Genomic DNA, 114,551 nt, shown 5'->3' with positions numbered 1-114,551 from the left:
ACCGAGTTTGGTGGCAATTGGGTAAAAAACCTAGGACTAGTATATGAAATTCCAGAGCATGCGTTTTTGACAAAACCCAGAATAACCAACTTCCTGTTGGGATTAGCTAATGACAGAGTGCGAAAGTTGCTCAACTTGTTGAGTTCTACATGTGTACCGAGTTTCATATGTGTATGTGCAAGTATGTGTGCTATATGACCCTCCAAATTCCAGGGGGCGCTGTAGAGTCCCCTTGCCACGCCCATGTACCAGTCTCTGCCCGGCCCTAATGGCCACAGATTCCAAGGTGTGTGCCAATTTTCAAGAGTTTTTGAGCATGTTAAGGGCCCCAAAAAAAAAATAATAATAATATATATATATATACACACACATACATACATACATACATATACATATACATATATATATATATATATATATATATATATATATATATAATACACGAGTTTCACAATTTGTCATATACAGGTGCATCTCAGTAAATTAGAATGTTGTTTAAAAGTTCAACTTGACAAATTGTGAAACTCGTGTATTAAATAATTTCAGTGCACACAGACTGAAGAAGTTTAAGTCTTTGGTTCTTTTAATTGTGATGATTTTGGCTCACATTTAACAAAAACCCACCAATTCACTATTTCGACAAATTAGAATACTTCATAAGACTAATAAAAAAACTTTAGTGAATTGTTGGCCTTCTGGAAAGTATGTTCATTTGCTGTATATGTACTCAATACTTGGTAGGGCCTCCTTTTGCTTTAATTACTGCCTCAATTTGGCGTGGCATGGAGGTGATCAGTCTGTGGCACTGCTGAGGTGGTTTGGAAGCCCAGGTTTCTTTGACAGTGGCCTTCAGCTCATCTGCATTTTTTTGTTGTCTTGTTTGTCATTTTCCTCTTGACAATACCCCATAGATTCAGACTGGGTTTCAGGTCTGGTGAGTTTGCTGGCCAGTCAAGCACACCAACACCATGGTCATTTAACCAACTTTTGGTGCTTTTGGCAGTGTGGGCAGGTGCCAAATCCTGCTGGAAAATGAAATCAGCATCTTTAAAAAGCTGGTCAGCAGAAGGAAGCATGAAGTGCTCTAAAATTTCTCGGTTAACGGGTGCAGTGACTTTGGTTTTCAAAAAACACAGTGGACCAACACCAGCAGATGACATTGCAGCCCAAATCATCACAGACTGTGGAAACTTAACACTGGATTTCAAGCAACTTGGGCTATGAGCTTCTCTACCCTTCCTCCAGACTCTAGGACCTTGGTTTCCAAATGAAATACAAAACTTGCTCTCATTTGAAAAGAGGACTTTGGACCACTGGGCAACAGTCCATTTCTTCTTCTCCTTAGCCCTGACATTGTCTGTGGTTCAGGAGTGGCTTAACAAGAGGAATACAACAACTGTAGCCAAATTTCTTGACACGTCTGTGTGTGGTGGCTCTTGATTCCTTGACCCCAGCCTCAGTCCATTCCTTGTGAAGTTCACCCAAATTCTTGAATTGATTTTGTTTGACAAGCCTCTCAAGGCTGTGTTCTCTCGGTTGGTTGTGCATCTTTTTCTTCCACACTTTTTCCTTCCACTCAACTTTCTGTTAACATGCTTAGATACAGTACTCTGTGAACAGCCAGCTTCTTTGGCAATGAATGTTTGTGGCTTACCCTCCTTGTGAAGAGTGTCAATGATTGTCTTTTGGACAACTGTCAGATCAGCAGTCTTCTCCATGATTGTGTAGCCTAGTGAACCAAGAGAGACCATTTTGAAGGCTCACGAAACCTTTGCAGGTGTTTTGAGTTGATTAGATGATTAGCATGTCACCATATTCTAATTTGTTGAGTGAATTGGTGGGTTTTTGTTAAATGTGAGCCAAAATTATCACAATTAAAAGAACCAAAGACTACTTCAGTTTGTGTTAAATAAATAAATGTAAATTTATGACTGTCATTTCCATTGAGTCTATGTATGTTGCAATTGCCTCTGCTCCAGACACTGGAAGAAGCTTGTGCTGAAGTTGATGTGTGGGCTTTTAGCAGCTGGATCCATCACTCCACTCTGCTTTTGGTAATAATGAGGTGTAGTGGCCAGGTCAAATAGTACGCATGTCTTTTTTTGTTAAATTTTGCATGTGTGCTTGTTTTTTTGTGTTTAGACTTTTGAAAGAATGAGCAACTTTAATTTTTATTTATTTATTCATTGTTCATTTATTTACTTATTTATTTGAACATATTATTTTATACTTGTTGAGGCACCTGACTATAAATTATAAAATTATATATAATTTATATATTATAAATTATATATATATTATATTTATATATAATTATAATATATAAAATTAAGTAAAAATGTTATATTACACTAATATGAATGTCCCATCAGTAGGTTTATGCAACCTGTTAAAACATGAGTGTAAAGCCGGAACTGTTCTTGCCATTTTGCAGATATGGCTCAGGGATTTGGTACATGAGTTTCAGGTTTTGCTTATTGTGTTTCAAGTTCGGATTTTAGCATGTAAATAATTGTGAAAACCTGTAATAGTGTTTGGATATCTTTGTTTTATTAGTGGGAAGAGGAAGTGAAGTGATAGATGACTAATTGCTACATTCTCATCTGAATGAAGGGAAAACAAATGAATTGACATGCTCATCAGACCTCATAATGTGGTGCTGCTAAAGTGTAGAAACTGATTAAAGCATGCTCAGTGTGCATGAAGACTTTACCAGAACAGATCATTACAGATTCAGAAAATAACATAACATAACATAACATAATAAAGGCCTGTTTGAATAACAGTGAATCTGTGTGAATGCCTATAATATTATAAATGGTGCTGGCTCTGAAAATGATAGAGAAAAACATAAATCAAGTTGAAACAAAGTTGACAACATTTTACAGTGATAACACAATGTCTTGCTGATTGATTGATTGATGGCCAAGCTGACCTACATGTTCTATTAGTGCTTCAGTTACCTTAATATTTTAATCCTCTGTTCTATACACTTTATAATAACTTTCCATTTTATTCATATTTTGATCTATTACTGTTCAAGAGCTGCTGTCTTACCACAAAACTGCAGAAGCACAGGATTCTAAACTGTTAGATGGTTACCGTCTTCAGCACTATTCACACACACTGCGCCATTAAAGCACTTGTTCATCACATCCAAAAACAATCTGGCCAATAAATTACTCACCCACAGAAAGCCAAGAACCTTCCTATTAGTATTCAGTGAAAGAGTGATCTAAAGTGCTTCTCTAACTATGATCCATTCAGCACCCCCTGGTGGAAACATCTCTCCACTCTGGAAATCTAAAACGCTAAGAAATATTAAAACATATATAGATGACTATAAATAAAGGCACTTTTGAGTACTCAAAACTGTAGCTAAGTCCCAATTCAGGGTCAGCATCCTTAGAAGTCTGCAAAGGTCAAACGTGTTGTTACATGGGATGCTCTAGCCTATTAATGATTTGCTTGCTGCCTAGAAACTCTGACAGCTGCTGTTGGTGAACAGCAGAAAGTTTACATTGGACTTTTTTGAAAATGATTTTCAACTGTCTAAAAACAAAAGAGGGTTCACAGCCTGTCTAAACATGTTCGTCTTAGTCAATTCATGTACATAAAGTATAAGCTACCGGTTTAGGGATAGAGATACAGCGATACTTTTTACTTCTACGCCTCCTCCAGCTTCTCAGTTTCTCTAAAACTGTGAATAATACATGAAGTTGCTTGTGAAGAAGAAGAATTCAAGTGCACAATTCTTTCAAGGTTATTTAGGATATAAGGGAGTCATAGAAAACTGTTTTATCAATCGCATGACATTATTTTAGGTAATGGACTATTATGAGATTCTGGGGAATACTATGGTGAAGATAAACCAGAAGTGTACATTTTTGGTAAATGCAAGTACAGTCAGGTCCATATATATTTGGACACTGACACAATTTTTATTATTTTAGCTGTTGACCAAAACATATTCAAGTTACAGTTATATAATGAATATGGGCTTAAAGTGAAACTGAGCTTTAATTTAAGGGTATTCTCATCAAAATTGGAGGAAAGGGTAAGGAATTAAGCTCTTTAATATGTCACTCTCCAAGGAGGTAGACGTGTCTCTGTTAAAGTCTACAATCAAAAGAAGACACCAGAGCAAACACAGAGGGTAACCACAAGGTGGCCAGATTAGACTTTGCCAAAAAAACATCTAAAAAAAGCCACACCACTTCTGGAAAAACATTCTTTGGATGGCTGAATTTAATTTCAACCAGTACCAGAATGACAGGAAGAAAAAAGTATTGAGAAGGCTTGGAACAGCTCTTGATCCAAAGCATACAACATCATCTGTGAAACATGGTGGAGCAGTGTGATGGCATGACCATGTATGGCTTCCAGTGGCACTGGGTTACTGGTGTTTAGTCTTGATGTCAAAGAGGACAGAAGCAGCTGGATGAATTCTGAAGTGTAGGGAGAGAGGGATATACTCTCTGCCAGATTCAGTCAGATGGAGCAAAGTCTACTGGGCGGGGCGTCATAGTATAAATGGACGATGGTTCAAAACATATAGCAAAGGCAACCCAGGAGTTTTTGAAGGTAAAAAAGTGGAATATTCTACAACAGCCAAGTCCATTTTTTGATTTCAACCTAACTGAGCATACATTCCACTTGCTGAAGGCAAAACTAAAGACCCACAAACAAACAACAACTGAAGTCAGCTGCAGTAAAGGCCTGGTAAAGCATCACACAGGAGGAAACCCAGTCTCTGGTGATGTCCATGAGTTCCAGACTTAAGGCAGTCATCGCCTACAAATGATTATCAACAAAAAATTAGAAATTAACATAACATATATGCTGGGGATTATATTTATTTGTCCAAATACATTTAAGCCCCTGAAATTAGGGGGACTGTGTATAAAAATGTGTAACGCCAAGCCAGCAGAGGGAGCCCTTACCCATGAACTGACTGTTGCTGCTCCCTCTGCTGCCTCCTTGGTTACTTTCTGTTTGGTGGCCATAAAAGGAGGCCTACACCAAACAGGAAGCGCGAAGTATTGTTTTGCTCTAGCGGACTCTACCAAGCGTTTCCCTGGTTTCATTGCCTTGTTTTTTGTTATTTTGCCACGGTTTTGCTTTGTTCCATTGTCTTTGTTTTCTGCAGTAGTTTGCCTCGTTCATTGCCATAGTTTAGTCTTGTTTCATATCCTTGTTTATTTGTCACTTTGGACTGCTCTCTCTGGTTTTTGGACTCTGCCTGTTTATATGGATTACGCTATTGTTTTGCCTTCGTAACTTTGTTTGGAGATTGACCTTGCCTGTCTGACTACGATCTGTATAATAAAGCTCGCACTTGGATTTTACAAGCTTCCTACGAGTCCTCGTTACAAAATGGTTGTAATTCCTAAACATTTTGTTAGAGTAACAATTTAATTGATGTTCAACAAATACAAAATGTATATAATACAGAGAAACAAATAATAAATCTTGGCTTACTGAATATCAGGTCCCTTTCTACAAAATCACTTTTTGTAAATGATATGATCACTGATCATAACCTCGATGCTTTGACAGAAACCTGGCTATTTTAAACGAGTCTACCCCCCAAGATTACTGTTATAAACATGAGCCGCGTCTAACAGGTAAAGTGTGAGGTGTTTCTACGATTTCTAGCAATATTTTCTGATGTCTGGTGGTAGTGAATTCCAGACCCGGGGAGCAGAGCAACAAATGCTCTGCTGCCCATAGTAGAGAGACAAGTACAAGGAACAGTAAGATGAAGAGAGGAAGCAGATCGAAGAGAACGAGAGGGAGTATGGATGTGGAGAAGATCAAATAGATACGAAAGGGCAAGATTGTGAACAGCCTTGAAAGTGAACAAGAGAACTTTAAAGTCAATCCGAAACTTAACCAGAAGCCAGTGAAGTTGCTGCAAAACAGGGGTAATGTGGTGAAAGGGGGGGATTCTGGCGATAATACAGGCTGCTGAGTTTTAAAGTAATTGAAGCTTATTGAGGGATTTGTGGGGAAGACCAAAAAGTAGAGAATTACAATAATCAATGCGGGAGATGACAAGACTGTGAACAAGAATAGCAGTAATATGAGGGATAAGGGAAGGGCGAAGGCGGCTAATATTACATAGATGAAAATAAGCGGACCGGGTGATATTGTTAATATGTGATTGAAATGACAGTGTACTGTCCAGGATGACACCCAAACTCTTAACCTGAGTAGAAGGAACAACAGTGGAATTATCAATTGAAAGGGAAAAGTCTTGGTTTTGGATAAAGTTGATTTAGTGCCAATTAGAAGAAATTCTGTTTTGTCACTGTTTAATCTGAGGAAATTGGAGGAAAACCAGGATTTAAATTCAATGAAGCAGTCAGCGAGGGCAGAAGGAGGGAGAGTGGAATTAGGTTTGCTTTTGATTTTGAGTTTGATTTTAACATTAATGTTGATAATAAGAAAGATGCATTGGGATCAGAATTTTAAAGACATTCTGAACTCGTGTCAAGACCTACTCATTGTCAAAATCATACTCTAGATTTAATACTGTCATGTGGAATTGATGTCAATGGCGTTGAAATTCTGCAGCAAAGCGATGATATCTCAGATCATTATCTAGTCTCATGTATACTCCAAACAGCTAAAACTGTAAATTCAAATCCTTGTTACAAGTATGGTAGAACCATCACTTCTATCACAAAAGACGGCTTTGTAAGTAATCTTCCTGACTTATCTGATTTCCTCAGCATATCCAAAAGCTCAGAAAAACTTAATGATGTAACAGAAACTATGGACTCTCTCTTTTCTAGCACTTTAGATATAGTCGCTCCTTTACGCTTAAAGAAGATTAAGGAAACTGTCCGACACCGTGGTATAACAAGCAGACTCGCGCCCTAAAGAGAGCAGCCCGGAAAACGGAGCGCAGCTGGAGGAAAACAAAACTAGAGGTATCTCGTACTGCCTGGTGTGAATGTACCCTATCCTATAGAAAAACATTAAACACTGCTAGATCTGATTACTTTTAGTCTCTTTCAGAAGAAAACAAACATAGCCCTAGGTATTTATTCAATACAGTGGCTAAATTAACAAAAAATAAAGCACCAACAGGCGTAGACTTTTCCCAACAGCACAGTAATAATGACTTTTTGTGGTGGTTTGGTGCCTGCAATGTGTCCTGCCGCAAAACTCTCTATCGCATAGTGAGAGCAGCTGAGAAGATCATTGGTGTCCCTCTCCCCTCCCTCCAGGACATCTACAGCTCTCGTCTCTCCCGAAAAAGCCCTCTGCATAGCAGCTGATCCCACCCACCCAATGCATAGCTTGTTCAACCTGCTGCCATCAGGGAGGAGGCTGTGGAGTCTCCAAGCCAGGACCAGCAGACTGAAAGACAGCTTCATCCATCAGGCTGTCAGGAAGCTCAACTCTCTTCCTCCCCACACACTTTTTGAACTCTGACACATACACGCAAAGACATACTTACACACACTCACAGACCTGCACCAGTCACTTTTGTGCAGCATTGGTCAGCTAGCTACCTCATACCTACCTCTCTGTCAGTTATAAGACTCTCTGTCACTCTGTCACTTTATCATATTTTTACTTTATCATATGCACTATACTGTTACAATTGCACATTTGGTTTGCACTCTCTGCCATGTGCCATTACTTGTATATTGTTGTTGTTGTGTTTTTTTTTCTCTCCAAATTATTATTATATGTAAAATTGTATTTATTTGTACTTATTCTTAATTTTAAAATTCTACCATATTTAATATTATCTGTTATGCACCAAGGGTCTGAGAGTAATGTAATTTCAATTCTCTGTATGTCCTGTACATGTGGCAGAAATGACAATAAAGCTGACTTTGACTTTTTTTTTTAAACTACTTTATTTCCAAGATCGATACCATTAGAGATTTGTAACCATCCAGCTGTCAGCTACAGTATTGCATCAGATAGTGCGCTATAGATGTCCCGAGGAACAATTCCACTCATTCTCTACTATAGCAGAGGAAGAATTGTAAAAACTTGTTAAAATCATCTAAACCAGCAGCATGTATGTTAGACCCTATTCCATCTAAGCTACTAAAAGTGGTGCTTCCAGAAGTCATAGATCCTCTTCTGAATATTATTAATTCATCATTGTCATTAGGATATGTCTCCAAAACGTTCAAACTGGCTGTTATTAAGCTTATCCTTAAAAAAAACACAACTTGACCCCAATGAATTAATTATTTACAGACCAATCTCGAATCTCCCTTTTCTGTCAAAAATACTAAAAAAGGTAGTATCCTCACAATTATGTTCCTTTTTAGAGAAAAATGGTATCTGTGAGGATTTCCAGTCAGGATTTAAACAGTACCATAGTACTGGGACTGCTCTTATTAAAGTTACAAACGGCCTACTCTTATGATCCAATCGTGGTTGCATCTCTTTGTTAGTGCTACTGGATCTTAGCACTGCGTTCAACACTATCGACCACAACATTCTTTTGAATCAGTGTTAATTTTGACAGCAAATTCTGATTTAGTCTTAGTCTTAGTCTTTGGAATACTACACCATTTAGTTTTAGTCCTATTTTAGTCATCTGAAATCTTTTAGTCTTAGTCTAGTTTAGTTGACTAAATATCATAAGAGTTTTAGTCTTAGTTTAGTCTTAAGTCTTTTAGTCTAGTTTTAGTAGACCAAATATTAGCATATTTTTCTCCATAATTCACGTAATTGTAAGTATATTACAATATATGGAAGCATATAGAGAATACAGGCACATATCTAATTGTTGTAATAAAAAAAACATTTATTTTATTAAATGTCAAAAACATTAGCCTTTTTCACAAAAATAACCATAAGACCTGCTCTCCCTGAACAATATACATGCTCCCTGAAAAAGATATGCATTGTCCCTGAATTATATGAAACGCATATGACATCCTAGACCAAGCTCTGACATTTCTGTCTGTCTGTCTGTTCATGAGACATACCGCTGCCCTCGGACCGCGTGCACAAAACGTTAGCGTGTTGCTAACGAGAAAAGTCAACTTAAATTAACCAAAGCTTTGTAACCAAGACTGTGCACCCAAGTACAATGTATAACTAAATATAATGTATAACAAACGTCCTCATAACTTGAAAACCGCGGCTTTTGAAAATGGCCTTGCCAAGATCAACCTGCCCTCAAAAGATTCGCTCTGATTGGATTTCCCCACAAAAGGGTAGTTCTTATTGGATCTCTTCTCCATTCGTCCCACCCCAACATTTTCCTCTCGTTTTTATTCGTTGACTAAAGTGTCAGTTAAATTTCGTCATCGTCTTCGTCATCATATCTGACTTTTTATTTAGTTTTTATTTAGTTTTCGTCTGTAAAAAATGTTCGTTGACGAATATTTTTCGTCATAGTCTTCGTCAACGAAATTAACACTGTTTTGAATAGACTTGAGAATTATGTTGGCATTAGTGGTAGTGCATTGGCATGGTTCAAATGGACTTATCTGACCACCATCAAGTCGTGGCAGTAAATGAAGAGGCATCACATCAATCACAAGTACAGTATGGAGCACCTCAAGGCTCAGTACTAGGGTCATTACTTTTTACACTTTACATGTTACCCTTAGGAGATATCATCAGGAAACATGGTGTTAGCTTTCACTGTTATACTGATGATACTCAGCTCAACATTTGAAAAACTGATGCGTGAAAAACAGAATGCATAGTTAATATAAAAAACTGGATGACAAGTAATTTCTTACTGCTAAATTCTGAAAAAACAGAAGTGTTAATTATTGGATTTAAACCTTCTGTATGTAAAAACCTAAAACACTGTCTAACACTTGATGGCTGCTCTGTCAGTTCTCTGTCATCAGTTAGGAATGTAGGTGTGCTATTTGATAGCAATCTTTCCTTCGAAAGCCACATTTCTAACATTTGCAAAAACGCATTAGTTATATATAACTGCTCTAGTTCTAGAGTAATGCTTACTTGGTTTAAGACAATTGGTTTGCATGGTTTTAACAAGAAAACTGGATTTCTGTTCAAGTAAATACAACTAAGCATAAGTGCTTCAAACATTCATTACAAAACAATATTCCATTCATATCACACATTCAATTTCACATACATTTAAGGGTATGCTTCTTGTAAACAGTGGAGGTAACAGTAGGATGAGTTTAAGTTTAGTTTTTTTTTGTCCCAAGCATCACTTTTGAATTAACCTTTAAATGTTTTTCATGGTATTACGGCAATCCAAATGTAGCAGCAATCCAAATTTACCTAATGACAGTCCAGAAGTAAAAGGTTGATGTAGATACTGGAGACTGTTCTTTGCAGTACTACCCTGAACAATGAAGGCAGAAGACACAGGGTCAAGGCAGAGAAGATTTGGAGAAGTACATCATCTTCAATGATGCTCAGCAACCCAACACATCCTAGTGCCCAGACTGCATCAACATCAGACACCTGTATAAAAACCAAACAAAAAACATATAAAGCAGGGAAATGTTGATGATCAGATGTCAGTGTTATCTGTTCTGCCTAATCTGCCAGTAGTTCACCCCAAATTAAAATTTATCATTTACTCACCCATGACTTTTGTTCATTTTTAGAACACAAATACAGACATTTTCAATACAATCTGAGAAATTTCTGGCCTATTACTGAATGTCTATTCAGCCAAAACATTTTGCCTGTGTTATTGCCAGCTGCATAAATTTTCGCACAGTGTGTATTTTAATTGGAATTTTACTATTTCACCCCCATTTCCTTCAATAACTCTATTTCGCACTAAGTACAAAAAATAGTTCCTTTCAGGACCTTAAGGACGAAAATGTCCCCATAACACTTTATTTACATTGTAATGTTTTGCTGGCACCTAATGAGGAAAATCTGGTACCTCGCCCAGACAAAATCTTACTGAAAGCTCATTTTTTGAGATATCAACCTCAAATTTGGAACACAGCTTGTTTAGATTTATGGCTTTGATTTTCTAGCAAATGTAGAGTTCAACATGTTTCATTAAATATATATTTTATATAAAATATTGTTCATAAAGCATTTTTATAAACTTAAACCTGTATAACTTCTTTTTGGTTTCACCTTTTAAACTTTTTCTACTTCAACAATAATCTGCCATGGTGTGATACCTGGGGTATGTAAAACATGAAATAATGGTCTCACCAAGTTGTGTTTGAAATAAATTTTATTAATTCTATTGTTTTTCAGTCACATGGAAAGTGCACATTCCAGTGTGACTGCTTTTTGTTCCTGTAAAGTCTTGGTATTTGGAAAAGACATTGTAAGTTAGAACAATACTTTTGTTTGACATTCATGGTTTTCTTTGTCTTACCTTTTCCTGTGGAATAGGAGGGGCTGGACCGCAAACAGGAAGCCCTATATATGTCATCCATGTGAGGGGTGGAGTCTAGTCACTGAGAATTTGAAAATGTATTTAAAATGTTTGTCTTTTGAATTTCTCTGTATTATCTTTTTGAAAAAAAGAGAGTTTGATAAAGAAAATGCATATTGTAATGTTTGTATAATGATGATAAAGATCATGTAAATTCTCGAGTGAAAATGTATGTGTAAATGAGTTGTCAATCAAAAGGAAGATTTGCTGTTATTGGGCTATTTGAATTGGAGGGGAGGAGCCTCAACTATATAGCCACGTTGTAGAGTCAAATGAGGGGGAATGGGGGAAGGCAAACTGCATTTCTGCTGGGCTAGAAGCCAATTTTCTGTTACCGTTGCCCATATGTTAAGTGACCCTACTTTATGTAAGTTTATTTCTTAATTTGATGTATTTGTTATTATTATTTGGTTTTTTTATTTATATATTTTTTTATCTTTTCCTGGGAAGTAAGCCTGCTGAAATCTTGTTTCGTGCCTGCCTGAGCCAATAAAAAGACCACTATGAGAGACTTCTGAGTTTTGTGCTTGAGTTGCTGCCTAAACCTCCAAAACCAAGAACGGTCACACTACACATGGGTCTTCTTTCAAATGAGATCAAACTTAAGTCTGTGCTCAGTAGCTCCAAATTTTTATGGTATACTGCATCCGCAATAAATGATTTGAAATGACATTGTAAATAAAGTGTAGCACAGTACAGTGATTACTGGGTCAAAAAGCTGCTGTACTGCTGTGTAACAGCTTAAGATGAAATACCTCATGTCCAGTGTACTGAGGCCTGTGATGATGAGACCGCTGTTCAGAGAAGGCAGTTGCCACAAACACTTGTCCTAAACATGACAAATAATTCTACGGTTAAAAGTAAGTTCCACTGGTGTTATGGCTTGTAGATTACAGATACATTCATTCCTTGATATTTGCATTTACATGGGTTACACTAAGAAATAAATAACGAAATAAAGAAAAAGTAAGAAAGTATACGTATTTCTATACATATCTGAGGGCACAGTCATAAAATCAATTCAAAAGCAGCATTTCTTCTGTATTACTGTAGTTAATGTTCCAACACAGCAAAGACATCACAATTACTGCGAGACAAAGAGCTCATTTTAAACCGCAAAGGTGTAATCATGTAATGGCTATAACTGTCACGTTATTTAAAAAAAAAAGATATTGATAATAAAATTGTAAACTGAAAAATAACAACTTAAAATAACTTAAAATCATTTATGCATTTGCTGCATCAACTCGGGGCAAAACAAAAAACTAGCTGTAAGTTTTACATTTGTAACAGTAAAAAAGCATCTAGTGTGAACAGAATCACTTGCCTTTTAAGTAGGCCTAAAAATTTGCAGCAGACAGGAAGATACATTCACACACAATTATTTTTTTGATAACTTACTTTATTATTCTTGTAAAGACGTAATCAGTCTTCTCCCAGTTTCAGCAAATTCAGAGCCAAATGACCTCAGCACAAATTCAAAACATTATTGCTTGTTGTGCATGCTCTGACCATCTTTATTTCTGGTTTTGTTGCACATTAGCAACACATTAGCACACTACTGCCTCTCACTGGTGTATTCATGTCATGGTTATTTTGTGGCTACTTGAATATTTTAAGTAAGCCTCACTCAAAGAAGCACCTTATATCTTATCACAAAATCACTTCCAGAAAGGTTTTATTCCCTTTCTTGCTGGTGGACTGATCTTCTTCCTAATAGAGCAAAATCCCTAAAAAGATTAATCTGAAAACTCATCTCCTCTGTGAGCACTTAACTGTATCCTGCTTCTTCTACACTATCACTATACCTTAATACCTTCCTGTTTATTGCTTCCTTAAGATTAATTGCTTGTTGTATTGCTCATTTGCAAGTTGATTAGGATAAAAAGCACCTGCTAAATTAATAAATGTAAATGTAAAAATTTAAATTATGTAACAAAGTGAATGTACCTTTTAAACCAGAAATCATACATAAGCACGCTAAGGCAACAGTCGAGCGCTTAGCAATCACGCTTAGCAAGTTGTTCCAGGCCAGTCTCAGCTAACTGATTTTACCCACATGAGCCAAATGAGAGCACTGTAATGCAAAACCAATTTCATTTATTTCAATGTGTAGATGATGCTGAGTAATGAATCACAGTTGTATCATGGCTGTCAGCATTCCTGTTATTTACATTACATTAATTGTACAAACGTTTGATCGGTATTCATTATACAAGTTGTTGAGCAAATGGATCTTAAATGCATGCACTATAAAGATGACACTATTTTAGAAGATTCATACATCTTAGTTTGAACCCTGTTGTTTTGAGCTCAGAGGCTCATATTGATCATTGGGGGGAAAAGTTCAACACAACATTTATTTGTACGTCAGCTGCAGTCGCACACATTTTAAAACCCCTTTTTGATTCTCAAGGTTACAAGTGCAGGAAATACAAAACCTAGGATGACTTTCAAAAGTCAGCCCAGGAAACACAACCACAAACACCTGAAATATCTGTGGAAGAGTGAAATAATGATCCCACACAACATCATTTAATGGTTTTTATTGATGTCCTCAGACAGAACTTCTTTACAGTTGTTTTATTGATGAACTCTGACTTGACATGTAACAATTAACTTCAGTTATGGCAAACAATACAGATACAGTGATATCCTTAGACAAGCAGTTAGCCAGGAGGCCATCCCAACTGACGACCACCCAGAACGTGGATGTGAATGTGGTAAACAGATTGACCCCCGTCAGGACCCTCATTGACCACCAGTCGATATCCTCTGGGCAATCCCACCTGTTCGGCACACTTCTTAGCAACGATCATCAGATGTCCAAGCAGCTGTGCCAATACAAACAATCATAATACATAATACAAAAAAAAAAAAAAACAGACATTACAGACAGACAGACATTAACTATGTCTAGTTTAAAAAAAGTGGCTCAATTATAACGCTGACAGTTACAAACCTAACAGTAATCCTCATTTAAATTATGAAATTTGATTTTTGATGACAACCTTTCAACTGTGTTTAATAAATGAATTATGGTGAAGATCTACACTACCCACAATATATATATATATATATATATATATATATATATATATATATATATTTTTTTTTTTTTTTTTTTTTTTTTTTTTTTTAACTCCTAAGAGACATCTAGTGGTTAGAGCTGCTAAATGCATGGGCACAGGTTAACCTATTTAACCTATTCCTGTTTGCTACAGATACACACTGGTGCTTCCTAACATGTAGCCCTGCAAATGCAGGCTTTCTAAATACTAAAATCCATGAAAATATATCTCTGGATGAGGAATTCTGTCTGTTCTATATGATAAGATAAACCTACAATCAGTTTGAACACTTACTTGTACCTTGACTTCAGCTGAATAATAACACAAATGTCCTCCATAGAGCTCTATTTTAAAGCTACTTTACAGCAGGATTTTCAATTTTTCAGATATTTGATGTTGTTTGCAAATAATTGTGTATATTAGAATTATAATTTTGTATAACTTTTCCTGTTTATTACTGTTAGGCTGCTTTGAAACTATCTGTATAAAGACCTTTTTTTAAATTAAGGTGAACTGACTTAATGTTGTATGTTGACTGATTTGATTCAGAACTGTTTATTAAAGAATTTTTAAGTGTTAATGAAGAAAACAAGGAAAATACTATAGACACAAAGCCACAAATACGTAAATACTATGGTAATTCATGTGCACTAGATTCATTTGGGGGTCTGAAGTTGTAACTTTAAACCCACTGCGTTACAGTATCAGCTTAATACTGACCTCTTTATCAGCGTCCTCTGCTTTAGAGATCTGAGTGATGGCCTTTCTGGGGACCACCAAGAAGTGAGTGGGAGCCTGAGGGGCCACATCATGGAAGGCAATACACTAATACACAGACAGAAAGTAAGTTGAACAACGTGTTCTACATGTTCAACTAGGTGTATGAAATATAAATATTTAAGAGTTAATGTGAAAGTAGTAAAACTGCGTTGTTTGAAACCATTCGCATCATTTTGCCTGAGATCTTCATTAATATATGTGCAATCGGAGAGAAATGTGCCAGTTCACGTTCAAGTGCAGAACACGTGAACTAACGTTAGCACTTGAAAGATGGCACATTTCCAAATCTCCTCGATTTCAACTCAACTCAACTGCAGAACTCGAATTGAATTTGCAACTGAACTGCAAATGCATTTATAATAGTGATCATACAGTTTAACTATTCGAGTCTGAAGCGCATTTTAATGCTGCAACAAACGCAGAATCAACCGTATTTGCATGTCAGCGCTGACTGCAGCACAGCTGTACAAGCAGCAGAGATCGCACCTGATCATCTTCATAAATTATGTTGGCAGGAATCTCTTTACGGATGATTTTGCCGAATATCGTGTCTCCTCCCGACTGCGCGCTCTGGGCGCGGGACACCTCATCCGCCATGATCACGGAGCTCCGGGTCTGCAGCTGTCAATCACACGCATACACACACATATACATACACAGGCTCAACGCTTATTGGCTGAGACCAGCACAAAACGACAACGATTGGACAGTGTTCCACTGACGATCGGGCACATGATTGGGCAGCTAAAAGTAACTCTTTTTATAATAAAAGCCTCAAGCGGCATTTTCTGAATTTAATCTAATATGCATTTTGTTCTAGAATGCTTTGTCATTGCTGTGGTAGTTCCATATACATAATAATAAAGCTTAATGAAACTAAATTACATTGATCGTGCAGTCATAAAATTTTTATTTATTGTATGATGCATTCATAAAATAACAAAATTAATGAATCTTTCAGTTGAATTAGGCTCAATACAAACCTAAGAACTTCACAATAAAATAATAATAAAGTAAGGTCTATAGTAAATTACTTGAATAAAACTGTTATATTGACAGGGTACAAAAACTTATAAATCATACAGAATTTTTACACAGACTTTATACATATTATATATATATATATATATATATATATATATATATATATATATAGATAGATAGATAGATATATACTTTTTTTTTTTTTTGGAGAAAGTATAATGCAGAAAATTTCCTGTGACGGATAGGTTTAGGTGTAGGGTTGGGGTTGGTGTAGTGCGATAGGAAATATCGGTATAAAAACCATTACACCTGTGGAGAGTCCCTACAAGGAGAGCTGACCACAGTGTGCGATTGTGTGTGTGTGTGTGTGTGTGTGTGTGTATGCGTTTCTCGTCAGGAAAATGAGGTCTCTGCTGAAGTGTGCGATTTCAAACTTTATAATGGGTATTTATAAATCAATCCAATAAAATGATGCCACCCCGAAACGCAGCTGTCACTGTGACGTGAGCAAATCCGGTAACGTGTTCGAAAACGCCCTGCGTTTTGGCCTCCCTTACAGATAACTGTTTTGCAAAGACCTACTAGGTTTTTTTTTTTTTTTTTTCTTTCTTTCTCCGTCGGTTGACTTTTATTTTGAAACCGGTTACTTCCGTGTTGTTATTTGTGTTACTGCTGACATGTCTAACAGATATGTTGTGTGCTGTCTTTTACTGGCAGGGTTTTGCTTCATTTCATGGAAACACTCGTTAATTGGTAACACATTATCATGATTATTATTCTGGCAAAAATGAGAAATCAGAAATGAGAGAAAATCGAGAGTTTTGTTATGCTGTCACTCACTTTTATTAGAGCAAGAAAAAAGTATTTCCTTTTTTTTTATTACATCATCGTATTAACGACTTTCATAATTGAATGTTTAAGAAATTCATGTTTAAAATGTATTGTCTTAAACATAACCCAAAATGTGTTTAAATGCAACCGATTAAATATAATTAATTTTGTAATTTATATATCAACTTGTAACAATTTTTGATGTGTAAAATGTATTGAATTCGTAAGGGAGCCGTTTAAATGGTGTTTTACTATTTATCAAATGATGGTTTGTTTTTTATCTAAAATTTCCTAAGCGAAATTAGATATTGTTCTTATTTTGAGATCATTGCTATAAATCTTGAAAATCAGTTTGTGCAATTGTAAAGTCATAAAGTGAGCCAGGGTTGCTAAGATTGAAGATGACAGGTGTTTTATGAGTGTGATGTGTGTTAAAGGTGTCAAAGATGTTCTGAGGTTGGCTGGACGCGGATTCATATTCCTGGGAATCTGCACATGGCTGATTTACATGTTTCCGAGGTTGAAATCTTTCTTCTGTCCAGTGTATCAAGAGCTCCCAGACAGTGCGTATATTCAAATGACAATCTGATGTTTGTGTACTTGTGTATTTTCTGTAAATAGCTTATTTTTATAATTGAAGTTAATGTTTTCCAGGCCCCCTGCAAGAGGCCAATACACAGAAACAAGAGCAAGTTAGAAGAATTCAACAACATCAGCACAATGACAAGGTACACATTGTGAGACACCTGTCTGCTTTTAAAAGTGAATAAATATTAGATGTTCCACTGTAGATGAATATATGTTTTGAATATAATATATACTGACCATAAATATGTGGTTTCTCACATTATGAAGACATCCGACTATGCTGAAAGTGTGTTAAAGCCAAGACAGAACTTGTTACTCCAGCAGAAAATGGAACGATACCATCGTATGACAGGAGAGACCTGGAAACTCAGTCAAGGTTTTCCTGTTGGGGTGAGCAAACTCATTATCACATACCACATACACAGTACATAATATGTGTTCTTCTGTTTTTGTTTTGTTTTTTTTTACTACTAAAAAGATAAAAAGATTAAAGTAATGTTAATTGACAAACTATAGTGTATTAGAAACAAAGATAAACATTTTAGATACAGTGAGTAATAGAAAAGGCCTCTGATGTAAAACCTGTGCCTAATGGCTGTGCGATTAATTCCAGTGTGGCAACTCCTAACAGAAGCAGCTGAAGGAGAAAGCGACATTTGAAATTGTTATTAAAAAGTTAATACTGCAAAATACTGCAGAAGCAAATAATTAATAGTGGCTTAATACAAATAGAGCATTCCTACACATATGAGATTGGTAAGTGAAAACTTTTACCTGATACACTGCTCCTCTAAGTGTTTGTGTATTAAGTCTGTAGTGACTGACACATCAGCCAGAGCAACATACAATATTACTGATTGCACGTTTAATTCAATGATATGGTTCAGGGAGAAGAGGATCAGATGTGTCATGATGCTGATGTAGACAAGAACCCTAATGAAGGAGCCAGGAGGAGACGGAAGCTTCTACAGACTGTTACTCAAGATCCTGTCCAACAGGAAGTGCCAAAGCAGAAGAAGGTGAAAAAAAAGTTTTTTTCCTTGGAAAAGTATTCTAAGGAAGCCCTTAATTATAGACGCACTGCTGTGATTAGAATTATTGGTCCCCTTTGGTAAATATGAGCAGTGAGGGCTGTGAAAATTCTACATTATTTGTGATCTTTCATTCAAAAAAATTCCTCTCACATGAAAATCACATGCTAAATTAATGTTTTCCCCAATACATGTTGACCAGCAATTATTAGCACCCCTAGAAATTATCTTTAAAATATCTCTGAAGTACAGTGCCCAGCATAAATGAGTACACCCCCTCTAAAACTTAACAAATTCAGCAATTACTCTTTACTTACATGACAGGTTAGGGTTCTTTGGAGATATAATGTTACAACAAGCCTGCTTGATCAATTACCAAAGAAGAATGTCCAAATTACTTAGCAAAATAAGATTTGCTTATTGAAATAATATGTGGTGTGGCAAAAAACGAGTACACCATCCTGAAAGTTACTACATAAAACAAACAATACACAAAAATGTGTATAGGTTCAAGGCTATTTTCAGTCAACAGGTAAGTATATTGAACCAAAACCAAGACAAATAATTTCCTGACAGTTAAAGGCATTTTATAGCCCACTGAATCATACACAGACTTAATGCTGGCAACAATGAAACCACTTGGGAGAAAACTGCCAGGTGACTTATTTCTTAGCATAAAAGAGGACAGTGGTACAAGAGGAATACCAAATTATTGTTTTAAGTGTGAAAATATAGCAGAAGTAACACCGACATTCAAAAACAATGGACTTGTGGCAAGATTCCTGAAGTTTTCACTTTAAGTTTTCATTTAGTGATGAGTGAATTTTTGCTAGAAAAAGGGACAGAGAAATACCATGCAAGTGTCTCAGAGCCAGCAAAAGCTATGAAAACAGTGACACTTTATCTCACAGAGTACGACACAGCCTGCAGAAGTGACATGCATGGTTGTTGTCACTACTAGAATTACCTACTGTAGCCAAAGCACAATAAACTCATTTAACCTCTTCTAAGGCCCATATTTACAAAATATAGACTTCTGGGAATCAGGTCAATCATTTGGGATCCAGAAGCATCCAAAATGTTCTGCTGTTGCTAGAGGAGGAGTACAGTGAGAAGTGCCTGGTTCCCACAGTGGCGTTCAGTGGTAGTAAAGCTCTTCTATAGGGATGTATGATACAAAAAATTGAAACAGAAGATGCTACCCTCTCCTCATTCGCTGCATTGTTGGGCAGATTTTTCAGCATGACAATGAAGATATTCATTCATTCATTCTGAAAATCCTTCAGTGGACGTCTTTGACCCAATCTTAACGCTCTTGATCAGCTGTGGGGGATTCTGTAGAGACGAGCTGAGCAACGCTCCCCATTAAAGACCAGGGCATTTAAGGAGGTCGTTCTCCAGGAGTTAAACAGGACAGATGTGGAAATTTGTCATGAACTTGTACACTCAGTGCCAAGAAGGGTCAGAGCAGTGTACTTAAAGTTCTGGAGGACATGCTAAGTACTAAAATATTATACATTTGCTGAATTAAATCTACAGTGTACACATTTCTGCAATCCCTCATTTAAATAAAATTGTCTAATTTATCTTTCAGAAAACACTGGCATATATTTTGTTGTTTTTATTAAGTATATGTTTACTACATTTCAGTTTTGCCATCTTTCCATGAATTATATTAGTGATCATTCAGAAAATACATCTTTTATATTTATTCAGAGGCGGTGTACTCATTTATGCTGTGCACTGTATATTCCCATCCATATTTACATGTTAGCACACCAGGGTAAATAGGAACATAAAATCCATCATTTCTGTTTCACAGGACTATAAATACGAAGTAATACAAAGGCCAAATTCCCTTCATCATCCATTGCAAACAGTAAAACCAAAGAATATGGTTCTGATGTGCAGCAAAAGATTGTTGAGCTTCACAAGTTAGAAAGTAAGATAAGAGCTAAAGCATTTTAAAAAATCCCCTTTTCCACCATCAGGGCAAAAATTAGGAAATTCCACTCAACTAGAGACGTTACAAATCTGCTTGAAAGAGGATATATGTCTATATTTTCTTGTTGCATGGTGAGGAGAATAGTTTGAGTGGCCATAGACTCCAAGGATCACAGCTGTAGAATTGCAGAATTAGTTGAGTCTTGGGGTTAAAAAAAACGTTAAAAAAATATATCAAAATTACTGGAACTTCAAATGGAACCTGGATCTATAGTCAAATAATAATAATTCTGACCACATCTTTAAATTTAGGTAGCACTTTCAGAAATGTACCCCTGGTTTATGGTCCTGTGTTGGAAGAAATGCTTTTTTCCCTCCTTTTTAAGGTCATAGTGTTGCCTGACGAGCCGTCAGCGGACACTGAGGGGGTGAGTGAACTACAGTAACACCTCCTACATCTTGTCCACAGAAATAAAAACAAGAAGCAGACCATGACCCAATAATAACTGGTACTTTCTACTGTGAAGGCATGTCTTTTAATAGTTACATCTCTGCTGTGTGATTCACTGACAGGTTGTAAAAATAGCTCTAAGATGTCCAAGCGGAAGAACGATCTACAGGAGATTCCTCAAAACCTGGAATTCGCTGGTGAGTCTGTCCTGATTACTGTGCTCTCTGGTTTGAGTAGAGAATATTAAAACATAATATTCATGTCTTTTTATTATTATTAGCTCCTTAGTGACTGGATGATGAAGACAGGATACCATCCTGCTCTCTATACGCTGTGTACATCCTACCCCAGGAAAGTGCTGGTCATTGCTGCAGACATGAGCCTGGAGGAGGCTGGCATTCACGCCAACACAGTGCTGAATGTGGAGGAAAACGAGCAGTCCATTACCTAAGAGCACTTCTATTTTTTGAAAAGCTTTTATGGACTGGATGGAGCTAGTTATGGATATCAATAACAGTGCTGTAATATCATGCACCAGTTGACAGGACTTCTTTCTTTACTTGTGCCATAATTGGGATAATTATACTTGAGAATCATCTTGTCCAGATACAATGTTTTTGTTTTTAATTAAATAGGCATATACAACAAATGCTACCATGCTGTGTAAAGGATTAATTTTATTTAAGATAATTTAGCTGTCCATTACATTGTTGATATGCTAAAAAGTTTAAAGTCACTATGATTTTGAGGTGTATTAAATTGATTCCTGAATCCTTATATTCTATATATAAATAAATATATTCTGCAAGAGTTCTGCGAAAGTATTAAGTAGCACAAGAAGTAGCATCAACTTGATTTCTGCTTTTTCTTAACAGAAATAAAATTATATTTTAAAACAATTAAACAGAAAACATAGTAATAATTGTTTGTACAAATAGCTGTTTCTTTAAATAAATGTAGCATTGGTGAGCAAAAGAGACTTTTTCAAAAACAAAACAAAACAAAAAACCTTACTGACCCCAAAATATTTTTTTTTAATGAATTTTAAATTCATAAAAAATGCCCCTGGTCTCAGTGTGAATGATGAATCATCTCACGTTATGTTATTCTAAAAAAACATGTTTTTCATTGATATGTTTGATATATATTTGATAAAAGCATCCCCATTGGGATGTGTGATATTCTGGGCAGTGACCTTCAACCTCCACATCCTGTGAAGAAATGCTTATTGACAGAGAGTGCACTGGTGATCCAGGAGAGTGGATCCCCCACAATCCACTGCAAACTTACATTCAGCTCTAACTTCAGGCTTAATATCTGGAGAAAGCTAACCATTTGCTTTGACACAAAAGAAACTGGATAAATATTCTGAATACTAATCCACAGTCTGACTTGTGTTACAGCCTGGAATCAAACCACACCATCTTGGTTCGTCTGGCCAAAGGACAACCCCCACCCCATCCCCCATTTACAGCAGAATTGAATTTTGTCTGCAACATTGAAACATTTTCTTGTTTAACACTGTAAAGCTGCTATGAGACAATCTGTACTGTATGAAGCGCTATATAACTAATATAGGTGACTGACATCATGCATCAATGATGTTACTTGTCTGGAACAGAACCCCAAAATACCCCCCCAAACCAAGGAGTCACTCACTGATGAAATACTTAGCTACAAAGTAATGATTTTCTCAGAATACATATAAATTCAGGACAGTCTTTGAAGGAAGAAGCTCCTTGAACCCAAAATTGTAGTTACAGCATGTATCAGCAGAGCAGGACTTTATGATCCAGTTGATTCTTAATGGAAAATACAAAAATAAATGCAGTTCAACTCTCTACATTATTTGTGGCTGCTGATATATCCTCTTTCACAATTTTATCAGTATTGTTTCAATATGGATAACATCCATTAAAGGAGAAGTTCACTTCCAAAACAAAGATTCACATATAATGGACTCACCCCCTTGTCATCCAAGATGTTCATGTCTTTCTTTCTTCAATCGTAAAGAAATTACGTTTTTTGAGGAAAACATTTGAGCAATTCTCCATATAATGGACTGATATGGTGCCTCGATTTTGAACTTCCAAAATGCAGTTTAAATGCGGCTTCACATGATTCCAAATACGGTTGTAAATGATCCCAGCTGAGGAAGAAGGGTCTTATCTAGTGAAACGATCAGTTATTTTAATAAAAATAATACAATTTATATACTTTAATGTCAACCACTCATCTTGTCTTATTCTGCCTGAACTGTTTTTTCCTGTTCATGACAATTAGTGTATGTCGAAAGACTCCCATCTCATGTTCTCCCTCAACTTCAAAATCACCATATATCGCTTTAACTTTTTTGTTAAGGGTGTTTGGTCTTTTCATGTTCACTTTGCAAAGACTGGGTCGGTACTTCTGCAGCGATGTAGGATGATTTTGAAATGATTTTTGAAGTTGAGGGAGAAAATACGATTGGAGTTTTTCGACATACCCTAACTGTCTTGAGCCAGAATATACATATAATATATAGTTCAGGCAGAGTAAGACAAGATGAGCGTTTGACATTAAAAAGTATTTGAATTGTATTTTTTTAATGAAAATAACCAATCATTTCGCTAGATAAGACCCTTCTTCCTCGGCTGGGATCGTGTACAACCGCATTTGGGATCGTTTGAAGCCACATTTAAACTGCATTTTGGAAGTTCAAAATCGGGGCACCATATCAGTCCATTATATGGAGAAAAATGCTGAAATGTTTTCTTCAAAAAACAACTTCTTTACGACTGAAGAAAGAAAAGCAGTAACATCTTGGATGACAAGGGGGTGAGTACATTATATGCGAATCTTTGTTTTGGAAGTAGACTTCTCCTTTAATTATGAATTTCAAATAAATGCACAACTAGTGTGTAATTTGGAGTAGCTTGCGATTAAAAGTAGTTTATTAGTTCAAATACACCAAAGAAGAGGCTATCACTTATTGACAAATACACAGAAGACTGGTAACACAAAAGAAAATAAAATGGTAAGATTAGACAAAGAGGGACAGTCAGAGAAAGTCCATATACACTTGTGTGTACACTCCCAAAATGGAAGAGGCACGTCCTTCGGTTTCAACATTCCTTCCCAATAGGATTTTTTTTGTTTGTTTTTTGTTTTGGTGAAGATACAGGAAAAGATGTCAGCTTGTGCACTTGTATAAAATGTTACCGTTTTTCACATGCCTGGCATTGCCAACTTAAAGGACTTTTTTTTTTTTTAATCCAGTGATACTGTGAGAGAGAAAGCTAGTCACTTACATTTGTTTCTTAGAGTAATTTACAATTGAAGAACGAAGGGAACATCTCTATTCATTGTATACAGCAGGCAATTTGCACTATAGGCTAAAACGAGACACTTTGTAGCAGTACTGAGACAGAGCGATCGGATTTGGGCATTAAATGCTTGTATGGCACATTTTGGTCCGTGTTAGTGTTGTTGTGTCAGAACATTTCCCCCACTTTATATACACATTGGATGAACAGATGTATACACGTTCAGATTTGTCATCATTTTCTGCCTGCTTCAGAGCTCTTTCGTGGCAGGCCAGTGCTCGCTTATAGGAAGTAGTCGGGGGTGCGGCGGGTGACGTGAGGTTCTCCGCGTCGAGGGGCTGGATCAAATTGAAGGCTGGGGAAGACAGAAAAGAAAGCAACTTAAATATTAGTTCACTGTTTGTTCAAAATGAACTTCATGAATGTCACATTTCACTCCAAAAGCTCAAAAAGAAAGAAAATATATTTTGTAGTAGGCATGACAATGAAAATTTCAGGACTAATAGCACAATTTACCCCACAGTTCTCATTGCGGTCATGTGTCTTTTTTTTTTTCCATTCCCACTTCTTTCATTCTAAGTTTTATTATTACAACAGTCATTTATCCCCTCTTCTATCCAGATTTAATATGCGGTAAGATGTATAGGTTGATTTGAGCGCTCAACGCTGGTACTATGAAATCATTACTCTATTTGAATATTCTAACACAGCAACATTACATCAACCAGTGACACGAACATGGGGCAGTTATATTATATTTGTTTATATATAGAAATTTATAAGGTACTTTAATACCTTCTTACACACGGCAGATTGTTGGCAATTACATACTTCACTTTAAAGTGGAAGTGAAACAGTCAAGTTTACATTTAGTAAAATGATTTCCACTTTAATTAAAAATACATAAAACAAACATGATTAATGTAACCTATTTTGGAGCAAGTCGCCACCATCTTGCAGTACCACACTCACTGGCCAGTGAGGTAATCTAAGCATATTTACTTATTGATTGCAGGCTTGTTTAGAAATGGGGGACATTTGAGCCGATACGGCGAGCAGTAATACCGTGTAAACTTATAATAATAACTTTAAATAATGTAAACTTGACTGACTGCTTCACTTCCACTTTAAAATTAAAGACTGTTTGCACTGCAGCAATAATAATCTTGCTGTAAAATATTTTGGGGTTAACAGTCATAATACTAAAGTAGTCCCAAAAAGACTGTTATAGTCTTAGAAATGGGCTTCATTTTCATTCTTGAAGTAAAACACCTAAAATATAATTCATACATGTTGTTAAAGGCTCATGAAACCTCAGACTACTTTTTCTGAGATTTTTATCAGAGGTGTTATGATAGATGACAATGTTAGCATCCTTTAATTTTAATTAGCCGCTTTTCCACTATCGGGCCGAACGGTTCTTAGAACGGTCAGGTACGGTTCCAGTTGTGTTTCCACCTGAGCCTGGTACGGCACGGCACGGCACGGCACGATTACAAACCGTTCTCGGCCTGGAATTCTTGGCACGGTTGTCTAACCGTGCTGATAGAATGTGTGTGCTAAGCGAAAGCGCTCTATTTGATCAAACAGCCAAGTAAACAGCTGTTACACTGCGTTCATAGCTCATGCATTAATACGGTCAATAAATGTTTTTTTTTTTCACCTTCTGTGTCCGTCTACACTGGCATGCATAACCCCTTTAGCATTTGTTGGTAACATTATACCTGTCGTCACCTTGTTTATTTTATTTTTTGTGCCAAGAGTTGTGTCCTTTTTTTTTGTTATTTAACGAAGTAGTCCCAAAAACAGAAATATCTGATCATCATCCATATCACTGTTTATATTACAATTGTTACCAAGGCAACGACTGACACATTTGTGTTTACATTCCAAAGAGAATTCCAAGAAGAGATTCCATTTTATCAGAACCACAGTGGAAAACAAAACCATATTCGTGCTGACTGGCATGGAATGGAACAGTTAGGCCCGATAGTGGAAAAGCGGCTATTGTTGGAGACAACTGGTTAATTTTGAGCTTTTTGCGTTATTTTCATCTTCCGGGTTTAAAATTTACATTGTGTTGACGTCACAGTTTGTGACGTGGCAACGGACTATAGTACTTCGATGACGCGCTGGTGTCTCATAAATATTCATTAGGCTGCGTATTCTTATCCTATAAGATGCAGCTTCGCCTAATTATTCACGATAACGTGTCTGCTCATGCCAGACGCTTCAGACTGTGAGATTGCATATATTAACTGAGAGAAATGTTCATGGATCAAAGGAGAGTGTTTGTTTTTGTTTGCTTTGTAAGTTCGACACAAACACGATTCATTCATATAGTGAGTGTAATAGCTTTGTTTTTGTTTTTTTACAACCCCTTGATGCAATCCATCAAAAGGATTGTAAATGCCGCAAATGGCTGTGCATTTATTTGTTTTCTTAACTCAAAGCGAGTTAAATGAAACTGTCTGAACCCGATGCTGACTCTCTCCCCTCTTTCCCCTCCACTCCACAGCACACCACGCCCACTTTTGCAGCATTTTTTAAAACTGTGGTGAGAGTTAACCAGTGCTGAAACAGGGGGTTTCATGACCCTTTAAAAGTCACTCTTTATAAGCACGTATTTGAAAGATAACTTACAACGAGTATTTAAGAGTATCGTCCAGTTCCATAATGGCTGCCTGGTTGCCACAGCGATAGCAGTAGTTTGGTGCACTGAAGATAGTGACAACGTTCCTATCATGACACCAGTTGTATCCCTGGAGAGGGGAAAAAAAAAAAAAAAAAAAGTTGTTTTATTTGATATGATTATCATCTTCATCCCTCTTAAGGGTTGTGAAGAGTTGAATTGTGGATCTCACCTCCATGACCAGCTGATGAGCGCGAGACACCAGCGTGAGGCCATTAGCGTGGTTGAAGGTCTCAGAAATGTCCTGTCCAAATGTGTAACCAGCTCCACGTGGAGAGATTCCCCAACCACCACGATCATCAGGGTCTGACCACAGCAGATCACACATGGGTCCCTGAAACACACACAGAGTTGTGCAGCTATTCTCCATAAACCAGCCAAATATATATTTATATTCATTATTATATTTTTATATCTTAAACACTTAAATTACTCAACATTTACAAGCTGTTATCTTGGTTACTTAATCTAAGGAGCTAACGACAGTTAAAGAGACAGAGTTCAGCTTTAAACTTATGAATCTGATCTTGATAAGAGCAAATGAAAGCCCAACAACGTACTGCAGGTCACAGTGAACAAGCGTGAAAACATACATTCTGCCTCAGCAGTGGTGTCTGCATCTGTATGCACTGCTCATGCCATAACTGAGTAACATAGCACTCTAACTGACCTGACACACACTTTACTTGAGAACTTAAGTAATTATATGTGTTACATATTACATGTGTCCCATACTCTAACATCAGAACTAGCAATGCTATTCATTAAACAATAATTTAGTGTATTTTGTTCACAAAATGGTTTGCTCACAAATCAGTCTGATTTGATTTAACTGAGTTGGATTAGCTCAGAAACAAAGAGTTTTGAGCAGTTTCTCAGTCAGCAAAGCAGTTATCAGAACACAGAGAGCAAATAGGGGCTGGTGTACATTTGAAGAGTTCAGATGCAAAACCAGCTAAAAGCCATCTTGGTCAAAAATGAGATAATGATACTGAGTGAAAGCTCCTGATACATCGTATACATCCATCAAATACTTTTACTTCAGACTCACTAAATTCCAGCCTCAGCCCAATCAGAAGTACCAGTACTTACATAGAAATCTATACAAAGTAGCCAGAAAGAAACGCTAATTTTAAAGAAATACATCAGATGGATTTAGAGGCTTTTGCATCTGAACTCTTTATTTATAGAGACAAGCATAAACACTTGTTTAGTCAATGTTAGTGATGCACTGGTTAACCAGCCATAAATTGGAAGGTTTTTTTTTTTTTTTTGATCTGTGTCCTGGACTTGTACACAAACAACATTACAATGATTTTTCAGTATGTCATTTGTGTGGAAATATTACAAAGTCTGTAAACAGCCGTTAACAGAGGCCAGAAATGCTGATGATGGACACAAAGAGGAGAAAGTACTGCAGCAAGCAGAGCAAACCCACTGTTCACGATGCACTAACACATTGGAAGCAAATCCTAAATACTAAATTAAGGTTGGGGATTAGGGTTAGGGTTTCGAAATTATACAATAAAATTACAAATCAAATACTGCACATGCTACATGTCTGTATCATCGTTTTGAACTGTAATTAAAATGTAGTGGTTGCCCTCTATTTTTTAAACGGCTACAGAGTTCAGCCTGTAATAGAACAAGTTCATGTATTCATATTTTCATTTATTTTTGCCTCTTGCTTAAAAAAATAAATATATACATAATTAACAATCGAAATTGGTCATAAAAATTCAACACATGTTTATCACTAGTCAATGTTATTAAAGAGCCATTCACACTAAACATGTTGTTTTCACCCAAGCGGTTTCCCAATGTTTTTCCATGCAAACATGCACTAGATGGGTGTCGTTGACCACTACATTGTGTCGAATCAAACATTTGTGTGTTGGTTTTGCATCCCCTCCCCTCAGACGAAATCTTGCAGACCTCCCCTGCCTCAAAACAGCAGAAAACCTTTCTGGAAAGACTTCATCAGAATTAGTAAAGTGCGTCTGATCTCTACAATGGGTCAGATCAGATCAGATACATCAATCTAGGGCTGGACGATTTGGGAAAACATTAAACTGACTCCAGCTGAATAACCCCGCTACGGTCTTCAGTAGAGCTTCTTATAGCTTAATTGAACTTGTTTCATAATACATGAACTTTACACAGCTACTGAAGTGAACCAACACTAACGTGACTAGAGCTGAATAATGACACTATTGTCTTGTTAGAGCTGCTTTACAGCAGAATTTGGATTTGCCTCATTTAAGTATTCTGTTACTTTTCTTGTTTAATTCTGTGAAGCTGCTTTGAAACATTCTGTACTGTAAAAAAATAAAAATAAAAAAAATCCAGGCTTGCCGAGCTTGTTTGTACAGTTGCCCAATTTGGCCAAAATTTTGTAATTATATATAAACATGGCACTAGGCACTTCCAGTAGTGTGGATGCGATCTCTAACAGTACTGACCTCGTGTGGCACTTCCTGCAGACGATCCAGCGCACGAATGTGATCCAGCGTGTCTATGGATGGAGAGAGTCCACCATGCAGACAGAAGATCTAACACACAGAGAGTCATGTGAGTTATATGAGCCATCAGCACCTGTCAGAGGATTCTAAGGCTGGATCTATTGATGATAATCTGATATATTTTTGTTAAGTTAAAACTGTTCTGTTATTACTCTTAAATCATGCATTTCCCAAAAGAGGATGGACTGCTCACCTGCCCATCCACCAGAGCTGTGAGGGGTAGGTAGTCAAAGAGGTCTGTGAAATATTTCCAGACGTTTGCGTTGCCATATTTCCTCAAACACTCGTCATAGAAACCGTACACCTGTGTGATCTGTCTGCTCTCATGATTTCCCCGCAATATCGTAATGCGTTCTGGATAGCGAACCTACAAATGAAGTAGACAAATGAAGTCAAGATTTCTAAAATGTCTGCAAGAACATTGTAGTAAATTTACTAAACATACCTTTAGTGCAACAAGAAGTGTGACTGTTTCCACTGAGTAATATCCTCTGTCTACATAGTCGCCCATAAACAGGTAGTTAGTGTCAGGTGACTTCCCTCCAATTCTGAAGAGCTCCATTAGGTCATGAAACTGGCCGTGCACATCTCCACATACTGTGACGGGGCAGCGCACCTCCTGCACATTGGACTCTTTAGTGAGAATCTCTTTAGCCTGCGGGTGTAAGAACAGAAGAGTGTATCATGCACAGGTGAATGTTGTAAAAGCAAAAAAACATCTGACAAGAAAGTTTTGAAATGCCAATCAGGGCGGTGTTTCCCAAAACCATTGTTAGTAGGGATGTCACAATTCTCAATATAATATCAAACCATTCGGTACAACATCCACAGTTCAATATGTGCTTGTGAATTGCGTTTTTTTCAGTTTAAATAATTTCCTCGTTTTTTTTATCTTGGAATTTGCTGTATGTGTGCCTGTGATTTCACGTGCTGAAATGAGGAAACGCTTCCCCGCTTATATTTGAAAAAGCAACACATGCGGAGCATCTTCCATTCTAATGACATGCAATGATAAGCCTTTCTAAACCTGCTGTCCAACAAAAGAGTTACAAAAACAAAAGTTCTAAAAAACAAACAAACATAACTTGTTTTTAATTCATAACATCAGTCGAGTGAAATAACTTCATTATGTGATCTGATGTGGATTCTTATCACAGAATGAGGCAGACAGTAAATTCTATACTCATATTCTATGTATGTTGATTAGCAATGGCTTATGAAAATATACGAGATGGCTTGAAGATCACAGATAAAACGTATATTATTGCAGACGAGTGTTTTTTGTCCTTACATTTCATCATTCAAAACGTTTAACGTTATTTCTTGTTCTTATTCAGTTACAGCAATAGCGATGCCTTTAAAAAAAAAAAACCCAAAAAATATCAGAACTGAACCGAAAACCATGGTTAAAAACCGAGGTACGTATTAAACCGTGGACTAACTGTATTGTTGCATCCCTATCTATGGTTGCAAGTTCCATCATTACTAACATAGTTCAAAAGCTCTGTTTTTCCCTCAACCACATTCGCAAACTAATTTGGTTGCAACTACAACCTTTGAGCTAAGGTTAGATGCAGAGTTTCATGTTAGTATAACCTGCTGAGAAAGATGCAACCCCATACTGCTCAGATGCTATGTTCATTACAGCAGTATCTCTGAGAAATTACAATGTGGAGAAAGCTGCTGACTGCATACATAGCCTACAGGAGTCAACTTTACGCCGATTACATACTGCACGTCAACGTAATGAAACAACAGACAGCTGTTCATTTTATTTTGGTGTAAATGAGCTTCAATAATCTGACATTAATGGCAATCTTTAATAGAATAATTAAACGTTTTTACTCCACAAGAATTCACTAACAGTCAAATATTGTTTAACCAATGTTGTTCAAACAACATAGGTGTGAGCAAATTTGGGAAACAGTCGTGACTACCTAGCCAGTTTCTGCAACAACGCATTGTACATTCTGAGTTGTTTTTTAAGAAGCTACACACATCCTGCCTTGTTCCACACAACTGAAACAGCAAGTTTGCTGTAGACCGTTTTCACACTAAACACACTCAAGGGTGTTGTAGAAGAGAGGCATGCTGTTACTTTACTAAAGAGAGATCACAAACACCACCCAAACTTTCATCAGAAAGGCTAATAATATGGGCCACTAAAGCTAGAACATGCTGAAAATGCTCAGGACAACAGACCTTTGTCACATTTCCAGTTCTGTCATAGTGGAAGTCTTCATTGTTGGGTAAGATCCGAGACCAGTGAATGGGAGAGTACCATAAATATATTTTTTTGCATTCCCATTTGCTCAAATAACAAAAAAAATTCCACGATAGTGTTTTCACAAGTTTCAATCAAAGAAAAAAATTGAGAGAGACTGATATTATCAGTCAGAAGAGAAAATTTATCGTCCCTCCCATAACAGCGGCATTAGAAACACCCTCGCATTAGCGTTAACTAGTTTTTTGTAACTTGACAACAAGGTGATATAATACAAAGTATAGCGTTATAAATGTACATAAATTAAAAAAAAGAAAAAAAAAAAAGTTCTAAATATTATAAACTTAAGGATATATGATGATGTTGACCTTTGAAATGTGTCATCACAGTCTTGTAAAAAGGGTCCACAGAGGCAGGTTTTAACTCACAAAATATCAAAAGAAACCAGAGTGCTTATCTGATAGACATGCATGTCTGTGCACTCTGTATCGCTGTGAAATCAAATCAATATCTGCTGAGAGAACAACCCCCATCACTATGGAGACTGTATGAGTGTGTTTCCATGGAGACATGTGGTCCCATTTCTATTTTGCACAGTACGGAACACTGTTTTACTTCTACCCTTTTTAACACGGTGCATGACTGTGTGCAGGAATACATTGATTTAGGTAAGCAGATATTAGGAATGGCCATTGTGGTCATGCAGTCTACTTGAGTACTCAATATTTTCAGAGTTGGCGGGCTATTTTTAAAGTTTTGCTCCACATGTATACTTGTTAGAAAGACACCTTTGGCTACTGCATAACATATCCATAAAAAGTACAAAAACAACATGAACAAAAAAGCAAAACTCAAAAGGCATCATATTTACATACATGGAGACTTTTTGGCTAACTCAAAGAGTGTCTCTGCTCTTTCTGAAGAGATATATGGGTAACATTCCAATGTCATCATGGCAAGTTAAGAGAAACACCTCTTTGTGTTTCTATATTAAGCAATATTGCACAGTGTTAGTGTGATATTGCTCTATATAAGTTTAAAGCACAAAAAAAAAAAAAATACTAAGCAAGAGACTGTCAAGTAAGCAGAGTGATGAGCGCTCAACACAGCTTCATCATATTAAAACAAATGGTTATTTTTTTGAATGGCTAAATTCTGTTGTGGCAGGATTAGATCCAGCAGAATAATGGGATGTAATGAATTTGCAATTTAATGATTGTGAATATTTTTATTACGCAAATAACTGTTTAGTAAAAGCATAAGGCTTTCAACGCCACACTACAGACTAGTTACTTGCTGTGTCGTGCCTGAAATGAAAACCCATCTTCACCTCTGACACAGTAAACCACTCCTGATAAAGCCTTCCTACACTTCATTTTATCCAAAGAGAAATGTTGTAATAAGTGCATTAATTTTATCAGAACTACAGGAATTCATCCTTATTTTGACTGCAAGATTGCCCTTTCACTTCTTGAATTTATTAATTAAGACATTGTTTACCCTTCAGTTATATAAAATTACTAACTTGGTAAATCTTTGGATGTTTTCAAGTGCTCTGTTGAAGATTTGAGTCTATATCTACGGAGTCATGATGATATCAGGTGTGATGTCACCTAGTGAGGTAAGATCTGTGTCATTTGTAAACAACTTGTGGTAGTGACTGTTTTAAAGTAAACAGAGTGAATTTGCTGGAGGTTATTATTTAACCAGACAAGCAGTCAGTTTCAAGTCTACAGATCATAAATAAAACAATATAACAAATGACAGATACTCTCAAATTATGTACAAATAAACACTGCCAACTCCAACCTATCTATACAGATTGTCAATAAAGACAGAGAATACTAACACACTGACGGGTGTTAATTCAGTCCAATGAGGCTATAATAAATATTGCACAAAATAAATGTTTTATGTACTGCGAACTTTATTTTGTTAAAATTAATTTAAAAAACATATCTAGCTACAATATACCTTAATACAACATTAAACAATAATAATGCTCCTCATTTGCGAAATCTCATTCATGATGTCAAAAGAATCGTGGTGTTTTAAAATACCCTAATAATGCATGCATTTTATTTTCTCACAGAGTGTACACTTGGCATGATTTTAAGTTTAACAATATCGTTTATATTTATTAAATAACAAACATGGACTAATAAAGTATTATATGTGAGACGTTTTCTTTACCTTCTCGCAGAGTGTTCTCACTTGGTTCTCGGTCAGTTGTTTGCACTCATTCAGCTGTTCGACCCATTGGTCTAATTCTTTCGTGAACGCTTTATCATCCATCACCGGCGCGATTCTGCGGTAATCCTCACAGATTCTTCGGTAATTAAACGAGCAGTTAGTGCGCCGTTTAATGTAACACTGCCACACTGACGCGCTGCGCTGGGCCGACGCGAAACACAGCCACCAAACACCGCTGTTAAACTCGGATATCAGCTCATTAAACACGAAATGCCGTGTCACGGGTGTCTTTTAGCTAGACTGGGTGGTGAGTGATAGATGTCTTTTGACGGTATCCGCGTTCTGTCGTTGATGAATTTTCCGTTGACTGGTCGCGCTTCCGACCTTCCTCATAAACGCGCTGTGTAATGGCCGCTGCTCTCGCCGCCCGTGACGTCATCAGAAAGGCATGCATCTAAACGCTCTGAGCGAGGTGCTGCCCCCTGTGGCCTGGAAGACCATTAACAACTCACGAATAACAGAAAACAGATTTTAAAATGCTCAAATGCCACTTACCTTTTAATTTTTGAATGCAGGTCATTCTGTTAGCGGTACACTTTTAATCAGTTATCCTATAATCTGCACATGCAGTGTACAACCAGTAACCATCATAAACATCTCTGCATCTAATGCATAATATTTAGCTAAGTTTCCCTGTATATGTATAATGTGCAAATAAATTGGCCTGGAACTGTCAAACATAAATAGCAGACAAATAACCTAACCTACAGTAGGCTACATATTCTGGTTACTTACATTACTCATGTGAAATTGTTCATTTTACAGTTATTTGTGATAATGCACAACTTGTGTGTTCTGTTGCTTTAATATAATAATAATTAAAAATATAAAAATAAAAGGAGCTGTCACATTTTCCAAAAGAAGGACCCATGTAGTGTAGTCTAATAGTGTAAGTTTCATGTTTCTAATGAATTTTTAATGGAACAAATGTGTAAGAGACTAAAAAACAGTATTTGTTTGAATGCAGCATTGTTATTAAGTAGGCTAATTGGCCAGTATATTGCAGAACAATTTTTTATATAAATATGCAGAATTATCAAACCATTCTTTATTTATGTTAACTTGTGGAAAATAAATGTTTAATTGCAATAAATACTACAATAAAGTAACTGAACATCAAATCATTGTATAAAACATTGCTATATACAGTACATGGAAGGTTTTACCAGAACATGTGTGTTCTATCATATATACAGAGTCACATTAAAGTACATTTGCTTAAAAGCACCAAGTGCATTTATGAATCAGTGGGATTTAATGTCCAAATAGTTTGGGGGTGGCCGGTCCTGCATCAGTACTGAAGAGCCACAGTCCTGCAGAGTTTAGCTCCAACCCTAATTAAACACACCTGAAGAAGCTAATCAAGGTCTGAAGTGTTACTAGAAAGCTACAGGTAGGTGAGTCCTGGAGGACTGTGGCTTTCCAGGAACGACGCTGGCCACCCCTGAAATTGTTCTTTGATATAACTTCCCTGTAACTGACTTACAAAATTCATATCTATGTGATTCAATTGTAGCTCATAGTACATCAGTCCTAAATGGTCTTAGGATAATATCTAGCATCAGGGTGAATGGCTGCAGTGGAGCCTGTGGTGTATGTTTGTCCATTCAACAGGAAGTAGGGGTAATGAATTGCAGTAACCGTGCTGGGCATAGGGACATGTGTCAAAGCCTGAACTGAGAGAGGAGGAGTTAGCAAATTTGCATTCAAGGGGCAATTTGGTAAACTGTAAGGTTGTGTCATGGCTAAACTGAACTGGTTTACTTGTTCTTGTGAGAGAACAGGACAGTGCTGTGCAGCGTTAGTTTGTTGATATTTAACACTGTCAAACGCTAGACGTGTAGCACAAGAATCTCCTCGTAAAGTTGCTGGAGGAGCCGAGACTGAAGGCTGTTGAGGTCTTTGTATGTCTGCTAAAGATCTCCTTTCATCAGAATGTGATAAAGTCGCTCGTCTATTAGACAGATGAAGGGAATTTATTTCAGAGTGTGCATGAGACGTCAAAGGCAAAGGTGGGGCTAAGTTAGAGGCATTCCAGTCGACTGCAGTGCTTCTAACCATTCCCCAATGTCCTGGATCCACTCTGTGAGGAAGAGCGTAGTAAGGGCTTGGGTTCTCAATACGGGTTGCAGGAGTTGTTTGGAAAAGGGGGTTCACAGCGTTACATTGTGTTAGGGATGAAACAGATGCCCTGAAGATGTTAGAAGACATTTATTATAGGATTGTTAAAAATGTACCTCAAACCATGCAATTAAAGGCTAATTGAAAAATCATTTAGCATTTAATTCTTAAAGGGTTACTCCACCCCAAAATGAAAATTTTGTCATTAATTACCCGTAAAAGCTCTCTCGGGCCCTCCAATAGACAGCAATGTAATTAACACGATCACTGTCCAGAAACGTGTTCAGTGTTGGGGGTAACGAATTACAAGTAATGCGAGTTATGTAATAATACTACTTTTTTCAAGTAACTAGTAAAGTAACGCATTACTTTTGAATTTCTAAGAAAATATCTGAGTTACTTTTTCAAATAAGTAACGCCACTCACTTTTTTCGCCATAGACAGTAATGTAATTAACACGATCAATGTCCAGAAACGTAGCAAGGAGATCCGTGTCATCAGGGGTTCAATCGTAATTTTACGAAGTTAGAGAATTTTACGGCATTTTGGAGTGTATCCATTGAACGCAAACGGCGTACGCTACAAAATGCTGCTAGGGTGACGGGGAGGAGACGAACTGATGATTAAAATCAATATTTTGTTTTTTTTTTTGTGTACAAAAAGTATTCTCGTAACTTCGTAAAATTGCAGTTAAACCCCTGATGACACATGGATTATTTTACCGATCTCCTTACTATATTTCTGGACATTGATCGTGTTAATTACATTGATATCTATGGGAGGGTCAGAGAGCTCTCAGAATGCATCAGTGTTCTGAAGACTAACAAAGCTTTTATGGGTTTGGAACGACATGGGGGTAAGTAATTAATGACAAAATTTTCATTTTGGGGTGGAGTAACCCTGCTGAAAAAAAAATAACTGGTCTTAGCTGGTCATAGCTGGTCAGCAGGCTGGTTTTAGAGGGGGTTTGGCCACTTCCTTGGCTGGTCAGACTGGGAGACCAACTGGAACAACCAGCTAAAACCAGCTTGACTGGCCTAGACAGGCTGGGAGACCAGCTAAAACAAGCTACTTCCATCTTAAACCAACTAAGACCAGCCAACCACCTAGGTTGGTTTAAGCTGTTTTTTTCAGCAGGGAACCCTTTAAATTAATTTGCGAAAATGTCTCCTACCTCCTTTTAGCCATTTTGTAAGCCACGTCCTTGTCCGCCTTTACCCTCTGGATTGCAAACAAACAAACAAACATTTAGAAACATATACAATGTTTTTCTTTGCAACCAAATTGAATTAAACATCTCTATCATGCAATTCTAGCACCCCTAACATCCTAAAAGTCAGATGTGAAATGTGACTTTCCATGTGAAAGAGAAATCATTCTTAATTATTAGCAACTGACCGGATCGTAAAAAGTGGGTGTTAATGTAAGGGGCCAGACCAAATGAGAGATTGCTATAATAATGCATTATAAGCATTATAAGGAAAAGAAAAAAAGTGATTTCAGAGAAAGTTTTATGTTGACTTTCAATCTTCACATGTTATACCAACCACAGTCTTACCTGTGCAACACTGGGTTGAGGGGACGTCCATGTCTTCAAACGTTTACGTTTCAGAGCAGCATCACACTTTTGTTTTGTTGGGGTCTCTGCTCCATCCACAGACGGAGCTGGCTGTTTCAATTTGTTGACGAGAGTAACACCTGACTCTGTCACCCCGAAAATAATCTGTGGGTTTGAATTCTTGTATGTCTTGAGAACCTCACTTGGTGCACCATGACTCATGTCTTGCCATACAAGAACCTTAGAGGCATCATAAAGAAGGTGCTCGATTCCAAACCATGATACTTTGCTAATCATTTCATTGCACGACTTCATGAAAATAGCTTTTTCTTGGAGATATCTGCATGTAATGGACAGATGCTCTGCTTTGCCTACATCAAAAGTCCCCGGCAACTGATCCGATGGAGTTTCCACAAAAGTCATTATCACTTTATGTATCCTTTCCAATCTTTCCAAACTGTCTCCAAAATTGATCATTGCAGACATTGGTACGGATAAAAAGAAGCTTTTAAGGTCATGGGGATTTCTGAGTGCAGCCTCAGCTTCAAGAAGCTCACGCTTACTCTTTAGATACATGTAGTAAGATGCGTCAGGGGCGGCCTGGAGCTGATGGTGCAAGGAGGACACTGCACTGTAGTATTCCTGCAGTTTACTGTATCCCTCTTGGGCCAGGATCTTTTGAAAAGAAGCAAACAACGATGATTGCTGCTGAAAGCCGACCTCCCCTTTGTAGAGTTCTCCGTAAAGAGAAGGGTCATACCATAGCAAACTCCTAAATGTAGGTTTACAGTTCAGAAAGTTTATTTTGTTTTCTACAAACTGCCAAGCTTCCATCATCATCTGCAACTCCAAGTAAGAATTCACCGCTTCGTAATTCAGGTCTACTTGTGCAGGTGGATGGTCCAAATATTGCTCTAAGATGAGACACCTTGAAACAAAAGATTGGTGGAATGGCACTTTCTGATCTTGTTCAAAATTTGAGATAAAATGCTGCAACATGTTTTTGCATTTAAACTGCAAAGATCCAAGTTCGGTTAATGAGGCTGTTTGGTCAGCCATTTTGAGCGTGCTTGAAATGTCACAGATGCTGTATTTATTGTCAGTGAACGTACTGCTCACATTGGCATCATCAATGATTTTTATGGTGTTCAAAGATCGATTCTCTTGACTCTGTCGTTCACATAAACTGTCTAAATTCACAGAGGGATTTTGTTGGCTCGTTGTGTTCTTTCTTTGCATCTGTAACTGAGCATTAAGGGTATTATTGTTGGAGATTTCTGGGAAAACAGCATTCCGGTCGTTCACCTGGGGCAAAGGGTGAGGACTATTATCTTTGACGGTGTCTAAAACACTGGTACTGTCAGGACTGACACTAGTGACTGAGCTTCTTCTTGATCTTTGCCTACTGGTTCGCTTGGTTTGAGAAGATCGTCGGCCTCTCTTAGATTCAACCGGCACTAATAGGCAAACATCAGTTCCATTTTGAGCATGTTCACTTCGAAGAACCCTCCTAGTTTGAACTGTGGTTTTGGTGTATTCACTTGAATGGTCTTTTTTACCAGCATCACCCTCATGAGGCATCAGACAGGGAACATTTACCATACAGTATTGGCTTTTTTCAAACAACTGCTGTTTGTGTGCTGTGCTGTCAAGTGTTATCCACACCACTGGTCTTTCTTTAAGATCTTCATTCACAGCTTCTTGTTTCTTAACAGTGGACTCAAATTTGTTCAAATAATCTCTTAGTTTAGAAATGAGCTGGGTTTCAGGTGAGGTTGCTCCATCGTTTTTGTTTTGGTCTGGCCTTAAACCACAGTTGTTTTTGACTGCGTGAGTACTTGGTGGTTTGGTAGAACCAAGCACACTGGTGTCACATCTCTTCTTTGTGTGTTTTGAAGAAATTTCACATTGGACATCCAAATCTGGATCATCAACAGTAAGATCAACAACATTATTTGATGCATATTTCAAAGCCTCGGAATCACACTGCTTTGAATCTGACGTCGTTTCTTCAAATGCCTCAGAATCACTTCTCCAAACTCTGCTGACATTAGATGCATTGGTAGAAATGTTGAGACGTGATTGGTTCATGTTTGGGATACTTGCTGACATGTGTTCTCTTCCTTCAAAACACTGCACGTTTAGGGTATTTTTCATATTTGCATTTTGCTCACTGCACTTTATAGTGTCTGTCTCAGCTGTATCAGTCATAGTCTCCATTTCCTTGGCTTCTGGAGTCACGTTTGTCTGGAGCTCAGTTTTATGACTGTTGATTGTGTTGCTTGCAGGCATATCACTGTGTGTTTCTGAAACCTCACAATCATGTATACTCAGACTCTCAGAAGCATCTACATTGTCATCTACCTTGCTTAATGGATTCTGTACAGTTTCTGATCTTACATTGAGCAGCACGGTCTCCTCTTTGCACTCTGTGATAACCCCATGTTCTTTGCTAGTGCATGTGATCAAGGATGCTTGGCTTTGATTGGAGATGTTTTCTGTTGTCTTCACTTGTTCACCTTTATCCACCATTACTGGGATTAGATTTGGTATACAATCTTTTGTTGCCTTCTCAGTGCAGACTGAATCACTTTTATGGAGATCCTCTGAAAGTAGTTCTGTAGGATTTTTTTGCTCCTCTATTGGTTTGGTCTCAGGAATAGTGGTATTAGCCTCCTGGGAGGCTTGAACATGTAGCGATTGTCTGTCATCAGATGTGTGAGGCATTATTCTTAAATTAGAGTCTGGGTCTTGAGCTTCATTTTCTGTAAGGACTATTTCAGACTGACTGTTTGAAGAGTCTGATGTTGTGTTGCTGTTTACCGTTTCATGGGGGCTGTCAGCTGACACAGTTGTTCTCCTGAGATTCCTCTTTGCTTTCCAAAAGCGTGTCTTCTTGACATATTTGCTCCTCTTTAGAGAGTGACCTCGTGATAGAAAGGTACGCTGTTTTTTGAGACATGCCCTCTTACAGCCTGGTCTGCTCAAGCGCTTGTGTTGCACATACATTTTAGATTTACTGTACCTCTGAGATAGTAGCTGTATTAGTTCAACATTACAAGTTGCAGTTTCAGTGCATCCTTCGCTTCTGCACATTTGGACGCCTGGGGTTTGAATAATTTTGTTGTGTCTTTCACTTAGTTTCTTTCCAAGTCCTTTGATTTTTGAAAATCGTTCAGATAGAGAAAGCCCTTCTGTAGTATCAGCAGATGTTTTGCAGGATTTCAGAGTAACCTGGAGATGGATATCTTCCAAGAATCTCATGTTTAGGTCAGTTTCAGCTTTGGTGTGATCTTTGCTTTCATTTTTTAGCTCGGAAATGTTGTCTGCAGGTCTGCCCATAATTCTGTGTGCACTTGAGGAGAAAATATTCTTTTGAAACATGCTTGGCAATAATTGATCCAGTTGAATTCTTTTGTACAATTCTGAATGAGCACTGTTGTCCTGCTTTACTGTTTCAATATCAAGCTCTGGACAGCATTTCATCCATCTAAATGAATCCATCCCTTGAACACTGCTAAAACCTGTCCCATTCTGCTTTTCCTTTACTCCCCTGGCAAGACTGAGATCACAGTTGTCTGATGTCCCACAGCTAGAGACTTCAACACAGCTTGCAATATCCATGACTGCGTCATCGATGCCGTTTGCATACGGAAGGTACGATTCAGTGCTGGGCTCTTCAACCAAGTTAACACTTGAAGTTGACTGAGTCTCTTGCAAGTCCTCTACTGCACCTCTGGACAACTCCCTTTCACATTCTACACTGTGATTAAGCTTAGCTTCATTAGAGGTTAAATGACTTGGGTGCTTGAGATCAGTTTTCTCATCTGTGAGGTTGAGATTCAATGATCTCAGCACCAGTGATTGCTCTGAAAGTTTATCTGGAGACTGATTCAGACATCCATCATTGACATAGTCCTGGTGAGTCTCTGGTGGTTGATCCTGCCCCTTTTCTGTCAACATTACTGCACTAGATTCTGGATGACTAGTCTCATGAACGTGAGTTGTGCAACATTTGTCTTTGTTAACAAAATCTTTGTTATCTGACAAACTTGCAGCGTCATGACTTTTTGGTTGGCACACATTTGACTGATTTTGCTTGTTTGTATTGTCTTTTGTCTGTAAAATGTGATTTTTGGGCTCTCTTTCAGACAGGCCGGAGGTCTTCTTTGTCTCTCTGACATTTTGAAAGAGCAATCCCTGTTTATACTTCTGATAATAAACTTCGTAAAAATGTATACGGTCAGCTAATTCTTGCTTTTGTTCTGGTGACATGTTTTCTTGTGACCAAATTTTCTGATGCCTCTCTTCCTCGTTCATTCTAAAGTAGGCAGCATATTTTTGGAACTTCATTTTAAATAACTTCATTGAGGGCAGTGTTGGGGTATACGCACATTGATCAATCTTTGAGGACGTGTCCATGTTTGATGGCTCTTTTAAATCACACGTATTTCCAGCAATTCCATAACTGTCTTTTTGTTTTAGATGGTCTGGTTGGCATTTCTTATTATCACATTCTGAACTAGTGTATGCTACCTCAGCCTCTGAGCAGCTGGTCTGGTTTGCTTCCTGTCTAGACAGACGAGGATCCCTAACAGAGCGTGAAGAATACACTATGGTGGAAATTTTGTCCAATGGACTTTGAGGTACTATGTCACATGTATCGTCCTTTCTTCCATGTGTGCTTGCAGTACTTTTGTTGTGATTACTCGTGAATGCATTCTTTCCCAGCAAGCTTTGGGAGAGAGCAGTGTGATCCATAACTGGCCCTGAACTGCTGGAAGATTCTGCGTTTTCACCGGCAGCAATCCAGTGCTGTTTTGGGTTGAATGACTGAGTGTTTAGCATATCATTTTTTTGAAGTGAAGCTTCTACTCCTGGATTCTGAGCTGTATAATCCGTCTCAAAGCAGCCCGGCGTGCCAAAATGTTTGAATGTAACGGTGGCAGCGCCTCGTTTTCCTCTTCTCTCTGCCACAGTACATGCCTTAAAACGGTCTGCTGTATTTTCAGGGGTAAAATAAACACACACACTTTCATTGATGCATTATAAACACTGAGACATACATTTCGGCACATGAATTGTGAAAAGTACTATACAAATAAACTTGACTTGATAATGATGGGCATGTATGCGATGTCTTAATAATAATAATAATAAAAATAACGGTTCTTGTTTTATCTCACCATGCACTTGGCCAATAGGTAGCACTGAAGCTGAGAGGGATATGTTTGTAGGTAGAGTCAGAATGGCACTGCTGGCAGGAACAAGTGAAACTACTGCATACGGCAAACACTGCCTGGGTCTTTCAGTGAGCTCTTGCTTCTCATTAAAGTCAAACAGAAAAACCTAGAACAGAAATGTTTTATTTAGACTCCTGTTGATTATTCAGTCCAACTGACTGGATAATTTGCTATTCTGCAATTAAATCAACTTACAGAGGAGCCTATAACTTGCTGGTGAAGTGTGTCTCGATGGGACACTGCATCTTTACACATGTGACAGTCAAAGCTCACTGTGGGATCTTGCGTTTTGTTCCAGTCCAAGCTTGGAGCGATTTTTTTCACCTTTCCATAAAGAACCTGAGGCCCCAAAACACACAAAAAACTACTGTCATTCCATAAATAAACAATATTACACATTGTTTAGACTGACACAGGAAACATTCAACAAACCTTGAAAATGACAACTTTTTGTGCACTTAATATGCTGGTATTAGATTTCAGAGCCACATCAACATGCCTAAAGAGATATACTCCATGTGATGGCTTTCCCAAGGCATACTGGACTGTGCTGCCAACCTGTAGACCGTGCTGATAAATCTGGGCTGTCATTTGATCCGATGCAGCTAAAAAACAGAATCTTTCTTCCATTTCTCTCCCATGTCTTCCTTTGGCACGCATCTCTGCTCTGTAGTCAGTTGATGAGCGGTAACAGATATGCAATAAAAAGCAATAAAGCAGCATCACTGAAAGTGTGCTGGAAAATTTAGCAACTCGCCAGCATGTTATTGCACACAATGTTTTTATGTAATTACCTTTTTTCAGAGAACTTTTTAAGGAGCTCCTCATTGTGCACTAAATAAACATCTTTCCAGACCCATGCATTTGCGCTGTCCTTTCTAGTGTCTAGCTTGGAATCTCTCAGTTTTGTCTGAATGAGACTGTAATCGCGGCTTTCCTCTGGACAACGTTCCAAAAGGACTGACCGAAAAGAAGTCAAAAAGCACTTTTTAAAAACAGCTGATGAATGTAACAGTAACTCTGGATTATGACAATACCATCATGAAACAGTTTGGATGTTTACAATGCCATCACAAATATTATTTTGTTAATTTGGCTTTTGAGAAAATCTAGTAAAACCTTCTCCAGAGGTCCGTTTCTTCCTGGGGATGGTGAAGTTCTTCAGTGCCAAGGTTCCTGTCAATGCTGACTGGTGTGATCTGGAGCCCTCTAAGGTCTCCTCACGCTGTTTTTTCTCCATACTTGTTTACAACTGATACTCACGCTAAAAAAATAAAAAATAAAATACATACATGCATTAATCTAACATGTAAAAAGAGAGTCTACATTCCGTCTGATGACTATTTGCTCAGCAGATATTTCCAAAACACTACCATAAGCTGTCACCCGCTTTACAAGCGCCAAGCAAACAGATAAAACACAGACCACGTATCAACTGATTTGCTCTTTCACTCCATACAGTTGTTTTATTTGGTCTTTTTGTATAGATAACTGCCTTTACGATGAATAATGGTTATATGGTAAAACCAATTTGCACCAAGTGTCAAGGCAGTGAGAGCTTCACTGTTGCCCAGATTATATTTATGCTGTAGAGCTACAAACATGAACTTTGCATAAACGTTGTTAAACCTGGTCAGCTCTTTGTTTCTGTTATTTACCATGTGACTGTATGGGTTTTTATTTAGTAATTGAGTTTTTATTTCAACAACAACCTTTTAAACAGGCTAATAAGTTGCTATTTGGCACAAGGGGGTTGTTAAAAAAAGAAAAAAAAAGAAAAAAAAAAAAGAAACGCATCTTGGAAAATAATCACACTGCCACAGCAAACCTCAACACGTAGCATGGTAAAACAGATCAATGAAATGTAAATGTTGACAGGTATGTAAGCTTTTACATGTATATACAAAAGCAGCCTTTGAAAGCGGTCAGTTCTGCGTTACTAAACTAATGTTTAGAGAACGTTGCTATTATGCAACATTGACAATCACATGGGTTCTAGTAAAAGATTTGGCTAAAACTGTATTAGTTGTATTAAACTACATGTTGGTTATGTACCACATGACAGCACGACAGTGTAAAAACACAGCTATGTCTGTATGTGAAATGTTTATATACAAGTAAAATCACGTGTCTACCGCATAACCGAGCAAACAAACTAACAGGTACAAATACGTTGAAAGAAAAACAATCATTTAAACTTGTAAGAACTAAATTTTGGGTACTTACCATCATGTAAAATGGCAGTTGAGCATGTATGACATGAGCTAAGATGTCTTAGCAGGGAACTGTGTGAAGTTTGTCACTTCAGTTTGAGGAACATCAAGTGAGACATACCAAAAAGGAAACGCTTGACCTCAAACGCTGAACAGCAAAGGCACAGGAAATTACCTAGTACTGTTACTAACACCACGGGTTCTTCTTTAGTCCAACCACCAATGAGCCTCGAAAAATATCACCCACATACACAAAAGATGAGAACATGTTTTAAAATATATATATGTATACTTTAATTTTACTTTAGAGAATTTCTGCTTGATATGTGGGTCAAAGGTTGCCACAGGGCTTCATAGAAGAAGAGTAGCCAGTATATTCCTGTGCCTTGTTCTTGACAATCTATAAACATTCTAGATGACATTTAATGAATTAAATGGTTGTTTCATCTCTTTTTGTACAAAACACTATTGAGTTACACTAATTCCAAAGACCAACATGTGTCTTGTTTCAGACAGATGCTCTTTGGATCATTTATGAAACATGAGAAATGATTTTTACTTGGAGGTATGCACCAACTGACCATCATTCTCAGAAAGAGAAGTTTCTATTTTCAGCGTTTACACCCATCATCACACCCGCAAATGAAGCTGCTTCCTTTTTCAGTTTTTTTTCTTCCTTCTTGCGAATGATTTGGATCTCTGACAAACGTTCTTAAAACACTTACCATCCTATGCATGTCGCTCTGTGAAACAGCTGAAAATAAATAAATACTGCAACTGTGTGATTAACTCTTTTAGAAATAACCAGTACTTCTAAAAGAAAAGGCCAGAGAGGCTAAGATCGGGCAGCTATCACAAATCATGGCTCAGCGCTTCAGCTCAAATGACCATGAGTCAGAGGGATAGTTCTTCCTGACACATGGAAAGGCATTGCAGTTAAGATTCAGTATATCTAGCCAAACAAAAGCACAAAAAGTAAAAGAAAATGGTCTTTGTTTTTCCAGTAATAGAGGCATCGGTCTCAAAGCACTAATTTTAAAAACTACTGAACACTGGCATTTTCTATGCCAAAAGTATGGCATACCAAAATACTGTATAAACCACTAACAAAAATAAGTTCATTAACTGAATAACTTCAGTGTGGAAAAAGATAAAAGTATTAGCCAATGACATCTGAAGAGTTGACCAAAAGACACATTTTAAACATAAAAAAGTTGTACTTTATTAGATTGTCTGTGGAACTTTTACACACAAATATTGGGTAACTGTAAATAAGCATCAAACATTTCAGCATGTACTTTGGTGAGGATATCCACCATGACACGTCTGCTGATTCAAGTTCTTACCCACCAGTTCTATAATGTGCTGTGTTATTCACCATAAAGACTGAGTATCAGCCATGGCAGATGGGCTGCTCCCTGGCTGCATGTCTGACATAGTTGCTGCAGCTTTAATATGAGCAAACGCACCTTTCTTATGTCATCCTGTTCAAAGCAACCTTAACTGGAGAATAAAGCCAGACTTGCGGACAGGGAGCCTCTCCACACACACGACTGGAACGCAGGCTCACGGCCGCACAGACACAGACAAGCGTTTGTAATGTGTGCATGATTTACAGTTACGCAAAACTGCTCACGTTGAGAAAGGGCATCTGGTCGTCTATCTCGAGATTGACAACAGCGTCTAGCCTCGGGTTTGCTCTACTGCTTCCATTGTCATTCAATATGCATGCAGCTAGGGTCCAGTTCAGCACCTTTATATGTTCTCATATAGCACCATTTTTTCATATATATATTTGAAGTTTGTCAGGACCCTACTGTTGGCATGCACGAACGTCAAATTTAAAACTTCATATTTCATCAGATATGTATCCTACATATTTCAACCTTTTAAAAACATTACAAGGCAAATCAGGATTATTCATACTGTACCATACATGTTAAACAGAAACTAATACAGTACTCACATGAAAAGAAAGTGCTACTAGACAGAACCATTTCTTTCTTGTTTTTGAGTCGTATAGTATTCGAAGGCTCTACAGGAGGACACACTACATTACATTATCTAAAAGATACACCAAAACATTTTTTTTTTGTAAATTTTGCCGTCTTTTAAAATCATTTAACAAACACTGACACGTCTTAATTCCAACCGCAGATGGTCAACACAAAGATAAAAGGAAACAACTCAAGAAAGTTGGTGAACAACCTTTTCTTTTTTCTTTTTTAGAACGTCACATTACCCACACCACTATCAAGAACACATACAGAAGTTTATGCATCTCTGCTCTTATATTTTGATATTCCCCCGAACTGAAACATTTTTCTGTTTTGCTTTGTGTTATTGTTCATTTTATTTGCGAGGTCACCTTTATTTGCGAGGTCGAAACACCTTTTTCCCTTTTCTTTTGTTTTCTAACGCCATGTGTACAACATGTTACATTTTAGAGATGAAGGCAAACTACGCTGGAACGACAACTCGTAACCCTAAAGTCAATCATTACAACCACAGTGTAATGATTTTAAGGCCTATGGGCTGAAAACTGTGACTTCAGTACATGTTATGCATAACAGTCCAATTTCATGAATTCAAGTGTTTAGAGTAACTCAGATATAGCTGCAATATAATAGCATTTTGAGATGGCCTTATAAATTGACATACCTGTTTCCTCTAACACTACAGGAAAACAGACATCCGTCTTCCCAAATAATTCCTTTAAAATTAAATAAGCTGTTTCATCAGGGAGATAAATTGTGTACACTAGCAATATTTGTATACCACCTATACATAAAGCGAGAAAAACATCATACGAACACTGCTCTCTTCTGGTCATGCATTGCACATACACGTATAACAAGCATACCTCTACGCATTTCTTTGTTGGGAACAAACCTGTACTCAGATTTTTAAAGTGCACATGGTTCATCAGTTTTGCGCCAGCTATGCATTTACTGCTTTATAGGTAAAAGAGGACAACCAGATGCTGCCATTCAAAGGTATTTTGATGCCCTTTGTAGAAAAAAGGTTAGAAATTTGAGGCTAAAATAACTGCCTCAACCTTCCTACCTTCTAAACTCGGGAAATCTGCATACTAGCCATTATGACCCACGCTAGTATATACTGCCTCCTCTAGCAGCCCTTATTGTATGGAATCTGTGTGCAGACAGGCATAGGAAACAAACCACACAATGAGAACAATACAATCACAGACTGAATACTTGGTGTCAGTGATATGCTAATCAAACCCTTGAAATCACACGCTGCAACCAAATCTGATCGAAATGAACCAAGAAGCACACAGAGCAAACAGATGAATGCACTTCTGAAAGGCTGAGGTGTTCATTTGGGAGCACGATTGTCACTCTTTTCACATGGGGCACAAATGAAGGTTCTCTTTGCAGTGGTAAAGCAGATGAAGCAGCTCAAAGTGCTGTTTGAATAAAGTGCTTCCTGTAGGAGGTGTCTGTTATAGATCAGCTTCTTAACACTAACCCACAGAATGTACCCATAATTCAGTAATATTCTGGTAAAACATAAATACATAAATCTCTCTCTCTCACACACACACACACGTGCATGCTTACGAACGAAGAAAAAAATAAATGCCGTAACGAATTGCTTTTCTCGTGAGCTGGACAAAAAATACAGTACAAATAAACAGAAGCCAACTCGAGCCAGACCTAAAACCAACAAAAATACTCATTAGTTGTGCTTTAACGAGAAAACAACTGCCTAGATGCATGTATGTCCATGCCTCTAAATGCTACAACCCCAGGAAAAAACTTTTAGTAAAGGCATCTAGTTAACATATGCTGTGTTTTCATAATAGTCCACTACTGCTTATATTATATTTGAATAAAATTCAGTATGCAAAACACATACTGTGCATAGTACGCCCAATTTCAGTGTAGACTTTAGTATGACAAAATCTGCACAAACCACTTCCTGCAATCCAACGAACTGGATGTCAAGGACATGTGGGGATGCTGCAAATTGCTTGTTATTTTTGTTACATTTTATCATACACTATTTAAAAAATGAATGATTACTTATTAGTTATGCAGTAGAATATGTGTGTATGACAATATTTAGTTTTAAACATTTATTGTTTTGATAGGAATGACATCAGGTCAAATGCATTTAAATGTTTTATAGGTCTGCGTAAATCCAGTGTGATAACTCTTTTCAACATAAGACCACATAACCCTACAAACCAAGCTAAACTAGTCAAGTCTGTGATTTTAAAATGAGCCTATTTATGTTTGTTTTGCACAGTTCTCGTTTTAACCCCACTGACAGGGAAAAACAATATATTGCACACCTATCAAAAGTGATTTAGAATCCATCATTTAAAGCCACTTTTAAAAACTTAAAAAAAAAAAAACTAATCTTCATGTGTCCCTTCATTTATGCTAAAGCATGGCCACACAATGTCAGTGTCATATTTGATGCTTTACAGTTCAAGCAGCCTCATTAGCTTAGGTATTTTTCATTACACTAGTGTGTAAATAATTCATCCAAATAATGTCAATATTAATGCACTTTTTGGTTTCTAATTTCAAATAGGGAAAGTATTATTTGTGCAATGGCAAAGACTTGCAGTTGAGATGAAGTCAAGCTTTTAAAAAAATCACTTTGGACCGTCAAAATACTCCGCACTCGATCGTGTGCAGTGCATCTCTGATATAAGTGCTTGATAGGACCTTGATTATTTGATTCCCAGCTTTGAGAAATTGCACAGCAGCCCCTTATATTTTAAGCCTGGGAAGAAGTACTGGATGTAATAACACCAAATCCTAATGCTCTACTAAACACTCCGTTTGCCTCTCTCTCTCACACACACACACATGCATGCATACACACTTACTGAAAGACTGCACCTGTCCGGCCCCACACACACACACACGCGCGCGCGCACACACTGCAACCCCAGCAGAGCCTCTCTGCACAGGTACGAGACGCTTGGATTTTGCCTGGATTGAAATCAACTTTAACAGTGGGCAAGAACGGAAAGGGGTCGAACGGTAAAGTGCCGTCGCGATCGTCCGCTAGTACAGCAGGAGACTAGAGATACAACTAAGAACAGAAATTCAGAAGTAGTTTGCGTCAATCCTCGTGCTCCTCCGTGTCTGTCCTCTTCTCTTTATGACATGTGAAGATGTGTCGCATCTCCTCCTCGTACCTCATGAAGTTCTCCCCGAAGCGGGCCCAGGCTTTCAGCGGGACGGTGATAGTGTTCCTGTAGGGCTGGCGGACCTCGCTGATCTTCAGAAAGACGCCGAAGCGGTTCGAGCCTACATCGAAGTAAAAGCGCTTGTTGTCGACGCGGAACGACGCTGCCTCGGGCAGCTCGGGCGACTCGTCGTGGTTCCGGGCGCAGGCCCGCTCGGGCTCGTCGTCGCCGTAGTCGTCGATGAGCTGAGACAGCGCATCTCTGAATTCGATGAGACCTTGCGCGGGCAGCACGATGGTCTGCTCGATGCCCTGCCCGTAGTAACCCATGCTCCCGTGCCCTCGGTTGACGGTCTGCCTGATGCGCAGGAACCGGCCGCGCTGGTTCTCCTTCAGGTCCAGGTAGTACTTCCTGTTGTCCCGCTCGATGAACTCGCTCTTCAGCACCCGGTGCGTCTGCTCCTCGGACGCGGCGGAGCCGCTGGGGGACGCCGCTTGGTCCGCGGTTCTCCGGCGGGGGTCCGGCGCGCGACCCTGGCCGTTGCTCTGCTCCTCCGGCCGGCGGTCCGGCGCCTGGCATCCTCGGAGCCCGATGTGCGCGTAATAATCAATGAAGTCGCCCAGGCAGTAACGCAGGTCGGGCGCCATGGACATGGATAGGGTGAGTTTGCTCTTGCGGATGTTGTCGTGTCTGCCACGGCCGATCCACACCTCGGCGATCTTCAGGAAGCGGCCGCGGGTGCTCTGCTTTACGTCCAGGTAGAAGCGCTTCTTCTGGATGTCCACTCGCTTGGACGCCAGCTCCTGTATGTCTGACGCTTTGCTGCTCACATACTGCTGTGAGTATCCTGATGTCATCCTGCCTCTGCCTCTGTCCGTGCCCCTTCGGTGACTATCGGCCATAATCATTCGCAGCGCTCCATCTCTTCGCTCGGTATTATTCCGCTTATCGACAGCTCGAGCTCCGGCGAGTCTCCTCGACTGACCTGAAAATGGCAGCAGCGGCTCCGCTTAAAACGGCTCATCGACTTCCTTTGTCCTGATGAAAGGTCAAGCGAAGCGCGGAGGCACGTACCGTTTGCACCATATTTTAAAAGCTCTTGTTTTTCGCCTCGCCATCCATCTGACACATATTCCTGAAGTGAGAGTGTGAGCGAGAGAGAGACAGCGGATCTCTATGGAGGGCGCCGCTGCTGTAGTGCGAATGAACTCAATGACCCATCCCCCCTCCCTCTACCACACAGGCGCGTGCCTGTGCGCGCTCTTGAGCACAGCTCAACTCTCATATCGCTTGCCTACTACAACAGACACTGCGCACAGATGAATATGCGGTGTATCAATACTACTCCAGAATGAGGACACATTTACACATGTTAGTCTATTTTCTAAACCGCTTGTCCTAAGTAGGGGATGCTGGGGCAGAGAAAAACCCTGGACGGATGGCCACAGGGATACGTCGTTTATCATGATGTCATTATTAATTTATTTTACCTCAAAACATGAAAAGAAACGTTCCCAAATTTTGAGAGAGTTATGCTTTCGTAATTAAAACTAGTAAACTTTCAAGATTAGAAAATAATATGCCTTATTTCATTGTAATGAACTTATAAATTATCACACTATATTAAATGTTACTATTATAAAGACTGCATCAGAATCTGTGAAATATATATATACACACAAACTACTCACAAAAACTTAAGCTTTCGGGTAAATTTATGGAAAATTTAAAAAGTTCATGCTACAGTGATATTATATCATGAAAGTATGGCATTTAAGTAGAAGCATGCAATGGTAATTTCTTCATCTCAAACTATTTACTGAAACAAAAGCTAGCAACAGTGGTGGTTATACCACTTGTCATGTGTCCTTAAGCATTAATTACAGCTTGACAACAACGTCTCATGCTGTTCACAAGTCAACTTTTTGTCTGCTGAGACATGGCATCCCACTCTTCTTGAAGGGCTGTCCTCAGGTCATTGAGCAAGTGCAGGGTTATGACCCTCTACAAGATGACTCAGCTGATCCCATAGGTTTTCTGTGGGATTAAGGTCCGGAGAAAGTTGGGTACCCCAACCTCCAACAGCCGTTCCCTGATGATGCGACCTCAATGAGCTGAAGATGAAATCAGGCCTGCATTGCTCATGCAGAGGCACAATGACTGGATTAACAATGTTATTCAGGTGGTATTGGCTTGTCACAGTACCATTCACAAGGTGTAGGGGCAGTTCTGTATTGACTAGACACACCTGCCCAGACTATAATGGCTAGGGAGACTTGCATGGGCCAGAGAGCATTTGCGCCGGATGAGGAGCCAGTGCTGTTTGCTGATGAAAGTCGATTCACATTGAGCAGAAATGATGGCCGCAAATGCTGTTGGAGACATCAAGAAGAACTCTATGCATCAGTCACTGTTGTCACCAGATGAGCCTTTGGAGGTGGTGGTGTTACAATCTGGGTAGGTGTGTCTAGTCAATACAGAACTGCCCTACACCATGTGAATAGTACTATGACAAGACAATACTACCTGAATAACATCGTTAATCCAGTCATTGTGCCTCTGCATGAGCAACAAAGACCTTGATTTCATCTTCAGGGACGACAATGCCCCAGCTCATTGAGGTCGCATTATCAGGGAACAGCTGTTGGAGGTTGGGGTACCTCAAATGGAGTGGCCTGCACATTCTCCGGACCTTAATCCCATAGAAAACTATGGGATCAGCAGAGTCGTCATGTAGCGGGTCATAACCCTGCTCCCCAGAACCTCAATGACCTAAGGACAGTCCTTCAAGAAGAGTGGAATGCCATGCCTCAGCAGACAATAAGTCAACTTGTCAACAGCATGAGATGTTGTTGTCAAGCTGTAATTGATGCTCAAGGACACAAACTCAAGTTACTGAGACATTGACCTTTTTTGTTGTGGTATACCCACCACTGTTGCTAGCTTTTGTTTCAATAAATAGTTTGAGATGAAGTACTGTTCAGAGCATCATTAAGAAGTGGAAATAGTATGGCACCACCAGCACATTGCCTAGATCAGGCCATCCATCCAAAGTGGATGACAGTCAGGAGGACGTTGATAAGAGATGCTACCAGGAGGCCAAAGGCACCTTTGAAGGACTTAATGGCTGGGTCTGGTCAGTCTGTGCATGTGACAACTATCTCCCAAGCTTTACACAATGCTGGCATGTATGGCAGGTCATTCACCTTCCAACACAAAAATAACCATAAACAAACTGCCAAAACAACAAATAAATGGCTTAAAGATAAGAAGGTGAATGTTCTCAAATTACAGCCCTGACTTAAATCCAACTGAAAATCTGTGGATGGATTTGAAGAGAGCAGTCTATTGATGCTCACCATGGAATTTGACTGAACCTGAGCAATTCTGCAAGGAAGAATGGGAATATATTTCCCAAACAAAGTGTGCAAAGCTAGTACAGACATATCAAAAAAGACTGTAATTAAAGCAAAAGGTGTCTCTACAAAGTATTAAGTCAAGGGACTAATGCCTTTTCCAACCCTGTTATTCTAGTTTTTAGATCTGTTTTTTTTCTGTTATTGGTTTGATGTTGTAAGACCAAAATTGTAAATAAAGCTGGAAAAGTTATTTGGAATGGGGATTGATTTCAGGCTACATGACAAATAAAGTAACTATTTCAAAAAGGGTATGACAATTTTCTATAGGCACTGTATATGTGTATGTATATGTGGGTCATTCTATAATAGTGAGTACATCTCATGTCCGTGAATTATATTTTTAATATGTTTTCATCAATATAAAGCCTTGATGCTTAATTTACTAGTACACAATTATATTTTTCCCAATCACACTATTATATGTTGAAAAATCCATATCTTTTGTTCAAAAGTGATGTTTATATCACATTCAACCCTGGTATTGAGCTGTCTGATTTGGTAAAGCTGCTCATTGTACTCTACATTTAAGCGTGAAAAGTACCTTAAAATATAAATCAATTTCATAGTTTTGCCTTCAGTTAGTTTAGGTTATCTAGACATTTGCCCTTAAAAAATAATGATAAAAGTATTTATTGTGATATAACTTGTTTTATTTGTGCCCAAAAAAAACATTGTCAACTAAGTTACGACCTAAAAGAACCCCCCACCCCCCTTAAAAAAAAAAGTAATGGTTTGTCCCATTCTCTCATAATTTACACAGTATGATGATATTTCTTCTAGAAGCACATGGATGAAGCACTAGAAGTGTTCTCTCTCTTTCCCCTAATATTGGTTAAACCTGTACCAAGAGTGGATTAATTGACCATGATATGCACAGAGCGTTGTTTAGACCTTCCACATAATGATAAGTCAGCTCCTAAACTTTTACACATTGAACACATTTTTAAAATCTTGTAATATTTTAAAGCCTTTATTATTTTTTAACTCTACATCTGTGCAGTAAAATTCACTTTAAAGGTTCACTTTTCATTCATAAAGATGACATGAAAAGTCTTGCTTTTCGATTTATTATAAAATTACTAGTATAACAAATTTTAGTACTTTTACCGCACTAAAGTATACAGTATAGCAAGTGCAGAAAGTCATTAAAATAAATAAATAAATAAGCTCAGACACAAACAGCCTATAAGGGTGAATTATTTAAATCTGTATACGTAGTTCCCTACAAATTAAATAAGTTAAATATTAATGGTATAAGAATTAATGCATTCAAAATGAATCAATATGAATTTGAAATATTTTAGATTTAATTTAATAATTACATTTTTAAAGTTTTATCTTGAACTGTAAAAGCTATTAAACAGCCTATATTCAACCAACACAAACTTGTTACTGCTGTAGTTTTGTTACTCTGAATTTAGTCTGAATCATTTAATGTTTTTGACATTGGCTTGTCAGATGTTTCGGTCGCTCATTACTGTCAATTATAGCAATGACTGGCGCATATTTAGTGGATTTACTTCTGTAATTTTTTACACTCGCGTTTGTCATTCTTGAAACGGTATACATGGACGTTCGATCCTCTTAGACAAACAAAACTTTTCTTCAAATTGTGAATCGATTATGTAGAGAAAACGAGCAAAGGAAACTCATATTACTGCACAGTACAGTTGACCGGAAATTACTGAGCTGGCTTGTCTAAAACAAGGAAGTAATCTGTGCATATGGTCAACTGACTTTATACAATATAGATTGTTTCAAAGCAGCTATGTAAGGTCATGTTTTAGGTTTTTGGGAAAAAGGAACACTTTTTTCTTCACATTGTTAAATTCTAAACGTACCCCTAATTACAGAATGACCCATGTATATGAATGTCATGAGCACTACAAGCAGAAGCACAACAGGGATTTGCAGTGAGCTTACGAGGAATTGTGAGATTTAGACTATGCATTTCCAAATGTCCTATTGTGCATCGCCTGGCATATGCAAATTATTATTGAAACATAGAATTAAAAAAAATGGAGATATTACCACTTCGAGCACTGTGCTGCATTGCAACTAATACAAATACTGTATAATGCACAATACTAGTTTCATGACGACTTTGTTCACATTTGATTTACTTTAGTGTTACGCCATTCTTATTAAACAACTGAATAAAGCGCTTTTTATGACACTCATTTCACTCCAGAGCCATAGGTGGCGCTGCTTGGTGTGTCACATACACATACAGCGCGGGAGAGTTTGGCTGAAGTAACTGCGAATGATCCTTATAAGTATAAATTTATATTTATAGACAGGCTGTGAGTTATCAAAGCTTTTAGAGAAACGTTAAGTGCTGAATGAAATGCAAAGAAAGACAGCGGGATATTCATTTCAGGGTGAGCGGTAAACGTGTGCTTTGTGCTTCATTGTATATATACGCATGTCAAAAGTACGTAAATATTAATATTAACATTATTATCACGCTATATGTCACTCGGAAACAACCGTTATTGTTTTAGGCTAACGTTAGTTTTACCGTGTAGTCGTACTAGCTTTGTGTTGTTTTGTTGTTAAAGACAGATGAAACGAAGCTATAATGGGTGACAGGACTCTACCTGAATGGATGAACAAACCTCAGGAAGAACATGTGAGAAAAGTCAACAACATAAACACACACAACACACTTGAAAAGCATAAACTGACCTGTTTGCTTGAAGCCTGCTCTTGTTCTTTCATGCACATGTCATCTTCATTGGCATGTTATGTATAAGAGGAAATGGTTTCTTTGTACCTGTGCCTTCACTAATGTGTATGTTTTCCATTGGTTGAGACAGAGTAAAAGCCACTTATTTGCATTATTTACTGAGACACCTGCAGCACTATTCTCATATTCAAATCAAACCAAAGCACTGTTTGCAGGTCAACAGTCAAGAAATACTGGTTTAATGCTGGTCTACTTTATACAGGGTCATTTAATTACACATCACACATCGTGTTCTGTAAGGCGAAAAGTTGTACTCCACATTTATGAAGTTTAATGTAGTGTAAGTAAAATCAAAGGCTTTTATGATGTTTGGCACAACAAGTCTATAACATGACCTGTACAGTTTGCATGTTATGATGCTTTTGTTTTATAGATGAAGTTTGTTTCCTAGCACTGAAGCATGCTGTACTGTAGATATGATATTTGCATACCGCCTCTTCTACAGAAATACGCAAATCTTCATTTTTGTTATTTGTCATAACATTAAAAAAAAAATAATAATAATAAAAATAATAATAATAAATATATATATATATATATATATATATATATATTTTAAATGTTCTTGTTATTAATAGTTCTAAATGTTGTTTTGGAGAGAAAAGCTGTGTGGTTAACCAATTTGAAGTAGAAAGGAAATAACTTATTTGTCTATGCTGGAAAACAAACGTGGTAAAATTATAGCACAGTGCACCTGTATGAAAAGCACGTGGCATCCCTCCATATTTTTATTATTTCATGTGTTTTTCTGTCTGACTAGTAGGATCATGTATCTTTAGTGACAGCGCTGTCATTACATTGGCTGCTGTGAACATCAGTTCTTTGGTTGTTATGCACTTTGCAGTGTCCTACAGTTGTGCTAAAGTAAATATGCCTCAAATTTTGTTTGAATTAGCTTATTGTGTGTTTCCACAGACATCAGGAACCTATAAAAAGAATGTTCTGGAGGATGATCTTCCTTATCTGGAATTTGGTGGGACAGTGACATACAGCCAGGAAAGACATGACTGCTCATTTTTATCAGAAGATTTAAGGTAATATTTGGCTGAATCTCTTATATTTGGCCAGGGGAGAACTGCTCCCCCTACTAAGCCTGGTTTCTCCCAAGGTTTTTTTTTCTACATTTCTGTCACTGATGGAGTTTTGGTTCCTTGCCGCTGTCACCTGTGGCTTGCTTAGTTTTGGAAACTTAATTTCCAGCGATATCATATATTATTTGAACTGCCTTTAACTGAAAATTGAGTGCTTAATGTTACTGTTGATGCACTATTTCCTATTTAATACTGTTAAGCTGCTTTGTCACAATCTGTATTGTTAAAAGCGCTATATAAATAAAGGGTGACTTGACTTGACTTGATATAAAATATATATAGAAAAGATAATTGTTGTGCCAGTGTTCAAAACAGCATTCTTTTCTTGAGTTACTAATATGGTAAGTTTACAAAAATTCTTTATATTCAGTGCTGTCCATAAACTAATAAATAAATGCCAGATATGCTACTTACTTGCTCAGATGGTATCTTTTTTTCATACACGTCTTGTAGGACTTTGTTCTTACTATCCATGAACTTGGTGTTTCTAGTCAGATGCTCTCTGAGTATGCTGATTAGAGGTAACCAAGACTGTCTAATCATCAGATTCTTCAGCATGGAGCATGAATGCTGAAAAAAAACCTTCTCAGCTTGCAGTTTTATGTTTTAACCACAGATGTCGAAAGAGGCCACTATGGAGCCACTAAGGACACATAGTGTGTTGAAAAAATTATGGAGCAAGTGGGAAGTAAAATTATATGTCAGCGCAAAAGCATTGAATGCCCTCTTTGCGTTTGCTCGCAAAACAACTCCTTCCGCCTCATTTCTTTGCAAGCACAATGTTTTTTTCATCATGTCCCATTAGGGCCTAGAGTTCCACAGTGTTCACTTAAGCACAGTTTCTCCCTAAATTCTATTTACCGTAATGCAAATATCTGTGGAAAAGTCATGAAAATTTCTAATGTCAATAGTTTGTTTTACTTGCTCAGCTCTAAAATAATAATCTTATGATATTGATCATTTGGAGGGGGTGGCATTTGGTTTTTAATGCTGAAGGATCTGGCTTGTTCATTCAGTCTGTGTAGGTTTGACCCAGGAACTACACACAGTTACTGATGTCACAGTCTCTCCTTCTGTGTGTCTCATCCAGATATGGTTTGGGATCAGGTTCAGCGGTGGGATTTGATCTGGAATGGCCACCCAGCTTCACCAAAGGGAAGACAAAGAAAGTGGCTGTAGTGCAGCTGTGCGCATCAGAGGAGAAATGCTATCTGTTTCACATCTCCTCCATGTCAGGTGGGCACAGGCAGAATCTGCCTGTCATTTCTTAGTATTATCTGATTATTTGCTCATGCATTCTCTGTCTTATGCTTCAGGGTTTCCTCCTGGCCTGAAGATGTTTTTGGAGGACGAAAATATCATGAAAGTTGGTGTGGGAATTGAGGGTGACAAATGGAAGTTATTATCTGATTATGACATCAAATTGAAGAATATTGTTGAGCTCTCTGATCTGGCAAACAAGACGGTATGCTGTCTTAATATTTACAGATGAATTTCAGTATACAATAGTTTTGCTATGTGGTGTGGTGTGAAACCATTACTCTCTTTATTAGTAGTGTTTGAGAAGTACAGTCAACCAGTCACAAAATAAACCCTGACAGGGTAGTCTGTATTGCAAGCATTTCCCAAAATGTAATTTGTAATGAAATATTACGAAGTCTGTAAACAGGACATTAACTAGGGCCAGTAATGCTGAAGACGAACGCAAAGAGGAGAAAATACTGGAAAAGCAAGCTCACTGTTTACGATGCGCAAAATATTGGAGGAAAAACTTTTTCTGTAAACTTTAATTGGGGGTGTTTGCAGTATTTGAATGTATCTTTGAGGGGAACTCAGAAAAGCTTAAATGGTATTTTCTCTTCATCTTGCCACTGTATTATCCATACTACAGTAGTATTTCTATGCGCAGTACTGCTTTGTTTACAACGGTAACCAGGGAAATGCTGAAATGCAAAGAGTGAATATGCGCTCTCAATCAACCAGTGTGCTGTTTTTGTTTCCTGCAGATATTTGAAAAATGAATTTGCCAAGTCTATGAAACCTCCTCCTAAAGCCATATAACATTTTAGAAAAAAATGGTATAAATAAATGTTCACCATTTATTTGTATTTAGCCTTCAAATACAAATTCATTATCTGCCAGTAGGAGGCGCTTTTGCAGCGGCAGAAACATCAGTTTCCCCATTAATGGCTGTACTCATGTTTATTCAAAAAAAAGTCAATCAGTGTATGGGAAACATTGGTGATGTATATTGAAATATTGAAAATCATATCACATTGTTGAAAAAAAAATATATTGTGAAATATATTGATATTGAACTATTGTCCAGCCCTATTGGATCGTGATTAAAATGTAGTGGTTACCTCTAATTTTAAATGGCTATAGAAAGTTTGACCTGTAATAGAGCAAAAAAACATCTTGTTCATGTAGTCATATTTTCAGTCTTATCTTATCTCTTGCTTTAAAAAAAAAAAATTAACAAATCGGAATTTGCTTGTGTTGCTTGTAAAAAAAATCGGCCATGAAAAATCAAGATTGGTGCATCACTACAGACTTTTGACAATTTGTTGTTTCTAAACCTTCTATCTAATGTTCAACAAATGCTCAAGTATTTCAGTAACTTACTACCTAATGATTTTGATTATTGTCAAAGTGGGCTATTAGTACTTCTGTACCACGTCAATACTGAAATTTTAAAAACGTAACAATACCAGCCTTTCTGCAGTAGTGGTAGTACCAAGTACAGACTCAATTCATACTTGCTGATAGGCGGCTGCTTTTAAACACTTCCGTGAATATTTCTATCACTTTCTGTGAGTGATATGCAGTGGCCAATCAGAGGTGTGTTCACTTGACCCTTTTAAAGCAACACTTAACTGAAAATATTTGAAGGACACATGCCAATATTTTAAAATATCTTTCTTTAGTATTATTGTTAGCATAAATAATGAACTGATTTAATTTGTTTTTATTTTCAAATAGGTAAGTAAAATAATTTAATACTTCTAATATACAGGTATGTGCCAAAAAATTTGAATATTGAGGGAAAGTCCATTTATTTCAATAATTTGTTTCAAATAGTGAAACTTGTATGTTATATTAGTTCCCTACCCACAAAGTAAAATATTTCAAGCCTTTATTTGTTTCAGTTTTGATGATTATGGATTAAAGACCAAAAAAAAAACAAATCCAGTATTTCACAAAATTAGAATATTTCATGTGACCAATAAAAAAAGGATCTTAAAGACATATTGGCCTTCTGAAAAGTGTGTTAATGTACTGTATTATGTCCTCTGTACTTTGTTGGGCCTCCTTTTGCACTAATTACAGCATCAAGGCGGCGTGGCATGGAGGCGATCAGCCTTTGACACAGTTGAGGTGTTATGGTAACCCAAGTTGCTTTGATATTGGCCCTCAGCTTGTCTGCATTTCGGGGTCTCTGTTCCCTCATCTTCCTTTTGACAATACCCCATAGATTTTCAATGGGGTTTAAGTCAGGTGAGTTTGCCGGCCAATGAAGTACAGTTATTCCATGGCTATTAAACCAGGTACTGATAGTTTTGGATTTGTGGGCAGGTGCCAAATCCTGCTGGAAAATAAAATCATCATCTCCAAAAAGCTTGTCGGCAGCAGGAAGCATGAAGTGCTCTAAAATTTCCTGGTAGACCGCTGCTTTGACTGTGGACTTGATAAAAGACAACGGACCCACACCAGCAGATGACATTGCTCAGATGACATTGACACCAGCCTCAGTCCACTCTTATGAAGCTCCCCCAGATTTATGAACCGCCCTTGCTTGACAATCATCTCAAGGTTACGGTCATCCCTGTCACTTGTGCACCTTTTCCGGCCACATTTTTCCCTTCCTCTTAACACTCTGTTAATATACTTCGATACTGCGCTCTGTGAGCATCCAGCTTCTTTTGCAATTGCCTTTTGAGACTTTTCCTCCTTATGGAGGGTGTCAGTGATGGTCTTCTGCACAACCGTCAAGTCAGCAGTCTTCCCCATGATTCTGAAGCCTACTAAGCCAGACTAAGACAATTTAAAGGCTGAGGAAACTATTGCAGGTGTTTTGCGTGAATTAGCTGACTAGATTGGGACACAGGGAGCCTACAATGTTGAACTTTGTCATGATATTCTAATTTTGTGAAATACTGGATTTGTTGTTTTTTTTTATCTTTAATCCATAATCATTAAAATTGAAAAAAATAAAAGCTTGAAATATTTCACTTGGTGTGTAGTGAACTAATATAACATACAAGTTTAACTTTTTGAAACAAATTATTGAAATAAATGGACTTTCCCTCGATATTCAAAATACCTATATTTTGTTTATTTTGCTGTGGGACTGAAATTGGTTCTGAAAATCATTTGTTGTAATATATAATTAAGAGCTCATATTAAAGAGCTTATTTTATCATTAAATCATGGCCATAAACTGTATTTTTTTTAAAGACTTCTCGAGAAAGGAATACATTACTTTAGGGTGCTCTCCTTGTCTTTTATTCCTGCCATAATTAAAATAAAAATTTCCTGGAAAATGATCACCAAAAAAGAGTGGAAACCCTGAAAATACAAGGCAGCGTTGTTAACTAAAATTGAAACTATTAAAAATAATTTTCAGTAACTGAAATATGGCTGAAATGAAAATATTAGAAATGTTGCCTTGTGAATTAACTGAAGTAAGGTAGAGAAAGACAGAATAAAAGTAAAATAAAAATGAATTAAAGTTACAAAATTACAAAACTTCACAACAGAAAAGAAATCTAAATACAAAAACTTATTCAAAGCATTAATAAATGCTGTAATAATATAGAAATAATACTAAAGTAACTGATACAGGGACTTGAGATCAAATTACTTATTATCTTGAAGCTTTGATTAAGAAAAAAAATTGTCCATTACCATGTAAAAAATCCCCTTGGCAACAAGTTGACTCTAATATTGTTTTAGTGTTCATGTTGGTACTGGAGCTCTCTGATGTCATTTTCACTGCAGTTGAGTACTGAGACACAAGATGGTGCCAAGGTGCTTGGTTGACATGAGAGAGTGTGTTAGCGGTGTGATATCACATACATGAAGCAGTGTTAGATGAACAGTCTGATATGTAGTATTTGCATGAAAGACACTGAATATTAGGAATTATCTGCATTTGACTGAACAGTTGACCACAATACCCTGAAACAACTGTCACTGTGGCAGTAAAATGTGTTTATTCAGTGAAGCACATTGTCTCTATGCATTTTGAAGAAAATAAGTCCTTATAGTTAGCTGTAATTATAAAATTATGTATTGCCTAAAATTCATGTTGATTTTGAGTGAGATAAACTGATGTTTGTGTTGGTTGTTTTATTTAGCTGAGATGTTGTGAGAAGTGGAGTTTGGATGGTCTAGTGAAACACTTGTTGAAGAGGCAGCTCTTCAAAGACAAACTTGTGCGCTGTAGTCAATGGGACGATTTTGGTCTGTCAGAAGACCAGAAGAGATATGCTGCCACAGATGCTTACGTGAGTCGAAATATACAGTTGCAGTTCAGAAACAGTAAATGGGTAAAACTGTGGTGTGACAAACTGAATGCCGTCATATACACTCAACAAATAAATTCTTAGATAAATTAAATATTTACATCTTGATTCTAATTTCAAAAAATAAATAAGTAACTTGGATTTATTTTCCTAACAGGCTGGATTGCTCATTTATCAGAATCTACAGGAAATTATATCTGGTGAGATCAGTTGTTTTCTTATTAATTCTAATGTGTTATTCTAATGTACTTGCATGCGAGCAAATGTTTTGACACTGCTTCGCCTGCACTACGTATTTAATATTTTTATATCTACGTCTGTCTTTCTATACACTTGCTCTGTGTTCTTTTGCCTACAGGCCGCTCAAAAACCTCAGCACTCAGTTTGAAGCAGAAAGTTTTTCAGATTGCTTGTGATCTTAAAGATCTCGCTGATAATCTTCCAGATGAAATCGACTGCATGAACAGGTCAGTGTTTTTTTTTTTTTTTTCTCTGAGGTCCAGTGATAATGTTAGGGTTGGGTCCAATATTGTTGCCATTGTATTTTGTACTGTATTTGTATTGTATCACTTATCATTAGTTAAATGTGAATTTCTTGTACCTACTTCCTCAACGTTACCTTACTGTGGCTGAGTGAGTAAAATTTCTGGACATAAAATAAACATTTCTTACGTGTAAATACAGCTGTACATTCATCTTTGTATATATCTTTATGTCAGAAAGTTGCTAGTGAACATGTGTTTTTTTTTGTGTTGTTGTTGTTTTTTGCTGTTCAAAGCTGGAATACACTGTTTAACAGTATAGCCCCATTTTCTGGTCCAGTTTGCATTTCAGGCTAACCAACACTACTCGCTGCAATTCAGAGTGTTTGCACAGTAGTGCATGATGGGTACAGACTCAGTTTTTCTTATTTAGCCATCAGACTATGACTCCATCCACTCAGAGAATATCAAACTTGTTAGAAGAACACATTTTGTAGTATATAGCGCTTGACAACTGTACAATGCAATTAAGCATTTGTCAGTATTAGATAATGTTAAATGGCTTCAAACAAACTCTATTTCAAGCTTCAAACAAACTATTTCAAAGAGAGATACTGCTATATGCAGCAGTCAGTCATAGTCCTGGAAACATTTGCGAATGGAAAACATGTTTTATTATCCAGTATCAAGCGGATTATTGTGGAAAATACTGACAAAAATACTATATACAGTTGCAATTGAAATTATTCAAACCTCCAGATATTGCAGTACTTTAAAAATATAACTTTTCTGAAGATCCGGGTCTTTATTAAAATTGCATCTATGACAGTTTACTGGCATATTAAAAGTGGTAATGTTAATATATAATGTAATGCTTTTGAGTTATATTTTATTAACACAGCTGTGTCATAATTATTCAACCCCATTCAACATTGCTTGACTTATTCACTTACCCCATGCATCACTTATTTTTATGGTGGGGAACAAAATTGTCTTATAAACACAATTAAGCCTTTAGAAACTCTGTTTAAAAAAAAAAAAAAAACAGAATTAGCTTGGGGTGTTACACGTACATACATTTAGCCCATGCATGTGCTGAAGTTGAGTAGCAAATATGGCAAAGTCAACAGAGCTCTCACAAAAGCTATAGAGAAGAAATATTTTTTATTATATTAGAAAGGCTAAGGCTACAAGAAGATTTCCAAGACATTAAAAGTTCCTAAAGACACAGCAGGCTGCCTTATTCCTTAGTTTAAAGTGTGTTGTACCAGAAAACATTTGAGGGTGTTGAACAAAAAAAGCATAACATCATAAATATTATCTGTTTAATCAGAGCAACTGAGAAGACCCTGCAATATACAGCCAAAGACTTGCAAGATGACTAGACGAAAGGAGGAAAACATTTACTAGACAAGCACGGCCTTTATGTTGAGGCATCTTGCCGAATAACCACTCTTGACCAAGAAGAACAAAACGGCCGACTCAGACATGTTAAATTTCATTTGGATAGACCTGTGGTGTTATAGAAGAATGTTTTATGGAGACTTATACGCAAAAGAACTCCGTCTCCATCCTCAAACATGGAGGCGGGCCAGTCCTGTTATGGGATTTTTACTGTATGAAAGTGGAAAGGAAGTGGGAAACATGACCGTATGAAGGAAATCATGTATCCTTCATGAAGTATCAGGCTATTTTGGCAAGAATGCCTTTGGCGCAATGACTAAAGCAAATGATCAATGGACTTTTCCTCCAGGACAGTCATCCCAAAGTATACATCCAGATCCACTTATGCTTGGCTCAGGGATCAGTCATAGAATGTTCTTGAGTGGTCTGTTCAGTCTCCAGATTTAAAGGAGAAGTCCACTTCCAGAACAAAAATTTACAGATTTACAGATGTACTCACCCTCTTGCATCCAAGATGTTCATGTCTTTCTTTCTTCAGCCGTAAAGAAATTATGTTTTTTGAGTTAAACATTTCAGGATTTTTGTCCATATAATGGACTGATATGGTGCCCCGGTTTTGAACTTCCAAAAAGCAGTTTAAAGGTGGCTTAGGAAGGGTCTTATCTAGCGAAACGATCAGTTATTTTCATTAAAAAAATACAGTTTAAATACTTTTTTTATCTCAAACACTCGTTTTGTCCTTCTCTGTCTAAACTCTGTGTATTCTGACTCAAGACAGTTAGGGTATGTCGAAAAACTCCAATCGTATTTTCTCACTCAACTTCAAAAATCATTTCAGAATCATCCTACATCGCTGCAGAAGTACCGACACAGTCTTTACAAAGTGAACATGCAAAGAAGATCAAACACCCTTAACAAAAAAGGTAAAATGATATAGGACAATTTTGAAGTTGAGGGAGAACATGAGATGGGAGTTTTTCAACATACCCTAACTGTCATGAAACCGGAAAAAACAGTCCAGGCAGCGTTTGAGATTAAAAAGTATATAAATTGTGTTATTTTTATAAAAATAACCGATCGTTTCGCTAGATTAAGACCCTTCTTCCTTGGCTGGGATTGTTTACAACCGCATTTGGGATTGTTTGAAGGCGCGACTAAACTGCATTTTAGAAGTTCAAACTCGGGGCACCATATCAGTCCGCTATATGGAGAAAAAAATTCTAATGACTCCCAAGCAGCATTTATTGGTGGTTTTAAAGAATAAAAAGTTCTGCACCAAATTTTACTTTTGGGGGGTTGAATAATTTTGAACATGAACATTTAGAGCCAATTTGAATTTTTTTCATCAACTTAATGTTGTTAGAATTACTTAAATGTGTATTAATAAACTTTCTCCAGTAGTGTACTGATGCCTTTGTTGAATTGTTTTCACAAAATTTTGTTCTCTGCAGCCAAATGTTTTGCAGGTCAAGGGGGTTGAGTAATTTCAATTGCAACTGTAGAAGGGCTGTGCAGCTCTGGTTGTTGAGGGCCACTGTCCTTTTTTTTATTTTTTTTTTTTATTCTAACCCTGATCAGAGCTAAACTCTGCAGGATTGGTCTAAAATTCTTTCCTTTGAAAATGGCATGTTCACATGATATGAACCCTCCTTGAAATTTAGAGGCAAAAGTTTTATTTCAAATCACAAAGCATAAATTGCACAGTTTTACAGTCTGTGGTTCATAATTCTTCCTGTGCATGGTTAGTATTATGTCAGTTAAACTTATGATCTGATTTGTGTGATGTTTTTTTTTTGTAGTGCTGAGAGACTAGTCGCTGATCTGTCTCAGACAGTTGCATCTCTGAGATGCACTTTGTTGAATGGCAGCAAACCACTTGATCCATCAGTTGAAGAAGCTGAGACTAAGCCACAGAACCAAGACCAGAGCCATAGTCAGCTTGAGGAAGACGCTGACAGACAAACTAAGAGAGAGTGTGTGATGTCTCTGGATATCTCAGAGTACGAGCTGCAGATGCTGGAGGAGCAGGCCAGACAGGAGCAGCTGGAGGAAGAGTGTATCTTAGCTTTCCAGGTGACTGCTGTATTCATCTTCTCTTTGCTTTATCAGTGTTATTTACTGATCTGATGTTTCATAATTGTTATGGTTTCCTTCAGACTCAGCAGGCATCAGCCCCCCAGAACTCTAATGACATGGAGAGTGATGAAGATTTTGATGATGAAATGATGAAGGTAAAACTAATCACCCTTGTGTCTTTGAGGCTTTTCTTTTATTCTTTTCTGTTATTAAATCAAGTCTGTCAAGCTCCAAAAATACCATAAATATCAATTAAAGAAAAACTCAACTGGAAAGTTGAGGTAGATTGATGGTAAATGATGGTAGATTTATCTGAAAACTCAAATAGTTTTATGTCTAATAGTTTCTAAGAGCAAATCTTTACTCTTGTTGTGTTTCTCTTCTGTTGTTTGTCAGTGTGCTGCTGACATAGAAAGATTAAATGATGAACATGTTCATGAGAAACAGGCACTTGCTGAAGATGATGATGAGGATGTTGAGGAAGACGAGGAAGAGGGGATTGGTAAATTTACTGTTTACGATAAACATGAATGGCCTTCCCAGATTTATATACAGTTATATATTTTATTATGTAATCTTTGACTATAAATATGACCAAACAGTTCATCAGATTTTCACACAAGTTTGGAAAATTGACAAAGAGAACCCAGTTAAACAAATGAGATGAAAATATATTCTTTGCCATTTATTTATTATGAAAAATGATCCAGTGTTAAATATTTGTGAGTTGCAAAAGTATGTGAATCTCTAGGATTAGCAGTTCATTTGAAGGTGAAATTAGAGTCTATCTGTTCAGAAGTTATTTCAGTCAATAGGATGACAATTAGGTGTCAGTTTATGCCCTGTTTTATTTAAGGAACAGGAATCTGTTTAAGTCTGATCATGTTTGTGAAAGTGAATCGTGGCACAAACAAAGGTCTCTGAGGACCTCAGAAAAAGAGTTGTTGTTGCTCATCAGGAAAAGGATACAAAACCATCTCTAAAGAGTTTGAAATTCACAAATCCACAGTCAGACAGATTGTTTACAAATGGAGGAAATTCTAGACCACAGTTACCCTCCCCAGAAGTGGTCGACCAACAAAGATCACTCCAAAGCAAGATGTATAACAGTTTCTGAGGTTGTAAAGAACCCCCGGATAACTTCTAGATTTTAAATGTCAGGACATCTATCCATGAACTAAAATCTGAAGAGAAAGTGGGTCATGCAGCAAGACAACAACCCCAAGTGCACAAGTCATTCTAACAAAAATTGGTTAAACAAGAACAAAGGTAATGTTTTGGAACGGCCGAGTCAAAGTTCGGACCCTAATCCAATTAAAATGTTGAGGAAGGACCTGAAACAGCAGTTCTTAGCAGGAAACCCACCAACATCACAGGGTTCAAGTGTTTCTGTACTAAAGAACGGGCTAACATTCCTACAAGTCGTTGTGCAGGACTGATCAGCAGTTACAAAAAACGTTACCTGCTGTTATTGCTAGAAAAAGGGGTCAGATCCGATACTGAAGCAAAGATTCACATACTTTTGCACCTTGCAAATATTTAACACTGGATTATTTTTCTCAGTAACTAAATGACAAAGTAGACACAATTTTGTGTCTTGTTTGTTTGATTGGATGTGTATGTTTAAGTCTTAACATTTAGGAATATTGCAAGGAAAGTTTTGCCACTTTCAAATTTATACAAGCATTAAAACAGCTGTAAAAGCAAAATCTAGAATAAATACAAGAAATCAAGCTTCTATCAATTTAAAAGTACTTGTCTTACTTGAATTACTTGAATTACTAATGGATATTATCAGTATGTAAGCTATTTTTGTTAATAGTTGTTAGTAGCAGTTTTGAATTTAACAAACTTGTTTTTTTGTTTTTTGTTTTCTTTTTTTTTCAGATTCAAGCATCCCACAACCTGTTCCTGAACAAATTAAATGTTTAAAAATGTACTTTGGACATCACAGCTTTAAACCGTAAGTTTTGAGACCCAAGTAGTCTTGTTATGCCTTTTATACTATTGCTTATGATTGCTTAAGAAGTGCACATGTAGTTGTTAATGCCACTAGCATACTGTTTGATTTATATGTGATCTGGCATACAATACTTATGGTTTTTCAGGGTTCAGTGGAAAGTGATTCACTCCGTTCTCACAGAGAGGAGGGATAATCTTGTTGTCATGGCAACTGGTATAACTTTTCCTTGATCATTAAAGTTATGAGATATTTACTAAATGATCATGTAGTTGTTATAGTTTATATGCCCAGATGTAATCTGCTAAATGTGATTAGGCATGAAGATATTAACAAATACATTTGGCTTGGCTTTGGGTTCAAATGTGTGCTCACATTGATCACTGTGTTGGCAGGTTATGGGAAGAGTTTGTGTTTCCAGTTTCCTCCAGTTTACTGCCAGAATGTCAGTGTGGTCATTTCCCCTCTCATCGCGCTGATGGAGGACCAGGTGCTTCAGCTAACGTACGTCACACTTCTGTCTGTCATCATTTTAGAGAAATTGTACATTTTCAAATGTAAGTTGTAACTGACTTTATTACCATTTTGTGATGCATTAAGCTGGGACATTTTAAATGCAAAATTTACAGCTGTAGTTAAAAGTTCAAATGTAATGATATTTTGGTGTGTAGTGGAAAGGACAGCCTGCAATATAGATATTATAATGTTCGTCAGATATTATAGAAGAAATCACATGGTTCTAGGAAGAACATTGTGAGTTTGCTAGTGAGATTAATTGAATAAGACCTCAACTGATTTATCTTTCATTCATCTTTGTGCTTGTGTTGCAGAATGTCAAACATTCCTGCTTGTTTTCTTGGATCTGCTCAGACCAAATACCTATATGATGAAGTGAAGAGGTGAGAGGCTAGTTGGCATGTAGTACTTTTGGGAGCTTGACATGTCATGTGATGTTAGGTGATAGAGCACCTCACATACAGCTCATCTGTGCTTGCTTGATGTGTGTGAACTAATGAGTTTTGCTTTCATGCATCCAGCAAGTGTGGCTGAGTTTCTGTGTTCTTTGTATTTGCATTAATCAGTGTTAAATCTGTTTTTCATTAAATTATGCCTCTTCTAATTACTTGGGTTAAACTGCTCTATTCAAATGGATTACATTTATGATATCTTTAAAGGTGAAGTTCACTTCCAAAACAAAGATTCACATATAATGTACTCACCCCCATGTCATCCAAGATGTTCATGTCTTTCTTTCTTCAGTCGTGAAGAAATTATGTTTTCTGAGGAAATCATTTCAGCATTTTTCTCCATATAATGTACTAATATGGTGCCCCGATTTTGAACTTCCAAAATGCAGTTTAAATGCGGCTTCACATGATCCCAAATGCGGTTGTAAACAATCCCAGCCAAAAAAAAAGGATCTTATCTAGCGTAATGATCGGTTATTTTCATAAAAATAATACATTTATAAATAAATAAATTTATATACTTTTTAATATCAAACGCTCTTCTTGTCTTACTCTGCCTGAACTCTGTTTTTGTTCCGGTTCATGACAGTTAGGGTATGTCGAAAAACTCCCATCTCATGTTCTCCCTCAACTTCAAAATCGTTCTGTATCACTGTTTTACCTTTTTTTTTTTTTTTTTTTCTTAGGGGTGTTTTTTAGGGGGATCTTCTTTGCATGTTCACTTTGCAAAGACTGGATCAGTACTTCTGCAGCGATGTAGGATGATTTTGAAATGATTAAGGGAGAAAGTTGAGGGAGAAAATATGATCTAAGTTTTTCGACGTACCCTAACTGCCAAGACGAGCGTTTGAGATTTAAAAAGTATATAAATTGTATTATTTTTATGAAAATAACCGTTCATTTCGCTAGATAAGACCCTTCTTCCTCGGCTGGGAGCACTTACAACCACATTTGGGATCGTGTGAAGCTGCATTTAAACTGCATGTTGGAAGTTCAAACTCGGGGCACCATATCAGTCCATTATATGGAGAAAAATGCTGAATTGCTGAATTGTTTTCCTCAAAAAACAATTTCTTTACGACTGAAGAAAGAAAGCCATGAACATCTTGGATGACAAGGGGGTGAGTACATTATATGTGAATCTTTGTTTTGGAAGTGGACTTCTCCATTAAAATTTTTTTGAAACATCAACATTTTGATGAAATGGACTTCGTACACTCAGTAGAGGGACAGAAAATGCATATTTTATAGAAAGAAAAAAAAAAAAAAAAAAATATATATATATATATATATATATATATATATATATGTATATATGAACAATTTTATGAACAATTTTTGAGAGCAATTACTGCAGAAAACCAACTAATTCAAAAGGGTTCACATAGTTGTTTAGGCCACTGTATATTGTCCCATATACATTTATATTATTTGTGACCTAAAAGTTTTGATGTTGATTTAAAAATTCAATGGACGTCACATTTAACTATTCAAGAATAGTTTCAGTCAGAAGATTCATTGATATGTATTTAGCCACTGATCTTCCTTTCCCTGTTCTCTTGTCTTTAGGGGTCATTTTAGAGTGGTGTACATGACACCTGAATTTTGCTCTGGGAATATTCCACTTCTAGTGCAGCTCGACAGGACTATTGGTAAATCAAACAGGAAGAAATAAAATGCATATTGAAATGATTTAGTGCTTCATTGTAAACAAGGAACCTTTTTACTGTGTAGGTTTATCACTGGTTGCAGTAGATGAGGCTCATTGCATCTCTCAGTGGGGTCATGATTTCAGAAGTGCGTATCGTGACCTGGGGAAACTCAAGAAGAATCTCCCTGGTGTAAGCCATATTTTGTTTTGAAATCTACTTTGTGTCGTTGTGAAGTTATAGACTGATATCACTGAATGATAGATGTTCATTTATTCATGTCATTCCCAGCATTTGTTTCTTTCATCAGGTTCCTATTTTGGCGCTCACGGCTACTGCGAGTCCGTCTATCCGTGAGGACATCGTTAAGAGCCTACATCTGATCAACCCTCTGATCACCTGCACCTCGTTTGACCGACCAAACCTTTACCTGGATGTCAATCGCAAGTCTGGTGACGTTATCCAGGACCTCAAACAATTTCTCGTCAAAAAGAAAGGGTAGGCCATGCTGATTCTTGTCAGAAAGAAATTCTATAAGTAAATGTTCTTTGCATATTCTTTAAGTGTTTTGGCTGACGAGTGTTTTAAGATTGCTTAATGCAATTTTAACCAGATGGCTAGGATTCAGTAGGGCAGTGTTTCCCAACTTTTTTTCTGTCGCGGCACAATTTTGATAAGTGAAAAATCCCACGGCATACCACTAAGCACTAAAAAAAAATATAAAGGGGGAAAGTTTTTTTTTTTTTTTCCAGTAATTAAACAATGTGTTGTCAGAGTTGGTATTTTTGCTTTATATATGATCAGACACTTGCACTTAACATTTTTAGAAAATCATGCTCAAGTGGAGTTAAGATGGTGGTGTATGACGGTGCTTATGTATTTTTTTTCTGTCATTAGAACGGCCACAGCTGAGACAGTAAATTAATCACATTACGTTTTCATCAATTTACAGGTCGTAAAGTTTACTGTAGCTGTTTGGGCGCTCAGTTTTTCTTGTTGTTTAATATGTTTAGCCAAAATCCAGTGATATAAAAGACGAACCGCTATGCACAGGATATTTAAAATGTACAAAAGTATATTGGCAATAACTAGATGGCAAATGCTAAGACTCTTCTCCGCTCTTCAAACACACAAAAACATTAGCCTTTATAGACAGTGTTGCTTGAGTAAAGAAAACGTACTTATTCAAACATCAGTTCTTTATTTACCCTTGCATTGCGAAGAAGCAGACATCTGTCTTCAAACTGCGTGTAGCAGCACTTCATTCTGAATGGAGATAGGGTGGAGTTATGAGGTTTAATCAACAAGATAAGAATGGCGTTATGAAGTTTAGTCACAAGCTCCTTTGAATGTTTTTGATTGGTTAAATATTTGTAAAACCCACAAACAGAAATAACGATGACCAATAGCACTGATTTTAAAAAAATAATAACAAAATATAATAGAGGTTTCTCAGACCAGGCTTAAGGCTAGCCCAAACTAAAATGCGCATTTGAGCTGTCTCAACTGAAAATACTGTGCTGACATAGTTTAAAATATGTCTGGTTTCAGGCAATGAATTAACACGATAATATCATATATTGTCGATCTGGCAGGCTGATGATAGGACCCAACACTACTGTAGCGTATCATTTACTCACCCTCCATGCATCCTAGGTGTATATGACTGTCTTCTTTCAGACGAATGCAGTCGGAGTTAATTTGAAATTATCCTGGCACTCCCAAGCTTTAGATTACTGAATAACTGTCTAAGCCAGGGGTGCTCAACCCTGGTCCTGGAGATCAACTTTCCTGCAGAGTTCAGCCCTGACCAAACACACCTGAACCAGCTAATTAGGATCTGAAGGAGGGTTAAGGCTAGAAGGAATACAGCTCTAGCTACTGGGCATGAGCACATCAAACGTTAATTTTGTCACACTGTACAACAATAAAACTGTTTTTGTATTATAGTAAGGGCTAACTTTAGGGTTGGGGTAGGTGTATTTAAAAAAAAAACATAAGGTAGAACAATTCATTTAATTGTTAGTTTCCGGTTGGAGCTGTATCCCTTCTAACCACAACCCTGAAGGAGCACTTGATAATTGACCATATGCACGGATTACTTCCTTGTTTTAGACAAGCCAGCTCAGTCATTTCCGGTCAACTGTACTGTGCCGTCATAGGAGTGACCTTTGCTCATTTTCTCTACATAATCCATTCACAATTTGAAGGAAAAATCGGTTTAAGAGGACCAAACATCCATGTATACCGTTTCAAGTATGACAAACGCGAGTGTAAAAAAATTATAGGAGTAAATCTGCTAAATACGCCCCCAGTCATTGCTATGATTGACAGTAATAACCGAACCAAACATCTGACAAGCCCATTTTAAAAACAGAGCTGTGCATTAAATGATTCAGACTAAATTCAAAGTAACAAAACTACAGCAGTAACAAGTTTGTGTTGGTTGAATATAGGCTATTTAATAGCTTTTACAGTTCAAGATAAAACTTAAAAGATGTAGTTAATAAATTAAATCTAAAATATTTCAAATTCATATTGATTCATATTGAATGTATTAATTCTTATAGCAATATTTAATTTGTAGTGAACTATAATTCACCCAGGCTGTTTGTGTTTGAACTTTATTTATTTATTTATTTATTTATTTATTTTAAAGACTTTCTGCACTTGCTATACTATATACTTAAGTGCGGTAAAACTACTAAAATTTGTTATACTAGTAATTTTATAATAAATCGAAAAGCAAGATTTGAAAAAACTACGGAGTTTCTCCTGCCATCTTCTGGCTAAGGGTAATTTCTAGGGCTGTGAAACGATTAATCGCGATTAATCGCACGCGAAATAAAAGTTTGAGTTTGCCTAATATATGTGTGTGTACTGTGTGTAATTATTAAGTGTATATAAATACAAACACATTCATGTATATATTTAAGAAATATTTACAAGTATATGTATTTATTATAATTTATATATAATTCATATTATATATAAATAAAAATATTTTGTACATAAATAACATTTCTCTTAAATATATACATTAATTTATGTGTATTTATATATACGTAATAATTACACACAGTACACACATTATTAGACAAACTCGAACTTTTATTTTGTATGCGATTAATCGCGATTAATCGTTTCCCAGCCCTAGTAATTTCATGTCATTTTCATCTTAAAAAGACATTAACTTCAGATACCAGTCAGCAATCGCAGGCAGTTTGTGTCAAATAAAAACATTTTCTTTTTATATAAAATAACTAGAAAAGTGTGTCAGGGCTTTGGTGTCAAATACATTTCATATTTTGGTAAGGTTACAGTATACTTGCCAGCGATCTCCAGGAGTTCGCCTCAAATACATTATATATTAATAAACATTAACTTCAGATACCAGTCAGCAATCACAGGTGGTTTGTGTCAAATAAAAACATTTTCTGTCCATATAAAATAACTTGGAAAAAACTGTCAGGGCTTTGATGTCAAAAAAAAAAAATACATATTTTGGTAAGGTTATATTATACTTGCCAGCGATCTCCAGGAGATCACGTCAAATACATTCTATATTAATAAACATTAACTTCAGATACCAGTCAGCAATCGCAGGCAGTTTGTGTCAAAATAAAAACATTTTCTTTTTATATAAAATAACTAGAAATGTGTGTCAGGGCTTTTGTGTCAAATAAATACATTTCTACATTATTCTTGCCAGCGATCTCCAGGAGTTCGTGTCAAATACATTATATATTAATAAACATTAACTTCAGATACCAGTCAGCAATCGCAGGCAGTTTGTGTCAAATAAAAACATTTTCTTTTTATATAAAATAACTTAAAAAAATGTCAGGGCTTTGGTGTCAAATAAATACATTTCATAATTTTGGTAAGGTTGCATTATACTTGCCAGCGATCTCCAGGACTTCGCGTCAAATACATTATATATTAATAAACATTAACTTTAGATACCAATCAGCAATCGCAGGCAGTTTGTGTCAAATAAAAACATTTTCTTTTTATATAAAATAACTTGAAAAGTGTGTCAGGGCTTTGGTGTCAAATAAATACATTTCATATTTTTACATTATACTTGCCAGCGATCTCCAGGAGTTCGCGTCAAATACATTTTATATTAATAAACATTAACTTCAGATACCAGTCAGCAATCGCAGGCAGTTTGTGTCAAATAAAAACATTTTCTGTTTATATAAAATAACTTGAAAAGTGTGTCAGGGCTTTGGTGTCAAATAAATACATTTCATATTTTTGGAAAGGTTACATTATACTTGCCAGCGATCTCCAGGAGTTCGCGTCAAATACATTATATATTAATAAACATTAACTTCAGATACCAGTCAGCAATCGCAGGCAGTTTGTGTCAAATAAAAACATTTTCTGTCCATATAAAATAACTTGAAAAAACTGTCAGGGCTTTGGTGTCAAAAAAATACATATTTTTGTAAGGTTACATTATACTTGCCAGCGATCTCCAGGAGTTCGCGTCAAATACATTATATATTAATAAACATTAACTTCAGATACCAGTCAGCAATCGCAGGCAGTTTGTGTCAAATAAAAACATTTTCTTTCCATATAAAATAACTTGAAAAAACTGTCAGCGCCTTGGTGTCAAAAAAATACATTTCATATTTTTTGTGTCAAATAAAAACATTTTCTTTATATAAAATAGCTTGAAAAGTGTGTCAGGGCTTTGGTTACATTATACTTGCCAGCGATCTCCAGGAGTTCGCCTCAAATACATTATATATTAATAAACATTAACTTCAGATACCAGTCAGCAATCGCAGGCAGTTTGTGTCAAATAAAAACATTTTCTGTCCATATAAAATAACTTGAAAAAAGTGTCAGGGCTTTGGTGTCAAATAAATACATTTCATATTTTTACATTATACTTGCCAGCGATCTCCAGGAGTTCGCCTCAAATACATTATATAATAATAAACATTAACTTCAGATACCAGTCAGCAATCGCAGGCAGTTTGTGTCAAATAAAAACATTTTCTGTCCATATAAAATAACTTGAAAAAAGTGTCAGGGCTTTGATGTCAAATAAATAGATTTCATATTTTTGCTAAGGTTACATTATACTTGCCAGCGATCTCCAGGAGTTCGCCTCAAATACATTATATATTAATAAACATTAACTTCAGATACCAGTCAGCAATCGCAGGCAGTTTGTGTCAAATAAAAACATTTTCTGTCCATATAAAATAACTTGAAAAAAACTGTCAGGGCTTTGGTGTCAAATAAATACATTTCATATTTTTGGTAAGGTTACATTATACTTGCCAGCGATCTCCAGGAGTTCGCCTCAAATGCATTATATATTAATAAACATTAATTTCAGATACCAGTCAGCAATCGCAGGCAGTTTGTGTCAAATGAAAAACATTTTCTGTCCATATAAAATAACTTGAAAAAACTGTCAGGGCTTTGGTGTCAAATAAATACATTTCATATTTTTGGTAAGGTTACATTATACTTGCCAGCGATCTCCAGGAGTTTGCGTCAAATACATTATATATTAATAAACATTAACTTCAGATACCAGTCAGCAATCGCAGGCAGTTTGTGTCAAATAAAAACATTTTCTGTCCATATATAAAAAAAAGTAACTTGAAAAAATGTGTCAGGGCTTTGGTGTCAAATAAATACATTTCATATTTTTGGTAAGGTTACATTATACTTGCCAGCGATCTCCAGGAGTTCGCGTCAAATACATTATATATTAATAAACATTAACTTCAGATACCAGTCAGCAATCGCAGGCAGTTTGTGTCAAATAAAAACATTTTCTTTTTATATAAAATAACTTGAAAAACTGTCAGGGCTTTGGTGTCAAATAAATACATTTTATTTTTTTTTTATTGTTTTTTTTGTAAGGTTACATTATACTTGCCAGCGATCTCCAGGAGTTCGCCTCAAATACATTATATATTAATAAACTTTAACTTCAGATACCAGTCAGCAATCGCAGGCAGTTTGTGTCAAAGTAAAAACATTTTCTTTTTATATAAAATAACTTGAAATGTGTGTCAGGGCTTTGGTGTCAAAAAATACATTTCATATTTTTGGTAAGGTTACATTATACTTGCCAGCGATCTCCAGGAGTTCGCATCAAATACATTATATATTAATAAACATTAACTTCAGATACCAGTCAGCAATCGCAGGCAGTTTGTGTCAAATAAAAACATTTTCTTTTTATATAAAATAACTTGAAAAAACTGTCAGGGCTTTGGTGTCAAAAAATACATTCATTTAATTTATTTTTACATTATACTTGCCAGCGATCTCCAGGAGTTCGCGTCAAATACATTATATATTAATAAACATTAACTTCAGATACCAGTCAGCAATCGCAGGCAGTTTGTGTCAAATAAAAACATTTTCTTTTTATATAAAATAACTTGAAAAGTGTGTCAGGGCTTTGGTGTCAAAAAAATACATTTCATATTTTTACATTTATACTGCCAGCGATCTCCAGGAGTTCGCCTCAAATACATTATATATTAATAAACATTAACTTCAGATACCAGTCAGCAATCGCAGGCAGTTTGTGTCAAATAAAAACATTTTCTTTTTATATAAAATAACTTGAAATGTGTGTCAGGGCTTTGGTGTCAAAAAATACATTTCATATTTTTGGTAAGGTTACATTATACTTGCCAGCGATCTCCAGGAGTTCGCCTCAAATACATTATATATTAATAAACATTAACTTCAGATACCAGTCAGCAATCGCAGGCAGTTTGTGTCAAATAAAAACATTTTCTTTTTATATAAAATAACTTGAAAAGTGTGTCAGGGCTTTGGTGTCAAATAAATACATTTCATATTTTTACATTATACTTGCCAATGATCTCCAGGAGTTCGCTTCAAATACATTTTATATTAATAAACATTAACTTCAGATACTAGTCAGCAATGGCAGGCAGTTCGTGTCAAATAAAAACATTTTCTGTCTATATAAAATAACTTGAAAAGTGTCTCAGGGCTTTGGTGTCAAATAAATACATTTCATATTTTTACATTACACTTGCCAGCGATCTCCAGGAGTTTGCGTCAAATACATTATATATTAATAAACATTAACTTCAGATACCAGTCAGCAATCCCAGGCAGTTCTTGTCAAATAAAAACATTTTCTGTCCATATAAAATAACTTGAAAAACTGCCAGGGCTTTGGTGTCAAATAAATACATTTCATATTTTTGGTACGGTTACATTACTTGCGATCTCCAGAAGTTTGCCTCAAATGCATTATATATTAATAAACATTAACTTCAGATACCAGTCAGCAATCGCAGGTGGTTTGTGTCAGATAGAAACATTTTCTGTCCATATGAATTACCTTGAAAAGTGTGTCAGGGCTTTGGTGTCAAATAAATACATTCTATATTTTTACATTATACTTGCCAGCGATCTCCAGGAATTCGCGTCAAATACATTTTATATTAATAAACATTAACTTCAGATACCAGTCAGCAATCGCAGGCAGTTTGTGTCAAAGAAAAACATTTTCTATCTATATGAATTAACTTGAAAAAACTGTCAGGGTTTTGGTGTCAAATAAATACATTTCATATTTTTGTTAAAGTTACATTTTACTTGCCAGCAATCTCCAGGAGATCGCTTCAAATGCATTATATATTAATAGACATTAACTTCAGATACCAGTCAGCAATCGCAGGCAGTTTGTGTCAAAATAAAAACATTATCTTTTTATATAAAATAAGTAGAAATGTGTGTCAGGGCTTTGGTGTCAAGAAATACATTTCATATTTTTGGAAAGGTTACATTATACTTGCCAGCGATCTCCAGGAGTTCGCCTCAAATGCATCATATATTAATAAACATTAATTTCAGATACCAGTCAGCAATCGCAGGCAGTTTGTGTCAAATAAAAACCTTTTCTGTCCATATAGAATAACTTGGAAAAAACTGTCAGGGCTTTGGTGTCAAAAAAATACATATTTTGGTAAGGTTACATTATAGTTGCCAGCGATTTGGTCTCAGGGCTTTGGTGTCAAATACATTTTATATTTTGGTAAGGTTACATTATACTTGCCAGCGATCTCCAGGAGTTCGCTTCAAATACATTATATATTAATAAACATTAACTTCAGATACCAGTCAACAATCGCAGGCAGTTTGTGTCAAATAAAAACATTTTCTGTCCATATAAAGTAACTTGAAAAACTATCAGGGCTTTGGTGTCAAATAACCTTACCAAAATGCCATATTTTTACAACTCTGTATGCCGCGCTGTCTGAAACTATACTTGTGCGCGCTTTAGGTGTGTGCAAGAACAGAGCGTAACGGGTTGAGTTCTGTTTGGTTTCTTCTTGTGGTTTTAAATAGCTTGAACGTGTAAATTGGCAAATTAATCTTCAAATCACATGCCGAACGGTGGGGTCTGGACCTAGCTCATTCTATCACGGATCAACTTCCATCCGTTTAAGCCCTAATAGATTATATGACCGATCAGAGCAATTTACTAATTTAGTTAGTTGGGGACCTCTGGTCTAAGCTGTTCGCCAATTGAAACACGGTGGGACAGCTAACCAATCACAACACATTTAGTTTTTCGGAACGCGGGCCTTCACTGAACTTGGAACTAATTGACCATATGCACGGAGTGTTCTTTAGAACTTTTGCATAATGATAAGCCGGCTCATAAACTTTCGGTGAAGCTCATTTTATATGTGCTATATATAAGTGGAGACTCTTGAGACTCCTCTCCTGCTCCTTTATCAGAAACTAAGAAAAATAATAACTGCAACATTGTAAATGATGATAGTGGCATGAACGTTCAGTTTCATGTTATTTAACAACATAAAGAACCTGGAAATCCCAGAAGAGTACCTAGACACATAGCTGTACATTTTAAATGCTGACAGTTAAACAGTTTAGGCTAATGTTATGTAACTAACGATGCTTCTCTTCAGTGACATCTTAACAGTATTCTTGATAATCAGTAACTTTCCTTCATGGTCATGAGCTCATTTTTAAAAGCGTGTAATTTTTTAAAGCCTTTATTATTTTTCAATTCTACAGCTGTGCAGTAAAATTCACTTCAAAGATTCATCTTTTTTAAGATGAAAATGATATGAAATGACCCTTATAACCAGAAGATGGCAGTAGAGGATCACTCATTGGCTGCAGCTGCCATTTTAACTCCCTAGTCCTGCTTTTCGATTTATTATAAAATTAGTATAACAAATTTTAGTACTTTTACTGCACTGAAGTATATTGTATAGCAACTGCAGAAAGTCAATACAATAAATAAATAAATAAATAAATAAGCTCAGACGCAAACAGACTATAAGGGTGAATTATTTAAATACTTATATATTAATATTTATAAGAATTAAATAATGCATTTAATATAAATCAATATGAATTTGAATTATTTTATATTTACATCTACTACATCTTTTTACATAACTACATCTTTTAAGTTTTATCTTGAACTGTAAAAGCTATTAAACAGCCTATACTCAACCAACACAAACTTGTTACTGCTGTAGTTTTGTTACTCTGAATTTAGTCTGAATCATTTAATGCACAGCTCTTTTTTTGACATCAGCTTGTCAGATGTTTCATTCGGTTATTACTGTCAGTCGCGGATTTAATCACATAAGTTTTTTTATACTCGCATTTGTCATTCTTGAAATGGTTTACATGGACATTTGGTCCTCTTAGACAAACAAAACTTTTCTTTGAATTGTGAATGGATTTAATAGAGAAAACGAGCAAAGGACACTCCTATTATGGCGCGGTTTATTTGACTGGAAATGACTGAGCTGACTTGTCTAACAACATGCATATGGTCAATTGAGGCATTTGTGCCAGGCTGGGAGAAATGTATTGTAATAATGTAAATTATGTTAAAAATAATGCCTTTTTCGAGCCACCAAGCATGAAAGCATGTTCTAGTACACCCCCAAAACAAAATCAAAACTTTGTAAATGAGCAAAATAGGACCCCTTTAATCTAACAACAGAAGTAAACATGACAACAGCCAGTCAATGTATGTGGCGTTTGCATGTTCTGTGTGCCTCTGTGTGAATAAGTGGCGTAGATTCATTTACTACAAGTGTCTGCTGTGTCTATATACGAGAACATGAACACAGTGAACACAATCTCAAAAGATTTTTACAGTTTCATTTGAGAAAACTAGTGAATAACTAGACGCTGCAATGGAATGAATGTTTGATTTACTTTGAAGAAATTCTGAGAGAAATATAGTAATACCTGTTTACTACAATGTAATTCTTAAGGTAATAATATAAAGTAATAGATAGTAATATATAATAGTAAGAAGAAGAAGAAGAATTGGATGTTTGAGGAATACTGTATAATGTATAGCAGTATAAACAGTATAAATATATATATATATATGTATATATATATATATATATATATATATATATGTGTGTGTGTATATATATATATATATATATATATATATATATATATATATATATATATATATATATATACACATTTATTTATATGTACTGTTCTGATGTGCAGCATCTTAAAAAACATTTTAAAAGATTGATTAAATTTTACAGAAATACAGAAAAACTAAAATGGAAAACACAGATTTTAGGGGAAAAATAAAATGAATTTCGCTGGGCCCTAAATTAAAGGTATAGTGTGTAATATTTAGGAGGATCTACTGACAAAAATATAATATACCAAGCTATGTTTTCAGGGGTGTGTGAAGACCTTATATAATGAGGCATTATGTTTTTATTACCTTAGAATGGCCAATTTCCATTTACGTAAACATTTTAAAATATATTCAAATAGAAAGCAGTAATTTATTTAGTAAAAATATTTCACAATATTAATGCTTTTGCTATATGTTGGATCAAATAAATGCAGGCTTGGTGAGCAGAAGAAAATTGTTTAAAAAAAAAAACAAAAAAAAATCTTATCTTTCAAAAACGTTTGACTGGTATATCATGATAATTGTAAGAATGGAAAAAAAAATTGTTAAAATATATTTAGCCATATTGCCTAGCTTTAATTTCAAGTAAGGCAATAAATTAAACCGCTAACTTGTTTGCTCTACATCTGCCTTAAATTTTATTTAAGTACCAGGATTCTCACAATCTTGAAAAATCTGCATGTGTAGCAGAATTTTAAAAGTGTGATTTCTGGACTCTATTTTAATAATGAGACTAATATTTTCTAGCTATGTCAAACTGAAATATTTCATTGAGTAGAAGTTTAAGTTTGGGAGTAAAAAATATTTGTAAAAAATTCCAGTGGTCACAAACAACTAGAAAAGTCTATAAATCTGCTAGTAAACAATGACGAACATTTAGCTATTAAAACCTCTGCAGTTATTCAGTTTAATTATTTTTAATTATTTTGTATTATTATTTTCAAAAATATCTGATTTTGACAAGCAATCGACACAAAACAACAATTTAATCCAAAACCTCCAATTTGTTTTTGTTTTATCACAGTTTAATGCTTATTCTCTGAATCCACTTACTGTCTCTTTACAGTTGTTAAATTTTATTTGTAAGGATGCAGATTTTGTTTTTGTAGGGGTGGCTATGAGTTTGAAGGTTCAGCCATTGTGTACTGTCCATCAAAGAAAGAGGCGGAGCGTGTGACGGCAGTGCTGTGTAAGCTGGACATCCCATGTGGGGTTTATCATGCGGGTCTGAGCATCAAACAGAGGAGAGAAACCCAGCATCAGTTCATGAGGGATGAGATTCAGGTGAATGCCATTAAAAGAAGTCTAATTAAAATGTTTGTCTTACACCAGAAACAACATTTGTTTATGTAGTGTCTAGCAGCTATATGTTGAAGTGTCTATGTTTGTGACATCATATAAACTGATTACGGTTAGCTGATTTTACAGTTTCCTTTTAAATTGTCTGGGTGGGCATTTATTGTACGTAACATTTGTTGGTTCCTTATGGTTTTGTTGGCAGTGTGTGGTGGCCACTGTGGCGTTCGGAATGGGCATAAATAAATCTGATATCAGGAAAGTCATCCATTACGGAGCTCCCAAAGAGATGGAGTCATATTATCAGGAGATCGGAAGGGCCGGTAGAGACGGGCTGCCCAGCGCCTGTCACGTCTTATGGATGCCCGGAGATATGGTCCTGAACAGGTAACAACTCATCCTCATTTTGTTAACTAGTTTACAAGACTTTTTCTGGCGGACTTACTTAAAATGCTTTGTGTTTTCCTGAAGATTCATTCTCAATCAATCCAAAAGTGAGCGCTTTAGAGGTTACAAAATGGACATGATGGCAAAAATGGAAAAGTATCTTAATTCTACCAAGTGCAGGCGAAAGTAAGTGAATTTAATTTAACCTGTCCAGAATATGTAAACTGAAAGGAAAATCACATTTGAGTTTTTGTTAAAAAAAATAAAAAAAATAAGGCTACTTATAAAAAAAAAAAAGTCATAATATTTCTTTCTTTTGATTTTTGGCATGAAATGAAAACACTTGCAGTTACACCAATTCTGTCAAGACATGATTTTCTTTTGATTTTTAAGGATGATTATATTTTGTGTGCATGATGACTTGTTTCCTAGGTTGATTTTGTGTCATTTTGAAGACAAGCGTCTGAGGAAAGTGACTTCTGGAATTATGGGTAGCAGTAATTGTTGTGATAACTGCAATTCAGGGTGAGTAAGTCTGCTTTCTGTGTGTTTTCAAACTGTTCTTGTACCTCATGAAGTATGACTTATTTTGGTGTGGTTTCAGTGTAAACACTGGGGATCCAGAGGTGGTCCTACAGGACTTTGGCACATGTGCGTATCAGCTGATGAAGGCCATCAGCACTATGGAGGAGAAGTTTGGCATCACAGCACCCATCCTCTTGCTGCGGGGCTCAGTACGTCAAAAACAGAAAACTGTTTACCACATACAAAACATACAAAAAGTAGCATACAAAACTAAATCCTCTACTTTGATTTTGAGTCATAAATATCTGAGGTTAATCACAATCATTTATCAATTCAAAAAGTCTAAGCTCAAAATATTTCTGTGAAAGTATGCATTAAAGGGGTCATCGGATGCAAAGTTCACTTTTACATTTTTTTTTTAACATTTGTTTAAACATTAATGTGTGTTGGCAGTGTATGTACAAATCTACCCTATAATGATAAAAATCCATGCAGTGGTTTTTAATTAATCTGTAAAAATAATATCCCCTTTTTCAAATCGAGACATTTTCAGTCACACCATCACACAGACAGAGGCCGCTCCCACGATAGTTGATTGATATGAGTGTCTTACCTCAGACCCACCCTAAATCAGATGTAACAGTCCGACCTCCATTGTTTCGATGCCGGAGCAGGGATGTAAATTCGGCGAGAATATCTCAGATTGAGGTGTTGTGTTGCTGGATGTAATAATGAACATAGTGGTCGTCATTTACTCCCGACATCTGAGCCGCTGAAAATGCAGTGGATTACGTTTGTTTGTGAAAGGAATGTGCCTCCTGATCTACATATATCCATCTATGTTCACACTAATTATTTGTGATCCAGCTTCACTTACATCAGAAGTGAGTATAAGCGTTTTTTATGAATCTAATAGTTAGCAAGTTTAGCGACTAAACACGGATAAATGCTGGTGAAGTAAACAGGCTCGTCACTCCACAAAGAGAAGAGAGGGGCGGGGCGAGCAGAGCTCATTAACATTTAAAGCAACCTAGACCAGAATAGGATGCTTTTTGCAGAGCTGATTTTGGCAAGGTAAAAAAGGTGTTATTTACACTACCATTGAGAAATTTTAACCAAAGCATGTACTTTTTATTAAGACCTAAAGAATCATATCAACTTGTGGAAAATGGGCATCTGATGACCCCTTTAATGTCCAAATGTATATTGATGTACGTTTATATTGAAAGATGTATATTATATATTTAAAAGTTAGAGCTTTACATGTGCATTTCTAATTCTTCTTATAGAACTCTCAGCGGGTTCCAGATCACTTTCGGAAGCACTTTCTCTTTGGTATCGGCAGGGCAATCTCAGAAACTTGGTGGAAAGCTCTTAGCCGAGAACTTGTTGCTGAAAATTATCTGATGGAAACCACAGGCCACAACAAATTCACCATCCTCTGTAAACTCACACCCAAGGTACTGCGTAAAGGCTAGTCATTGACTATAACATAAAAATTGTGTCAAAGAGTGTCTGTAGAGGAGAAAAAAGGGGAAAAAAGTTCCCCACATTCCCCTGCATATTCCTCCCCAAATATGATTTCAGCAGACAGGACCCCCTTTTATTAGAGATAGGGTTGGGTATCGAAGTTCCAAGAACTGGGTATTCGATAAGACACATGGTTCTGCATAACGATTCCTGCGTTCGCATTTTAGTGTGATTTTAAAATTCCGGCCTGTGTCCGTTCTCAAACTGTTCTGTGCGATTTCACTGCAGAAAAGGTCATTCCGGGCCGGATCTGACTTCTCTTTGTCATTTGTCTCTTTGTCTTTGTCATATCGCCCCCAATATGCACAAAAATATGTCAGTATATCATCAAAAACCGAATTTTTCCCAAATTCATTTTTTTTCTGTTTTAATTTTTCTCAACTCCTTTTTAATGGTTAAATAAAATTTTATTAATCAAAGAGCATGTCTAATTAATTTAAATCATGAAACTTATACAATTTCGCATCAATTTAATAAAGGTTTAACAAAAATGACATGTTCAGGGCCCTATGAAATGTTTTATTTTTCTCGCAACATGTTTTATTGTTATCAAATTCTGTGTTTTAGCATGTCTAATTATTTGAATGCATACTTAGTTTATTCAAATTTATTCTTAAAATAGCCTTATGAAAGTTTTTTTTACCCTCAGAAATTCTGTGTTGTGTATTTAAAATGTTCTGGTTATCAAATGAAGGCATAAAACATTAATTTCATTAATCTTTTATTGAAAATTAAGCAAACTTGTTTTGGCAAACAAAGGAATTTACTATTAAAATTAAAACATGCAAGAAATGTTGTGTGATTATACCCTAAAAAGTAATGTTTGTTTCATTTTAGTAGTAGTACTAATAGTAGTATTATATATCTGGCAAGTTAAAACAGTTAAAAACGTGTCTTCAAGTTAAAACAGACTTTTATTTTGACGGGTTGTCGTGTTTACCTTTACATTTCTGTGTGTATATTATATAATGCTAGTTTTCCTGAAATGGAACGGTCAAATGCTCGTGAAGTGACTCTCAGCAGATATTGTTCATGTATTTATGTCCTCATTTAGTGAGACGACAGATGCTGAAATCACCGCGAGCGTCATGCACACTTCAGTGTGTGCAGTAAACAAAACCGCTCGTCTGCTCCATTCATTAAAACAGAGACACACAGAACATTCAGGATTCACATTTAAATGGTATTTTTGTGTGTAATATTTACAGATACTAGTCCATATTGCGGTTTGATTTAAGTGTAATGACCTAATTTTGATTTGACTTTTTTAATTAATTGGAATCAAATCTAGGATTTGTTAAGAATCTGAATCAATAAGCAGAATCGGAATCGATAAAGTTCAAACTATACCCAGCCCTAATTAGAGATGACATACATTGCGACTAAAAGTGTTCTGACTGTCTTTTATCTTGACGTAAACATGGTTAAACATATATAACGATGATAATTAATATGAAGTAAAAATGTAAACAGCTTAATCTAATAGCCTTTTACAGCAGAAATAAACGCGACAGCCAGTCAGTGCATGTCATTAATAAGTCTGTTCTAAGTGTGTAGTACGCTAACTCAGAAACTTTTCACGACTACCTACTAAAGTAAAACTTTCAACGTTTAACTTGAAGACATTATGACAGAAATATATTACTTTATTATATAATAAAATGTACTTCTGAAAGTAATAATATTATTCTTAAGAAATATCATAAATCAAAGATGCAACAAACATAACATAAGATAAAACATAAAGCAGAGATATTTTTCATTCAATTTCATGTATTTATATAGTTCTGCTGTGCAAAATCTTATTTGGCCAAAAAAATGCTGTTATTTTGTAAAATAATTGTTATATTTTTATTTTGGCTACATTTTAAAAGATTAATTAAATTATTAAGGTTTTTTTTTATTATTAATTGAATTAGATATCATTTTTAATGATACATTTGTATTAAGTCATAAAATGCAGAATCCAGAAAAAAAAACAAAAAAAAACCACAGAATTTAGGGAAAAATAAAATTGATTTCATGGGGCCCTAAACTGAAAGGTAGCTTACTTGTGGAGTTTAACAGTGAACAAAGTTGTTTACATTCATTCTCAACAAACAAGTGGAAAGCAACCAAAATATTTATCCTCTTTTTCATTTAAGTAGTGTTTTATCTTCTATTCAAAGTTTTCCTTTTCTTTATTGGAGTTTGCAGGCCTTTTTGAATGTTTGTCTAAATTTTTCAGTGTACGCATCTCCAAAAAAACTCGATCTTGAAAGAGTCCAACATGAGAAGGCATGAGACGTGGACAGTAACATTTTACTACTGTAAAAAGTGCAAGAGGGAGCGCAGCAACAAGAACTCTGCATTGGATTTATTTTTTGGATGTATTCAAATGTATAAAACTGCCTCTGATATATATGTTTTTGTTGTAGTATAACAAGGGGAATGTGTAGGGTCCAAGCACAGAGAGTGCGTAGTCACCTAAAGCATATGGTAGAATTATTATTTTCATTAGCGGCCAAGCACAAAAGCTGCATCACATCTAATATAAGGAGAGTCACCTCTAATATCTGTTTGTGTTTTTCCTCCACTCTGGAGTTAAATGATTTCAATTTCCATCATACAGATTCCACAAAATCTGTCGATTTTAATTTGTTGTAGGATTCAGTTGTAAAAATGTATATTAAAAGTCACTATGAAATAAAGACTTGATACATAAAATGTTATAACCATTATATCTTAATAAACATTGGAAATGTTTCACTCAGGGCAGATCATGGCTAAGTAAAGCTGAAGACGAGAGGCACAGACAACTCCTGCTGCAGCCCAACATGAATCTGTTCAGCAAAGTGTGTGTACCACGGTAAGACATTCACATCTTACCATCAGTGCTCCAGCACACACAAACTCACATGTGCACTTTGTAGTTGAGGGCACATTGAGTCAATGTGGCAAACCTGAGCCACCAGGTAAATTTAATGCATAAGCCAATTTAATGTTCATGAGAGGCCATTCACATGCCTAGAACTATTCTGACTAGATTTTAATTTTGTGATATATCTGTAACAGAGAGCAGAAGTTGCATTAGTCCCTGTCAAAAAAAAGTTATTTTACCCTTTTCTTTTGCCATAAATCTCTTCTGTGTTCTAATATGTTTATCAATGCTTTGATAAGCCATACAATAGAGAGCTAAAAACATTTGTGGTACTGGTTTTCTATTGGTTGGGAACTGCCTGCCTGAAGCTTGGTTCTCACGTGTCCTGGAAAACCTGGAAAATTGATGACTAATTTTCCAGTCCTGGAAAACACATGGAAAATGAGAGAAAATGGAAAATGTCCTTGAAAATCTTTAGTTGTCCTGGAAAATTATTATAAAAAAGGAATTGTGTTCTCCTTTAGCCAAGCCCGAAACAAATAATGCTAGTAATAGAAAATGTTTGAACTGCCATTAATCGTAACTGACCGGTTTCTGCCCCGAACAAAGCAATTATCAATCAGCTCTTTTGTTTTATTTCAGCCGATCTCTGTTCCGGACTTACACACAAACAGTATTGCAAGCATTTTCCAAAATTTAATTTGTGTGGAAATATTATGAAGTCTGTAAACGGGACATTAACAAAGGCCAGAGATGCTGAAGATGAATGCAAAGAGCAGAAAATACTGGCAGAGCAAGCTCAGTGTTCACAATGCGCAAAATATTGGAAGAAAATCCATAAAATTTAATTGGGGGTGTTTACAGTATATGAATGTTTCTCTGAGGGGAACTCAGAAAAGCTTACATGGTATTTTCTTTTCATCTGTATTATCCATACTAAAGTAGTATTTCTTAGCACAGTGCTGCTTTGTTTGCAGTGGTAACCAGGGAAATGCTGTATTGCTGCTGTTCCATAAGCACCACCTGCTGTCAGAGAGTCAATATGTGCTCTCAATCAACCAGTGTGCTGTTTTTGTTTCCTGCAGATTTTTTGTCTATACAAAGTTCTGAAAAATTACTGTGCCAAGTCTATGAAACCTCCTTTTATAAAACCATATAATTTAGAAAAAATGGTACAAATAAATGAATGATCACCTTTTATTTGTATTTCGCCTTCATACAAACAAGAAATGTGAAATCACTGCTGTACACAGGGTTATTGAAAATACCAAACTCATTATCTACCAGTAAGAGGCACTTTTGGAGCAGCAAAAACATCTGTTTCCTTGGTAAGGGCTGTACACAAAGCAACGCTGCGGTCATGAACACTACTTTATCAGATAAAATGAAAATGCCATCGAAGCTTTTCTCAAGACAGTCTCTTCCCTTCAAAGATACATTCATTTAAAATGCCCACATCACGTTAAGAATTTGAAACTTGCAGTGGTTATTGTCCAGCCCTATTGGATCATGATTAAAATGCAGTGGTTACCTCTAATTTTAAATGGCTATAGAAAGTTTGCCCTGTAATAGAGCAAAAAAAAAACCATCTTGTTCATCTAGTCATATTTTCATTATATCTCATCTCTTGCTTAAACAAAAAAATAACAAGTCGGAATTTGCTCGTAAAACAAATCGGAATCAGCCATGAAAAATCAAAATTAGCACATCACTACTGACTTTTGACAGTTTGAACATTGATGTGTTCTGTCTAATGTTTAACTTTAAGAGTATTTCAGTAATTCAGTAACTTAACTAATGATTTTGATTATTGTCAAAAGTAGTCTATTAGTACTTCTGTACCACGTCAATACAGAAATTTAAAAAAAATGTAACAATACCAGCGGCTGCTTTCAAACATATCCGTGAATATTTATATCATTTTCTATGAACAGTGATATGCAACAGCCAATCAGAGACGTTTAAGTTAGCCAGAATTCACTCGTTTTTCACTTGACCCTTTTAAAGTAACACTTAATTGAAAATATTTGAAGGACACATGCCAATAGTTTAAAATATTTTCTTTAATAGTATTGTTAGCATAAATTAACTGCTTTAATTAATTTTTATTTTCAAACAGGTAAATAAAATAATTTAATACTTCCAATATATTTTGTTTATTTAGCTATGGGACTAAAATTGGTTCTGAAAATCATTTGTTGTAATGTAGAATTTAGAGCTCATATTAAAGAGCTTATTTTATAGTTAAGTCATGACCATAAACTGTATGTTTTTAAAGACTTCTCGAGAGAGGAATATATTACTTTAGGGCAATCTTCTTTGTCTTTTATTCCCACCATTATTAAAATAAAAATGTCCTGGAAAATGATCACCGAAAAAGAGTGGAAACCCTGCTGAAGTTACGCCTTGTCATAAGGTGCTTTGCCAGAAGCGTATGTTCTGTCTTTTTTTCTTGTCTTTTGCTCCTGCACAGATTTCAGTGCCTTCATTCTAATGCACAGCTTAAATCTAATAAACATATACCTGTGTTTTTTTTATCTTCTGTGAATTTTTTTTGTTTGTTTGTTTGTTTTACGTAATATAACTAATGTAACATTGTAAAAGGTGTGACAAAACACAAACAATCTCTGGATGCATTTGTATTGTATTCCTGATATGTCCTTGCAGGAGAAAACCAGATCCAGCACATGTTGAGTCTACTACTTCTAAGCTGAAGTCAGATTACACTCGGGTCAGTATCATCTATTAATGAATTCTGAAAACTTTTATTATCCCTTTAATAAATAGTTTTACTTTTAAATGTTTTTTTTATTATTATTATTGTTTTCGCAGCCCTCTCTTATTTCATTTCAGAGGCAGAAGGTCAGTTCTATAGTTGACAGCCATCAGATTGTGGAGAAAGCAGGTTTACCATCTAGGTATGTAATAATATAAACTGACATTTTGACTGTGACTGGTCTTTTTTTTTAACTTTTGGTTTGTGTATGTTGTTCAGAGGTTTCTACCACTAAATATGTCACATTTTAAAATTTCTAGGTTAGCCTTACGTCTGTCTGTTAGTGTGAAAAATGACATTTAATATTTGTATATAGACCAGCTGTTAGGCCAAACCAGATGCACACTGATGTCAAAGCCCAGACTCCAGCGGTCTCAGCGAGAGAAGTCCAGCTGCAGGTACTGAATACTAAACACTCCTGCCACAGATTGAAGATGAGCAGTGCTTTCATGTTATGTGATGCTCATCTTCAGAGCTTGTCATGTTTCCTATTTCTTAAAAGTAAGTGGGTAATTTCTGAAAGTCGCACAGCTGTGTATGTCTCTGGAAACAACAGCCAGTGTCTGTTTTTCTCACTTTTTGTATAATTTCATTGGTTTTTACAGTCTGAACTGTATGGTATGCTGGTGTCGGAGCGTCAGAAGTTAGCTGGTCTCAGAGACATCCCACCAGCTGTACTGGCCACCAATAAAATACTCCTGGACATGGCAAAATTAAGGTAATCGTTGCCTAAATTAAAGGGGTTTTTGGTCTTTGGATGGTGTAGAATAGTGTAGTCCTCCAAAAAACTAAGATTTAAGCTCAGATTTACCATTGCAAAATCCAGTCATTCTTGTCGGAATTCGTGCCATTGGGAGTTTTGTGTGACTAGTAGAAAGCTGCTTTATACATTACTACCCTATTGGCTGTTGACTTTTTTTGGCTATGGACCTTTTTTGCCCACAAAATTTTACTAAAATTGTACAAATGTGACCACACCTTAATTGTTAAAAAAGCCATTTCATATTGACGCTTAATGTTTATAGTCTTTAGGCAGACATTTTGTTAATGGTCATATTTTGATCTTTCATGTGGATTTCTGTGGCAGGCCGTGCACAATATCCAGCTTGAAACAGGTGGATGGAGTTTCAGAAGCAAAAGCAGCAATGTTAACACCTCTGATTGATGTCATCGCCACATTCTGTCAGTCACACGGCTTAAAGGTACTGCACATGAAGACACTGATAAACATTGTGTATTGTACATTACTTTTCAAAAGTTTTTTTTTTTTTCTTATGTTCACTATGGCTGCATTTTTTTTTTAATTTTTTTTTTTTGATGCAGAATGCTTGAACCGAAAGGGCTCAGGGCTTGTGGGCTGATATTGTTCAGTATGATGTGTTGTACTGTATGATAATGAGTTTTTCTGTGAGTTAGGTGGATGATTCTTCCAGCTCTACTCCACCTGTCCAAACAGAGTCTAGCCGTGAGTACAGTTCTGTGGGTCAGTTTCTACCGGACAGTGTCTCTGTCACATACAGACTGTTTCAGCTGGAGCACAAGAGCATGGTACAACATTCACCTCCTAATACTCACTTTTAGTGTGGTATCTGTCATGTTTTTCTCATTTTCTCAATTTCTTTCTTATATGCAATTATGTAGAATTACTCCATCAAAAGTCAAAAACAGCAAATAAAGAAAAAAAAAAAGAATTTTCTAAAAATGACTACAACAGTGATGAACGGTTAGTTGAGGTTAATGAGGTTATAGATGTGTGCAACAATATTATTTGGATATTATGGGAGTAGTGAGAAAGAAGTTCTTCTGGCGGCAATTTTGAGGATGTCATTAAGCCAGCATATTTTGATCCTTAAGCAGCAGTTATGTCATGTGGATGTATGTATTGTCTTCTGTAGAGGCAGGTAGCAGATGCTCGCAGTCTGCCCATGGCAGTGGTGGAGTCTCATCTGTTGCAGGCTCAGAAGATGGGCTGTGCTGTGGACACGGACAGAGCTGGACTCTCACCCTCCATCTACAACACAATCAGAAAAATCATCTCCTCTCCTCCAGTCAGCTCAGGTTAAATGCATTACACCAAAAACAATCCAGTATCTCTTATTTAGATGTGGAAAGGTTGTGAGACTATTTTTGGAACTCAAGATTTTGGATTTTTGTTCAAACTATACAATACTGCTACTGAATTTATATTAATAAATTATTTAGGTTACAGTTTATTTTAAGGTGTCCTTGTTACAGTGTAATTATTCAATTAATTACTGAGTAATAACAACATGAACTTACTATACGGTTAATATTTGATTTAGGGTTAGTTTTGTGAATATTCCATATTTTACTAATACTGTATTACTATAGTAAGTACATGTAACTTTTGTAACAAGATCACGCTGTCACTCATACGACCACTTGTATTATTTCTGTTTTATTCCTGAACAGATCTGAGTGATTTTAAAGCGATCCGGTCTCGTGTCCCTGAAGATATCAGTAACTTCCTGCTCAGGCTGGCGCTTTATAAACTCCAGAGAGATGCTTCATCCACAGCACAACATGACATCACCTGGATAGAGCCGCTGGTGTGTTTCACTCCTGTCACCTTTAACTCCAGTAGAGCAGTTTTTTAAAATCATTTTGTATTTTTTTAAATCATATTTGGCTGAAATGCACCAGCAGAGGTCAGCACAGTGCCATCACATGAAAACACTTCTAGATTTGTTTGTTTTTTATCAGAGTAACTGATATACTGCTAGCTGCTGACATTACTGATTTCAGTATTAATAATTTATGTATAGCTGCTGTCCATTATTTATGTATAAAGGTTTATCATTTCTTTCCTCTTCCTCTGTGCTGAGCAGGGTTTTTCATGGTGTCTGATGGCTTGTGATCTGATTCATGGAACATACTAAAGTTTACTATGATGATTTTTACCTCTGCCGTTAATGACAGGAAAAGGAAATAAGTATTATCTCAGAAATCATGCTTCAGACAAAGTCAAGCCTTTAACAAAATAAATGATAACTTAATACCCGCCATCAGTGTTCTGATTCAGGAAACCTTCTTGGGGTCTTCAGTGTAACATGATATAATCCTAATTAAATAATCTAAAACTATTTTTAAATGATTAGATATGCAGTTATATTGATTAAGACACTAAATGAAATGTTTTAATTTTGAATTAATTGTGTATACAGAATGCACTTTTCCTCACACATTCATATGTTTTAACCTGAAATCCTCATGCCATTGCAATTTGTCAGCTACCCGTTGACAGTTTACAGCCATGTCTAAGACACTGTTGAACTCTTGGAGTCTCTCAGCGCTCTGACCTTAGAAGACGAGGACTTTGACGTAACATCTGCTGTGTCTTTCAGACTGATTATGGCAGACCTACTTTAGTTTTCTTAGCGATCATCCCTGCATGCCGATCTCCAGATGTGGGATCATCCTCTTTGTGTCCATTGGCTTTGAGAGCTGTAGTATATTCTTGTCTCACTGAAGCGTTTACTAGTTTTTGAGTGTTTTACTGCTGATGTCTTGTAGAAAAAAATTGTAGATGTTTTACGCTATAACTAGTTCCATGATTGTGTAGGTTATGTTCTGTAATGGTCACGGTAGCAGGTGGATGAGTTCCTGAGATACTGGTATGCAAGGATCAAATGCTAACAGATGTGTGTCATCGTTGTAGGATAAATCAGTGACTGCAGACAGACCTGCTGTTAAACATGTGATTGAAGAGTCACAGCATGAGGCAGACGTCATGGACATGAATGAAGATGAACTCTTCATCAGTATTCCCATGCCACAGGTGACTGATATCTTTCTGTCTCAGAATGCCAGTTATACAGGTAGTTTATCTGCAAATGTGCACACATTATTTCTGAAATCATTGCATATGTGGATAGACTCTGCACAATAGTTTTTTTCTGTCTCGTGATCAGCTTGTGAAGTCTGCAGTAATGCATGTAGTTCAAGGGGAACATTATACAGAAGGTTCATTATATGAATCATTATGCAAATTATTATTATTATTATTGCACCTGTGGCAAGTCCAATATATGTCCATGCTGAGTGTTGTTTAGTTTCTGATTTCTGCTCTAAATGTTGACCAGTGTTGAGTGTGAGGTTTATGTCTATTGGTGTGTACAGGATTCCTGCTTGAGTGCTGATGTCCGTCTGAAGCCATGTGACCCAGTTCCTCAGAGCAGTGGAATGGAACTGGCCTCCTGGAACCAGGATAACCTGGATAAAGACACACAAGATCTCTTCAGCGATTCACCTGTGAAGGTATGATGTGTTCTTGCTGAGCTTTTAAAGAACTGGAATAATGCATACTTTAAATACTTTAAACAAAGAATAATACTACTGTTTAACGTTTGGAGTTGATGATTATTGATTAAAAGAGAAGTTCACTTCCAGAACAAATTTACAGATAATGTATTCACCCCCTTGTCATCCAAGCTGTTTGTCTCTTTCTTTCTTCAGTTGTAAAGAAATTGTTTCTTGAGGAAAACATTCCAGGATTTTTCTCCATATAATGGAGTTCTACGGAGCTCCTAAGTTTGAACTTCCAAAATGCAGTTTAAATGCAGCTTCAAAGGGCTCTAAACGATCCCAGCCAAGGAAAAGGGGTCTCATCTAGCAAAACGATCAGTTATTTTCTTTTTAACCTCAAATGCTCATCTTGTCTATTCTCTGTGATGCGCATGCAAACTATGTTGAGAAACTCCCATCTCATTTTCTCCTCCAACTTTAAAATTGTCCTACATGATTGCAGAAGTACCGACCCAGTGTTTACAAAGTGATTGTGCTAAGATCAAATGCCCTTTACAAAAAAAAAAAAGGTAAAACATTGACGTAGGATGGTTTTAAAGTTGGAGGACAAAATGAGATGGGAGTTTTTCAACCTTCCCTAACTGTATTGCTCCGGATTACACAGAGTTTGCATGCGTGTCACAGAGAATAGTTGAGAGTTTGAGGTTAAAAAGTATATAAAATGTACTTTTTTTGGAAAATAACCAATCGTTCCACTAGATGAGACGCTTATTCCTCAGCCCTTTGAAGCTGCATTTAAACTGCATTTTGTAAGTTCAAACTCGCGGGCAACACAGAACTCCATTATATGGAGAAAAATCCTGGAATGTTTTCCTCAAGAAACATAATTTCTTTACAACTGAAGAAAGAAAGACACAAACATATTGTATGACAAGGGGGTGAGTAAATTAATTGTAAAGTTTTGTTCTAGAAGTGGACTTCTGTAATGATTATTTAATGGACACGTTAAATTGATCAAAAGTGACAGTGACATTTATAATGTTACAAAAAGATTCTATTCTAAGTAAGTGATATTCAATCCTGAAAAAATGTCTCACGGTTTCCACAAAAATATTAATCTGTTTTCAACATTGATAATAATCAGAAATGTTTCTTGAGCAGCAAGTCATGGATCATGTTACACTAAGAACTGAAGTAATTAATTAATCTAAGAACTGGAGTAATGATGCTGAAAATTCAAATTGTAAATTTTAAATTGTAATAATATTTTACAATATTACTGCTTTTACTGTATTTTTGATCAAATAAATGCAGCCTTGGTGAGCAAAAGAATCAGTCTTACAGATTAAAAACTTTTGAATGGTAGTGCATTAACTCGCCCAATGAAAGAGAAAACACACATGTGAAAACAGTACAACACTACAACACTACAGTATCTCATCCCTCTCAACCATCTTGACATTATATATGGTGAAAAAAATGGATGATGAATTTTGACTTTATAAGCATTGTCAATAGAAAATGTACAATGATAAATTTTCTCTTTGTCAACCTGTATTAAAATTAAAAACCTGTGAAACATTTTTAGAAACACTTTGGGGGTGAAAGCATGCATTGCAGCAAATTATTTTATTATATTTAATAAACATTGTGCATATGATAGGAACTGAAAATTGTTGGAGAAAAATTAGATTAGTAGAATTATCAGAAACATTTAGACTGTGTCAGACACTTGATCTTTATTATTGTTCAGTACTTTCTGAACACTCAGATCATGTGTTCATGTGTCTTTTTGACACATGGTTTAACCGTTGACTGTTTTTGATGAATGCGACACCTTCAGACTGCTAAATCACATGATGTTAACAAAGAGATTTTTAGGCTGTAATCTGAATCCCAACCCTTGGTTTAGGTGTAACCCTGTCTGGTAGAATCATTGAACATCAGACACCCTCCCCTGAAGTGATGAGTGCTGTGCGCCGCTTTAGCGTGAGCCAACTGTCTTTAACCTCTGCTTGACCTTTGACATGCGCTATTACCCGATACCTCCCCTTGTAAGCTCAAAGCCATTAAGGTCACAAGGTTGTGACCTGTGTCACAGCGCTTCACTTCTGATCTTCAGGAAAGTCCAGGAGGTGTGACAGGATGGAGTCATCTTTATTGTCAAGATTTTATACATTTGTTCTCAGTTTCTAAAAATAACAAAGGAAAAAGGTGAAATGAAATTATAAACATTACTAACACAATGTAATAAAACTGCTATTTATAAAGACTAATATATTGTATAATGGTAATATTATATTAGAATTTTGTATTTGTGGTTCAGGACTTTTCCAGTAAATTCCAGCCATTACTGTCTAGTGTGCAACTCTCTGGCCTGTTAACATGGAGATTAATGGTGATAGAAGCTTGTTTGAAGAGCACGTCCATCATGGCTCTTTTGTCCTGCAGTGACACAAGCCTGTAGATCGATATGAGATCATTAGGGCGTCTCTAAACACACCCTCCCTCCTGATGTTCCCTTGCCCACTCTGAGTCGCACAAATGATTTAGCATGAAGGCTGAACAGATTGCAAGACAGGGAGATAAGAAGAGTTAGCTGGAAGGAAATGGAGTTTGAAGGGATGCATAAATGGCTTAAGAAGAATTGTGATGGAAGTTAATCCGATGGTGGGCAGTGCGGGGTTTTCCTCTGTTGATGCAGCTGTCTGCGTCATGTAAACCTTCACGCTCAGGATATTCTCGGGGATGTGGCTATAAGCCAACACTAGCTGGAGAGATGATGATTTTTGAAGCATCACGTTGTTGTGTTAACAGAAAACAGTGAGCCGTCTGCACAGTTGAAGGCAAATGGCATTTGAATGAATACAGTAAAGGTCAACTTGAAATCAAAATGGTTACTTTATTAATATATGTTCCTGGTTTTTCATCAGTGACGTTATTCCAGAGACAATCATGTTTGTCTTCATAGTCTTTGATCAAGATGTAATAATTTTTAGAGTTTAATCATTACCCAAAGTTTTTTCTCTTTTTTTTTTTCTTTTCTTCTCTTTTCTTTACTTATTCCCAGAAAACAGCATTAAAACATTCAATTCTGGTGATTTGGGGAGTATTCATTTGTTTGTTTGTTTGTTTATGTATGTATTTACTTGTGTAGTTTTTCTATTTATTCATTCATTCATATAGTATCAGTCAGCTTAACAAACAAGTATTAACAAACAAGTTCAGTTTTTTAATTTACTGTAGAGTGCCTTCCTTGCTAAAATTGCCTATGTAGAATTTTTGTTTAGGTACAAAAACTGGTTACAGATGGTTGATGACAAAAACTATGTATTTATATCTTAAAATTATTAAAATAATAACAAAATCTTGGTAACTTTTAAACAGTTACTAGCAATATTAATTTAATTAATGCAAGTTTACATGTTATTTAATATTTGACTATACCTAATTTCTGTTAAAATAGACTTAGTTTAAAAGATTTTTTTTTTATTTCATTTAGCTCCGTCAAACAATTAATCACAATTAATCACATCCAAAAAAAGTTTTTGTTTACATAATATGTGTATACTATGTATATTTATTATGTCTATATGTAAATACATACAGTATATATTTTTAAATTATTTACATGTATATATTTATATTCATATAATTGATATTATATATGAATATTTTAATAACATTTTTCTTAAATATATACATGCATGTGTATTTTTACTTACATAATATACACAGTACACACACACATATTATGTAAACACAAACCATTATTTTGGGTGTGCGATTAATCACTTGACAACACTAATTAAATAAATTATTATCATTAATATTATTATTTATTTATTTTTATTTATTTTTTTTAAGAACTTGAAAATTCTTGAAAATGGTCTTGAAAATTGGGTGTCCTCATTCACCTAAATACAAATACTACTCGGTGATAAGTGTAATCTTGGTAGTTACCTCTATCTCCTCAGCTACAATGATGTATTATGAATTTTGAAGTATTTTTATAAATAGCTATTTTTAAGACTCAGTGGTGTTACTCTCTGCTATTATGCTTAAATGATCATAGAGAAATGATGGGGTAGTCAGTGTTTGAGCAAGTTTCTTCATTTAGTCTTTGTAAAATAGTTTTTCTTTTTTTAACGAAACTCGTAAGTGTAACGAAGGCTGGCTAGTAAGAGCTGTGCAGGTGAAAGTCACTCTGCTGCCCACAAGAGGCGCATTATCAACAGATGTAAGCAGCTGCAGTCTTTTGCGTCCTTGCTAGCGTGCCCCCTCCCATGTTGGTAAACAGTGTTTTGAATCCTGATCGCAGTGTGAATAGGACCAGTTGCACTTGCTATGTTTGCATGCACCCAAATAATGAATTCATAATCTGATGGCTCAGTCTGACTGAAAAGCTTTAATGTAAATACCTCAATTGATCTGAATTAAATTTTGATCGGATTGAAAGAGGTGGCATGTAGACTTGAAATAAGCTGAGATGTGTATGGCTATGATCGTATATATGTTCATTTGATCACACTTTAGTTTGGGTACCAGTTTTCACTATTAACTATGACTTGCCTTATTAATAGTTAGTACGGTAGTTGTTAAGTTTAGGAATGGGGTAGATTAAAGTGATAGTTCACCCAAAAATGAAAATTTGATGTTTATCTGCTTACCCCCAGGGCATCCAAGATGTGGGTGACTTTCTTCAGTAGAACGCAAACAAAGATTTTGAACTCAAACCGTTGCAGTCTGTCAGTCATATAATGGCAGTCAATGGGACCCAAGGCTGTGAGAGTCAAAAAAACATACACAGAAAAAAACAAATTAAACCCTGCAGCTCCTGGTGATACATTGAGGTCTTATTACACGAAACAGTCAGTCTTTACAAGAAACTGAACTATATTTATATCATTGTTTACCTCTGTGAAAGAGTCAACACTCCCGGATAAGTTTGCCCCTTTTTTCCCCATTTATTGATTGACAAGTCTCTTGTCAGGAAATTGGAGTAAACATGATGTTACTGTATTCTAAACTAAATGTGAACGTGCATTAATTCATCTCACTCACAAAAAACAGAATCAGTATTCCTTCAAATGAATAAAAACAGTAAAATGCAAACTCAGTATATGACGCAACCCTGCAATAATTAAATATGTTAATTAAAACAAATATTCTTTATGTATTTAATCCCATTTTATTAACCAGTGTCTTTGCTGCTGACCTTCGATAATGCAATTCAACCATACTAATAAGCAAAAATTAATTTAGATAAACTAACATTTGTGCTTCATTTTTTAATAGCTAAAGAGTGATCTCCTGCATAAATGTCCTTTTCTTTCAGCCTGAGCTGAATTCATTGTAAAAAAAATTGTAATGCATTACTTTTAAAAGTAACTTTCCCCAACACTGATCATCAAGAGCCGCAGGGTTTAATTTGGTTTTGTCAGTGTATGTGGGTCCCATTGACTGCCATTATATGACTGACAGACTGTAACGGTTTGAGTTAAAAATCTTAGCAGGGGTAAGCAGATACACATCCAATTTTCATTTTTGGGTGAACTATCCCTTTAGGAGGTCTAGAATATGGTCATGCACAATAAGGCATTAATTTGTGCTTTATAAGTACTAAAAAGTATTTGTAATATGCATACAAATAAGCAACTAGTTAGTAGCAAGAATTAGTCTCCAAGCTACTGTTTATTTTTTATCTCACATCTTATGAACTGGTCAGTGGAGGAGACTGAAAATGTACTAAATATTTGCTAAAAAGCTCTTACTGATATATGTGACCCTGGACCACAAAACCATAAGGTTCAATTTTTCAAAATTGAGATCAATACATCATCTGAAAGCTGAATAAATAAGCTTTCCATTGATGTATGGTTTGCTAGGACAGTATTTGGCCGAGATACGACTATTTGAATATATGGAATCTGAGGGTGAAAAAAAATCTAAATATTGAGAAAACTCTTATCAATGCATATTACTAATCAAAAATTATGTTTTTATATATTTTCAGTAGGAAATTTACAAAATATCTTCATGGAACATGATCTTTACTTAATTTCCTAATGATTTTTGGCATAAAATAAAAATCAATAATTTTGACCCAGACAAAGTATTTTTTGGCTATTGCTAAAAATATACCCCAGCGACTTAAGACTGGTTTTGTGGTCCAGGGTCACATATATGTCAGCTTTCTTAAAAATGACTTGTCAAAATGTCTTTGAGTAAAACTGACTACAGGCTGATTCTTTTTGTTTCCACAGACTGAGAGTCAGCCTATAAAAAGAAAACTGCCTGACTGGGCTGAAGGACCAAACACCTCAGTAACTGCTGCTACTCAGAAGAAAACCAAAAAGAAGAAAGGACTTTTCAGTTAATACTTAATACTTATTTTGTACAAGATTTAAAACTATTTTTGTTCATGACCCTGAACACTGATATGACCTAATTCTACAAGAGCGTCTCATTATTTTTCTGTATTTGTTCTCAAGGCTCCTGTTGCCAGCAGCTTGAACTCCTCTAGGTATTTTTCAGTTTTCTTACAGGCTCACACACTAGTTAGGAAATCTTTTTAGATTTGAGCGTATCATGTTTCTGCTTCCGTGAGTGGCCTGGCGCTGTACACTACTGGCTTCCACCTGTCGCTGTGGAAACACTCCTCCCAGAGTCCCACACAACTCCCAGACCTCAAAAACGGGCCTTTCTAAAGCGTAGTTGGGACTTTTTTGAATTGCCTCATTCCTGAGTGTAAAAATGTTAAATAATTGACCAAAGACGATACGATTTTGATAGTTAAGAATGTTTATTGCAAGGGGCAAATACTTTAATTTAAAAAAAATAAAATACAAACGGCTGTAGTTAATACAGTAATGGTGCAATTTCAGTTAATGTTTTGGTGTTCACAGTGATTTTTTTTTTACTTATGCTATGTATTTATTTTACTCATGCTTGCTATAACAGTAGCAGCTTATTCAGAGAGCAGTATTTGTATACCCACATAACAACAGAGCCTTAAAGTGTGCCAGATTTGTGTCCCTTACATCTCTTACTGTTATCATTATCATCATCTGCTTTGGCAGGACGTTCTGCTTTCTCATGAGCACTTCTTCTCTGAGTCTACCTCTGTCCAACCTCAGTGTGAACACAAATGAGCAGCTTTTGTACACCTGACTGATTTTGTGTCTGTAGCTTGTTCTAACCAGTGTAAATCATCGTTTTGTATAAAAATGTAACAATAAAAATCAAATAATTAAAGATATGCGACTACCCGCATCTGGTGAAAACTGAGTGTCGAGAGTCATGATCCAGCACAGTCAGATCTGAAGGATCAGTAAGAAATGCTGTCAGCAGTTTTAAGCTTACAGCTCACTGCTCTATATGACACATGATTTAATGTACACTAATATTTCATACATATTGGACAGAAGTTACAGAAAATCTTAATGTTTGTATTACCATAATACCATCATGCCTCATAGTTGCATAGCAGATTAGAGCTGAGCATTAATATAGCTTATGTTTTGCAGTAATACAAGCATTTGAGATTTGCTATAGTATGTATCACTCTGCATGAGTTACTGTATGTATGCTGATAAATCTGGACATATATCTCAAACCTTATTATAAAGAGCTGGTAAAAATAAAGTGCAGGGGTTGCGAACGTCGGTCCTGGAGAGCCACAGCTCTGCAGAGTTTTGCTTCAACCCTAATCAAACACACCTGAACAAGCTAATCGAGGTCTGAAGGGTTACTAGAAAGCTACAGGCAGGTGAGTTTTAATTAGGGATGGAGCTGAACTCTGCAGGGCTGCGGCTCTCCAGGACCGGAGTTCGTCACCCCTGATATAGTGGGTCAGTATCACAAAAGATTGCCTTTCAACCCTCACTATACTCACATATTTTGGTCTTAATTTCCCAATCGCTTTATGTCATGTTATATAAATAGTGAATACTCAAGTGCTATAGAAACATATTAGCTGAACTCCCACACATTTTTTTTTATATAATTATGGGCCATTATTCAAAGCATAAAACATGAAATATGTCCACCCTGTCATGGACATATATATTACTGTTAAATACGTTTTCTTTCCAGTATTAAGATGTGAATTATATTTTCTGAAAGGTATGATGTCCCTGTTCTAAACAGTGATATTTGTTTGCTTTCAAATTATAAATACAGTACTGTGCAAAAGTCTTAGGCCACTAGTATTTTCACCAGCTAAAAAATGGTTTAAAGTAAGCTATTTCTATCTTTTGCTGTAGTGTGTCAGTAAAAAATATCGGATTACATTTCCAAACATTCTGTTTGCCACTAATTGTAATAATCTAGTGAGATTTTTGTTTGCACAAGGAGTCTGACAACAGCCAGTACTCCACACAGAGATCTGATCTCACCATCATCCAGTCTGTCTCTGGAATGACATGAAGAAACAAAAACTGACACAGACTAAATCTAGAAGAACTGTTTCAACATCTCCAAGATGTTTCAAATAACCTACCTGAAAAACTATGCACAAGTGCACATAGGGCAAAAGCTTCTTTAAACGCAAAGGATGGTCGCATCAAATGCTGATTTATTTTAATTAATAGACATTCATTAATAAAGAAAATCTATTTATGACATTGTTTTTGACAGCATCCTCATTTTATGTGCTTAACTGCCTAAAAATGTTAACAGTACTGTAGCTTTGTAGGTATAGGTCTCTTAAAGCAGATGTTGCCACAGTTCTTCTGGATTTAGTCTGTCTCCGTTTTTTTCTGTTTCTTAAGACAGACTGGACTGAATGATGGAGAGATCACATCTCTGTTTGCACAAGGAGTCTGACAACAGCCTGTGCTCCACACAAAAATCTCACTGGATTATTACAATTAATGGCAAAATGAATGTTTAGAAATGTAAACTGATATTTCCTACTGACACACTACACTCTAAAAAGTGCTGGGTTATTTTTGTAAACACATTGTTGGGTTAATTGTGCTGGGTCAAAATTCTGGGTTGTTTGAGGTACTGTTAACACACAGTTGGGTTGATCAAGCTGGGTCAAATGGACTCTAGGGGGGTTCTTTCACCACTGAACACGCGGGTTGGGTTATTTTAACCCAACCGGTTTGTTTATTTTTCCACTTCATCGAACTTTCTGGATTCTTCACTCGTCTCCTCGTCAGGCGGTCACGCAATTCGCAGCAAACAGGATTATACGGTAAGTTAACATGATTATATGATTATTTACCTTTAATTTTTAATAAGTTGTGGTTTAAAGCACAGTAATTACACTGTTTAATGCAATATTTGATATGTTGCTGTACGGGGTTAGTGTTTTATTCTGTGAATGATTAACGAACGTTAAGTAGCAGCCTGGTACTTTTTGGCCTCAACAATCCCTTTATCGTTAAATAAAAGTTGTATGTGTGTGCACGTACAAAGTTTTATTTATATACAGTACACATTCTTTTTTTATCAGTACCGTCCTTTACACGCTTCATGAAAACAGGCATAGGTTAGAAATACGGGTAAGTTCAGTTACTGTCTGCATACTGTATGGCTTTGTAATGTTTTGTCAGAATTATGTCATTTCGTACTAAAATTGATCTTTTAAGGGCATATTTTTTTAAGTCAATGTCTGCGACGTGCCGAATCATCCAACGATAGATCCGTCATTTTTATGTTGTGCATTTTCGCGCTCTTTTTTCCTCAGGTAGCTGCATTAGCTACGCTATGCACCTTACTTTAATGACTAGTGGTTTATGGTGTAGTGCAGGGTATACCCAGGTATACGGCTTATGTCCACTTCTTTATCAGTTGGCTTTGCGTGTACCCACTTCTAAATCCCCTCTGTTGCGCATCGAGTAGTGTCCTTTATTAGCCAAAATCTTGACAGTCCACCACATGAATAGCCAATTCAATCGCATGTGAGTAAATGCAAATATTCCCTAAAAACACCCGGTAAGGACAGTGATGCCATCAGAACCGTGGCGCGGGCTTCCTTTGAAATATGTTTGATGATTGCGCCTAAATGCGCCCGCGCCCGCTCCGTCCACTCCTCCACCCAGATGCTGCCTGTTCATACGCGAGGGCATGTCAGGGGAGGCTCTGACACAGAGAAAACCCGACCGATTTAACCAGAGACTGCGGAGAATCACGTCCAGACGTCAATAAGGTATTTTCAGCGTGTATTTGCATTTGGGCCATATACCCACTTCTCCAGGCACCACGACACCACTGTTTATGAGGTCCTTTTACTCTTCCTCTATTTTAGTGAATGCTTGTGTTACATTACAAACTAGGAGACCAGTATAAAAATTAAATGGGTATGCCGTCTGATTTTTTTTTTTTTAACAGTGTAGATTCTGCCCTTAAGATTGGAGACTGATAAATGCAGTTCAGTGGTGAGATGCTAGCTTGGGTTGCCTTCAAGTACCATATAATATAGAATCACGTGTTTGACAAAGGCTCCAGTGCCTACAGAATTTGTGTTCTAACTCTGAAGATCGCCAAAGTTTTACAACAATGCAATCAAACTGTTTTAATTTGGCACTACTGCGCCAAACGTTTTTTTTAAAACGTTTACGAGATCTCGCGATATTAAAATGCTTGAGAATAGTGATGGGAAGTTCGGATCATTTTACCGACTCGGTCCTTTGAGTCTCGTTCAGCAAAATGAACGAATCTTTTTTCGAGTCATTTCGTTCATTTCGTTCATTTTAGCAAAATATAATTAAAATGTTACGTTTTACCTCCCTAACACATCTACTGCTTACACAAACGTTGATCACACTACAAACAAAACAAAACTATAATGCTATAAGAAACAGAAAAGATTCATTCATTGTTTACCTGGGTCTTTAGTCTATGATTCGCTCACCTCGCCTCTTATCTGACAAGTTTTCGGGTTTGAGTTGTTCGTTCATCACGTGACAGCCCAATTAGCTAACCAACGCAGTCTGAGCCGGAAAGAGAATTGATTAGTTCATCTCTCGAGTCCTCGGGTTTGAGTCGTTCGTTCATCACGTGACAGCCCTGTAATGTTAACCTATGCAGCCTGAGCCGGAAAGAGAATTGATTAGTTCATCTTATGAGTCTTCGGGTTTGAATCGTTCGTTCATCACGTGACAGCCCTGTAATGTTAACCTATGCAGCCTGAGCCGGAAGGAGAATTGATTAGTTCATCTTATGAGTCTTCGGGTTTGAGTCGTTCGTTCATCACGTGACAGCCCTGTAATGTTAACCTATGCAGCCTGAGCCGGAAAGAGAATTGATTAGTTCATCTTATGAGTCTTCGGGTTTGAGTCGTTCGTTCATCACGTGACAGCCCTGTAATGTTAACCTATGCAGCCTGAGCCGGAAAGAGAATTGATTAGTTCATCTTATGAGTCTTCGGGTTTGAGTCGTTCGTTCATCACGTGACAGCCCTGTAATGTTAACCTATGCAGCCTGAGCCGGAAAGAGAATTGATTAGTTCATCTTATGAGTCTTCGGGTTTGAGTCGTTCGTTCATCACGTGACAGCCCTGTAATGTTAACCTATGCAGCCTGAGCCGGAAGGAGAATTGATTAGTTCATCTTTTGAGTCTTCGGGTTTGAATCGTTCGTTCATCACGTGACAGCCCCATAAGGTGAACGAACGACTCTAAAACAGGTGAACTAATTCCAGTACAGAACCTAATAGGATGTTGCGCATGCGCGACTGAACGAATCACTCCCCGAGGCGACTCGTTCGTCCCGAGTCACATTAAAGATTCGTTCAAAATGAACGAATCGTTCAAGAACGACCCATCACTACTTGAGAAGCTTTCTCGCGATATCAGCATAATAGAACTGATCTGTGTTTAAACGATTGCGCTGCATCTAAACGCATTAACCTGCTTTCTATATAAAATACGTCATTGTAAAAACAGTTTTGTGAAATTCTAATTTTCTAAATCTGAAATTTCATTCTAGATATGTGAGATTGCTGGTGCAGATGGACAGCTTTGTAATAGAGAAGTTGACGGAAAGGCAGCTTGATACCTTGGTTAAAACCTTTGAAGGTAAGTTATATCATTCAGTAACATTCAATACCCATGATTTGTTTTAGAATTTGATCTTTTCATTAAAATAATCATAGTTACTGGTATGGCAATAAAATCAAACGATCAATTTAACATTTAAAAGCTTTAATCTATTTAACCACATTTGTTTTTTGTTTGTTTGTTTGTTTGTTTTTTGTTTGTTTGTTTTGTTTTTGTTTTTTTTTTCAGATTTTATCAGATTTCACAAGACTTCAGGAAGCTACATCCAGAGGCAGACTTTTTGAAGACTGGGCTACAATTGCAGACCAAACTGTTGTCTATGCCCAGCAAGATGGAAAGGTGCATTAAGAGCTGGGTGACATGACTTCAGGTAAGGTATTCCTTATAATATGTCAATCTATAGAAACAAAATTCAGCTGTATTTGACCATTTCACATGAAGTTCTGTCAGTGAGGGGGGACATGTAGGGACGCGTGCCGTGCAAGAAAAATAGGCTACAACCGCATCTCTGGTCATTTTAATATGTAATCTGTAATGTTAGTAATACCAGTCGGATGTTTTTGCACATCAATCTGACGATAAATGTGGCACACCCTGTTTTTCTGATGCACACCCAGAGTCTTTTTTCGGGCTACGCTACATGAAATTCTGTCAGTGAGGGGGGAGTTGTAGTGACGCATGCCGCGCAAGAAAAATAGGCTACAACCGCATCTCTGGTCATTTTAATATGTAATCTGTAATGTTAGTAATACCAGTCGGATGTTTTTGCACATCAATCTGACGATAAATGTGGGACACCCTGTTTTTCTGATGCACACCCAGAGTCTCTTTTCGGGCTACGCTACTGATTTGACACATCAACTGGTAAATACAATGGTACAGTAAGACTTAACTAGTTGCTTATTAGTTTGTGTATTGGCTGTTAATTAGTACTTATAAAGCACATACTGATGCCTTATTTTGCATGATTATATTCTACATCCCTGAATCCCACCCCACACCTAAACTTAACCTGCAGTAGTTGAATGGGGGTGGGAATTCATTTGCATTAATACCATTATAATTTTTATGTATTTTTTTTATTGCAATTTCATTATTTAAAGGAATAAAGAAATTTCATTGTGTTGTTTTGATTATGAGATAAGTTTCACAGTTTGCACTGTATTATTCTTATGATTTAGATGCTGAAGGGGAGAGTGCTTTCAAAGTCCTGCCCATTCTGGAGGAATGGTCCACAGAACCACAACCACATAATTCTGGAAGCCATTCATTGACATACAACCTGTACGTTTTGTTTTACTTTATTAATATATATATATATATATATATAATGAATTTTTGGAAATGCAAACTGACACACTACAACAAAAAATAGAAATCACTGACTTAAAACCATTTTTAGCTGGTGAAAGTACTAGTGCTCCAGTCATTTTGGCCACCACTGTAAGAAGTGTTCAGATGTAAAAGACTAAAAATGTGCAGTTTGAAGTTTTCTTCTAAAATGAGCATTTTTTCAGGCTTCAGTGTCTTCAAGACTAAGTGTCGTATAATTAACAGGTGGGGACCAGCATGGTGGATTTGTGTCTTGGGGACGAGACAACGACATCCCAGACCTTCACCATTGTTTCGGGCCATGCCACTGAAGCAGACTCGTTGCCAGGGAATTTCTCCGGCTTGCAGTATATTATATTGATGGATAAGTCTTCATGTGTGAATTTTTTAAGGCCAACAGTTTTTTCTGGCCACTTGTAACATGTTTTAAATTGTCATATGTATTGTCTGGTGGACACTTTGTTTGGCTTAGTTTTAATAGCACAATGTTTGGAACAATTTTCATGTGGCAATAATTAATTTTTGAGTGTTCTGCTGCTACAATGTTGACAAAAAATGGGAATCTACAGTGCCTAGTTTACACAGTTTTGTGTTTTAAATTAACCTATCTACTGAAGTTGTTGTTTTATGTGTCTGTAATGGTTGGATAAAATGTGTGACAGCTGCACCCATTTGAAAATTGTTTTAAAAAGAAATAAAACTCATTAAATTAATATTTACAGTTGCATTTTTTTGTGTTTTTCTAACTGTACAGAAAAGCAATAATAATTTTACATTCTTTTGTGATTATTTATTATTGTTGGTAAATATAAAGGTTGCAAGGCAATAAGACAACAAATAACCCAGTGTTTAGGTTATGTTTAACCCAGCAACACAGTTAACCTGACCCACTGGTTGGGTCAAATAAGCAACCCAGCATTCTGGGTCAAATGGTTAAACCCAGCACTTGGGTCAAAACAACCCAACGCGTGTTCTGTCCCATAGTTCGCCAGCAGCTGGGTTAAGGTTGGGTTATTTTTTAACCCAGCACTTTTAAGAGTGTACAGCAAAATACTGACTTCAGCTGACTTTGAACCATTTTTAGCTGATGAAAATACTAGTGGCCTAAGACTTTTGCACAGTACTGTACATAAAAGATTTAATGTAAACCATGTGTTTTTAAAGAAACTCATACAATTTGCACATGTATTTTTTGTTATTTGGAGAAAATGTTTTTGTTTGCATGTTAATGTCCCCATGCCTAGCTATTGAACACACTGGATTATACAGATATGATTGAATTATTATTTAAAATATTATTTTAAAATATTAAGATGACAGGGTGGACACACAAAGCAGAACACTCAAAGCATTACAAAATATGACAATGAAAAATTTAACTTAGAAAAAAATAATATAATAATAATAATAAGTAATATAATTATTATAATATAAGTAATATAATATAATAAGTAATATAATATAATTATCTTACATCCCTTAACCCCCCATTTAATCCATTTAATCATTTAACTTTTTAGCAATATTAATTACAAATGAATGCTATGTCCACCCTGTCATGTGTATGTCCATTAGCATATTAGCTTACAACAAACTGGGACTAGCTAAATAGTCTGGTTGTTAAAGAGAGTTTGGTATATATAAACTTACATATTTAAAAAAATACTGTATTCTAATCACTTCTGGTGTATTTTTTATGCTGACAGGGTGGACATGTTAAGCTTTGGCAAAGCAAGTAAGCACAAAGAATACAAAGAAAATTTGTCAATTGAAAAGTCAACAACTTACCTCAGCCGTCGAAATTCCCGCCACTGAAGACAAAAAATCTGTTGTCCTGATGTCGCTAAAGGGGACGGCCTTTTCTTAAAGGGGCCAATACGACAGGTTGGACAACCAAGGGACACAGACACTCTTTTTTTTAATTAAATAAAAAATATTGTTTTTATTACCAAATGATCAAAACACTTAAATTGAGTATTCTCTTATTTAACAAAATATTAATAGGAGAACAAAATTTTCAAATTTTATGATTTGACTATATTCTACTCTCATTCAAATTTAATGAGCAGTGCATGGGACATAGCAAATTAACATGCATCCTCTTACAGAAAGCTAAAAAAGCCAATTAATGCTTTTGTTATGAACATAAAATCTTAGTCTAATATAACATACCCTTTCATAGTCATTTTTATGTTAAGTATGACTTGAGTATGAGTATTTAACAGAATGAGTATTTATGTACAGGACACCAAAAGGCACCCTACAGTGATACAGTGATACCCTAGTAACATTTTGCAGTGATATAAACAATCAAGCATGTTAATTGTAGCGCAAACTGTATGAATGCAATGTAAGTTGCTTTGAATAAAAGCATATGCCAAATACATACATGTAAAAATGTAAATGCTATTGGTATAGAGTGCTTTTCTGAACATATCTTTTTAAAAGGTGATCCCGGGTTATATATATTGCTGGTAAAACTAAGATATTCTAATTTGACAAGAAATGATTATTCTTGTCTCTAAAATACATTTTGGTCTTGGAGAGGGTTGTCAATCTACAGCAGGGCTATCCGCAATCTAACAATATACAATTTTTAAAATTCCCCAAAAATCCCAAAACTTTAGGAAAATTCAGGAAACTGCTTTAATGTGAACTCCATCAGTTCTAAATTGCTCATTGCATCATATAATCAGCAAGAACCATCAATGTATGAATCAAATTCACATAGACTGCTGACAGTTTCTGTAACGTACATCATTTTATTATATCCATGTTTGCTTTTACAAACAAATCGTGCAGAAGTTATTGTTATTGAAGTTAGGGGTTATGTTTGAGCTCCACTGCCATAGTCTTCACTCCTATTCTTGTTGCTCCCCAACAACCAAGTTGCTGTTTATTTGCATAAAGTTAAACCTTTCTCAAAGGTTTCTGAAGTCACTGACAGTGATTTTAATGTTAAAAGACTGTAAAAATGCTAATTGGTTAAAGGTAAGTTCCCCTACTATATGGTGAAAAAAACTGTATTGGACATTATGTATAGTTTTATGATAGTATACCATTTTTGCAAATGAAAAGAACATAAAATTTACAGTGAATAACCGCAAAGTGACATTCCCTGCGTTACATTCCACATGGTTTTTGTTTCAGTTGTGAACATTAGGGTTGTATGTTCTAATGTTGTTGAATGTTTATTGCATTATTTCATATTTATTGTTTGTGTGAATGACACTGTGCGCCGTCCATATTTGTTAGTATTTAAAATCTGCTTGTGATGGGCTTTGGTTCATCATATGACTTGCTTTTGTTGGTTATCAGTGTGCTACAAAGGTATTAAACAAATGTCAGTACTTCAGTAACTCTATATCAGTTAATGAAATTGCAGTATTTAAATGTAAATTTAAGTTAAATCTGTAAATCCTAAAATGTTGCTACCATATTTTTTTATGGTAAAATTCTGCCAACCACAGCCGCCATTTTTTTTACTGTAAATTTTACAGATTTTTTTTTAACATTTGCTGTAGCTCTTGTGGAAAAATAAAATGTCGTTCTATTTCACTCCATGAGAGTGTGTATCTAGATGTGAGCCTTTTGCATGCATTTGATTCTTGTCATTAGTGACGCTTTTTGTCCAGTCACAAAGGTAAGACAATAAATTTATCGTTGAGCGATAAAATATTAAGCTGTGCAAAACTGTAGAACTTGCAACATATCATACATATACATACTGCTTTATTGTACTCATAAAATACTGCTTGGTTAAGTGGATGTGTGTTCCAGACTGAAATACTATGGGTTGTCAACAAGGATAGAGAGCCAAAAAAGCCTCTTAGAGACCAAACAGGCGATTTCATCCTACTATGTTCTGCTTAGGCTACAGGCTTGTGTGATTGGGCAGCAAGACAACACGTCGGCTATCATGCATTTGGACGCGGGCTTTTTTTTAATTGTCTTGTATGATGTGCAATATTTAGCACCTATAGCACCGATTAATTTTAGTGAATAATTAGGAACTATTCTTTTTAGATTTTTACAGTGACCTTTTTTCATGTCAGTGTCAATTTTGGAATCAAAATTTGGTGGCTCCACTGGGATGGGCACATTGTAAAAGCAGGCTTTTTCTCCTCAATTGTGCTCCTATGTATAATAATTTGTTTCGTGTGAAATTGTACATAAAGAGGGTGCCAATGAATGTATGTGCAAAGAGTTTTAAAGATCTTTTAAAGTTTTGACATCAAGTCTGTATTATTCAGCATTTTTGGAAACTCACCAGGCAAGGCCACTTGGAGTTCACAGAAGGTAATCTTGGATCAGACGAGTTGGGCCACATCCAAATACATGTTCCAGTGAGTTTTTCCAGCTGAATATAAAGGAGTTTGGGGGTAGTTGTTAAACAGGGAAGTTGTTGCATATCATGTTTTGCATATCAGTAACTGTAAGATTTTGAGTCAAATGTCCAATTACACATAGTTATTTTCTCATTTGCATTAGAATCATTTTGCTAAAATTCAAAATCATCATAAATTTTGTAATGTCTGTTAACAAGTAAACAGTAAAATACATCTGACATTTTGACTACAAGTCAATTTAGACCAAAAAAAAAAAAGTTTGGAAATTTGGCAACATCGAAATGGTGCGAAACTTGGTAACTTTTATTCACACTTGTGTTGTTCACAGCCAAACTGGAAATTAATAGGAAATAGGAAAAAATACAAAAATGCAAAGATGTTTTATGTGTGTGAAATCTACAAATTAGCCACAATGCAAAAAAAAGTACACAGCAATAAACGGGTGATAAAAAAAAATTTGGCCTGAAAACACTGCTCAGTAACTAAGGAATACACAGCGCTGAATATGACTTTACAGGCTAGATGCACTATACTATGTTATTACAGGTGATTTCTTTTTTTTTTTTTTTTATAAGGTGGACAAAATTTTTGCCCCAATTCTATAGATATTTTACAGTTTAAACAAAAAGGTGCCCATAATTTAGAATATTAATTAGTAACATGAAATGCGCTAAAATGCAAAATATTAAAGAAAAAAAACACATTATTGAAATGAAATATAGTATATTCATTTTACAAAAATAAAAGTATTACAGTTATGGCCTCAGGTCAGTTTTGACCATGAACAACATCCCAAATGAACAATACCAGAGGGTTAAACATTTCTTAGATCAAGAGTTGTTGTTGTTGTTGTTGTTGTTTTTTTCCTATATATATATATATATATATATATATTTTTTTTTTTTTTTTAGAAATGTCAGATCACTGTCAGATGTTTTATACAGTACTCCATTTATACTTTAATTATGGTTTGTGTTGGACAAACAGTGGCTTGACATTTATGTTGCCTTTCAAATGTTTGTTTTTTTCTTTAAT

The 114,551-nt window shown here is 36.3% G+C and overlaps 6 protein-coding genes and 1 long non-coding RNA gene across 11 annotated transcripts; 3 read left to right on the top strand and 4 right to left on the bottom strand.

Moving 5' to 3' along the window:
• Positions 1-13,920: 13,920 nt before the first annotated feature.
• On the bottom strand, positions 13,921-15,880 carry hint1 (histidine triad nucleotide binding protein 1). The gene is made up of 3 exons (XM_051120940.1): positions 15,727-15,880; positions 15,181-15,285; positions 13,921-14,223 (listed from the first exon to the last, which is right to left on the bottom strand). Exons 1-3 carry the CDS (start codon positions 15,835-15,837, stop codon positions 14,059-14,061), a joined length of 381 nt encoding a protein of 126 aa, XP_050976897.1. The 5' UTR covers positions 15,838-15,880; the 3' UTR covers positions 13,921-14,058.
• Positions 15,881-16,863: 983 nt separating this feature from the next.
• On the top strand, positions 16,864-21,877 carry ubxn8 (UBX domain protein 8). The gene is made up of 8 exons (XM_051120939.1): positions 16,864-16,977; positions 17,493-17,618; positions 17,710-17,783; positions 17,911-18,033; positions 18,531-18,662; positions 21,005-21,046; positions 21,192-21,266; positions 21,350-21,877. The coding sequence occupies exons 1-8, from the start codon at positions 16,902-16,904 to the stop codon at positions 21,518-21,520; spliced, it is 819 nt and encodes a 272-aa protein (XP_050976896.1). The 5' UTR covers positions 16,864-16,901; the 3' UTR covers positions 21,521-21,877.
• A 2,093-nt stretch (positions 21,878-23,970) lies between these two features.
• ppp2cb (protein phosphatase 2, catalytic subunit, beta isozyme) lies at positions 23,971-34,432 on the bottom strand. The gene is made up of 7 exons (XM_051120935.1): positions 34,006-34,432; positions 30,034-30,243; positions 29,782-29,955; positions 29,529-29,618; positions 27,239-27,400; positions 27,018-27,136; positions 23,971-24,729 (listed from the first exon to the last, which is right to left on the bottom strand). Exons 1-7 carry the CDS (start codon positions 34,105-34,107, stop codon positions 24,657-24,659), a joined length of 930 nt encoding a protein of 309 aa, XP_050976892.1. The 5' UTR covers positions 34,108-34,432; the 3' UTR covers positions 23,971-24,656.
• A 666-nt stretch (positions 34,433-35,098) lies between these two features.
• LOC127171949 (uncharacterized) lies at positions 35,099-56,526 on the bottom strand. 3 transcript variants are annotated; one of them, XM_051120923.1, is made up of 9 exons: positions 56,481-56,526; positions 44,107-44,251; positions 43,782-43,947; positions 43,420-43,654; positions 43,183-43,326; positions 42,931-43,093; positions 37,745-42,744; positions 37,361-37,407; positions 35,099-36,256 (listed from the first exon to the last, which is right to left on the bottom strand). In XM_051120923.1, the coding sequence occupies exons 2-9, from the start codon at positions 44,225-44,227 to the stop codon at positions 35,599-35,601; spliced, it is 6,534 nt and encodes a 2,177-aa protein (XP_050976880.1). In that variant the 5' UTR covers positions 44,228-44,251; positions 56,481-56,526; the 3' UTR covers positions 35,099-35,598. The 3 variants fall into 3 exon arrangements, with proteins under 3 accessions (XP_050976880.1, XP_050976879.1, XP_050976881.1); XM_051120922.1 differs by lacking the exon at positions 56,481-56,526 and adding an exon at positions 45,214-45,353; XM_051120924.1 differs by lacking the exon at positions 56,481-56,526 and adding an exon at positions 45,214-45,353 and having other exon boundaries at positions 37,745-42,741.
• Positions 46,398-51,593, bottom strand: purg (purine-rich element binding protein G). The gene has a single exon (XM_051120934.1). It carries the CDS (start codon positions 51,279-51,281, stop codon positions 50,307-50,309), a length of 975 nt encoding a protein of 324 aa, XP_050976891.1. The 5' UTR covers positions 51,282-51,593; the 3' UTR covers positions 46,398-50,306.
• Positions 56,013-103,097, top strand: wrn (WRN RecQ like helicase). 3 transcript variants are annotated; one of them, XM_051120928.1, is made up of 37 exons: positions 56,013-56,173; positions 56,354-56,424; positions 57,457-57,575; positions 58,723-58,868; positions 58,949-59,097; positions 62,993-63,142; positions 63,318-63,360; positions 63,519-63,627; positions 66,846-67,119; positions 67,203-67,277; positions 67,519-67,624; positions 69,010-69,085; positions 69,231-69,298; positions 69,478-69,586; positions 69,913-69,981; positions 71,620-71,702; positions 71,785-71,891; positions 72,010-72,197; positions 83,292-83,466; positions 83,684-83,865; positions 83,950-84,051; positions 84,298-84,390; positions 84,470-84,599; positions 85,680-85,850; positions 88,674-88,768; positions 91,448-91,511; positions 91,634-91,698; positions 91,873-91,954; positions 92,162-92,274; positions 92,644-92,758; positions 92,973-93,104; positions 93,452-93,614; positions 93,990-94,126; positions 95,236-95,355; positions 95,697-95,834; positions 102,089-102,197; positions 102,317-103,097. In XM_051120928.1, exons 2-37 carry the CDS (start codon positions 56,374-56,376, stop codon positions 102,346-102,348), a joined length of 4,140 nt encoding a protein of 1,379 aa, XP_050976885.1. In that variant the 5' UTR covers positions 56,013-56,173; positions 56,354-56,373; the 3' UTR covers positions 102,349-103,097. The 3 variants fall into 3 exon arrangements, with proteins under 3 accessions (XP_050976885.1, XP_050976884.1, XP_050976886.1); XM_051120927.1 differs by having other exon boundaries at positions 91,613-91,698; XM_051120929.1 differs by having other exon boundaries at positions 91,613-91,698; positions 102,089-103,097.
• Positions 103,098-107,721: 4,624 nt separating this feature from the next.
• LOC127172253 (uncharacterized) lies at positions 107,722-109,701 on the top strand. The gene is made up of 4 exons (XR_007828609.1): positions 107,722-107,853; positions 108,064-108,205; positions 109,017-109,119; positions 109,393-109,701. It is a non-coding gene; the product is annotated as an uncharacterized LOC127172253 (long non-coding RNA).
• Positions 109,702-114,551: the final 4,850 nt, after the last annotated feature.

Source organism: Labeo rohita, chromosome 10 (assembly GCF_022985175.1).
Source record: "Labeo rohita strain BAU-BD-2019 chromosome 10, IGBB_LRoh.1.0, whole genome shotgun sequence".
In the NCBI taxonomy this organism is placed as follows: Eukaryota; Metazoa; Chordata; class Actinopteri; order Cypriniformes; family Cyprinidae; genus Labeo; species Labeo rohita.
Note: the sequence above shows the minus strand (reverse complement) of the source record. Positions and strands in the feature narration are given on the sequence as shown.

Excerpts from the sequence above, each read along its gene's own strand:
- ppp2cb (XM_051120935.1), bottom strand. The coding sequence starts at position 34,107 with ATGGATGATAAAGCGTTCACGAAAGAATTAGACCAATGGGTCGAACAG. Across the intron at positions 29,956-30,033 it reads CACTTCTTGTTGCACTAAAG|GTTCGCTATCCAGAACGCAT; the intron begins GTATGTTTAGTA and ends CTTCATTTGTAG. Across the intron at positions 24,730-27,017 it reads GATACTCTTAAATACTCGTT|CCTTCAATTTGATCCAGCCC; the intron begins GTAAGTTATCTT and ends TGTCTTCCCCAG.
- LOC127171949 (XM_051120923.1), bottom strand. The coding sequence starts at position 44,227 with ATGGAGAAAAAACAGCGTGAGGAGACCTTAGAGGGCTCCAGATCACAC. Across the intron at positions 42,745-42,930 it reads ACCTATTGGCCAAGTGCATG|CAGACCGTTTTAAGGCATGT; the intron begins GTGAGATAAAAC and ends CTGAAAATACAG. Across the intron at positions 36,257-37,360 it reads TACAAAATGGCTAAAAGGAG|GGCATCTGTTTCATCCCTAA; the intron begins GTAGGAGACATT and ends TAACATCTTCAG.
- purg (XM_051120934.1), bottom strand. The coding sequence starts at position 51,281 with ATGATTATGGCCGATAGTCACCGAAGGGGCACGGACAGAGGCAGAGGC.
- hint1 (XM_051120940.1), bottom strand. The coding sequence starts at position 15,837 with ATGGCGGATGAGGTGTCCCGCGCCCAGAGCGCGCAGTCGGGAGGAGAC. Across the intron at positions 15,286-15,726 it reads TAATTTATGAAGATGATCAG|TGTATTGCCTTCCATGATGT; the intron begins GTGCGATCTCTG and ends TCTGTGTATTAG. Across the intron at positions 14,224-15,180 it reads CAGAGGACGCTGATAAAGAG|CTGCTTGGACATCTGATGAT; the intron begins GTCAGTATTAAG and ends GTATTGGCACAG.
- ubxn8 (XM_051120939.1), top strand. The coding sequence starts at position 16,902 with ATGTCTAACAGATATGTTGTGTGCTGTCTTTTACTGGCAGGGTTTTGC. Across the intron at positions 17,784-17,910 it reads AACATCAGCACAATGACAAG|ACATCCGACTATGCTGAAAG; the intron begins GTACACATTGTG and ends CACATTATGAAG. Across the intron at positions 18,034-18,530 it reads GTCAAGGTTTTCCTGTTGGG|GGAGAAGAGGATCAGATGTG; the intron begins GTGAGCAAACTC and ends GATATGGTTCAG.
- wrn (XM_051120927.1), top strand. The coding sequence starts at position 56,374 with ATGGGTGACAGGACTCTACCTGAATGGATGAACAAACCTCAGGAAGAA. Across the intron at positions 83,866-83,949 it reads GGAGATATGGTCCTGAACAG|ATTCATTCTCAATCAATCCA; the intron begins GTAACAACTCAT and ends GTTTTCCTGAAG. Across the intron at positions 93,105-93,451 it reads AGCTGGAGCACAAGAGCATG|AGGCAGGTAGCAGATGCTCG; the intron begins GTACAACATTCA and ends TGTCTTCTGTAG.